This window comes from Myiozetetes cayanensis, unplaced genomic scaffold (genome assembly GCF_022539395.1).
Source record: "Myiozetetes cayanensis isolate MyiCay16 unplaced genomic scaffold, myiCay2020 scf31, whole genome shotgun sequence".
NCBI lineage: Eukaryota > Metazoa > Chordata > Aves > Passeriformes > Tyrannidae > Myiozetetes > Myiozetetes cayanensis.
The window spans coordinates 3,057,448-3,182,713 of NW_026087533.1; the positions used below are offsets into that span (position 1 = coordinate 3,057,448).

At 60.7% G+C, this 125,266-nt stretch overlaps 5 protein-coding genes across 10 annotated transcripts; 2 read left to right on the forward strand and 3 right to left on the reverse strand.

Moving 5' to 3' along the window:
- Positions 1-271: 271 nt before the first annotated feature.
- On the reverse strand, positions 272-14,672 carry FAM76A (family with sequence similarity 76 member A). Of its 2 annotated transcripts, XM_050326466.1 has the most exons (10): positions 14,553-14,672; positions 13,401-13,465; positions 12,596-12,650; positions 11,923-12,075; positions 10,913-11,070; positions 10,410-10,496; positions 9,611-9,742; positions 4,453-4,588; positions 3,912-4,013; positions 272-2,640 (listed from the first exon to the last, which is right to left on the reverse strand). In XM_050326466.1, exons 1-10 carry the CDS (start codon positions 14,631-14,633, stop codon positions 2,554-2,556), a joined length of 1,056 nt encoding a protein of 351 aa, XP_050182423.1. In that variant the 5' UTR covers positions 14,634-14,672; the 3' UTR covers positions 272-2,553. The 2 variants fall into 2 exon arrangements, with proteins under 2 accessions (XP_050182423.1, XP_050182422.1); XM_050326465.1 differs by lacking the exon at positions 9,611-9,742 and having other exon boundaries at positions 274-2,640.
- A 6,034-nt stretch (positions 14,673-20,706) lies between these two features.
- On the reverse strand, positions 20,707-24,548 carry LOC126645639 (digestive cysteine proteinase 1-like). The gene is made up of 11 exons (XM_050326311.1): positions 24,506-24,548; positions 23,956-24,015; positions 23,594-23,686; positions 23,297-23,469; positions 22,807-23,047; positions 22,270-22,471; positions 21,848-22,041; positions 21,656-21,747; positions 21,409-21,570; positions 21,025-21,214; positions 20,707-20,894 (listed from the first exon to the last, which is right to left on the reverse strand). Exons 1-11 carry the CDS (start codon positions 24,546-24,548, stop codon positions 20,707-20,709), a joined length of 1,638 nt encoding a protein of 545 aa, XP_050182268.1.
- A 1,785-nt stretch (positions 24,549-26,333) lies between these two features.
- On the reverse strand, positions 26,334-31,921 carry LOC126645638 (digestive cysteine proteinase 1-like). Its single transcript, XM_050326310.1, has 11 exons — positions 31,831-31,921; positions 30,666-30,725; positions 30,403-30,495; positions 30,141-30,313; positions 29,211-29,454; positions 28,923-29,115; positions 28,629-28,822; positions 27,886-27,977; positions 27,639-27,800; positions 26,903-27,092; positions 26,334-26,667 (listed from the first exon to the last, which is right to left on the reverse strand). The coding sequence occupies exons 1-11, from the start codon at positions 31,880-31,882 to the stop codon at positions 26,480-26,482; spliced, it is 1,641 nt and encodes a 546-aa protein (XP_050182267.1). The 5' UTR covers positions 31,883-31,921; the 3' UTR covers positions 26,334-26,479.
- A 2,220-nt stretch (positions 31,922-34,141) lies between these two features.
- Positions 34,142-43,286, forward strand: FGR (FGR proto-oncogene, Src family tyrosine kinase). Its single transcript, XM_050326455.1, is given in 14 exon segments — positions 34,142-34,320; positions 38,155-38,215; positions 38,408-38,487; positions 38,489-38,661; positions 38,761-38,863; positions 39,161-39,259; positions 39,366-39,469; positions 39,548-39,697; positions 40,096-40,260; positions 41,254-41,433; positions 41,579-41,655; positions 41,745-41,898; positions 42,207-42,338; positions 42,485-43,286. Coding segments are annotated over 12 exon segments (1,614 nt in total). The 5' UTR covers positions 34,142-34,320; positions 38,155-38,215; positions 38,408-38,419; the 3' UTR covers positions 42,694-43,286.
- A 6,774-nt stretch (positions 43,287-50,060) lies between these two features.
- On the forward strand, positions 50,061-100,123 carry AHDC1 (AT-hook DNA binding motif containing 1). 5 transcript variants are annotated; one of them, XM_050326287.1, is made up of 6 exons: positions 50,061-50,095; positions 50,609-50,729; positions 93,341-93,503; positions 94,314-94,354; positions 94,797-99,857; positions 99,981-100,123. In XM_050326287.1, exon 5 carries the CDS (start codon positions 94,874-94,876, stop codon positions 99,812-99,814), a length of 4,941 nt encoding a protein of 1,646 aa, XP_050182244.1. In that variant the 5' UTR covers positions 50,061-50,095; positions 50,609-50,729; positions 93,341-93,503; positions 94,314-94,354; positions 94,797-94,873; the 3' UTR covers positions 99,815-99,857; positions 99,981-100,123. The 5 variants fall into 5 exon arrangements, with proteins under 5 accessions (XP_050182244.1, XP_050182245.1, XP_050182242.1 ...); XM_050326288.1 differs by lacking the exon at positions 50,061-50,095 and adding an exon at positions 50,205-50,268; XM_050326285.1 differs by lacking the exon at positions 50,061-50,095 and having other exon boundaries at positions 50,554-50,729.
- The last annotated feature ends 25,143 nt before the right edge of the window (positions 100,124-125,266 follow it).

Consider the following 125,266-nt stretch of genomic DNA (forward strand, 5'->3'; position numbering starts at 1 on the left):
AGCTTTGTGGGTCCTTTCCAACTCAGGATATTCCATGAGTCCAGAAAAATGCTGAACTTCACTCCCACAAGGACTAAGGGGGCATTTTCCAATGGAAATCTCCGGGGAGGTTTTTACCCTCCTGGATTTCTGCTGGAAAATTAGAAACTTTAAAAAAAAAAACCCACCAAACCAACCACTACCAAAACCCCACATTTTTCTCCCAGATTTATGGCTGAGGGAAAGACTTTGGAGACACACACTGGGTTCACTCACCTCACATCTTTTAAAAAGAAACAACTCCCTTATCCTCACGTTTTGTTTTTCCTGCTGTTGTTTCCCCGCTCTGCCTTTGTGTGCTGGGGGAAGAAAATAGGGAATAAATCTTGGATACAGCTGGATGGGTCCTGGGAAGCTGGGATGTAACCAAGTAACAGGGCTCCTAGCAACAGGCTTGATGGGAGGATTTAAAGATAGAAAGAAAAGTAGGAGCAAAGCAAACAATGGGGAAAAATGCCGACTCCTTCCCGGATAAATCAGCTCCAGGCAGGGGGAAAAGATGCTTTGGTTGCTTTGTTTTTCAATTCTTTCATTTTTTTTTTAAAAAGCAAGCAGAAATTACGAGCCACAGATGAAAGGTTTTGGTTTGTTTGTTTGTTTTTTTAAACGACTTTTACAGGTGTCATTTGTACAAACCCCGAGCGTTCCCCTTGAAAACCCGGTTATTACAAACATACAAAGAAAAAACGACCTCGGTGCTACAAATCAGCTACGGGGACGGCAGGAGCGACTCCTCACGATTAAAAACCCCAGGGAAAGGTATTTACAGGGCCCTTCTCCCTCTTTTTTTTCCTTTTTTTTTTTTTTTTTTAACATTTCTGTGTCTCGAGGGAAGCGGCGGAAAAAAAAAAAGCGAAGCCCCGCCCCCCGTTAAAAAAACACACACACACAAAAACTCCCCCCAATGCACCTCTTTTTTTCTAAAAAGTATAAAATTGGGTGAGTTTTTCCTGCTGTCACACTCTTGGAGAAGCGTAACAAGTTCTGCTTTTGCATGTTTTCACGTCAGAGGTCTCTTAGAAAAACCAAAAGTAAAGAAGAAGAGAAAAAAACTACATGGCAGTGTCCAATGAAAACGTGCTCCTTCCGTGCCAGAAGCCAACATCATCCCAAAAAAAAAAGTGCCTTTTGAGTAAAATCGACTTTAGGAATAAAAAAAAAACAAAACACCAAAAAAAGAAAAACACAAAAAAACCCCAAACCCACAAAAGGATAAAAAAAATAATCCCAAGCTCTAGTTAAAAGCTTCATCCAGGCCCTGACGGAGCAGCTGCCCTGCAGCAGAAGGATGAGTTCTCTTACCTGCCTTCGCTCCCTGCTGGGGGGTCTCCAAGCCCTGAGATGTTTCTCCACCCCCTGACCGGATTTCGGGATGCCAAGGAGCTCCTGCCAGGCTGGAGCTTCCCCTCCAAGTGCCTTTTTTCCACCAGAAGAGGTGCCCGGGGGGCCCCAGCCCGGCTGGCCTGGCTGGAAGGGTCAGTGGTGGCCGTGCTGTTCCAGGGCAGCACATCCCTGGTACAGGGAACTGTCATAGCCCTTTGATCCTGCTGGTTTGGAATCAGCAGTGAGAAAAATCCCTGGAGAGCACCCCCCTCAAAAAAAAACCCCACTCCCTGGCTCAGGTCGCTGCCTGAGTAAGTGCTTTCCTGGAGCCAAGCTGGCCCCTGCATCTGGAAGGGGCAGGGAAAAGGGGGAGAAGAGGGATCACACCAAGCTGCAGAAGTCATCGAAGCCCCAAAGGTTACCACGTAACCAGGGCGCTGGTGAGGGGGGGATTTGGGATGGGTTTGGGGCTGTATCGTTCCACTCTGGCTCCCAACCCAAAAGCTCTCATCAGAAAAACAAGGGAACACAAAACCAGGCAGTTTGGTCTGCCAAGTTGACAGAGAAAAGAAGAAAAAAACAAAACAAAACAAAACACACACACACAAAAAAAATAAATCTTCCAAGATAAATACACAGCCCCCATTTTGGAAGCATCTTCAAAAAAAAAAAAAAAATGGATCAACCGTTGTCAGCAGTGGCACAACCTCCCAGGAACATCTGTTGGGCTGGTGAGTCCTCGGCTCCCTTTTGAAGAGGGAACAGTTCAAGGGGAAAAAAAAAGAATCCAGCTCCCACCACACGCAGCTCCCGCTTCATCTGCGGAACAACCACAGCAATTCCCTCCCAGCAGCAGGCTGGGAACCAGCGAGGAGCCCCTGATGCAGCAGGTTCCTGTTTGCTCATGGAAAGGGCTGGCAGTGGTAGCAACTGGCTAGGGGGGAAGATTTCTTCCCAGAAAACAGTACTTCGGGGGGAAGGGGGGATTTAGGAAGGCCTGGGACCTCTCCCTGCGGATGGAAACCGGCCACGCTCGAGCATGCTGTCGGAAGGCAACACACATCAGGGATTCCCATGGAGTCCACGGCAGTGGGGCAGTGACAACACGGAGGTTTTGGCTTCCAGGGATCCAGCGGGTCTCCCAGACTCCTTGGCTAATGCTGGGGAAAGCTCCCAGACTGGGGGTTGGCTTTAAGGGGAGGTTATTGCTCCCGACTTCTCCGGCTTTTTGCCTTTGGACAGGGCAGCCGCTTGCTTCAGGAGTTCTCTGTTCTTGGCCTGGGAACAGGGAAAAGGGCTGTTTAAGGATCAGCAGAAGCTCCTGGGGTCCCAGAATTGCCAGGGCAGGAGCTGCTGGCATCCTGCACAAGAGTGGAAAAGGAGGCAGATGTTGAGTTGAGCTCAGCTCTGACCACCCAGAAGGGGCTCTCCTATCCCAGCCCCCCCTCCCCTTCCCTCTGGAAAAGACAAAGATAAAATATTAAAACCTGAGAGCCTGGTTAAAAAAAAAAACGATCCACATGAACAGTTCAAGGCACCTGCAGTACACTCTAGGAGGATTTGAGCTTTTATTCTGGAATCAGTGAAACTTCCAGAGCTCCAGCCAATACCAGTGGAAAACATCTGGACACCAGAGATCAGGGCAGTCCCAGCCTGAGCTGAGCCCAACGTGGAAATCCCCAGGAGAGGCACGTGGCTGGGACAAACCTGCTCCTGGAGGAGCTGCTGCTTCTTTCTCCTCCCTCACAGGGAGCAGGAAGCACATCCAGCCCTCTCCACACCACACAGATGTTCCAGCCTTCAGCCAGGCACAAGGATGAGCATGGTCAAGGGGATATCACAGGCACCAGCACTCTGACAGCAGCTGGAAGCTCCAAAACCTGCCCTGCACTGGGATACTTCCCCGGGAATGTGTGGATGGAGGAGGGGCTCTTTCCTCAGGGGCAATAGAAGCCTTTTGTCTCATCCCCTCCCACCTCTCATGGCTGGGTCTTCACATCCTTATACACCCAGAGTAATTAAAGGGTGCAAAGTTCATTTGTGTGTCTGATTTCTCCCCCTTTGACCTCATCCCTTCGGTGGCTCAGGCTATTCATGCTGATAATCTGCTGTGTCTCCACGGCCCTGGCAAAAATCCTGCTCTCCCTGTTCCCTCCAGCTCAGGGACTTCTTTATTTGGACTAGAGAGATACAGGGCTGAAGGAACTGCCAATCGTTCCTTTGTTCTCCCTCGTTACTGGTCACACCAATCAAAAGGGAGGTGATTTGGAGGGAGCTGACAAAAGTTCTGCAGGCTGGAGAAACAGGCTGAAACCTGATTTTGGCAATAGGTAAAATGAGTTTGATGGTGGTTTCAGTCTAGTCCACAAGGGACACAACACGGATAGGTGTGAATGGGGGTTGGGATGCAGTGCAGAGGCTGCGGGACAGGGATGAGAAGGGTTAACTGAGCTGCCTGTGCAGGAGCTCTTGGGGTGTTGTGATCAGGAGTGTCCTCAGTCACTCCCAGATAAAGCACAGCCCAGCAAATTGACCCAAAAATGTGTCACCTGTAACTGCTCCATGACCTCCTTGTGTGTCTTCTCCATCTGGTTCATCTTTGCCCTCATCTGTGACTCCTGGTACTGCAGGTCGGCTTTCAGCTCCGTGATCTGGGGAGAAACCAGGAAGGAGCAAAGGAGAGGCAATGAATTCCCTGCCCCCAGACGCTCCCTGCCACGGAAAACACCTCTGCAGAAGGTGTGTGAGACTGGCTGAGGTCAGAGACGGGCTGGGGGAGTGCAAGCACACCACAGCTGTGTCCCCGAGCAGCACAGGGCAGGACTGCAAGGAGCAGCATTTTCATTCCCAGTCTTGCCCACACACAGAGGTCTCCCAGAGAGCAGTCAGGAAGTGACCCTTTATGAAACGAGATCTCCTGGGTGGGTCCAGAGAGCCTCTTTGGCTTTGGGCAGGAGGCAGCCTGGGAGCAGCCAGACGTGCTCTTGCTCACTCCAAGATAAAAAGCCAGGCTGTGTCTCCGAGTGTGATCTGTGAGAACATGTCAGCCTGCTGGGGGGGGTGGGGGGAAGCAAGCCAAGGGCTCTGTACCTTCTTCTCCTTCTCCAGAATCATCTGATCCTTCTGGTGCAGCATCTTTTTTAAAGTGGCCACTTCCTCCTTCAGCTGGGCAATGATGACGAAGTGGTCGGTGCCAGGGGAGTCCAGGGCGAGGTCTGGGGAGAAGCTGCAGCAAAGAACAGGGAGAGGCTCTCAGCACAACCCCCCTTTCCACCGAGGCAGGGGGAACTCCCACGGATGCATTCGGGTGGGAATCATTTCAGGATCTTTTTTTCGAAGCAAAGAGCTGAAGACAGCAATCAGAGAAACACTGAAACTTTTCATGATCCCTTTGGAACTCCTTTGCTCACAGGCGGTCCTTGGATGCACCGCAGAACTTCCCACTGAATGTAAACAAACATTCTGGCAAGGAGGGGACATGAAAGAGAAACAAATAACGCCCAAGTTCAACAAACAGAGCAAAGGGAACAGCTGAATTGAAGTCAGCACTGTCCTCGGCAGGGAAAAAGAGGTAAAAAACATGCTGGACTTTGGTTCCACCACTATAAAGCAATTTAGGGAGAAGCTTCATTACTTCAGAGCAGGAAAAACTCTCAGGGAAGGCAGAGAAATAGCTGAGCACATCACCTGTACACCACTAGGTCCCTAATCATAAGCAACCAGCTGGAAATTCATGTGGACTGGTAAATCACAAACCTCCCTAGGAGACACTCGGGCAGCCACACACAGTCCTGTGCTGCAGGAATATTCTGGATCCTGAGATACCACGAGCTGCAGCCACAGGCCCAGAGAGCTCACCTGATTTTTCCCTGCCCTCTGTCCCACCCCTAAGGCTGATTTTTATCTGCTGGTGCTAAGAGGGCAGTGCACTCCCAGCCACACACACCTCAAACTGCTGTGTAAAAGCTGAGCAGCAGTGAGACAACAAAGCCTCACCTAGAAGATGATTCCAGGTCTGGCTGTTATCAGATAAATAAAGATAAATCGCCAGGGTCACCTGGAGCCTGATTTTTTTTCCTTTAAAGCCTCCAGAGTAGGTCAACACTGAGCTGTAAAGCTGGGAGCTGCAGCAGAGTGTGGAAGGCACAGTCTGAACCCAAAATTCTGCCTCTCTCAAGGATGTTTCCACCTCTGAGCTTCCAGTCCCCCACTAAGGCAGAGAGTACCCACTGCTCACCTCACGTGGGGTCTCCTCTAGCGCCTGGAAATGATCCCTTTCCTAATTAAAAGCACAGCCTGCTCTGACTGGAGTCGTTAGCCAGGATGTGGCAGGAGAAAGGCTCCTTCCCCCACTGTGCTGGGGATCTACAGAGGGGAACTAAGCAGAGGCAGCTTCCCAGATCTGAGAGTCAGAGGATGGCCCTGAGGCGCCGGGAGAGAAAGCCTGGCAGAGGAAAACTCGGGACTGAGGGGCTGCAGGAGACAGCCCGTGGTGGAGGAGCCTGGCACGGCTCAAACATGCTGACAGCAGAGCCCACACCGAGCTGTGGCAGCGCTCTGGGCACGTTGGATCCATTTTAAAACTGTTCCCGAGGAGTTTTCCCAAGTGCAAGGCTGTGCAGGATGATGGTGGGAGCTCCAGCACCTTCCTGTGTGCAAGCACGTTACCAACAGCAGCTTTAATTTCCCACTCAGTGCAAATATGCTGGGGAGGAGAGAGAGAAATCAAAAAAAAAAACCCACTAAAAACCAGCCTTCACGGAGGAAAAAAGGCTTCCTCACCATTCCCTCTGGCTAAAAACAATCCCTTGACACACCATTCCTTTGCCCAGGCACGCTTCCCTCCTGCCATGCCCTGGAGGGATAAAAGAGGGAGCTGGGAGATGCTCCCATTTCCCTGAGCAGCTCCAGCAGGAGAAAATTCCCTGCTTGGCAGCTCCTGCTGCCCAGCACATCGTGGAGCAGGGAAGGTGAGAGCCAGCCCTGCCACCCAGTGGGGAGAAGGGACAGGAGGGACACCAACCTTCCACAGAGCACCCACCAGCTGGGAACGAGGGCTTGGAGTTATCAGGGATAACCTGATAACCCCTCCTTGCTGGAGGGCATAAAATATAAATGAATACCAGGCAAGTATTTTCCTGTCCAGTTGCTGCAAAATGCCCCCTCAAATATGTCAAGTGGTAATTAAAAAACCAGCTTTTTTTTAAAAAAAATCCCTCTTCTTTAATATTTTTTAAAGGCTGACAAGTTAGTAATGAAAGGTTCCTCTGTCTTTAAGGAAGCAGCCTGAGACTCCAAAACTGGAAGGAAAACTGCCAAATGCAAGTCACTTCATTCCTCTGACAAACAGATCAAGAATTAAAACAACCACCACCAGCAACAACAAAAAAAAAGCCATGTCCTCTACAAATAAACTCAGCATCCCAGCCCCTTGGGATAGGTCAGGGGGGCATGTGCTCCCCCTGTTTGAACAGCCTAAAATGCAGGTTGCTAATTAAAGGGAACTGATGAGCTCCTGTTGTTTTCAGTGGAGACAGAGGACAAAAATGGAGCAGTTCCAAAGGCACCTGCCTCTCTCTATTGACTGGAACAGAAACCAAATTGACTGCCTTAAACTCCACACCTGTTAAATGGCTGGAATTAGGCAAAGCAAATGCCAAGCTTGAAGATTTTGCTATTCAAGTCAGGCTGGCATGAAGAGGCACAGACCAGGCACAGAACAAGCATTTCCCCTCACGTTTCACCTCAGACAAAATCCACCGGGAATACAGGAGCCAGCCCTGGGCTCCAACCACCAGCAGGACCTGGAGCTCTGCTCTGGAGCCAGGTTGGGAGAGCAGGGGGGGTTCACCTGGAGAAGAGAAGGCTCCAGGGAGACCTGAGAGCCCCTTGCAGGGCCTAAAGGGGCTCCAGGAGAGCTGGAGAGGGACTGGGGACAAGGGATGGAGGGACAGGACACAGGGAATGGCTTCCCACTGCCAGAGGGCAGGGATAGATGGGATATTCAGAAGAAATTCTCCTCACCCCTGGAAGTGTCCAAGGCCAGGCTGGAGCAACCTGGGCTAGTGGAAGGGGTCCCTACATGGATGGAATGAGATGGACTTTAACGTTCCTCCCAACCCAAATCATTCTGGGATTCCAAGAAAAACATCCCTCACTTGCAAAACTCCATCCAGGCCAAAGGACCAGCGTCTGGACCCACACTCCCTCCACCACCCCAAAAGCAGGTGCAGTTCAGCCCAAGTCCCAGAGCTTTAAGCTTTTTAAAGCCAGGACTCTTCTAGGCAAAACGAGAACCCTTTTACAAAGGAACTTTGCTGCTGAGCACCCTCAACCACCGCTGCCCTCCCCCAGCCAGCAGCGCTGTCGCTGCCTGGTGTTAAAAGCCCAATTTAGCACCTTGTCTGCAGCGAGAGGAGAGGGGACCGCAGCCTGTTCCCTCTGCAGAGCCTGCAGTGTAAAAAACACTTCGGCAGCATTTCCACAAGAGGAAGGGGACACCAAAACTGCCCAAATCAGGACCAGAAGAGCTCCAGAGGCTGGAGGTGATGGCAGAGCAGGACTGAGGGGCAGGATTAGTAAGGCCAGGTCTGCTGCAAGATGTGCTGAGAGCATTGTGAGGGAAAACTACCCCCCCTGCAGCAGGGCCAGAGCTGTTTGCTCCTCCCAGAGCTCCCCCAGGACAAACCATTCAATACCATCCTTAAAATGACTGTTGGCAATCGCCCTGTCCTCATGTCACAGCCACTGGGAGCAACAGCCACCCAAAATAGGTAAGCAAACACACACAGAGAGAATTCAGTGAGAGGAATTCCTACAGAATCCTAAAAGGAGCAACGATTTCAGAGAAGCTGGACCTTGCTGGAGGTGTTGCCAAAGTCAGCTGAGCTCAAACATGCCCAAATTTTGCCCAGGTGAGGCTGCACCAGAGGTTTGGCTGGAGCCAGGAGACCCTGCACAGGAAGGTGGGGCTGCTCTCTGCAGTGAGGAGGTGCTGGTTGTGTCACCCCACTCCTGACTGTGCTGCTGCTGCAAACACCCTTTGTGCTGCAGCACATCCCAACCCCACACCCAGGTTCTGCCTCAAACTCCAGGCTGACTCTGGGGAGGACAATCTTACAGAAAATAGCGCAAAAGGGGAGGGGTTTAGGGGTTCATCCTCACAAAAAAACCCACCCTCAGCAACTCCAAAACCCCATTTAATGAACCCCCATTATTATTCCACTCAAGACACACGTGTCTATTTAAGGCAGCTGCAGCTCTTGCCTTTTCTGCAGCACGTTGCTGGAGCTCTTTAGTTGCTAAATTTACACTCAGTTTGTTACTGGGATTCATCAAAAAAAAAAAAAAAAAAAAGTCTGTAGCAAGGCCCACAGCCTTGGCAGGAGCCAGACTGACAACATCTGACACGAGAGCAGGAGGGAGGCACTTGATTGCTCCAATCCATGCTCCTGTTTTCTAAGGGAATGGCTGAGCAGCCCCAGAGCACAGGACATTTTGGGGTTTGGGTATTTTTAAGCCAGCAGGGCTCTTACAGGGAGTTATGAGATCTCAGCCCAGGATTTACCGGGCAGATAAAAACACCTGGTGCTGTCCTACGGCCTCTCCAGAAGGGAAGCTGCACCAGGACTGAAGGGCTGCCCCAGTTCTACCAGGGACCTGTGTGCAGCCTCTCCTCTGGCTCCACCAGCACTGAAGGCAGATGAATTCTGACCCCTCCGTGCTCAGCCACAACCCCCAAGCTACACTTAACCCTTACATTTTTTCAACTTTTTACTTGCAACACTGTTCAGGTGGTAAATGGTCTTGTAGACCACTCTGTGGGAGCCACTGCTCTATAAAATCACTGGAGTTCTATTTCATAGGATCGTGGAATGGTTTGGGTTGGAAGGGGCCTTAAAGAAGATCTTGTTCTTTAAGGGACACCTTCCCCTGATCCCAGGTTGCTCCAAGCCCTGTCCAACCTGGCCTTGGACACTTCCAGGGACGGGGAATTTCCCATGGGAGCATTTCAGACATCAACACTGACTTGGTGTCAACAGCATCTACAGGAGAGATTGGATCCGTGATCTCAGAGACATTCAAGGCAGGTGGTGATGAATTATTTACCAGGGGCTTTACCAGACCCTTTGGCACTAACTGTGCTCCCAAATCCCTGCTGTTTAGAAAGAGATCCACGGAGAGGGAGAGTTCCCGTGTGTGAGGCAGTTCCCAGGGAGGGAGGGGAGAAAACAACAGGTGATCTCACTTCAGGATGTCAGTGCCTTGAGCAACAGGACAATGGTGGGCCCCGAGAGCCTGCTGGGAAGCAGCCCACTGCGCCAACGTGGACGGGGCCCTCTGGATAAGGGGGCAAAGCATCTCGGGAGAGGAAGGAACGCTGAGAATCAGAGAGGAAAGGCAGGAATGAAAATATGCATGTACAAGACCACAAAAACACAAATCCACCTCAATCTCCTGTTTCTGCTAGTGACCCCCTCCCATCCTGCTGCACAGGCAGCTGGTGACAACAGGACCCAGCACTGAGTGTGACAGCAGGATGGGGTTGGATGCTCTCAGAGAATCATGGAATGGTTTGGGTTGGAAGGGACCTTTAAGCTCATCTCGTTCCACCCCGCCTGCCATGGGCAGGGACACCTTCCACTAGCCCAGGTTGCTCCAAGCCCTGTCCAGCCTGGCCTCGGACACTTCCAGGGATGGGGAGTCCACAACCTTTCAAGCAAAGCTGTTTGGTTGCTCGTCCCTCCCCCAAAGGCAGGAGGGGACACGGGAGGTGGGTCTGGATCCTCTCCTGTCCTCTGACACCAGCCTGACAGCCCCCAAAGCACAAACCCTGCAGGTGCTCAGCATTCTTTTCCTCTTCCAACCTGTGCCTAAAATTCCAGGCAACACCGGCCTGCCAGGTTCTTGTGCAGCCCCTCGAGGGCCCGAAGCCCGAGATCCCTGCTCTGGCATAAGAGCTTCCTGCTGTTCACACACAACTCTGTCTTAGATAAACTCAGCAAACAGACCCACCCACCCACAATTTCCCCATGTAACGGGCTCACCTGTCACCGTTGGCAGATATGGCATCAAACTTGGCTTTCTTCTTTGGGATTTCGTTCTGAATGGAAGAGGTGGATAAGGTTTTCTGGCTAGGAAAAAAAAAAAAGAAAGGAGGAAATTGTATGTCAGAACCTGAATGACTTTCAGTCTAAGACAGAGGGAGGCAGATAAATATTCCCACCCACTTTGATCCCATTAAAACAATATTTCCCAGTGCAAGAAACTGCGATAAAAAATTCATTCCTTGAAGAGTCGCCGAGGACTAAAAATAAACAGAAAACAATGAGTCAGGCAGAGCAGCACGTGGGTGAAGAGCTCCTGCTTAGAAATCTGCATTTTAATCATCAAATTCTACAAATGCAACTTTCACTGTGTACAAGTTCAGCAAGCTGGATCACTCAGAAGCACGAGTCTGCAGCACAGCGGGGCTTAAAAACAAGCAAAGCCTGGCTTAGCCAGGTCCTCCTGCACTTAAGACAGTGCCCAAAGCCTTCCCCAAGGTTACCTGTTGTAGTGGCTGCCACTGCTGAGCCTGCTGAACTGCTCCTTCTCCTGCAGGCTGGCCCTGGAAGAGCTGCTCAGGTGTTTGCACTGCTCTTTGGTCTTCTGCAGGACCCGTTTGTAGGACAACGTGCACAACCAGCACAGCAGCTTCCCATCCACCTGCGAAGGGAGGCAGAGAGAGGAGTTTGGGCTTTCTTTTTTTTCCTGCTCATAAAGCAAATGCAGAAGAGGCAAGAAGCACCTTCAGGCTTAAGATCACACATGGACAAGCAGGGACTCAAAGAGGATCCTCTGGATGGACACCACACCAGCAAAGGTCTGCGCTCCAGGAGGCTCAGCAGGACAGGGATCATCAGGGCAGCCTCCCAGATGAGGAGGTGTTTACAGTCTGCAGGGAGCAGGCCTTGGGAACACACACCTCAGGAATACACACCTCCTACAGAGCACTTGGGGTGTTCAAGCCAAGGCTGTGCAGAAGCCGTGGAATGGGTTTCCTGGTGGAGGGGTGACACTTCCAGCTCCTCATGCACAAATAGCATTCCCCACCCCTCTCCCTGAGCAGCACCTCACTTCTCACTCAGAGGCCTCTGCTCCTCTACCACCCCTTGGGACAAATCCAAGAGATCTTTCTCAGTAGGTCTGGCAGAGGAGCAGAAGGGGCTTAAATATCAAACAGCTCTAAAACACAGCAAAGCTCAGTCCCATCCCCTGCCATGGGCAGGGACACCTTCCACCAGCCCAGGTTGCTCCAAGTCCTGTCCAGCCTGGCCTCGGACACTCCCAGGGATCCAGGGGCAGCCACAGCTTCTCTGGGCAAACCTGTGCCAGGCCCTCCCCACCCTCACAGCCAAAAATTCCTCCCCATATCCCATCTAACCCCGCCCTCCGTCGAGGTGAAGCCATCTCCCCTCGCCTGATCCGAAACGCTGGCGCAGCCCTGAAGGAGATGGGCAGAGGATCACTGTGATCAGCCCTTCCACCTTTCCAGCCTCCTTTTCCACCAACACTCACCTTCTTCCTGTCGTCCTTCCTGTCGAAGGCACACTGCTGCTTGCACTGCTCACACGAGTGGGGGGGTCCATACTTCTTCTCCGAGTTGGTGCAACGCTGGCACTTGTTTCCAATAAATGCTGCTATGATGTTGCAGTACTGGCAGGGCTTTGGCTTCAGGAAACAAGAACAACTGATTAACACATTGCTCCTTCCCCTCCTCATCATCATTTCCCGCTCTTTATTTCCTCATAGGACGCTGATCTAGGAGATACAACTCCATTTGGACCCCCGGTCTCCAGCTGAGTGTATCTATCCATGGCACACCCAGGTGCCGTGAAATCTTTAGGAAAATGCCCAACACCCAAACAGAACCAATCCAAATCTCTGTTTCAGACTTCAGACAGGCAGGAAATAAAGATTTATCACCGCTTCCTGCAGCAATCTCAGTCTGTGTAAGCACACTCCTGTTTCTGCTGGGCATCGAGCAGATCATTTCCTGGCCTTAAACGATGCAAAGCTGCTCTTTTTTCGGTGCTAAAAGGAGAGAAAAAGTCAAAGCTTCACGCCTGAGTGACCTGTGGTATTGATCAGTCGTGCTCTTGCAGCACAGCCAGTCCATAAACTGCTCAGGGATTTCCAGCAGGATAAAGACAAGAGAGATGAAAGGAAGGGAGGCTCGTGAATCACTTACTGTGCCGTAGAGCTTCACGTTCTGAGCACACTTCTTGCATATCGTGTTGGTTTTGCTGTCAGAGAAACAAAGGGCAGGTCATTCCATTGACACCACCCCACAGAAAACGAAAACCCATGTGGTTAGGAATCCCAGGATCCCTGGGTGGGATCCCAGCCTCCCCTCTGCTCCACCCCTGGGACTCAGATATCAAAGTGCTCTTCCTGACCCCATCTGGCTGAGCCCAAATTGCCACAAAGTGGCATCGCTAAGAGGCGTCTTTTAATTAAGGGCACCCTCAGATGACACCAGGTTTTTTTTTTGTCCTCACAAACACAGGATTTGATCACTGACTAATTGGGGAGCAGGAGTGATTCAGCACCGTCCTGGGGGATGAGGTTAAGGTAGGTGAGGACAGAAGTGTGTTTGTCCTACAAACACAGCAAGGAACACCCCACTCAGCTCTGGGTTCACCAGCTCTCCTCCTGCCTCGTCAAAATGCAGGAAGGCAAAAGCCCAGCCGAAGGAAACACGACAGGGAAGAAGTTCTGGGTACCAGAACTCAGGTAAGAGGGAAACTCGTGGGAAGGAGCACCCAGAGCCTTCACTGGAAGGTGCACCTGAGCACTGACCAAAAAACAAAACCCAAGCAAAAGGTGAGGCCGGAGGGCACTGCAGGCACTGGGACTCGCCCAGCAGGCTTTTGAGGGCGGGCAAAGGTCCCCCAGGTTCTTGCTACAGCGGCATTTAGGGCTCAGTGTGGAAGCACTACAGTCACCCAGGCGTGTCTGCTCCCCAGGATGTGCCCAGCTCAGCAGGCATTTACCTTTCCTGCTGGAATTCTGTCCTGCAGTAAGTGCATTTGACGATGGGGTGAGCGATCCGGCACTCCTGCAGGGACACGGGTGGTCAGTGAGGCCTCAGTGCTCTGCTCCCACACTCCCATTCCCCGAATCCCACGGCTCCTGCTGCCCTCCACTCCCAAACACCTCCTGCCTTTAGTCACGGTGGACGAGGAAGGGTGGCAGGGATGTGTCACAGGTGTGATATGTGTTCACAGGAGTGAACTGAGATCCAGGACTGGGGCTTGTTTGTGCCAGAGGTCCCCCTGACAAACAGCTCCTCTCAGCAGCCCCCCAAATATCCCCCTGACAGCCCCCAGGCTCTATCCCTGTGCTCCGGCCCTTCCCAAACCTCCCAAATGCTCCCTGGGCCTCGCCTACACCCTCTCTTGCCCACTCCACAGACCCCAAACTCCCCAGTCTCCATAGATACCCCCAGTGCCTCCCCACAAGCAGCCCCCCAATTACACTCAGTCCCCCCAAGAGCCCCCAGCCCCCTGCCTGCCCTCCCTCACAAACAGTGATGCGGGGGGAAAAGACCCCTCAGCCCCCGCAAATTCCCTCACAGACCCTGCCCCAGCAGCTCCCTCCCAAACCACCTCCCCAGTTCCCTCAGTGACCGCCCGCTCCAGTCCCCTTGACAAGCTGCCCTCCCCATCAGCCCCCTCATGAACCACCCCATCAGCCCCCTCATGAACCACCCCATCAGCCCCCTCATGAACCACCCCATCAGCCCCCTCATGAACCACCCCATCAGCCCCCTCATGAACCACCCCATCAGCCCCTCATGAACCACCCCATCAGCCCCCTCATGAACCACCCCATCAGCCCCTCATGAACCACTCCATCAGCCCTCATGAACCACCCCATCAGCCCCCTCATGAACCACCCCACAAGCTCAGCCCGCCCCACCAAGCTCCCTCACAGCCCGAACCCCTCAGCTCCCTCACAGCCCCCCCACACCCTCTCCCAGACCGCTCCCCACCAGCCCCCTCATAAACAACCCGCCCAGGTTCCCTCACCGAGACCGCCCCCCAAACTCCCCTCACGGCCCCTCAGCTCCCATCACCGCTCCCTCAGCGCCCTCCCCCTCACCCCCTCGGCCCCTCCGCCCGCTCCCGCGCCCGGCCGCGGACCTTGCAGAGCTGCTGCCCCTGGCTGAGCGCCTCGAAGGGGAAGCGCTGGTGGCACTTGGTGCAGGCGTACAGCGCCGCCATCCCGCCGCCCCGCTGACAGGCGCGGCCCCGCCGCCCCGCCCCGCCCGCCCCGCCCTCGCGCCACGCCCATTGGCTGCAGGCCGCGTCACTCGCGCCACGTCAGCTTCTGATTGGTTTAATGTGCAGTCAATCAGGGTGGAGGGGGGCGGGGCGGAACGGGAACGTCACAGGGAATGGGGGGGGCTGCAGTGATGCAACCGCCCGGCCCCGCGTGACGCGAGGGGAGGTCTCGCGAGATTTCGAGCGAGGGGGGGGGCGAGAGGGGGGAACCCGGAAGTGGGGCTGGGGTTGAGCTGGACTTAACTGGGATGGGACTGGAATGGGGATAGGGCTGGGACTGGGCTTAACTGGGATGGGACTGGAATGGGGATAGGGCTGGGACTGGGCTTAACTGGGATGGGACTGGAATGGGAATAGGGCTGGGACTGGGCTTAACTGGGATGGGACTGGAATGGGAATAGGGCTGGGACTGGGCTTAACTGGGATGGGAATAGGGCTGGGACTGGGCTTAACTGGGATGGGACTGGAATGGGACTGAGAATGGGGCTGGGCTGGGAGAAAAACCTGAGCTAAGCCAGGAACCAGGAGAAGGTGTTGGGCTGGGACTGGGAATAGGGCTGGGTTTAACTGGGATGGGACTGGGAATAGGGCTGGGCTGGGAGAAAAACCTGAGCTAAACCAGGACCAGGAGAAGGAACTGGACTGGGACTGGGAATAGGAATAGGGCTGGGACTGGGACTGGGAATGGGGCTGGGCCAGGGCCAAGTCCTCACTCCTGGAGGTGCCCAGGGAATGGTTGGATGTGCCTCTCAGTGCTGGGGGACAGGGTGGGGACGGGGCACAGGCTGGACTCGATGGTCTCAGGGGTGTTTTCCAACCTCTGGGATTCTGTGAAGGGGCTGAGCTGGGCCCAGGGGAGGGTGGAGGAGGGGGGTGGATGGCAGGGCTAAACCAGGACAAGGTGAAAGGGAGATCAGGAACTGGAGTGTGGTGGGGGCGGAACGAGGGCTGGATTGGGGCTGGAAGAGGAGGGGAAGCTGAGTTAGGGCTGGGCTGGGGAGATGAGGAGCTGCTGCAGGGAGGGGAAGGGCTCTGTGGATGTGGGTGAAGGAGGGTCAGGGCTGGGGGAAGAAAGGAAGGGAAGCAGAAGGAGCAGGGGAGTGTGGGGAGGACGAAGAGGAGGTTTCTTCACCTTTAGGGGGAGCAGAGCCACGAGGAGGGAGACACGGGCAGGGCAGAGGGAAAACCGTGGCTGGAGGGGCTGAGAGAAGAGAATTGGAGGAAGAGGAAGGGAGAATGAGGCAGGAGGTGGTGTCTGCAGGCAGAGGAAAACCTCCACCTGAACTTGCTTCCCCCTTTGCTCCAGCAGCTGCAGCTGCTCATCCAGCAGCCCCAGGCGCAGCCAAGGCTGGGATTCCACGGGTGGATTTGCTGCCTGGTGTGGGGAAGGGCGGGAGCAAACTGCAGCTCGCTGTGTTTGCGGCTTGGGAGCAGCTCCAGGGGGGAGCACGGGGGGGGATTCGGCCCCGTTTCACTTCTGGAGTGGGGTTGGGCTCGGGTTGCTGCAGCCAGGGCAGGTCACACGCCGCACACACACACAATAAATGCTGATTTTTCTCATCCACTAATTGTCATTTTGCACAGCGTGACACAGGGGAGGTGCTGTGAGCTCACAGCCCGGAGGAGTGAGGGGATTACAGCATTTTGGAGTTAAAAATTCACTCCAAAGCCAAGACTGGGTGAGCAAAAGGCAGTAACTACTCACAGTTGTGTTAATAAACCCACGGGGTGTGATCTGCTCCCTGTTTGCCCCACATCCCTGGGCTCCTGCACCCTTCCCTCTCTCAGGCATTCAGGGATACCTTGAAATCTTTGGGAAACTTCTATCCTTACCTTTTTTTTTTTTTTTTTTTTCCCCTACACCAGATGACAGAATATTCCCAGTCCTGGCTGGTGCAATTGGAAGCTGAAATCTGAGCTGCTCAGGCTTTCCCAGGAAGGACCGGGGGAGTGTCTTGGGTTTTTAGCTTGGCTGCGTGGGTGTGCATAATAAACCCGGCTTCTGCTGCGCTTGGCTACCTCGGGGACTCGTTCTAATCACCGGGCAAATGTGCTGTGTGTAGGAGAAATGCTTAATTTCGTGAAATTAGTCGCATTGTGCTGGATGGCGGGCGCTGATTGGGAAACATCCCGTCGGTGGGAAGCGGGAGGCAGAGCTTGGCAGAGGCGGGGGGTGGCTGGGAACAAACCCCGCCTCGCTGCTCAGGGGCTGCCGCGCTCCCAGGGAGGGTTTTGGGGGGATGAGGAGGACGAGGAGGGTTGGGGCTGCCCGGGTTTTGGGGGTTTGACAGCGCACCTGGAGGAGGGAACCGCCCGCGATCTGTTACAGGAAATCCTGGAATGGTTTGGGTTGGAAGGGAACTTAAAGCTCATCTCATTCCACCCCCCTGCCACGGGCAGGGACACCTTCCACCAGCCCAGGGTGCTCCAAGCCCTGTCCAACCTGGCCTTGGACACTTCCAGGGATCCAGGGGCAGCCACAGCTTCTCTGGGCAACCTTTTCCACCACCGTCTGAGTAAAGAATTCCTCCCGAATACCCACCCCAACCCTGCCCTCTTTTAATTTGAACCCATTCCCTCTTGTCCTACCAAATAAAGCCTCAAAGTCAGGGCGTGGGGAGAGGGGAAGAGAAGGGGTGTGCGGAGTGGCAAAATACCTCGGGCTGAAAGGAGAGGGAATGGTTCGGTTTGAGCCCGTGAACAGCAGACCTGCCAGAGCAAGCGCCAAGGGAGAAACATTTGGCTGAGGGGAGAGCGTTTGTGAAGCTGCTACTGAGGGAAGTGTGAGAAGGAACCTTTAGGAAGCCGCTGCTGCCTCGGTGATTTTCCAGGAGAGCTGCGCTGGCAGCAAAGCAGTTCTGAGCTTTGCAGGGCTTGGAAGGCTGCTCAGATTAATTGGATGCACCATTTCATCACGGAACGGTTTGGGCTGGAAGGGATCTCGAAGATTATCTCATTCCACGCCCCTGCCGCCGGCAGGGCCACTTCTTTGTGCCCCAAACCCCTCTGGTTACTGCGTGAGGCAGCAAAAGCGACGTGGGCTCCCCTGGGTCGTGGTCTTTGCCTCCTAAAGTCTCAGGGTTTTAGGTAAAACACGCCCTTCCCCTCTGTGAACCACCTGCTCTGTCCTGGGGACACCCAGCCCTGCAGGAACCCCTTCCCGAGGGCGTAGGAGTGGTGTTGGGAGCTCTCCATCCACACCTCCACCCCCCCTCCCCTCGGGTCGTCTGGAGCGTTTGGGAGCCAAGAAGTTGCCAAGGCAAGTTTGATTCAGCCCCTTGTTCCCTGACACCGTCTGTGGTTCTCTGTAAATCACTAACAGATAATAATTTCATATTCTGGCTCTGCGTGTCCCCTGCCTGCTGAATAATTACCTTGTTTTGTGCGAGCCGTGAGAGGTTTTCACAGATAATTCATCCAGCGGGGGAGAGGCAGCCAGATTTTGGGCTGGAGCACATTTTCTGGCCACCTGGCATTGCTGCACAAAGGTCTGTGCTGGAGCACAGCTGCCTCCGGAGGGAAGTGCCGTATCCAGGACAGCCGAGGGCAGGGCGAGGAACCAAACCCGGCTGAAATCCCAGCCGCCCTCCCTCGGAGGATAATTTAGCTTGGCAAGCCCGGCCCACCCTGAATTGCTGGATGTGTGGACAGATTGATCCCGCAGATCTGGACGCTCCCTGCAGCCGCAGAGAGGCCGTTTCGCTGGGAACAGGATTCCTCCCGGGAGCGGTTTGTGGCGCTGAGCCCTGCCCGGGCTCGCTCCCCACGGCCTGGCCAGTGCTGGGTGGGGGGGTTGGAACCCAGCATGGAGCTGGGATTGCCTCAAGGTTCCCATCCCTGTCCCAGGGGTGAGTTGATGCTGGGCAGGAGGAGAAGGGATCATCCCTGTGCCTGTATTTTGGAGGCTCCCAGAAGCAGGGGACTTGCCGGTGTCACTGTGCCGAGGGGGCTCCAATCACAGAATCGCTGAGGTTGGAAAAGAGCTCTGAGATCATCGAGCCCACCCTGTGCCCCATCCCCACCTTGTCCCCCAGCCCAGAGCACTGAGAACCACGTCCAGTCTTTCCTTAAGCACCTCCAGGGATGGGGATTCCACCCCTTCCAGTGCCTGACCACCCTTTTCGTGAAGAATGAGACATCTCAGCCCTGTCCCACACCCCCCACCACCCCGACAGAGAGCACAGTGTCCTCTTTAACATGGACTCCATCCCATCACAGGCAGGGACATTGCTGAGTTGAAGCCACAGCTCACCACGACTGACAACCCTTTGCTGAGCATCTTCATGAATCAATTCCCAGGAGAGCATCAGGCAGGACGAGCGAGCTGTTTGGAGGCTCGGGAGAGCCTGTGAGGTGGCCAGACAGGCTCCCACCTCCAGCACGAGCCACCACCAGCTTGGGCTCTGTCCAGAGGGATTGGTGTGCAGGCAGACACCAGCTGTGCCCAGTTTAAGCACCAGAGCACCAAGCTTTTAGTTGGCAGGTGCCAAAAAGGGGCATCTGGACAAGGAGGAGACCTTGAAGGTGGCAGAGACCATGAGTAGAGGACAGGGAAGCTTCCAGTGCCACCACCAGCCCTGACCTCAGGAGACAGCTGGAATGACTTCACCCTGCAGACGAAGGAGAAGTTGGGGGTCTCAAGGGTGTGTGTGGGAGGTGGGTGCCAAATCCTCTCACCTTTCACTGTCTGGGCAGTGCTTGCTCCCCTAAAGCACCCACCTCAGCTGATGTTTCCCCATCAAAGCATCAAATCTGGGGAGTTTCCTGCTGCTCTTCAGGCAAGGTGCCTCTTCCAAAAGCAACCTTAAATGCAGACCTTCGGGCCAGCTTTGCTTCCAATCAGCAGCAGGGTTTGGAGTGGCTGTGCTTTGCTGTGCTCTGCAAAACCTGGAGCCACTCCGAGGTTTGGGTGCCCAGGGAAGTCTGGAGGTCACAGCTCAGCCGGGCTGGGAGCCAGAACCCACGGCTGGCTCTGCAAACCTCCCTCCAGGTATGTCCTTTCTTGTTTTCTCCTTTTTCAAATATCATAAATGGCTCTTTTTTTTTTTTTTTTTTTTTTTTTTTTTTTTTTAAAGTTCCCAGCCATCCTGAACTACCCACGCTTGGAACTGCAATATCCCTCCTGCCACAAACACAGAATTTCAGCAAGTGCTTCCTTGGGGGTGCAAAACCTCCAGCTCTCAAAGCCACTTGCGTGTTCAGCAGCGAATTCAGGACATCACCTCTCCAAAGGGAGCCTGAAAGTCACGGTCCCCTGAAAGTCAAAGCATGTTTTATTGACTGCAGTCAAGAGAATCAAAGATCCGGAGACCTGGACTCCCACGGAATAAACCACATTAGTCCTGTGCGGGGATCATTCCTCTCCCAGGCGTGAATTCCGGTCAGCCTCCCCTGCTGGGAATGATTAAAGACCCCTTTAGCAATCAGCAGAGTGTCATATAAGCAGGTGAACAAGTGAAAGAAAACAAGGGGATGTGTTTGGCCTGCCCCCACTCTGTGGGGAGCAGTCACATTGCCGGGATGGGAGTGCAGCTCCCTGGGTGCTGCCGGCTGTTTGCTGTGCAAAATTGGGATGTGGCCACGGGGGACGGCACTCCTTAACTACCAAACCCTCATTCTGGGGGAAGGCACAGCCTGTGCAGATGCAGATACAAGCCAGGGGTGATTTTCCCCCCTCTCCTAGGCTCCCTTTCCCAGCTGCTGACTGCGCTCAGACTGGGGAGGCAAACTGGGAAGGTCTCACTGGGAGCTCTGGGCTGCCTGCTGGAGGCTGCAGAGTCGGTCACAGAAAAGGGCTGTGGCTGATGGCAGGTGGGTTGAGGCCGGTTGAAAACACCCCAGCACGACACAGAATCACTTCTGCAGCTTTTTATTGCCAGAATCCTCAAATCCCTCTCCAGAGGGCTGGGAGCATCCTCTGACCTCCCAGCTGAGCTGCCCCACAGTCCCCTCCTGGTGCCCCACATCCCTCTGCCAGCTCTGCATCCTTCTGGAGCCGCCCGGGGAGGGGACGTCAGGCCAGGATGGGGAAGGAGGCGGCGGTGGCCACGGCGCAGTTGTTGTCCTTCATGGCCATGAGGATGTAGCCGTCGTTGCCCCAGTAGGTGGACCAGGAGTTCTTGACGAGCCAGTAGGCCTTGCCGTGCAGGACCCCGTAGCCCACGGCCAGCACCGCGTGGTCCAGCGCCCGCGTCTCGTTCCCTGGACGGAGGAGAGGAGAAAACAAAGCCAGCTCAGTCCCCTTCGTGGAGCTAAATCCCACCCCACGAGTATTGCTGCTTATCCCAGTGCCAGTGAGCAGGGTACGGAGCCTCCAGGGGCCGGGACTCACCACAGAGGGGCTCCTCGTAGACACCGTTGGCGTAGAAGGCGAAGGACTTGTGTGAGGCGTCGATGTTGACGGCCACGGGGCCGTGCTTGACCAGCGCAGCCTTCAGGGCCTCGGCACTGCCCGGTGCCACCCGGGCGTAGCCGGCCAGGGGGGCCACCAGCTCCGACTGGTTACAGTGACAGTAGCCATTCTGGAGAGGGAGGGGGAAAAGCTGAGGGTCCTGGGGCAGGATGGGATGGTGGGGAGGTGGGAGGGAGCGGGGAAACTCGGGTGAAGCATCCAAAGTGGAGCCGAAGGGCTGATGGCTGGTTTGGGAGAACCTGGAGGGAAGGATTGGGGAGGGGGTGGCACTGCACCCACTCTGAGTGGCGCTGCCACCCTCACCTGCCCTAGGTAGGGCCCGTAGGACTCGGTGCTGGCGATGCCACCGTGTTTCTTGATCCACTCATAGGCTCTCCACTCCTCTCCCCCATCACAGGCGTAGTTCCCGAAGCCCCAGGAGCAGTCGATGAGGACTTGTTGGGACAGGGGGGTCAGCACGCCGGTCTGTGGGGGGCACACGCTGCAGGGATGGGGACAGGCACCCTCCTGGCACCCCGTCCACCCCAGTGGGGCACAGCCCCACTCCCACCTTGAGGAACAGGGCACCCTCCATGGCACCCGTGGTGGCGAAGCTCCAGCAGGACCCGCAGACGGCCTGGTCCTTCACAGGAGTGACAGCACCTGGGGACAGCGGGGGTGGGGGACACAGGTGACAGGCTGCTGGGTGTCCCCACACAGACCCCAGCGTGCACAGCTCTGGTGTCACCAGCCCCCTCCTCACCGTAGAGCCGCCAGTCGAGGCTCTCGGGCAGGATGAGGCCGGTGTAGAGGTGGGCGGGGAAGGGCTGCCCGTTGTTGGGGTCCCCGCTGCGCCGGCGGCCCCGCAGGGCTGCCAGCTCGTGGGGCGTGCGGTCGGCCAGGTGGTTGAGGGCCAGCGTGTAGGAGAGCGCGGCGCGGTTCCGGGAGTGCACGAACCTGGGGCACGGCAGGGGGGGGCTGCGAGAGGGGAGTGGGGAACCCCATCCCTGATCCCCCCCCTCTCAGCACATCCTCTGGCATCCTGTACCTCGTGTCTGCCAAGAGGCGAGTGGAGATCCCGTTCCTGACCCCCCAGCCTGTCCCCTAACATCCTGTACCACATATCTATGAGAGGGGAGTGGTGTGCCCCACCCCTGGCCCCCCAGCCCCCCTGCCCTCCCGTACCTCATGTTGTGGATGAAGGTGTGCCTGCGGTGCTCGTGCTCCTCCTCGCTGCCGTAGCTCTTCCCAAACTGCTCCTTGTAGCGGTGGAAGAGGCGGTGGTGGACGTGGTCCGTGTCCGGCCCCCTCCCCACGAACTCCTGCATGGGGTTGGCCACGAGGAGGTGCTCGGGGCTGCCCGTGGGCCACTGCTCACACTGCACCCCTGCCACGAGACACGGGCGGTGCTGGTGCCTCCTGAGCTGGGATGGGCTCTCCTGGACCATGGTTTGGGTTGGAAGGGACCCTAAAGCCCATCTCGTTCCACCCCCTGCCATGGGCAGGGACACCTTCCACCAACCCAGGTGGCTCCAAGCCCCATCCAGCCTGGCCTTGGACACTTCCAGGGATGGGGCAGCCACAGCTTCTCTGGGCAACCTGTGCCAGGGCCTCCCCACCCTCACAGGGAACAATTTCTTCCTAATCTAAACCCCTTCCAAAAGCCCAAATTTAAAGGTGTTTCGGTGTCAGCACAGGCCCTGGGTGCCCAGGCACACTCACCCTCGGGGAGCTGGAAGACGCCGGGCGGGAAGTGGTGGCTGAAGGAGGAATAGTCGATCTCGTACTTGTCGTAGTGGGAGCCCAGCAGGCTGTTGAAGCCCCTCACCTCGTAGTGCAGGGGCACGGGGCCGCGGGCAGAGCTGCCCACCCGCAGCGTGTACACGTTCTTCTTGTGCCCCCAGTAGGACACGTTCTGCCACACGGCGCAGCGCTGCCCTCGGAACCGCTCCTGGCGCACGCGCTGGGGACACACGGCACGGACCGGGGTGCCACCCCAGCACGAGCTGGGGCACCCCACAGCGATGCCACCCCTACCCTGCATCCTGCCACATCAAATGCAGCCCCCCCAATCCATCACCCGTGGCTGCACCCAGCCGTGTATCCACCAATTCCCACCTCATGGGGAGGCACCCACCAGACACCCCTTACCCGTGCAGTGCGCCCTTTGCCTGCCCCATCCCACATCCTGGAGCGCCATTCCCGGCCTCACCCTGAAGTTCTCCAGGCTGGGGAAGACGCTCTGGGGGGCGATGAGGGCCCCCATGGTGCCGTCAATGCGGAAGCACTTGCGGACGTTGAGCTCCGTCTCCGTGGTCTCCGGGGTCACCTTGAAGCTGGCGCCGAAGGGCTCCATGGAGCCGAACTGGTAGGTGACCACTTGGCCTGGGGACAGGGAATGTCAGGCCTGGCACGGTGATGCCTCTCAGGGCTTTCCTGGTGTTTTCTCCAGAGGTGCTGGGGCAGTGGGAAAGGGATGCTGAGGGGTCAGACTCCCTTCTGCACCCACCACCGTAGTACTCGATGCGGCTCTTCCCCCCTGTGAGGTTGTACCAGGCTTCAAAAGGCTCCCTGATCTCTGCATAGGGCAGGCTGATGACTCCTGTGGGCACAGAGAGGCTGGACTGGGGGGCTGTGGGGGGAGTGAGCCCCAGAGGCATCCCCTGTTCCTCTTCCCTGACCCTCTGGAGCACCCTGGGGATCTGCAGCATCACCCCCTGGTCACCTCCAGCAGCTCCCCATGGCACTGAGCACCCCAGCTCCAGGATTCCTGGGGGAATTGGAGCCTCCTTGCTCAGGCATGTCAGGTGGGAGCCAGTGGCTGGAGGTGCAGGAACCCCCTGGGCTGGGCACCCTGTCCCTGAGCAGTACCTGTGACATGGTAGATGTCCCCAAATGTGGGTGTCTCCAGAGGACTTCTGCACTCTGCTCCTACAAGAAAAACAGGAACAACAGGAGATTTCCCATCTCCCCACCTCAAGAGCTGGCAGCAGTGCTGGTCCTTGGCTTGCTGCCCCCCAGGAGAGGGGGACAGACCCAGGGGAGCCTGTGCTGGTGACAAGGCAGGGCAGACACTGGGAGTCCCCAAGCCAGGGGTCCCAGCTCCTCCACCAGCCCTCTGGCTGACCCAGAGTCCCCACAACACATCCCCAACCTCCCTGGGGGTGTGACCAGCTCAGGGGCACCCCAAAGCCCCCCATGCACACCCCAAATACACCCCCCCCCTATGGAACACTGCCCACTGCCCTGCCACAGCTCCAGGAATGGGGACGTGGACAGAGCAGCCCCTTCCCAGGACAGAGACCCTCAGTGGCCCAGGACCACCTCAGTGCCTGGGGCAAGGGGCACGATGGCATCACCCCATGATGAGGGCACAGCACCGACCCCTCCCCACCCCGAGCCCAGCCGGGGGGGGGCTCACCCAGCAGCACAGTAGCCCCCAGCAGCACCAGCAGCCCCTCCATCCTGCCCACGCTGCTGGCCTGCACCCACGAGCGCTTAAATACCACCGGTGGGAGGGCAGGGAGCTGCGGGCAGCCAACGGGCACAGCCCCCCCTTCCCCGGGCCGCGAGGAGACCAAGGGGAAGGCGGGGCTTTGTCTTGCCCCCCTGTCCCACAGCAGGGTGGGTGCTGATGCCGTGTGCTTGGGGGGCTTGGGGAGGGGGGGATCAGGGTGGGACCCAGAGCCCTGTGGGTGCTCCATGGATTGGGGGCTTGGGGATGGGTGCGAGCAGGGGGAGCATCTGCAGCAACCGGGGGGCAACGGGGGGCAGTGACACCCACCCAGGCACCCCAGAGCCCCTCTGGGGTGGGACAGGAGCTGGGGTGTCCCCACCAAAGGGGAGACAGGAAGATGGGTTGGTGGGGGCTGTTTGTACCCTGTGCATCCTTACGGATGCATCACCGGGGATACACCAGGACTGCAATTAGAGGGGGATTCACTGGGAAAAGCGGGGGAAATGCAGATGAAACGTCGGAAGCAACATGGAAAAACAGCCCCTGGGAGGAACGCGGCGCTGTCACCGCGGCGGGGTGGCCTTCACCCCTCCCACTTGCCGCGTGTCCAGCTGGCCCCCGGCCCAAGGTGACAACCAGCCCCAAACAAGGCTGATAAGGGCTCGCTGTGGGATTGGCGGGGTCTTGCTGGGCTGGATTCAGCTGCACCCTGGGGTGCAGGGCTGGGCTGATGCCCCCCGGGGCTGCAGCACCTCCCCAGGGACCCGTGGAGGTTGTGAGTGCTGAAGGCAGAACAAGAGATGAAGCGCCTGAGGACTGACCCTCCACACGACTGGCTGGGATGATGCATCCCGATCATTCCTGGATAGTGATGAACAGCTTTTGGAGTTGTGATACCAGGCCTGACTCAAGCAGGTCTTCCAAAATGTTATCTAAGTGCAAGTTATTGTTTTGTTTTGTTTTGTTTGTTTTTTCACCATGTTTTTTGTTTTGTTTTTTTTAATTATCTAGTGTTTCTCTGGGAGGGATATTCGGGTTATACTGGAGAATATTCAGGATATTTAGGAATATTCAGGAGATACTCAGGTTATACTGGAGAAAAGCCTAGGAAATTTAATGATCTGGCCTGAAAAATCTGGGAAAAACCTGAAATCCATGAAAAGCCCGAAAAACCATCACAGCCTACCACTGCAGATGTGCATCCTGCCCCGAGGATGTGCCAGCAAAAGTGGGAGACCACCAGGGTGAAGGCAGGGAGAAACTTCCCACCCTGTTTTAGTATCTGAATTTAGCACTGATCCTGCTCTGCAGGATGGCTTGATCCCAGACTAGGAGCTCCCAGCAGAGCCATGGCCATGGGGTAATGGGGGAGCAGCCCCAGGGGGTGAAGGGTGACATTGGCAAACACCCCGGTGACGTCCCCACCCGCAGCCACAACAGGGACCAGGGCAGTGGGGCAGAGGGTGGATGCCTTTCCCCCCCTCCCCAACACCCCACGCCAGGAATTTCTCATCTCAGCAGAAATCCCTGGGGTTGTTTGTGCTCCACCTCAGAGACAGAGCTGCAAAAGCCGCTCCCCTCGCCCCGGGTGTCTGGGCCGGGCTGTGAGAGCCAGCTGGCTCTGCCAGGCAGGATGGTCCCCTCCCTGGGGGGCCCTGAGGTCCCACAGCACCAAGAAAAACCAGCCTGAGGACAGGATGTATCGCTGGGGTCTGCACACAGGGGGCACAGCTGGGTGGGCAGCAGCTGAATCCCTCCTGCAGAAGCCATCCAGTATTTTTCCAGTGTCTTTATTGGCAAACCCACTGCCAGGTCCCCGTCCTGCCCCGTGTCCACCATCCCCTGCTTCCTGCTGCGTGGGGGCTCCACCGAAGGGGCTGATCCAGGGCTGGGTGCCCAGAGTGTCACCGAGGGCTGTCCCTGCAGAGCCGGGGTGGCTCAGGCCAGGATGGGGTAGGTGGCCTCGGTGGCCACGCCGCAGTTGTTGTCCTTCATGGCCATGAGGATGTAGCCGTCGTTGCCCCAGTAGGTGGACCAGGAGTTCTTGATGAGCCAGTAGGTCTCTCCCTGCAGGACCCCGTAGCCCACGGCCAGCACCGCGTGGTCCAGCGATCCCGGTGTGTTGTCTGCAGGGAATGACGTGGGAGAGGGATCATTTGGAGAGCATTCCTGCTCAGAGAGCATCCCTGTCTGGGGAGCAACCTTGACCTGAGAGCACCCCTGACCTAAGAGCATCCCTATCCTATCCAGACACCATTCCTGCCTGGTGACCATCCCTGACCAGAGAGGATCCCTGCACAGCGAACATCCCAATCTGGAGAGCACCCAGCCCTCCCGTGCCCCGCGTGCCCCCCGACTCACCGCACTTGGGCTCGTAGTAGATGCCGTTGGAGTAGAAGGAGAAGCTCTTGTGGGAGGCGTCGATGCTCACGGCCACGGGGCCGTGCTTGTAGATGGCGGCTTTGACGGCCGTGATGTTGCCCGAGGTGACGTTGACGTAGCCCGTGATCTTGGCCAGCATCTCCGACTGGTTGTAGTGGCACAGGCCGTTCTACACGCCCAGGGGGACACACAGAGTGTCAGCAGGACGCCCTTGTACCCCCCCAAACCCCCTGCCCACCCTGCCTGCTCCCCGTGGAGCTCTTCCCAGTGATCTGGGGTTTGGGCTGTGGCAACATTCCTGCTGTCCTCCCAAGCCAGGGGTGGTGGGGATGTTTTCCCAGCTCTGCACCCCAAAAGGCCCAGGGGGGGCTGTTGCCTGTGTCTTGCAGCCACGTCCCTGTCCCCAGGCAGCTTTGCTCCATCCCTGCTCCCCAGGGTACAGAGTGACCCACGGCACCACCCATGGGTGGAGGAGCCTTGTCCCTGTTTTGCAAGAAGAGAAACTGAGGCACACAGTGATGAAACTGCCCAGCTGAGCCCTGGGGCTTGGCTTTGGACAGTGCTTTGAACCTCAGGAGCCTGCTGCCTTGGGGATGAGGTGACATCCACACCTCCAGAGCCTGCTAGTCCCTTTGGCCCATCGAGGTGGGTCCCACAGTGGCTTTAAAGCCCCAAGACTCTGGGGACTCTGTCAGGGACATGGGGCCACTCTTACCTGCCCCTTGTAGGTGCCGTAGGACTCGGTGCTGGCGATGCCACCGTGTTTCTTGATCCACTCATAGGCTCTCCACTCCTCTCCCCCGTCACAGGCGTAGTTCCCGAAGCCCCAGGAGCAGTCGATGAGGACTTGTTGGGACAGGGGGGTCAGCACGCCGGTCTGTGGGGGGCACACGCTGCAGGGATGGGGACAGGCACCCTCCTGGCACCCCGTCCACCCCGGTGGGGCACAGCCCCGCTCCCACCTTGAGGAACAGGGCACCCTCCATGGCACCCGTGGTGGCGAAGCTCCAGCAGGACCCGCAGACGGCCTGGTCCTTCACGGGGGTGACGGCACCTGGGGACAGCAGGGTGAGGGTGAGAAACTGGGTCAGCACAGAGGGATGGGGGCAGGTGGGAGGGAAACTGAGGCAGGAGGTGAGTTCCAGAGGCAGCACAGCCAGGGCTTGGTGTTAATCAGGAAATGTGGGGAATGCACCAGCAAGGCTGGGATCGCTGTCCTTGGGCCGGGGCAAGGGCTGGGGGTGTCACTCCCAGCTAATGGGGCATGGGGGAAGCCAGATGTGGCTTCAGATGTCATATCTGTCCCTGGAGCACCAGACTGAATGAGGGCCAAGTGCTGACCCAGCTGCCTTTAATCACAGAATCCCAGAATGGATTTGGCTGGAAGGGACCTTAAAGCTCATCCTGTTCTACCCCCTGCCACAGGCAGGGACACCGTCCACTAGACCAGGTTGTTCTGACCCCAATCCAACCTGGCCTTGGACACTTCCAGGAATGAGGCACCTCTGTGCAGCCCATCCCAGCGCCCCAGCACCCTCACAGAGCCCGGCTTAAACCCAGCTTTGATCCAGCTGCCGAGCAGAGCAGGGACCACAGGCAGATGTGGAGCCCCAGAGGCAGCAAAGCCCCACAGGCTCCTCAGTGCAGGGACAGCAGGGGCATCTCGGTTGGACCGGGCTGGGTCCCCCCGGCCTCACACACGTACCGTACATGCGCCAGTCGAGGCTCTCGGGCAGGATGAGGCCAGTGTAGAGGTGGGCGGGGAAGGGCTGCCCGTTGTTGGGGTCCCCGCTGCGCCGGCGGCCCCGCAGGGCTGCCAGCTCGTGGGGCGTGCGGTCGGCCAGGTGGTTGAGGGCCAGCGTGTAGGAGAGCGCGGCGCGGTTCCGGGAGTGCACGAACCTGGGGCACGGTGGGGACAGCACCAGCTGGCACTGCCACCTCCTCCTCGGGGCGAGGGCACCCCCAGAGAGCCATCACCTCCCTCCTGGCCTGCCTGTACCTCATGTTGTGCACGAAGACGCTCTGCCTGTGCTCCAGCTCCCGCACCGAGCTGTACCGCCGCCCCATCCGCCGCCGGTACTCGTGGAAAGCCTGGTGTGCCCAGGGCTGGTGCTGCCCCACCAGGTCCTCCATGGGGTTTGCCAGCACCCGGTGCTCCGCCGCGCTGCCGGGCAGCACCCCGCACTTGCTTGCTGGGGACGGGGAGGGGACATGGTCAGCCCATGCCCCGCGGGCAGGGCAGGGCAGGGCAGGGCAGGGCAGGGCAGGGGGTCCGTCCCTGTCTCACCGTTGACGGGCAGGTCGAACACGGAGGGGGGGTAGCTGTTGTCGAAGTCGGTGTAGTCGATCTCGTACTTGTCGTAGTGGGAGCCCAGCAGGCTGTTGTAGCCCCGCATCTCGTAGTGCACGGGGGCCACCCCGCAGCTGGAGTTGGTGACCCACAGGGTGTAGACGTTCTTCTTCTGCGCCCAGCGGGTGCTGTTCTGCCACACGGCGCAGTACCGGCCCTGGTAGTACTCCTCCCGCAGGAACTGGGGGGGGACACGGCGTCAGGGAGGGCTCCCCAACCCCACGAGGCACCCCCTCCCTCCCCACCCAGCCCCTTTGCACAGCCCAGTGCTCCCAGCACACACACGGGCTGGATCCAGAGGCTACATGGCCATAAGCACATCCTTGGGATGGAAACTGGGGCAAGGATTTGGAGTGCCACACAGGGCAGATCCCCCTGGCTGGCCCAGCGGCGCCCTGGGGACACCCCACCACTCACAACACTCTGTGTGCACCCACAGAGGAAGGTCTGGCTTCCAAAGGCTAAGGAGCTTCTAGGTTTTTCCTGCGTGTTTCCGAGCTCTCTCCCTGCGGGCAGGGCCCAGCTGGGTGACAGCCTGATGTCCCCACCACTCACGTGCTGTGCCCAGCCCTGCCAGGGTCTGGGGCCAGCGGGAGCTGAGCCGCCCTGCAGGGACTTGCCCAAACCGTGCCCAAACGCCGGCGTTTGTGTGGGATGTGGCACGTCCCGACACGGCTGCTGGAGTTGGGAAAGGAGCCGGCGGTCCGGCCCCAATCCAGGTGGGGAATTGACCCTCCCTGCGCCCTGGGGTGTGGGGGGGAGGGGGACATGTCCTGGCCTGTCCCAGCACCCTGCACCCCTCAGATGGAGAGGAACACCCCTTCCCACAGCCTGCACAGGTCGGATCCAGGCCCTGGCGTTTCCCACCTTAAAGCCTTTCATGTTGGGGAAGACGCTCTGAGCCTTCACCACGTCCTCCTCGGAGCCGGGCAGCTGGAAGCATTTCCTGGCGTTCACCTCCTTCTCGGTGGTCTCCGGCGTGATCTTGTACCTCATCCCGTAGGGCTTCACCGCCGCCAGCTGGTAGGTTATCACCTGCCCTGTGCCCGTGGGGACGGGAAACTGAGGCAGGGTGGTCCTGCCAGCGCAGAGTGGGCACAGCTGGAGCGGGTGGGTGCCCACCTCTTACCTCCATAATACTGGATCCGGCTCTTGTTCCCCGTCAGGTTGTACCAGGCCTCGAAGGGCTCCTCGATCTCGGCGTAGGGCAGCTTGATGAGCCCTGTGAGCCCCCCCAGGCAGGTCAGCCCCAAAGCCTCAGCACCCCGATATCCCTCCCTGGGCCCTCCAGACACCCACAGCCCACCAAGCCGCTGTGCCCATGGGTGACAGGACAGGGAGAGGCACTCAGCTGTGGAAAGCCCAGCAAAGGGGGTTGAGGGGTCCCTTTACCTCGGACGTGGTAGATGGAGCCGAACTGAGGGGGAGGGCGGGAGAACACATAGTCCTGTCCTGAAAGGCAGAGAGAGGCAGGGGTGAGGGGGGCTGTGTGTGTCCCAACAAGCTGAGTGGGGGACAGGAGGTGTCCTGAGCCAGTGTTCTCCTTCCCTGCAACCTAGGGACCCCTGTTTGGCCAAAAGAACTCTCCGAGCCCACCAGTGGCACATCCGAGGGACACCAAGGCACTGACACCTTCCCGGGGCCAGATCCAGGGTCACCACCATGCCACAACCTGCTGTGACACTGGAGCAAGCCCTGTGCTGTTGCACCCCCAGGGAACCCCCATTCCTGGGATGACTGTTGGGGCGATGCCCTGGTGTCACCCCAGCGCAGGTGGTCATGGTGTTGGGTGATGTTTCCGAGGGGGGGACACGGCCAAGCTGTCTCCAACACACAGGGCACGGTTGAGGGGTGCCAGGGAGCCAACTGGTCCCACCTGGCATCTCCCAGTGACCTCCCCAAGCTGCCTGAGGGCTCCCAGCTTGTGCAACCCCAAGCCACGCCAACACACCCGCCACTGGGAACAGGCCCTTCCCTCCGTCAGCATCTTCCTCCAGCCGGGAGCAACCAGCAGCACCTGCCCCAGCACCAACCCTGAACCCCAAACCTGGGGGAGGCAGGGCCAGACAGCCCCCCACTGCACCCCAGGCTGTCCCATGGGTGCCCAGCACACCCTGTGCCCGAGCACCCACAGAGAGTGCCCAGGGTGGGGGTAGCAGTGAGTCCAGCGACCCCACCACCCTATTTACACCCAGAAAGGGGGTCCCACAGGCCACAGTCCCCCTGACCCTCCTGTTCCCTCCTGTCCCCTCCCCTCTACCTGTTTGGATTAAACACCTTGGGTTAAAGCCAAACGTTTCCCCCTCACCCTCACCAAGCCCTCAAGGCACGTCCTCCCCTCTTTGCCACCCCACCCCAACTCTGCCTCGGAGGAACCGCAAACTTTAGGACCCAACGAGCAACGAAACCACTTCCCTAATCTCCAGCCTGCCCTGCAGTGCAGCAGGGGGGGCGAGACACGTTGGGATGCCCCCATCTCCCTCCCACCCCCGGGGTGTCCCCAGCTGGGACAGTGCCATGGGATGGGGTGGGGGGGTAGGGAGGGATCCAGGCTCACCCCAGATGAAGATGCAGAGCGCAGAGGCCACGAGCCAGCGGAGAAAACCCATCCTCACCTTCCCGGCTTGCCCGGCGCCGGCTTTTCGGCTTTAAGCCGGAGCCGGCGGCAGCGAAACCCGCCGGAGCCAATGCAGAAGTGCGGACCCTCCCCGGAGGAGGGAAGGAACCGGCATCATGTGGTGCCTGGCGGTGGGGGACGGGCACCCTCGGGGTGCTTGGCGGGGAGAACATGTCCCGGCAGGGCAGATGGAGCAACGCCGGGCGCTACAGGGGATGGGAGGTGCAGGAGGGGCCCCAAAAACACCTCCAGCAGCGCGTGGGGTGGAGGGATGCAGGCTGGATGGGGACCCTGCAACTTGGGGTCAACCAGGCTTCCTTCCAAGTTTGGTGTTAACTCGATGGTTAAAGCACTGGCTGCTTTATTTTATGTATTAATACATTCAGACAGGTTGAAATCAGCCTCGAGATCCCAAATACCCTGCACAGAGGGTAAAGAGTGGGTCAGTCACAGGCCCTTTGGTCCTGCAAACAACAAGGGCTCCTGGTAACTGTAATATCACCAAGATCTCCAAGCAGAAAAATCAGTTTAAGACAGAAACACCTTCCTCTTATACACTTTTTTTTTTTCCAAGTGCTGCCTTATCCCACCTAATGCAGAATATATGAATTACTAAAACGGGCTTTGCATCAAAACGGGCTTCCTTACCCCTAAGGGTGGATCGTCATGACTGGTCCCTTCTTCTGCCTCTGGGTGGGAGACACAGTCAGCAGAGTGGGGGGCTCAGGGCTGTGTCCCCTCCTTGGGGTCTTTGCCAAGCAACCCCAATGCCAGGGTGATGAGCAGTCCCTGTCCCTGCTGTCCCCTGTCCCCTCCCAGGGACATTGACAGGGCTGAATCCCCCCTCAGCAAGTCCCAGAGCCCCCAGGTCTGAGCTGTGCTCCCAGGATGAGTCAGGAGGTGACAAGGCGAGGGTGACATCAGTCTGGGGGGTAGGTCCCCATCCTGGTGGGGACACAGGACCTCCACCAGCCCCAGCCTCCCTGTGAGAACAGGAAACACTGGGACCTGATTTACTGTCACAGAGGAAAGAGGTCACCCTGTGAGGGTTAACCACAGGACAAGGAGGAGGAGGAGCAGGAGGAGGAGGAGGAGGAAAGCTCTGGAGAGATGGGGAAGGGACCCCTCTCCATCCCACCTGTGTAAGGGAACAGGGTGGCAGAGTCAGAATGCAGCAGTTCTGGGATGGAGCATGACCAGAGCCCCCACCCCACCTTCACCTCCGCTTGGGACCTCAGCCCAACACCGGAAACTGCATTGGGGGACACCCAAAAATATCCCTGTCCCCTGTGGTGGGGGGAGGGAGGGCTGGGGGATGTGCAGGCTGGGGCTTGGTGGAGCTGGGTGGGGGGTATTTCCATGCAGGAAGGTTCTGATTTGGAGGGGGGGGGCTTCCCTGCACCCCTGGTTTGCACAGAGTGTTCCCCCAGTGACGGACCCCATCGAGAACCCCTCGATCTGGGGGTCAGGGTGCCCCAGGGAGCCTGAAGTGCTCTCTTGCAGGTGGCTGCCTCAGTGATCTGGGCTGGGTTTCAGACAGGGTGCTGGGGGGCTCAGACACTGTGCTGGGGGTCACCTCCCTCTCCCAGAGCTCACTGAGGTTTGTGGCTTGGTGTGACAGCTGCCAAATCTTGGGGTCGTCCCACCAGCAACTTTATCTGGAGAGAGGGTAAGTCAGGGGGCTGTTCATGGCCACAGCACTGGCTTGAGCCAGCTGGGAGCTGGGGGGACATGTAGGACCCCCCTGGCACACAGTGCCGGGGCAGGGTGGGCACTGTGAGCCCTGGGAGATGCTGTGCCAGGTGGCTGTGTGGCTGCTGTGTGTGCTCTGCCACCAGACTGAGCACCTTGTGCCTGTTCCTCTCAGGGCCACAGCCCCCTGCGTGCAGTTTGTGTCCCTTGCCAGGCTCTCTGGGGAGGGGTGCAGGCAGCCCTCCACCCTGGCACAGGCTGGATCCCCACATAAATCCCATCGGGCAGAGCCTGGGCATCCATGCCAGCGTCCCCCCTTGTGCTGCTGGGGACCGGGGACACCCCCAATGCCAGCGCATGTCCTGCTGTCCCACCCTCCACGCAGCGAGTGTGCCGGAGGGTGATCCAGGGGGCGATCCAGGTGATCCGGAGGGCGATCCCGCCGGTGATCCAGCAGCAGCCCCGGCCGGGCTGGCTGGTACAATGAACCATCGCCGGGAGCGCGGGGAGGAAGGGGGGGCGAGGGGAGGGGAAGCTCTTGCTCGGCTGCCAGAGCCGCCGAAGAGACACGGGAAGCACACGGCCGGGCTTTCTCCCGCTCTCCCACGGCCCCCGCCTCGACAGCCCGGCCCCCGGCGCCGGGAGAAGCGGGTGCTGCCGTGGCACCCTGGCCGGGGGTCCCGTCGGGAGCGGCTCGGGAGCGGCGGGTCCATGCCAGGCGGAGCAGGAGCGCTGACGGTAGGAGGGATGCGCGGGGTGCGCGGTGCAGGGCGGTGGGGGGCTCACCCCTGGAAAGTGGCGGGGTTCTTAATCCCCTTGCTGTGTGTTTGGGAGGGGGCGGGTGTTTAGGGATGATCCCCGAGGTGTGGGGTGGCTCTGGGTCTGGGGTGGGATGGGCGCTGAGCTGTGGGGATGGAGGGCCCTGTGACCCCGGTGCGGGGCTTTTGGGGGCCCTGCCTGGGCTCTGCCCTCACTGCTACCCCGGGCAATGCCTGGGCGTGGGAGGAGACCCCCGTCCTGGCCGTGCTGGGGGACAGCGGGTCAGCGGGGGCTGTGGTGTGGGGAGGGCTGGGGGCACCCACCGGCTCCAGCTCGCTGTCCCGGCACTGATGGCTGTGACACCGCGTCCGGGGAGCCTGCGGGGACACGCGGTGCCTTCTCCTGCGCCGGACCCCCGCGCTGGGGAGGGGGCAGGTCCCGGCACTCCGGGACACCGGGATGGGGGGACACACCTGTGCCCTCAGCCCCGCGGGTGTCCGTGGGCTGCCAGCCCAGCCAGCCCTCCGGGGGGCTGAGCAATCCCTGGCTGTGGCTGGGGGGAACAGTGAGGGGCTCAGGCTCTGGCCGGAGCGAGTGCTCCCCCCGCTCCCTGCAGCTCTGCCTCGTCCCAGGTCCTTGGTGTGTCCCAAGGAGGGACAGGAACTCGCCGCTTCCTGCCCTGCACAATTCCCTCCCCACCCCGCTCCTCCCGGGACATTGTATTTGGAGCCCTGGCCGGCTCCCTCCCTCCGCCCCTGCAGCCCCTTGGATCCGGGAATTGCTCTTCTTCCAGCGGAAATCCTGCTTTCCCAGCCAGCGATGGGGCTGGGAGGCTGGGGAAGGGGGGTTGCCTCCCTCCTGGGCATCTCCTCCTTGGTGGGGGGCAAGGGGACCCCCTGCCCTTGGCCTGGTGGCTGAGTGGATGGGCTTGTGCTGCAGATCACTCATGGGGGCCAGCCAGTCCTGCCTCTTTAACCTCAGGGAATGGTCCAAGCACTGGTCAGGCCTGGCCAGCACAGCAGGTTTTGGGGGGCAGCTTTGAGCCCTGTCCTGCTCATAGGCATGCAGGGGATGGGGTGTCATCCCTCCTTGCACTCCTTGTTCTCGAGGAAGCTGCTCCCACTGGGAGCCACGGGGGACTCACCAGGCCCTGGGTGAATTGGGAGGGCTGGACCTGGGGCTGGGGGCAGTGGGAAAGGACCTGGGGGCAGTGGGGAAGGGGCAGGGACACGCCACCATCTGCCACTATGCCAGGACAAGGAGCAGGCAGTCGAGGCAGATGTATCCTCTCATCCCCTCCCCAGGCCTGTGGGGTCCTGGACAGAGGTTGGGGACATGTCTCAGACTCTTATGTCCTAAAAAGAGGCACCTTCCCCTTCTGTGCTGCACCTGCCTCGTGCCTCAGTTTCCCCCCTGGGACCAGGGAGCTCCAGAGCTGTGGGGTGACAGAGGAACCCCAGCTGGGCTCTGCAGCTCTCTTGGTTCCTCTTCCCTGGGAGCAGGTTGTGAGAGCCACTGGAGGAGCGCTGGGGGTGTGCAGGGTGAGGGGGCAGGTCAGGGCATGGCAGGGCACGGGGTACCCAAAGGGCTGCAGCCCTGCTGTGGTCCCTGCCTGGCCCCCCCAGCTGCCACCGTCCCCCAAGGCCTGTGGTCCTGCCAGCCCTGAGGTTCCCCTTGGCTGCCCCTCCTCCCCCATGCCGGGCTCCTGCTGCTTCCTCTTCCCGCTCTGTAGGTGCCGTGTGGGTTCCTCTGGCGGCTGCCCCCGTGCCCGGGGGAGGGGGGTCATGGCACCCTCAGCCTGCCAAATGCCACCATGGCTTGTCCCCAAGCACGGGGCGTGTGACATTCCCCGCTCCAGGCAGCTGCATCCCCTCGCAGCCTGACCCCTCCGTCACGAGGGGAGGGGAGGGGAGGCAGGGGATGGAGGTGACATCATGGGTCACAGGGGCGACAGTGGTGCCTGCAGGGGACATTGTGCCCTGTCCAGGAGCTGGGGAGGGGGCTGAGCTGCCCCGTGTCCCGTGGGGCCGGGGAGCAGATGGATGGGCAGCCAGGGATGCGGCTGCTCCGTGCCCAGCCGTGCCCCGCAGGACGGGGGGTGACGAGTTGGCCGGGTCTCAGCACGGGGCGGGAGTTGGGACCGGTGCCGGTGGAGCTGGGGTGGGAAGGGCTCAGTTGCCATCTGCTCCCGGGCTCTGAACAGCTCCTTTTTGGGAGAGCCGGAGCCAGGAGCCAGCGCGGAGCCACCGGACACGGCGCCAGCTGCATCCCATCCCCATGACCAGCCCAGGGGGATGGCTCTGACCCACCCTGGGGCAGGCTTGGGGGGCTGTGGGATCCCACAGAAGGAGAAGAGTGGGTACCATGCTGCTGCACAGCACCTGAACCCTCGGTGCTGAGATACTGGGGGTTTGTGCTCGCCTGGAAGATGCTCCTTGCCAGCCCCATCCCTGCTGGCAGCTCTGGCAGCTCCGCCACCCACTCAGCACTGAAATTCGGCGAAATGGGAAGTTTCTGAGCGTGGTAGGTGGGTGATTCCCACACAGAAGGGACAGGGTTTGTGAGAACCAGGGGTGTTCATCAGCTGAAACTGCCACTAATTGTGAGCAAGAGTGAAATCCCCAGCCAGCTGAGCGCTCTGGGATTTGGCAACGCTGCCCCGCCGGCAACGGCCGCGGCCTTGCCACACCAACCGTGTTGAAAGGGGAGGTGGAAGGGGAGAGCTGGGGCTCTTTCCACCCCCATTGAGAGAGAGAAAAGGAGTCAATGGCCATGGTGAGGGAAACCCGCCTGAAACGTCTCATCCACCCCAAAACCTCCATCTCCTCCTGCTCTCTGGAGCACAGGGGACAGGGCACCTTCCTGCTCCTCCCCTCCGCTCGCAGCTGAAGCTCTGCCGGATTGCAGAGTGGAAAGCTCTGCCCAGTGCAAACTGGGCAGACTGGTGTGGCTGCTCAGCACCCAGGGGAGTGACAGAGATGGGGACAGACTGTGTCCTTGCAGCCGTGGCAGAAGAGGTCCAATTTCCCCCTCCTCTGTGACACCTTCATGGCCGGAAGAGCACGACCTGACCGCAGGGACCTTCCTCCCCAAAGCCCCCCTCTGTGCTGAGCAGAGGGTGTGGGGTCAGGGACACTTCAGGGGCTCCTCCCCACCCACCCTGGCTCCCTCCAGCCTCGGGGCAGCCAGGGACACGGCTGCTCTTGAAGGGAGGTGAGCGGTGTGGCGAGGACACAGTGAGAGAGAAACCCACTCGAGGATGTGGTTTCAGCCCGTGCAGGGGTGTTGCAGCCCTCGGAGGAGGGTTTGCAGCCTTTGTGGAGGTGTTGCAGATCATTTTAGCTCATGCTAAAATGTCTGTGCAGAGGTGTTTTAGCCTGTGCAGGGGGTCATTACAGCCCGTGCAGGGGTGCTTTGGTCCGTGCAAGGGTGTTTCAGCTCAGGCAGGGGTGCTTCAGGCCGTGCAGGGGATGTTGTAACTCGTGCAAGGGTGTTATAACCCTTGTCAGGGGTGTTACAGCCCATAGCAGGGGTGTTGCATTCTGTTCAGGGGTGTTCCAGCCTATGCAGGGGTAATTCAACCCATGCAAGGGTGTTTCAGCCCACGCAGGGGTGTTACAGCTCGTGGCAGGGCTATTTCCACTCTTGTAGTGGTGTTGCAGCCCATGGTAGGGGTTTTACAGCCCTTGAAGGGGGTGCTGCAGCTCTTGGAGGGGTGTTTCAGCTTTGGTGGGGTGTTTCAGCCCTTGCAGAGGTGTTTCAGCCCACACAAAACTCCTGCCCTCTGCCTGACGCCCTCCCCGGTGCCCACAGGTGCCTCTTCCCCTCCCCGAGGTGACATGGAGCAGCTGAAGTGACCCGAGGAGCCCTCGCAGTGAGTGGAGCCCCCGTGGAGCCCCCCCCGGTGCCAGGGTGGGACATGGGGACCCCCAGACAGCACAGCCTGTGGCACCCCGGTGTCCCCATGTCATTGTGCAGGGGGGTGACAGGACCCTGCTCCTCCTGGGGCCGGCAGGGTGCACCCCGGTGCCCCTAATCCCGTGTCACGGCCCCCTCTGTCCCGCAGGCGGTGCCCAGGATGGGCTGCGTGCCCTGCAAGGAGAAAAGGGCCAGCAAAGGGCAGGCGGGGGGCGAGGGGGGCTTCCTCCCCGCCTGCCCCCTCCCAGTATGACCCTGACCCCACCCAGCCCGGCTCCAGCTTCACCTGCATCCCCGACTTCAACAACTTCCAGGGGCCGGCGGTGCCCTTGGCCCCGTCCTTGGCGGGGCAGGGCGCGTTCACCTCCAACACGCTGCAGATGCGGAGCGGGGGCATCACAGGTCAGCAGTGGGGCTGGGTGACGGGGAGGGGGTTCCAGCTGCTTCCTGGGGAGTGCAGAGGACCTGGGGGCTCACCGTGGTCCCCTCTGCGTGCTGCAGGCGGTGGGGTGACGCTCTTCATCGCCCTGTACGACTACGAGGCCCGGACGGAGGATGACCTGACCTTCCAGAAAGGGGAGAAATTCCACATCATCAACAACACGTGAGCCCTCCCGGCTCCCCTGCCACTCGCAGTGCCCCCCTGCCACCCCAGGGAGGGGCCTCCATGCCATGGGTACCCCCTGCAGGAGCCAGGCTGGGGACACGAGCTCTACCTGGGCTCTGTTGTTGGGTACCAGGGCCACGAGTGTCACGAGCTGGGAGGACTCAGCAGAGATGGGTGTGGGGTCTGGGGGTGCTGTGTGAAGGGTGAGGGGGTGCAGGATCTCCAGGTCTGTCTGTCTGTCCCTCCTCCCCCTCCTCCTCCTCCTCCTCCTCACTCTCTGCTCCTCTGCCCCAGGGAGGGGGACTGGTGGGAGGCCAGGTCGCTGAGCTCGGGCGCCACGGGCTACATCCCCAGCAACTACGTGGCCCCTGTGGACTCCATCCAGGCAGAGGAGTGAGTAGGGGGGACAGCGTCCTGGTGAGCCCCGGCAGCGCCGCAGGGCCGGTGGGGGTTCCCCCTGGGTGCCCCCCGGGTGGTCCTGAGCCCGTCCCCGCGGCAGGTGGTACTTCGGGAAGATCGGGCGCAAGGACGCGGAGCGGCAGCTCCTGTGCCACGGCAACTGCAGGGGCACCTTCCTCATCCGGGAGAGCGAGACCACCAAAGGTGCGGGCGCAGGGGCGGGATGGGGACGCCCAGGGGGGTGCGCCCTGTGTCCCTCCCTGACCTGTGCCCCCCTCACAGGGGCCTACTCGCTCTCCATCCGGGACTGGGACGAGGCCAAGGGAGAGCACGTGAAGCACTATAAGATTCGGAAGCTGGACAGCGGGGGGTACTACATCACCACCCGAGCCCAGTTCGACACCGTCCAGCAGCTGGTCCAGCACTATATAGGTAGGGTGGGATGGGGGGCATGGGGAGGGGGGATGATGGGAGGGGTAGGGAAATTCCAGGAGAGCCTTTGGTAAGACACTGGTTGGGCCAGCTGGGTGGAACTGGGGAAGGAGGGGACCTGTTGTGGTGGTGGCATTGGGGGATTCCCTGAGAGTCTCCCCCTTTTCCATGGGTGGGCATCACCCACATCCCTGGGCATGGCTGGGGGGGTTGATGTCCAGCCCAGCTGAGGGGCTGTCGCAGGGGGAGGCAAAAGGGGGTGCACCCCATTTTCGTCCGTGGATGCTGGGGCGTGACTGGATGATGTAGGATCCTGGGCGATGCCCAGGGTGGTGGAGGGTGGGCAGGGGGTCAGTGAGGGTCTGTGCCCACACTGACCCCCTGTCCTGCTGCTGCAGAGCGGGCGGCCGGGCTGTGCTGCCGCCTGGCCATGCCGTGCCAAAAGGGCACCCCAAAACTGGCCGACCTGTCGGTCAAAACCAAAGACGTGTGGGAGATCCCCCGGGAGTCCCTCCAGCTCCTCAAGAAGCTGGGGAACGGGCAGTTCGGGGAAGTCTGGATGGGTAGGGCCCGGCGGGCAAGCCAGGGCGAGCGGCGGAGGGGACACGGGGGTACCCCCAGGCCTGGCACCACCTTGGAAAAGCTCCTGCCTGCTGGGACAGGCTGAGCCAGAGCGATTCTCCAGCATGGGGAAATATCCCATGTCCTCTGGGATCATAATGGGTATCCCAAGATACCCATCCCTGCCCCATTTCAAATGGGACCACAAGACCAGGCTGGGGGGGTCCCACCTTTGTCCTCCTCTTGCTGCGGCGCCCTGTGCTCCCCCCGCTCGGCGTGCATGCTCCATTCATCCCACCCTCCATTCCATCCCCCTGTCCTCCCCATCCCCCTGCTCCATTCATCCCATTGCACCCCCTCCCTCCTCCTCCTCCTCCCCTGCCTGCCCCCCTCACCCCCCTGCAGAGTATAACGACGGGTTGTGCCATCTGCTCACCCGCCCGTGCCCCGCTATGAAGCCCCAGACCCTGGGATTAGCTAAGGACGCCTGGGAGATAGAGCGGGAATCCATCACCCTCGACAAGAAACTCGGCATGGGCTGTTTCGGAGACGTGTGGATGGGTAAGGCTGGCCCAGCCGGCCGGGGCAGGGGGGCACAGGGTGGGCAGGAGAAGCCCAGCCCTGCCCTGGCAGGGAGAGTCACGGGGTGCCAGGTGGTACCCACTGGTGTGGGGGAGATGGCAGCTTGTGGCACAGGATCCCCCGTGGCTGGATGGGGAATGGGGAGAGGCATCAGGAGATGAGCCTTGGGGTGAGTGGGACCCCCTGTCCTGGGTGGGGTGTGGTGGGATCACGGCCCTTCCTTGCCTTGCCCTGATTCCTTGCTCCTCCATCCATGCACCCATCCATCCATCCATCCATCCATCCCTCCATCCCTCCATCTCTCCACACAAGCATGCACCCACGCACCCCTCCATCCACACCCCCCTCCATCCCGGCCCTGCCAGGGCTGGCTGTCCCCTGGGCTCTTGCTGACGCCGAGTCCCCAAACCCAGGCACCTGGAACGGCACCACGAAGGTGGCAGTGAAGACGCTGAAGCCGGGCACCATGTCCCCAGAGGCCTTCCTGGAGGAGGCCCAGATCATGAAGCGGCTGCGGCACGACAAGCTGGTGCAGCTCTACGCCGTGGTGTCCGAGGAGCCCATCTACATCGTCACCGAGTTCATGAGCCAGGGTGAGCCTGGGACGATGCCCGGGGGACCTACCACCTCTCCTGCGAGCCTCACCCTCTTTGGGTACAGTCCCGGGGCGGGGGGCTCGCAGGGGAGGGCACTCTGGGTTTTTGGGGTGTTGTGACTGGGCCCCCCCTCTGCCTGCAGGCAGCCTGCTGGATTTCCTGAAGGACGGGGACGGCCGCTACCTGAAGCTGCCCCAGCTGGTGGACATGGCAGCCCAGGTACTTGGGGGGGTTGTCACAGTGAGGGGACACCCCCCTGAGGGCGTTTTTTTAGGGGGGGTGGTCCTCACTGGTTTCCCCCGGCTCAGATCGCGGCGGGCATGGCGTACATCGAGCGGATGAACTACATCCACCGGGACCTGCGCGCCGCCAACATCCTGGTGGGGGACAACCTGGTGTGCAAGATCGCTGACTTTGGCCTCGCCCGCCTCATCGAGGACGATGAGTACACGGCACGGCAGGGTGGGCACCCCTGACCCGCCCCCCACCCTGCTGGGTCCCACCCTCAGCCTGGGAACCATCACCCCTCCCACGGGGCTGGGTGGCCTGGGCAGTGGGTGCCCCAAATAATGGGTGTTCTGGGTGATGGACACCCCAAATAATGGGTATCTCAGGGGAACGGGTATCCTGGCTGATGGGTGTCCCAGGGGATGGGTACCCTGGTGATGGACACCCCAAATAATGGGTGTCCTGGGTGATGGACACCCCAGATAATGCTACCCCAGGTGTGGGTGCAGCCCCAGCCACGGCTCTCCCACCTCCCTCTGCAGGTGCCAAGTTCCCCATCAAGTGGACGGCCCCGGAGGCCGCGCTTTTTGGCAAGTTCACCATCAAGTCGGACGTCTGGTCCTTCGGCATCCTCCTGACCGAGCTGGTGACCAAAGGCAGGGTGCCCTACCCAGGTATGGCCCCCCTGGGGCAGTGGGCACCCCTGGGGTGCAGAGGGGGGCTGTTCTCCCTCAGCAAGGGGTGCTCTGTGCCTCAGTTTCCCCCCTGGGTGGTCCCGTGGGGGTGCTGGCCGCTGAGCAGGGGTGTTCCCGTCACGCAGGGATGAACAACAGGGAGGTGCTGGAGCAGGTGGAGCGGGGGTACCGCATGCAGTGCCCCGGGAACTGCCCCCCATCCCTGCACGAGGTGATGGTGCAGTGCTGGAAGCGTGAGCCTGAGGAACGCCCCACCTTCGAGTACCTCCAGTCCTTCCTCGAGGACTATTTCACTGCCACCGAGCCCCAGTACCAGCCCGGGGACAACCAGTGACCCCCCCCGAGGCTCTGGAGTGGCTTTGGGGTGAATCTCCCTCTTTTATTGGGGGGGGGTGTTGCTCCTTTTGGCTGTGCCCCCCAAAAAAACGCCTGTTGAGTGGTGCTCAGGGTGCCCCAGGGAGGACATGGGGCTTTGCACAAGGATGTTGGACTCAGAGAGGAGCCCCTCCCTTTCCCCCCTCCCACCTTGTTGCCTTCATACCCTGCTTTGAACTTGAGAAGGGCTTTGGCTGTGGGGAAGAGTGTGGGGGAGCCCCCTCTGTTCCCCCAGACCCACAGCAGCAGGGGGCCAACCCCAATCTCCTCTGGTAATGCACCTGGGGGGGGTTCAGCCCCCAAAATCCTGGCACTGACCTGGGAAAGGTCACCTCAGTTTCATCCCCACACCTCGCCCCCACTTATATCTTCTTTAATTTATGAGATTTTATATCCCTCACTCAAGCAACAATTGCTCCCCCACCCCAAGGGATCCTGATATCTGGGGGGATCCACTTGTCCCCCCCCTTTTTTATCCCCTCTGCTTTATAGTGGGGCCAACTCCTGAAAGCCATAAACCTCTGCTTGCACTGGGGGGGGCACTGGGAGTCCTGGGGGGTACAAGGAGTCCTGGGGGGGGACACAAGGGGTCCAGGCAGGGTGGGGGGCAGCTCTGCCCCAGGGGCTGTTCCTTGCTGCCCCGTGGGGGGCAAGAGGGGGGTACAGGATGGGGTCACCCCCCATGGCATTCCCAGGGGTCCCGGTGGCAGCTTGGCTCAACCCCCTGGGGCATTTTGGGGGGGAAGGGGGGGCTTTGGGGGTCAATGTGAATGTGATGGCACTGCCAGCTGGTTCCTGGGGTCCTACTTTCCCCCTGCCCTCCCCCCCATTCCTGAGTGGGGTCCCAGGCTTGGCCCCATGGGCAGGAGCCCCCTGTGCCCCCACGGGGCAGGGCTGTGGGTGGGCAGTGCCACGGGGTGGGGGGTGGAGGATGTGGAGGGGGAGGGAGGAAAGGGGAGGGATTTGTTGTCTATTTTTTTTTATGAAGTCTGTAAATAGAGAGAAATAAAAGCTTTCTAACGAGCTGGGGAGGGGTGGGGAACCTGGGTCCTTCTGCTTCTCCCTCCCATCAGAGATGGGGAGATCAGTCACCCTGCAGGGTTGGCTGGGGGAACTGCAAGATTTGGGGTGTGGGGCACCCATGCCCAGGCAGGGGGGGCTCCCAGATTCAGTCAAGCCAGGACTGAGTGATCAGCCCTCACCCCTCCCCAGCCCCAGGGCACTCAGGCTTGGGGGGGGCTCCATGGAGGTGAGCAAAGAAGACCCCACCCTGCTCTCCCAGGCTGTGTGGGGAAAGGACACACCAGCTTCCCTTGCAAATAAAAGCCTGGATTGGGAAGCTTTTGGGATTGTAAAGCTGCCCCCACCCTGGGTACAGCCCCCCAGCACCCCCTGAGAGGGGACCATCCCCTCCTTCCAGCTGTGACAGTGGGGGGGGTCCCATGCTTGGGAGGCTGGGCAGGAAGAGGTTAATTTTCCTTGCAGCTTGGCCTCCCCAGCAGGGCCCAGCTGTGGCCGGTTAATGAATTCCCCAGCACTGGTGGGAAGGGGGGACTGGCCCCAGGCTCAGCTTGGGGGGTTGGGGGGGGAGGGCCTGGGCAGGTGGGGAGAAGGGCAGGGGGCCAAGGTCAGTGGGTTTGGGGACATGCCAGGAGTTTGAGGGACATACCAAGGGTTTGGGGAACATGTCAGGGGGATTTGGGGACATAAAAGAGGTTATGGGGACATGCTGAGGTGTTTGGGGACGTACAAAGGGGCTTGTGGGATGTCACAAGAGGTTTGGGGACATTACCAGAGGCTTGGGGACACACGAGGGGGGATTTTGGACATGCCAGAGGGGTTGGGGACACACCACCATCCCTGGCTACCACCAGGGATCTCCCAGCTTCTGCTTTGCCCCCAGGCTGTGGATCCCCCTGGCACACGGTCCTGGAGCAGAGGAGGGTTGGACACTCCCCCTTCCTCCTTTCCCCATCCCAGGGAAGAATCCCTGGGGAAGGGCCAGGCCCCTGGCCAGGCCTGGCTGGGCAGGGTGGCAGCCTGCCCAGGGCTGGGGGGAGCAGAGCAGATTGCGTGGCAGGGCCAGGACTCGGCTGGCACGGGGTGGGCACGGCCCCACTGCCAGATTGTGGCCATCGGCTCCGGCCGCCCCACACCAGGGGCTGGACACGGGGGGACACTGCCAGGGGCACCCCACAGTCAGCAGCACCCCCTGGCATTTGGCACACACAGCTGAGACCCAGCTACGCCAGCCCGGACTCCGTCCCTGTTCCTGCCTGGTTCCAGCCCATTCCTGCCTTGTTACTGCCTATTCCTGCCCATTCCTGCCTGTTCCTGCCCATTCCTGCCTGTTCCTACGCATTCCCTCCTGGTTCCTGCCCATTCCTGCTTGTTCCTGCTCATTCCTGCCTGTTCCTACCCATTCCTGCCTGTTCCTGTCTGTTCCCTCCTGCTTCCTGCCCATTCCCGCCTTGTAACTGCCCATTCCTGCCTGTTTCCTGCCCGTTCCTGCCCGTTCCTGCCCATTCCTGCCCGTTCCTGCCCACTTGGGCATTCAGAGGGGCTAATCCCACCCTTCTCTGTCCAGCTCCCAGCTGGAAGCGGTGCCACCCCGCCAGGTCCCCAGCCAAGGTCCCTTGTCCCCAGCAGTGCCGGTGGCAGGAGCGGGGCAGGGCGGAGGCAGAGGGTTTTTGCTGACCCTGCCGTGCCCCGGGGATCCACGTGGATTCAGCCACGTGCTTTTCCCCTGCGGCTGTGCCACCACAAGCCCCGTGCATCCCCCGCGGTCGTGTCACCAGAGCCTGTCCCCAGTTTTGCCCTTCGGCGTCGTGAGTGTGAAAGCTCTCGGGGACAGCGAGTGTGGGGCCCAAGGTTGCAGGGACCTGCATGAAAGGGCTGAAAGGACAGGTCCCCCATCCTGTCCCTCCTCCCTCTCCCTCCGTGGGTGCCCCGGGAGGGGCGAAGGGGTTAAAGGGTTTTGCTGCGGGGTGACCGCGGGCTGGGCAGGGGAGGGGGCATCGATTTTATGTTAATGCTGGGCTGCATCGATCAGAGGGCTGGAGGGACAGCTGCTGGGGGGCACGGCCACCCCCCACTCCCGGGGTCACCCCTCACAGAGCCCCTGCAGCTCCCAGCAGGGTCCACCCTGGAGCCAGGAGCCTCGGGAAGGTGGGGAAGGAGGCTGGGACCCCCCCAGAGGTGCTGCAGGCTCATTTTTGCTGCAGAGCTTGGCCTGGGGGCTTGAAGGGAAGAGAGCTGCGGGTGCTGGGGGAGGGCAGAGCTGGGGGGCTCTTCCCCTCCTGGCTGCATCCCTGCGGCGTCACAGCTGCAGCATCTTCAGAGAGGAGCAGGAGCAGCTCAGGACCGCCTTCCCTGCCCCCGGGGGTTGATCCAGCACCACCAGCTCCCCGCCGCTGCTCCCCAGGACCCCCATCCCTGCCGTGCCCAGCTCCGGATGGCTGCTTTGCCAGCACCATGCCAGGCTGGGCCCTCGGCGGGGGCTCCCGGCGGGGGTGTCTGGAGCCAGCGCGCCCACCCTGTGCCAGGAGCGCGGTGGGCGCAGCTGCGAGCCCGCCGCAGATGGCCGGCGCCGCAGACCCTGGCACGGGGGAGCCGCGGCACTGCCACCCCTCCCCGGGGGTCCCCTCGCCACAGAGGTGCTGCTGGGGACCCCCGTGGCCGGGAAGGAGCCGTGCCCACCCGCAGCGGGGCGGGGGTTTGCCCCTGTGCCCCTCGGCCGCGGCTCCCCGGGGACTGGCAGAGCCCGCAGAGCTCCTGGGTCGTGGATCGCAGCCACGTCTCCGCGGCAGCGATGGCCAGACAACAGTGGAAAATGGCCAAAAATGTGGGTTTAGGCTTGACCAGGCTTGAGCCTGCTGGTCCAGGCCTGCAGGGGCTGTGTCCCCAGAGGGGGAAACTGAGGCACGGATTTATCTGCAGTCACCCAGCAGCTCAGCACCGGTCGCTGGGAGGGGACACCTCTTTCCGTGGAAAAAACAACAGATAATTGGGAAGAGCTGTGCTCCGGCAACAGCAGCATCTGTGACAGCAGTGGGGGAGCAGCAGGATTTGGGGACGGAGGTTTCTTGGGCGTGGGGACGGTCAGGTGACAGCGCAGACACAGGCGATGGGGAGGGGGCACAGCGGGAGCCCTGCTCTGCCGGGCGCGGGGCTGCTCGGAAATTGCTTTATTGGGAGAAATCTGGGATGGTTTTGCTGCTGCTCCGGGGCAGCCTGAGGCTGGAATTGAGGGATAAATGGGGCTCTTCTGCCGCAGTTACATTTATGGAGGTAAAATCTGTCTGGCTCAAACCCTTCACAGACGTCGGGGGACAGGACCCTCCCCCTCCCAAATCCCATTGGGGTCTCTGGACGGTGCAGCTCCTGTACCCCAGCAAAGCATCAAACACCTTCCGTTGTCGCCTCGGCCTCCTGTCTCCCCGCATCCCAGATCTCCCCCACACCACCTCACTGCCCCCAAACACCCCTGCTCCCACCGCGGGCAGCTGGTGGCTTTTGGGATGACAACTGCCACCACCCCCCAGCCAAGCCAACCCCAGCTTTGAGGGGACAAACCCAGGCGGGTCCCCCGATCCCGGCCACGGGGGTGGCTTCTCCTCCCTGCTTTGGGGAGGGGGGTGGGTTGCGGGGTGGGGGCACACGGGCTGAGCCGGGGACAGCGGTGGCCCCGGCTCGGCAAAGCAGCCACTAGATGGTAGCGTAAGTCCACGCCAACGCTGCTGACACAGCACTTGGCTGGGAGAGGGGACAGGGTGCCCGGGTGACCCGGGTGGCCCTGGGGACCCGCCTCCGCCCCCCACCTCCCCAGCTGCAAAATGCTGCTGGCAGGGCTGAGCACCCGCGGGGTTGTGACACGAGTGGCATGGGCACAGCTCACCCGCCCCAGTGTCCCCTGCCGTGGCCAGGAGCCACCTGTGCCCATGGGGACAAGTGGGGGACCCCACTCCCAACCCCATCACACCCATCTCTCAATCTCTACCCCAAACCCAGACCCCAAACCCAACCCCAAAGACACTGTAGGGCACAAGCCTGACTTGAGGGGGGACAAACCCAGGCCTGCGGACAAGTGGGGTGACCCACAAGGTACCCAGCTCAGCCTGGGGGTGCTGGGCACCCACAGGAGCCCGGCAGGGCTGGGGTGGGGGTGTCCATCGCACTGTGAAAAGCCTCATTTTCCTCCTCATCCTCCTCCAGCCCTGCCCAGGGCTCCATGCCAGACTGATATATATATTTTATGATAACTATAGAGATGCACTTCAAACCTGACAAAGGACTTTGACAGTTTTAAGCATCTCTTTGATTAATACATGACCTTTTAATGCTTCGGATTAAATTAATAAATCTTTTACATTCTAACCCATTCCGCTTGCAATGTCATGTTTTTTGCACGACCTCTCTCTCTTCCCTGCCCCGTCCCTCTGTCCCACTCCCCCCATCCCTGCACAGGTACAGCGATCCACAGCCTTGCAATATTCATGGGGCTCAGAGCCCTGCAAGGCGAGAAGGGAGGGATCCTCCTCGGTGTTTTTTTTTTTTTCTTTTTCTTTGAACTGTCCCTAAAAATAGCAAGAAAATTCAAAGCTGACATTCAGGGCGAGGGGACGAGGAAGCCTGCAAAGTTGCTCACTCAGCCACCAGCAATTGCAGCGATCCTGTCTGCGTGTGCAGATTCCTCTGCTGACCGGGCTGGAGCCCAGGCCTCCTCTCTCTGCTCCGCTCCCAGGAGTGATGCAGTGCGTGCCCCATCCTTATCTGGGGTGTGCAGAGTCCAGCCAGTCCCAAATCCAGTCCCAAATCCAGTCCCAAATCCAGCCCCGCCGATCCTGCTGGGGCGCACGGAGGGGACGGGGCTGACGCCTTTCCAGCTGCTTTAGGTCCCTGCTGGAAGGCGACTCCCAGCTTGACCCCAGCTCACCAGTTCCTCCCGTTTCAGCAGCGAAACTGGGGTGCCCAGGATGCATCCAGAGCACGGATCCAGCCTCCCTGGCTGCCTGTTGATCCAAAAAAAAACACACATCCAAGCCCAAGCTGCCCCACGCAGGCAGAGGGCTGCTGTGGAGCCAGGTGCTGTGTCTCTCCCTGCACCCATGTGTTATTCCATCGATGACTCACGTGTTATTAGCAGCCAAGCAATATTCCCAATTCCCTGGAGTTAACCCTTCACTCGTCACTCACAAAAACACGATGTCATAACAAACATCACCGGTATTATCTGCTTTAATTATATTGTATCTACCCGGCTCCGGGAGCATTAACAGCGACGGAGACTTTTGGTGCCAGGAGGATGCTCCAATGGAGCCGTGGGGAGGGAGGTTATGGGGTGATCGAGGAGCTGGGGGAGCAGCTCCCTGCTCTGCCACTGCTGTCCTAAGCCGTCTCAGTCACCACCTTCCCTCCTGGCATTCCCTCTGGGACATGGCCAAGGGGGGACGCAGTGCTGTATCCCAAAGAAATTGGAGGAGCAGGGGTGTTGGCAAACAGCAGGGATGCTCCCAGGCCTCAGAGAGAGCTTTATATTAAAAAAAAAAAAGTTAAAAGTTGGGGGGTTGGGGGGAGGGAAAAAAGTAGGTGCTTGGCTCCTTGGGGATACCTGGCTCCGTGGGGATACTTGGATACCTGGCTCCGTGGGGATACTTTGCTCCGTGGGGATACATGGCTCCACGGGTGCGTGTGAGGGTGCAGGGGTGCTGGGTCGGACAGGGTGATGAAGCGCACCCCAGATTGTGAGGGGGGGGCCGCAGAGGGGGGGTGTGTGTGTATCCCCAAATCCCGCATCCCCAAGGAGGGGGTGCGCAGTGCGGGTGCAACCCGGGAGAGGGCAGCAATGCCCCGCGCATCCCACTGGGACCTCCGGGAGGGTGGGGGTTGGCCAACCTCGGGGGTGGGGGTGTTACCCTCCCTCAGGTGCCCCCACCAAACTATCCCCTCTCTGTAAGTACCTCCCCCCCTTCTCCCAACGCGGCGAGCACCGGCAGCGCGCCCATTTGCGCCCCTCCCTGCGCGCTTCGCAGCGACTGGGAGGAGAGAGAGAGAGAGAGAGAGAGAGGAAAGAGAAAAAAAAAAAAAAAAAAGGGGTGGGTGGCGGGGGGAGAAAAGGAAGGAGGGGAAAAAAAAGAGAGAGAGGGGGAGAAAAAGGAAGGACTACAAGGCCCGGCATGCCCCGGCGGTGCTGCACGGCTCCCCGGGGTGCCGGATGCTGGCCGTGCCGCTGACAGCGGAGCGAAGCGGAGCCGCGGTCCCCGCCGCGCACGGAGAGAGGAGCGAGGGGCTGGGCGCGCCTGGCCGCCGGCTCTGCTCCCCCCCTTTTATCCCAGCCCCCACAAAGCCGGGAGCGGCAGAAGGCAAGAGAGAGGGAGGAGGTGGTGGAGGAGGAGGAGGAGGAGGAGGAGGAGGAGGAGGAGGAGGAGGAGGAGGAGGAGGAGGAAGGGGGGAGGCAGCGGCAAGCCAGGGCTCTGCTGCGCTGTGTCTTTCTTTGCTTTCCGCAGGCGGCGAGCGGCGGAGGCGCAGAGGGGAGGTCGGTTCCCCTCCGCCTCCCGCTCCGCTGCCTTTTGTGTGTGTGTGAGAGGCGAAGGGGGGAAGAGAGAGAGAGGAAAAAAAAAAAGAGGAGGAAAAAAAAAAGGGGGAAAAAAGGGGGGAAAATAGGGGAGAGAAAAAAAGGGGGAAAAAAAGGGAAAAAAATAAGCGAAGCGGTAGAGGGGAGAGAAAATCCCGGAAAAAATAAAATAGAGGGGTGGAGGGGGGGGAGAGGGAAGGAGGAAAGAGCAGGCAGGGGACGGAGGAGGGGGCGGGCTGGCAGGAGCGGAGTTGCCTGGGGAGAATGTGAGCAGGAGGCGCTGGAAATGCTCTCGTTGAAGGTGGCGAGCGGTGCCGAGGGCTCCGGGACCCCCGCGGCCGGTCAGGACGCAGCCCCGGCGGGCGGCAGGAGCCTCCCCAAGCGGGCGGGCTCCGAGGGGCGCGGAGCGCAGGAGCCGGCGGGTGAGTACCGGGGACCCCCGCCTTTGTGTGGGGTTGGGAGGGGGGAGGACACGCGGGACACCCCCTTTGGGCAGAGCGGGAGGAGAGGGGGGAGGAGGCGGCGTGTCGCGTGTGTGTGTCTGTGTGTGTGTCTGTGTCTCCCCCCCGCGCCGTCCCCTCCGCTGAAGTTGCGCGGCGAGTTGGTGCCAAATTGCCGGAGTTTAATGGCACTTGGGGCGGGGAGGGGCGTGCGGGGTGGGTGGGGGAGCCAGGGCGAGCCCCATTGCGAGGGGGCTGCCATGTCCACGAGTTCTGCCGCCTCCCTGGACACCCCCTGCTCTCTTCACCTCCCCGGGTGTGAGCGGTGAGTGACAGCTGTCAGAGCCGGCTCCGGCCACTAGAAGGCAGAGCCTGTCAACAGCGCTGGGGGTTAGGGGGCTCCCCGGGGACATGGGGACCCCCGGGCACGGCATCCCACCCCCTTCCCTGGCAGCCTGGCCTCAGGAGCGGCGGGCTGGCCCTCGAGGGCAGCCCCGGGAGGTGGGGGTGAGGGAGCGAGGGGGCGCGGGGGCTCCCCCTCAGCCCCGCCGGTGAAGTTGCGAGGTCCGTGGCGCGGGGCTCGGCGAGCGGTTGTCACTCCGGTGCCTGTCATCCCCCTCTGATTTGTTTTTATCGATCAGCTGATTTTACCCCCCCCTACCCCCCTCCCCGCGCGGCCCCTCGGTGCTTGTGACGGGGACCACGGGGGACCGCGGTGGCTTTGGCGGGGGCTGGAGTCGCCCCACGGGGGTCACGCTGACGCCAGACCCCGTGCCCACCTTTGGGGATGTGTTTGGTGTCCCCAAGGCCCTCGCAGGTGGAGACACCTGGGTCCCTGCTTGTTTACGTGCTGGGGTGGGGGGGGGACACGACGTGGCTGTGCCCACGACCAGGTGGCCTCGTGTATCCAGCCCCCTCGGCCCGTGGCTGCCAGGAGAGCCCCCCAAAAGCGGCGGGGTGAGCTCATTGTGTGCCACAGCGCGCGGTGGAGTCACTCCAGATTTATCCTGGCGTGACAGAGAGCAGAAGCGAACCCCCGGGGCGGCGGGCACGGATCCTGCCCCGCTCGCTTGCCCACCCTGGCGCCGGCGTGGTCCGAACCGGGGCGGGGTGGGGGGAACGCGTGGTCCGAACTGGGGCCCCGTGGTCTGGATCGGGGCCCCCTCCCAAACCTCCCCGCCTTTCCTCGCCCCCCCAGGTGTCCCCTTACACTGGCTTCTCCTGCTGGGCTGTGGAATTTGCAGGGGAGGGTGGTGGTGGTGGTGGGGAGCGCGGGGGAAGAGGAGGGCGGAGTGGGGGTGGGGTGGGGGGCTGGAGAAGGGATGGCGCGGCGCCAAATTCCGCTCTGCCATGTCTCTGTAACCTGAATAGGCCAACTCCATCCCCGGTGCGAGTCCCCCGGGGCTCCGCCGCGCTCCGATGCAGTCAGGCGGGAGGTGGCTTTCGCCAGGGTTGCTGCCGTGTGTCCCCCCCCCAACCCCGCTAACACCCCGGCAACCCCGGCCCCGGTTCCCTCCCGGACACCGGCCCGAGCCACAGCGCGCCCGCCGGGAGCCGGGCGGGCGGGAGGCGGAGATGGTTTGGGGGAGAAAGGTTGGCACCGTGGCAGGGACGGGGTAGCCAAGGACACGCCGGGAGCGGGGCCGGCCGGCGGAGGAGAAGCCATGGAAGCCCATGGAAGGTTACGGGAAGCCTGGGGGGGCCGGCGCTGCCCTGGCCTCCTTAGAGGAGGCAGCAGAGACCCGGGGCAGGCTATTTCTGCTGAGATCCCGAGGAAAGCTCTGGGAGAATTGTGGGCTTCTATAAATAGTGTGTGTCAGCCGAGTGGAAACAGGGCCTTGAAATGCTCCTGCTATTCTCCCGAGTGCTTGGAACCAGCTCTTGGTAAACAGGGCAGCGGTGGGGAGGGCTGTTTCCTTCTTCCGGGCTCGGTAACAGGAGCGGGAGGGATGTGGGGGGGATTTTTTTGCCTGGTGATATGGCAGCGTTCCCCCCCCGGGGCCGGCCGGCTGGATGCCGGGCTGTGGCCGGGCTGCCCGGATGCGGGATGGCCCCTGAATGCGTCGCAGATGTGTGTGTGTCCCCCCCCGCCGCGCCCCCGCTGCCGTCCCCTCCCCAGCCCTGCCGACCGCCAAACTTTCGGGGCTGGGATGCGCCGTGTGGTCCGGACGTGGTCCTCGGGGAGCCGGCGGTGCCGGGGGTGGTTCTGGGGGCGCCGGGGCTCAGCTGGCCGGGGGATGCTCGGCACACCCCCTCCTCTCACCGGCGCGGGGGTCTGTGGGGTCACAGCCCGGCTCCCCCACTCCCCACCGCGCATCCGTCCGGGCTGGAGTTGTTCCCGCTCCGCCTCGGGGCACATGCTGAGCTCTGCCTTTCGCGTGCTGGAGGGCAGGGATTTGATCCCGTGGGACCTTCCCAGGCATGTCTGGACACCCAGGGTGCTGCGGACCTCCTTCCTCGGGGTGGTGGGGGTGGTTCTGCCCGCGGAGGGGACGTGGTGACATGTTCCCAGGGTGTTTGCTTGGCTCCAGGGTGCATCCTGGGAGTCCCAGCGCCCTGGTGAGCGCTCAGCTTCCCACGAGGACCTGGCACTGTGCTGGGGGTGGCCTCCCCTCGCACCCGCACCCCAGTGCTCACCCCGTGCCGCAGACAGTGGCTCAAAAGCTGCCTTAATGTTGTTCGCCTTAAAAAATAACACAGAAGGGAAACAACTGGGCTGAGCTCAGCTCCCCACTGGGAGTTTTTAGGGTGATGTGCAGCAGGCTGTGCAGTGAGAGGGTTCCAGCATGCTCCTGGTGGGATTTGGTCCTGGATTTGGAGTTCACTGGGGTGTCACAGGCCTGGGGAGGCTCACCCTGTCCCCATGTGCTGCCTGCCCGGGCACTCGGTGCCAGCACAGCAGAGCGTGCCCTCGGCGTGGGTGGGAAGGGGCGAGCGCCAGTCCGGTGGTTTCTTTTTATTATTTTTTTTATTTTTCTTCCCTCTCCATCTTTCCTTTTTTTTTTTTTTTCCCTTTTTTCTTCCTTTTTTTTTTTTTTTCTTTTTTTTTTTTTTTTTTTTCCCTCCCTCTCTGTGGGTTGAGCGTTGGGGCGACAGACAGGGAAAGTCTGAGCAATGGTCTCCGTGCTGGTGCTGTCTTCAATCACCGCGTCCCAGAATCCCTCGCTCTGGGCCTTCTAGGCACAAGGGCTTACAGCGAAAATCGGCAGCTGCAGCTGCGAGTGAAAGCACAAGAGCCCGGCTGGGTCTTTGGCATCGGCAGGAGAGCAAAAAAAAAAAAAAAAAAAAGCTGGGGGAGGCGAGGAGGGAAGGGAAAAGGAAGGGGGGTGGGGGTGGGGGAAATGTGCCCTGTGGTTTTTTTCCAGGCTTGCCACCGAGGGTTGTGTTTCAGAGCATCGGTTCCCGGGCGCGGGAAGAGGCGGGAGGATGGGGGGGTGCGGAGCGATGCCTCCGGGGAGCTCATTAAAATCTGTTGGCTCCCCCCTTTCTCCGGCCGAGGGAGGCTGGATATGGAGGGAAGGAGGGGAGGGACGTGCTGAGAAGGAACATGCCGGCAAACAGGCTGCCCGGTGGGGACAGTTGCCGGCCCAGGCAGGAACGCTGCCCCCGGGGCTCACCTGTCGGAGCACGCCGGGCGCGCTGTGCCAGCGGGGCCGTGACAGGGGCTGGCGTGTGCCGCCACGCCGGGGACTCCCTCGGCACCGGGGAGAAACCCCCCGGACACCCAGCCGGGCTCGGAGGAGGGATGAGCTGCTGCAGTGCCAGGGTGGCGGTGGGTGGGTCATGGGGGTGTTTGGGGGGTCAGCGGGGTGAGGGCAGGGAGAGGAGGGTTGAGCGGGAGCTGTTGGCACTTGTGCGGGTAGCGTTTGGTGCACAGGGAGGGTTTGGGTGCACAGGCAGCATTTGGTGTGCAGGCAGGGCGTGTGGACAGGTTTGGTGTGCAGGCAGGGCTTGGTGTACAGGCAGGGTTTGGTGGACAGGCAGGGTTTGGTGTACAGGCAAGGTTTGATGTGCAGGGTTTGGTGTTCAGGCAGGGTTTGGTGTGCAGGGTTTGGTGTACAGGCAGGGCTTGGTGTACAGGCAAGGTTTGATGTTCAGGGCTTGGTGTACAGGCAAGGTTTGGTGTGCAGGGTTTGGTGTTCAGGCAGGGTTTGGTGTGCAGGGTTTGGTGTTCAGGCAGGGTTTGGTGCACAGGCAAGGTTTGGTGTGCGGGGTTGGGTGTGCAGGGTTTGGTGTACAGGCAAGGTTTGATGTGCAGGGTTTGGTGTGCACAGAAGGGGTTTGGTGTGCTGGCAGGGTTTGGTGTGCAGGAAGGGATTGGTGTGCAGGGTTGGGTGTGCAGGGTTTGGTATAACAAGGTTTGATGTGCAGGGTTTGGTGTGCACAGAAGGGGTTTGGTGTGCTGGCAGGGTTTGGTGTGCAGGAAGGGATTGGTGTGCAGGGGCTGGTGTGCAGGGTTTGGTATAACAAGGTTTGATGTGCAGGGTTTGGTGTGCAGGAAGGGTTTGGTGTGCTGGCAGGGTTTGGTGTGCAGGGTTTGTTGTGCACAGAAGGGGTTTGGTGTGCAGGATTTGGTGCGTGGACAAGGACTGGTGTGCAGGATTTGGTGCATGGACAGGGATTGGTGTCCTGGCGGGGTTTGGTGTAGAGGATTTGGTGCGTGGAGAGGGATTGGTGTGCAGGGGTTGGTGTACAGGGTTTGATGTAGAGAGGTGAGGCTGCCCATGCAGGTCCTGGGTGTTAAGGTAGGTCTGTGCAGGTGTTGGCAGGGGACACTCCACCCTGGTGAAAACACCTCCTTCCCCTCCCAGTGAAGGGGACAGACAGTGTTGGGCACCCCCTCCCTGTTCCAAATCCCACTGTGCCGGTGGGCGAGAGCTGCTGGCCTGGCACGAGGCAGGGAGACAGGGGAGTGGCAAAATGTGGTATTGATCCTCTGGGAGGGAGTGCAAAGCAGCTCTGGCATCCACCAGCTCCAACCTCTGCCCTTCCCACAGCTAAACCAGCTCCAGGCAGAGGGAGCAGTGTGCCATCCCATCCCATCCCATCCCATCCCATCCCATCCCATCCCATCCCATCCCATCCCATCCCATCCCATCCCATCTCATCCCTGTGTCGCCACTGCCGCCCCCGGGGCCCCGAGCCCCACGCACACTCTTCCCTCTTCCCTCCTCGCTCTTCGCCTCCTGCTGACTTCAGCGCATCGGCTTGGGCTCGGCGCCTGAACATTCCTCGCAAAACCTGGGCCTAAAATATCTGGAGGAGGATGGAGCGCCTTGGGCGAGGGAGATGAGCTCCTCAGCTGCGGGAAAGAGGGAGGCTGCCGGGCTGGAGGCAGCAGGGACTCTCTGCTCCCCGCCAGCTGCCAGCCCTGCTGGCCCCCCGGGAATTCGCCGGGAATAAATCTTGCCTGGCGAAGTCAGTGGTTTGGTTTTGGGGTGGATGTGCCCGGGCAGAAGCAGGGGTGGGAGGGGAGTGTGGCGCCTTGTGCAGCGCTGGATGAGGGGCACGGGGAGCAGGGATGGCGTTGGGAAGGGGTGACAGGAGGGCATGGTGGCAGAGAGTGGGGTCACAGGGGAACAGGGTGGCAGGGGAACAGGGTCACAGAGTAGGGTCACAGGGGAACAGGGTGGTAGGGAGTGGGGTGGCGGGGAACCAGGGTGAAAGTGGAGCAGGGTGGCAGGGAATGGGGTGATGAGGGAGTAGGAGAGCAGGGTAGCATGGGAGAGGGGTGGCAGAGAACCAGGGTGACAGTGGATCAGGGTGGCTGGGAGCAGGGTGACAGTGGAACAGGGTGGCAGGGAGAAGGGTAGCAGAGGAGCAGGGTGACAGTGGAGCAGGATGGCAGGAAGCAGGGTGGCAGGGTGACAGCAGAGCGGGGTGGCAGGGAGAGAGCTGGGTCCCGGTGGCTGAGGAGGGACAATAACTGCTGGGAGGGAGGTGCTAGGCGGGAGCTGTGTGAGAACCAGTTTGCGAGGTCCAGATTGGCAGCAGATCCTGAACCAGGAGGAGCTGAGCATCCATACGGCCCCTGCCGAGATCAGACGCGACGACAGCGACTCGGTTTGGGGGAAGAAATTGGAGGCGGGGGAAGCTTTTTTGCTGAAATGAAATTTGAACCCCAAAGTGGGAGGGAAGTGGAGGTGGGGGGCACGGCTCTCTCCACATGGTTATTACTGCTGTTTTCCACCCAGCTGAAAGGAGAATGTAGCTTAATATGGACCCGCGGGGAGGAGAAGCGCTCGGGAACGGGGATTTGGCAGGAGGGAGCTGGGAAACAGCGAGAGGAACGTAGAGGTGAGAGTGGCCAGGGCTTTGCCCAGGGAGGAGAGGACGGAGCCGGGCTGGAACAAGGCGCTATTGTTCTTGGCGAGCGGGGGGCCGGCCGCGGCCCCCCCAGACCCGCAGAGCTGGCGCGGATGTGGGGAAGGTTTTTGGGACCGGTTTTTCCCGGCGGATTGTTGGCTGGGGAGCGGGAAGAGCTCGTGGTGTTTGGGGGGCACCAAAGGGAGCGCGTGAAGTGCCCGCGGAGGCGCAGGGGGGAGCCTGGCGTGCGATGGGGAGGTGGTGGCAGGTGAGAGGACAGGGGCGAGCCGGGGCGGTTTGGGATCAGGGGGTGGGAGTGGGGGTGCTGGGGCAGGGGCTGTGTGGCCGGGGGACGGTATGGGGATGGGGTGAAACCCGGTGTCCTGCGTTGTGCCGGCACAGCGGCTCCTCCTCGGACTGTCTGTGGGGCTGGGGTGGGAAAGCCAGAGGGGCTTCTCCCCTGGCTGCTCTGGGGAGCCCTGTCACCCTGTGGTCTGCGTCCTGCTGCGATCCCCTCGTGGCTGTCGGCGTCTCTCTGGTGGTCCCCAGCCCTGCTGTCCCACATGTCCCCTCGGTCCCTCGCCTGCCATCGCCGCCCTCGGCACAGCACCGCTGCCATCGGCGTCACGCGCCACGTTACCACAGCCGCTGGCTGTCCCCTGGGCCACCACGGTGCTTGGGGACACCCCAGGGCGCTGACGAGTGGGAGTGTGGGGAACTGGCGAGGCGCAGAGGGGCTGCAGGAAGAGGAGGAGGAGGAGGAGGAGGAGGAGGATGGAAAGATGTGTCCCATGGGGTCTAAGGGCTGTGGCTGGGGAGGGGGCGGCGAGCCAGGGGCCAGGCTTAGAGCAAAGCTGAGCTTGTCCCAGCCCTTCCTGTGCTCTGTGTGCTTTGGCCCTCCCAGCCCAGCTGGAAAAGAGAGACACCCCCCCCTTACAGCAAATCCCTGGCATTTGCTCCCCATCCCCCCAGTTCCCACCTCTCCAGTGCTTCCAACGAAGCGATGCCCTAAAGGCAGCAGAAGCACCTTCGCAAGTGCACACTAAATATTTGAACACGCTTGGGTGGCTCTGGCGTGGCTGCTGCTTTTGCCCTTCCCCACCCCTTTCCCCGGCCTCTCTCGACCCCCCCCAAATTTAGGGGGTTACCCACGGGGGCTCCTCCTTTCCTCCCAGACAGGGGTGTGATATTTTCTCAGCAGCTCTTGCCTGGAATTATTTGCTCCAGCCGAGCTGGCCCGGGGCTCGGCATGGCCGTGTCACCCTGGGTGGGGGTGTGTGTGTGTGTGTCACCGCGTGTCCCCCCCTTCCCCAGCCCACCCGCTTGTCAGCCCCGGCCGCACGTGGTGGCACCACGGCATCCGCGCGACGCCCGCCTCCCCATCCTTCATCCCTCCTCTTCCTCCCAGCCCCAGCACCCTGCAGCCGGGCTGGGCGCCCAACGGGGCGGGAAGGGGGGGGGAACAGCATTCCCCTCCCCTCCCCGGCATTCCTTGGGAGTGAAACACAAGAGCTGGCAGGGCACTCCTGCTTTCTCTGGCCTCCGCTCCTCCGGTGCCTGAACAAAGCCCTCCTGCCTCTCCCGGGAACCCGGGGTTTGAAACAGGAGAGGCGGCTGGTGCTGCGTGGCAACGTCCTCCTCCAGCTGGTTTTGGAGGCTCTGGTGGGTGGGGGATAGGGGTGGGCACGGTCCCTGTGAGGGGCAGCTGTGGATGGGGTACCCCAGGGTACCCAGGAGGACTGTGCCCACCGCAAGGACTGTTGGCATCCTCCCCAACCTGGGCTTTGCGTCCCCACCGTGTCACTGCCATCATATTGCTATGGAAACTGAGCCCTGGAGGGTACCACTTCAACCCCAGTTTGCCCCCAGTTTGGTCCCGGGTTGGCCCTGGCCCCCATGCACAACCCATCCGTGGCAGCACAGCTTGGTGTATCCCTCATCCCACGATCTGGGATGAGGCATCCCAGAGGGAATGCGTGCTCCGGCCCCCTTCCCAAAGTCCAACACCCCCCTCCTCGCCGAACAAAGCCCCCCCCTACCCTCCCCACCGCCCCCGGTGAAACAGGCCCCTGTCGGAGCGCAGTCCCCGACAGCGAAGGTTATTTTAATGGATGCATTACTTTAAACGAACCCTCCGCCATCTGTTCCACCCCCTAATTACGCATGCAAAAAAAAGCCCATCTCACAGCCAGCACAGGAGAAAGTAAAGATATAAGTGATTTAAATGCATGTATCCGCAGCTCCGCCGGCAGCTGGGCTGGGCTGCGCTCCTCGGCTGCCTGGCGAGCCGGGCAACTTGGAGGCACGGAGGGGAAAAAAGGGATGGCTCTCCTGGATCCACCTTGGGAAGGTGGCTGGGTGGAGGGTGGGCGCAGCGTGGTGGCTGTATCCCTCCATCCCTCCATGCCTCCATCCCGCAGTCGCCTCTCCCCGTCACCCCCTGAAGGTTAGCTCTGCCCGCCGGCTGCCAGGCTCGGCGTGGCGGCGGCTGAGCCTTCAAAGCGCGGGGACACGGCACCGTCCCCGGGCTGCCGCGGTGCATGGCGGGCCTTTGGGGGGGAGCACCCCCCGGGCTTGGCCGGACTCCTCGTCCTGATGCTCTCCCAGGGGGTCCCGCAGGGGTGGGGATGGGCGTGCGGGCCCCCCCGGGTGATGCTGGGCCTGGGAGAGGGGTTGAGGAGGGAGGGGGTTTTCCCCCCCTACGCTGCTTTTCCCAAGCTGTGTTTCTATGAGCCGTCCCGAAATCCAGGGATTTTGTACTCTTGGGTGCTTGCTGGGGGCCTGTCCTTTAGGGGTGTGGAAGGTGAGGGTGGAGTCTGAACGAGACCCCCCCTCAGAGAGGCAGAGCTTATAGGTGATGGAAAACCCCTGCTTTTAAATCAACCTCCTGCTCTGGGGAGTCCCAGCGGGGATAGAGGGGTGACAACAGTGCAGGGGCTGCATCCGTCCCTGCTTTCCCCTGTGACTCAGTTTCCCCCATCCCCAGCACAAACCACCCACAGGGATGGGATGGGTGAGCGCTGTGGCTTTGGGTGACCCCACAGTGACAGCACAGCACCTCGACCACCATAGCAGGGCCACTGCCTGGCGCCGGAGCTGACGGCGGTCCTGGGTGCCCGTCGTCCCCCCCTCTCCCTCCGTCTCCTTCTCTCCGTGCCTGACTGCAGCAGATGCGCCAGCTCTGCAGGAAGAGGGAATTAAGTTGGGCTGGAGGAATTTTAAAGATTGCTGCAGGCCTGAGGGTCTTAGATCCCCCCGCGGAGATGGGCAGTCATGCAGAATTAATCCTATCGGCAGCCTGGCTCGGCTTCAGCCGGTGCAGAGCTCCGGGAGAGCGCGCGGGAGCGCGGGGGGCGATGCTGGGGGCGGCTGAGCGAGCCCCGGCGCCTCCCGGCGTCGATGGGAAATTAATAATGAAAAATTAAAAGCCCCAATTCAGCCTTCCTCCCCCCCTCCCTGCTCCCTGCTCCTTCCTTCTTCCCCATCAGCCTGGAGGTGGGACTCGTAGGGGGGGGAAGGAGGTGGGTGGATTCTGCAAAGCTTAAGGAAAACCTGTTTGCCGTAGCCAGCGGAGCCCATGGTGGGAGAAAACGCCAGGGATGCATCCTCTCCTGGTGACTGGAGCTATGGCACAGCCAGGGCTCAGCTGTGTGCCACAGGGGGCTGGCTGAGTCTGGGGTGGGGGCACCTCTTTGCTGCCATCACCCAGCCCCCTCTGCAATGGGGTCATGCAGTGGTAGGAGGCAGGTTGGGGTGACAGGAAGGAGGTCGAGGTGGCAAGAGGGAGGTTGGAGTGACAACAGGCAGGTCATGGTGGCAGTAGCTGGTTGAAGTGGCACGAGGCAGGCTGAGGTGGCAGGAGGCGGGTTGGGGTGGCAGGAGCGGGCTGGGGTGACAGGAAGGAGGCTGAGGTGGCAGGGGGCAGGTTGAGGTGGCACAAGGCAGCTGGGTTGCTGTGCCAGCGCAGGGGACACAGCGACACACTGGACATCCCCACATGCTGCACCAGCCACCCACCACATCCAAGGGTGGGCCAGGATGGCATCTGGGTGCCCCGTGGCTGTGCCAGCCCCACGGGCAGCCTCGTCCCCATTGTCCCCCCGGCTGCCGGGGCCACGGTGCCACCGTGCCAGCGGGCTCGGTGGCTGCGTGACGCCGGGCAGGGTGGCCCGCGAGGGCTCTGCAGCTGCTGCCGAGCCCTCTGCTCCTCTGGTTTATAAATAATGCAGCACCGAGGCGTGTTGGCAGCGCCCGCACACGCCTGCAGCCCTGGCGCGGCGGCGGGCGCTCCGGGGGCGAGCGGCGGGTGCTGTCACCCCGGCTGGGTGACACTGAGCCGTGTCACCCCGGTGGGGAGGTGGCCATCCCCTCTGTGTGTGTGTGTGTGTGTGTGTGTGTTTATGTGTATGTGTCCCTGTGTCCCTTGCTCCCCTGGCACTGTCCCCCAGCCCCACGCGCCCAGGGTGGGTGGCTGGCAGTGGTGGGTGCCTGCGGTGATGGGTGCCCGCGGTGACCCCACGCGTGGGGACGTCCCCGAGCCTCGCGACGGTGGCGCGGATGGCGACGGCGCAGCTTGCAGGGTTGCCATGGCGATGTGCTGGCGCTAACGAACCCGAGTAAACATTAACGAGGGAGAGCCCCACGCGGGTGGGTGCGAGGGTGGGGACCCAGGCGTCCTGCGGGGTTCGGTGCTGGGGTGGGTGCCGTGGTGTTGCCCCTGCGTGGGGGTGCACCCGGGAGATTCCCCCCAGAGGGTCCCCTCCAGTCGCTGTGTGAGGCTTGTGCCTTAATGGTGAGACTGGGAGTTCTGGGTGCGTCCTCTGGGGCAGGTTGTCAGTCCCCTTCCCAGTTTGGGGGCACCCACGGTGGGAAGGTCCCCACCTTGATGTTCCAGGTGTCCTGTTGTGCTCTGGCACCGGTGCTGTCACCCCGCACTGGTCACTGTCACCCTCTCCATGCAGCACCTGCGGCTGCTGGATTGACAAGGGGGGGGATGAGCCCCCACCGTGCCCCCGGGGGGGCTCAGAGTGTTCCTGGCAGCAGCTGCCACCACCTCTGCAGTTGTCACCATGACTCAACTCGCTGTGTCCCTCCCTTTCCCATGGCCACACCAGCACAGGACCCACCCCGGGGGTTTGGGTGGGGGTCAGGGTGGGGGTCAGGGTGGGGGTCAACCCCCGCGCCGGCACCCGCACTCTGTGCCCAAGGTCCCCTCCAGCATTTAATGGCGCTGCAGCTCATTAGACGGAGGTGCAGGTGCCCCCGGTACCTTCATCCTCCCGGAGGGCTCTTAATGAGCGGCTGCTAACGAGCGCTCCCGCTCCCCTTCCAGCCCCGCGAAGAGGCTGATTGGCGAGAGGCACCCGGGAGCAAAGTGCGGGCTCCTTTCGGGGGCTTCGAGGGGTCCAGTGACCCCTTCGCCAGGCTGCAGACGTGACCTTTGCACTGTGGAGGAGGGTCCCCTGTCGCTGTCACAGCACTGGTGTCACTTCTCTCCCCAGCTCCTGGGGGTGTTGTGTCACGGGCACCTGGTGCCCTGTGCCTCAGTTTCCCCTCCTGGGGGCACAGCGCCCTGGGAACGGGCACCAGGGCTCACAGGCACGCAGAGATGTGGGTTGAGGCTCCTGCTGGTGCCCCCAACCCCATTTTTGTCCCCAGAGTCACACTACACAAGGCCACCCAACCCCTGGAAAGCCCTCCTTGGCTCTGTCTGTGTGTGTGGGGAGGGCTCCAGCGGGTTCAACCAAGGGTCTGTGACTCCTGTGCCCCCCAAAACCAACCCAGAGGCTCTGATGCAGTGCAGGGTGGTGGGTACCCAGAGGAGGTGAGCTGGGGGGCTGCCTGGCTCGGGGTGGGGGGGGCTCTTAGGCTTGTCCCCCTCTTTTGGGGGCTGCAGAGGGGGACAGCCCACCCCGCACAGAGCCATCAACCCACTCTGAGGCCAGGTCCCCCAGGTCCCTGCCGAAGGGAGCCCTAATCCTCGGTGACACGGTGCCCGGCCCCGCGGTGGCTAATTGCAGTGTCCCCAGCTGAGGATTACGGTTTAAAGCGGGGAAGGAGCAGCGGGAGCAGATGAGCTCCTGAGCAACAAAGCTCCTGTTCCCCTGCAAAGCGACTTTTATTAGGGGGATAATTAAAAGCTGACGGGAGGGGAAAATCACGGGGACGGTCGGGGTGAGGGATGAAGCCACCTGAAGGTCCCTGTGCCCCCCGCCCAGGCGTCCCACCCGCCAGCCCCCTGCTCTGACCGCAGCGTTTCTGGCAGGGCAGGAGGCAGCGAGGTGCTGGGCTGGCGGAGGAAATCCAAACTCAGCCCCTATGAAAGGGGCTTTGTGTGCCCGGGAAGGAGCAGCCCTCCTACTTCTCCTCCTCCTTCTCCTCCTCCTCTGGCTGCGGGGCCACTTTGCCCCCTGGAGGTGGCCTCGATGTGGGTGCCAGAGGGAAACTGAGGCATAGGGCAGCGTTGCAGCCCTTTGGCCTCCTGCTCTGCTCAGGTTCCCGAGCTTTTCCCTGTCACTTTGTACCTGTGGCTGTGGGTCAGCCAGTCCCTGAGGATGTGCTGGGGTCCCCCATGGGTGCCCCAGCCGGTGTCACCCCTGCAGGGTCCCTGTGGTGGGGCCTCCCTGCTAGGGCTGGCCAAGGTGCTGGCAGTGGAGAAGGAGTTGCAGGAACAGAGGCACATCATGAGGACAGAGGGACATTTTCCCCTGTCCCCTTCATGCCACCCAGATTGGCCCTTTCCCAGTGCCACCCGCTTCGTTTTCCCTTTCCCACCTTGTGAGTGCTGTGGCTGCCCCTTGGCACGGCAGGACCCCGGATCACCCTTGGGGGATGTCAACCCCCCTTGGTGACCCTGCCTTTCCCCACGGACATGGCTGATGTCCCCTGGGAAGGGGACACTTTGCAGCACCCAGTGTTTGGCACCTCGCTGGGCTTCCACCCGCGGGAACGTCGCTCTGGTTCCAGCCCAGTCCCGTGGCAGGGAGGAGGGTGGGTGCAGTCAGGGACCCCCAGCAGGCAGCTGGGCGCTGGCCACCTTGCCCTGGCCCAGCCCCAGCCCTGGTGGGCGGCGGGGGGCTTGTTCTCAGCCTGGACAGGAAGATGAATGAATTCCATTACGGGATCGCGATTTTATTCCACGTGTCAGGGAGCCTGAGATTAACTTGCTCACCAGGCTGTGACAAACCCAGACACCCGCGTGCGCGCGCCCGGGTGCGGGGGCTTCGCACACTCACTGGGCAAGGAGCTGCTGAGACCCCAGCGTGGCCCTCAGGGCGCGCAGAGCCAGGCCCATCCACACTGATTCCAGCTGGGAGCCCTCCGGCACCTGGGGAGGGTGGCACAGGCCAAGGCAGGGGGTCTGGCACTGCCACCGTGTTGTCCCACGGCCTGGAGGCCCTTCAGCCACCCAAGGGCGGGTGTCTTGCTGCCGGGCGAGGGCAGAGCATCATCCCAGCACAGCTCTGGGAGGCCAAAACACCCGGCCGGGAGGGAGGCAGGAAGTGGGGCACGGAAGGCTGGAGGCCTGGCACGATGGCTGGTGGCCCTGGGGACATGGCAAGGCCAATGGGCCGCTCTCATCTCACCCCATCCGGGCGGCTGCCCACCTCGGGAGCGCGCTGGGGCCGAGCTGTGCCGTGCTGTGCCAGGCTTTGCCGTGCTGTTCTGTGCCGTGCTGTGCCGTGCCGCGGGGCCGGCTGCTCTCCCCTCGCCGCCCCCCCTGCGCGGGCGCAGGCAGCTGGCTCTGTTTGCTGGAGGCTTTGCGCATTCCAGTTCGTGGGTCACTCGCCTTCGAAACCTCTCCGGGGACGGAGGCAGTTGGGAGCCGTAACAAACAACCCAAGGGCTCCGATGACGCCCGCGCCCGGCGCTGCCTGCCAGGACCAGGGTGGGGGACGGGGCTTGGGAGACGGCCCCCCTGGGGTGCTGGAGCGGAGCTTTGGGATGGTGCTGCGAGGTCCCAGGACAAATAACCGGGGAGGAGGGACGTTCCGAGCGGGTTTCTTGGCGGGAGGTGGGAGGGATCGCTTTTTTGGGGGCCGGTGGGGACCACAGGAGGGATGCTGTGGTCGCCTCTGCGTCAGGGATAGGGTGCAGAGCGGGCTGCTGGCAGTGGGGTGTCATCCAGGATCCATATGGGAAGGGGTGGTGGAGTTGGCCGGGCATGGTACGAGCAAGAGGACAACACAGGCAGCAAGTTTAGGGTGGCTGAGGGCTGGTTACGGTGTCCTGGAATGTGTGTCGGAGCCGTCCCAAGGAGATCCTGGGTCCAGAGGGGCTGTGGGAGCGTGGTGGGAGCGCAGTGTGGCTCAGGGAGGCTGGGTAGTGTGGGGAAGGTCAGCCTTGGCCAGATGCAGCCACTCCACCCTCCTCCAGTGCTTTGCACATTAATGCAAATGCACTGGCCTGAGTGGTTCATTAGCAGCATGTGGAATGGAATAATGCATCCGCATCCCATTAGCCTAATGAAAAAAAGGGAGCCGGCACCTGGAACAAAGCTGCCGACTCTTGGCTAGTGCTCTGGCTCGGCCATGCTGGGCCGTGGGGCCCCCCCTCCCTTCCCGTCCCTTCCCCTCCCTTCCCCTCCCTTCCCTCCACTGCCCCGGCCATCCCTGCCCGGTCCTCTGAGCATCCTCTTGTTCAGTGCCATGGAAGGGAGCCCCATCCCCAGGGTGTCAGCACAGACCCTGTCCCCAGGGTGTCACCACAGCAGGGTGCAGCCCCCAGAGGACTCCAGGGTGGTCTCAGCATCACCCCTCTGCATCCCAGGCTGGGAGAGGAATCCAAGCCAGGAGTTCTGCAGAGGTGCTGGCTGGATGTTGAGATGTCCCCATGTCCCTGGGGCTGGGAGTGCGTAGCCTGAGGGATTCAGAGGGACCCCAGGGGAGGCAGAGCTGGTTGCAGCATCCCCCCTCTGCATCTCCAGGTGGGAGGGGGTCCAAGCTGGGAGTGCCGCAGTGGCGCTGGCCGGGTGTCGAGATGTCCCCATGTCCCTGGGGCTGGGAGCGCGGAGCCTGAAGGATTAGAGGAAACATTGCCAAACAAACCAGGCTGTGCCGGAACCAATTAGCCTCCAGCAGGCAGAGTTTCAGATGCTGTTATTTCTGCCTCTTCTCTTTTCTCTCCCTCCTTCTGTCTCCCCCTTTCCCCCTCCCCGGCCCTCCCCAGCCCCTCCTGCCCGCCCCCAGCATCCCTGCTCTCGCCATTCCTCTCCGTGTCGGAGCTTGTTTTGGGCACTGGCTCTGGAGTGAGTCATGCCGCGCGTAGGGGATTTTAAAAGCTTTCTGCTGTCGCTGGGAAGCCGGTTTGGGCTGCTCCGACACTGGGGGTGGAGCGCCAAAGCCTCGCAGACAACCCTCGTCTGGGGAACCCAAAAAAATCCCCCACCCCGGCGCCCCGAACCCCTGGGATCCCATGGGCCCCCTCTTTGCGGGGGTCGGCTCGGTCACCCCAGCCAGCGGTTGAGTCAGAGGCGAAACTTTCGAGCCGTTGGAGCTTCCTCCACCGGGGCCCCTCTCCGAGGAAGTGGTCTGCCGGGGCGTCGAGCCCGGCGGGGCGGTTGCCCCGTCCCGGTGGGTGCAGCACGCAGGCGCTGGCGGCCGGCGCTGGAGCTCGAAGCGTGGGAGATTTTTTTTTTTTTCCACCCCCCCCACTTTCCCTCCCTCCTTCCCTCCACCACCGCCTCCGCCGGCCCCGCTGCCAAACCCGGGGTGGGGGCCCTCTGGCACGACCCTCCCGCCGGTCCGCAGCTGGCCACAGTCCCCCCCCCCTTCATCCTCCTCCTCCTCCTCCTCCTCCTCCTTGCCTTGAGCTGTGCTGCTGAGGGACTGCAGCTCCCGTGGATCAGGAGGAGATTTAGGTCAAGCGCTCGACTGAGTCGAAACAGCCATCTGTGTGCGGAGGAAACCGGCCACCCAGAGCCCCCGGCGCGGCTGGCCTGGCATCGCCACCGGGCCCCGGCACCGCCGGCACCCCCCAGACCCCGCGCCTGGGCACAGGGCCTGCCTTTGTTTCCAGCAAGGGGGGAAAAACCCACCCAGTGAATAAACGGGGGGGGGAACCCCCTTCCTGCTGGTCAGTCACCCCTGGCTGTGCCATGGGCACCACTGGGAAGTTTGGCACGGAGCGGCCGCGGCAGCGCTCCAAGGTCGCCCTGACACGCGGTGGGAAGGTGTGCGCCGGCAGGAACCGGGCACGGATGCGGGTGCGAGGGCCGGAGCCGGCCGCGGGCGCCCGTGGAGCAGGCAGGGCGGGAGGTGCAGGCAGGAGGGAGGCTCTGGCTGCCTGCCCAGAGCCCGGACTCCTGGGTTCCTGCAGGAACAGGGTGGAGCGGGAGGAGGATGGGGAGCTGGTGTCATCCCGGCCGCAGCGGGGGGGGGAGCATTTCCCTCCCCAGGATGGCGGGGGGTTCCACATGGCCACCGTGCCTCGGTTTCCCTGGATGATGGGAGTGGAGCAGCCCAGTGCTGGCAGCACCCTGGCGAGGTGTGGACCCCCAAATGCCCCATTGCATGCCACACCAGGGCGGAGGTGACCACGGCCCCTCCTTGCTCTCCACCTGCCGGCTTTTTCTTTTGCTTTCTCCATTTCCTTCCGGAGCCTTTTCTCACCCAACGGTGTCGGTGCCGCTGCACCTGTGCACACGCTGGGCGCTGGGGAGAGGAAACGCTGCCAGTGCCGTGGCGGGGCTGGCGCGCACCAGACGGGCCTTCCCGCCCTGGTTGGCTTTGGCACACCCCAAACCGTGTGAGGAGTCGTGCCTGGCCTCAGGCCGGAGCCTGGCCGGGCAGGGGGATGCTCCCTGGCACCTCGCCCCGTCCGCTGCCCACCTGGCACCCCGCCCGTGCCCCGCCGGGCCCCTCGGGAGCCCCTCGATCCACCCGTCCTGCCTGGTAAGGAGCTTTGTCCGGCTGCACAGCCAGTTTGCACAGTAATCCCGCCTTGGCCCGGGGGGATTATGTGTGGGGAGAGCTGTGGGGGGCCTGGGGCGCACAGGCAGATGGGTTCCAGAGGGCCGGGTTTCCCTCAATGCGGCAGGTTTTGGCCAGGAGGGTGACAGGGACATTTTCATGCTGGAGCAGGTCACACTGATGGGTGACCAAGGGGCAAAGCAGGCAGGAGCTCGGTGTCCCTGCAGAGCCCTGTGCCAGGGCTGGGGCTGGTGCTTCCCACTGGGATGGTGGGGGAGCATCCCTGCATCCTCCTCCAGCATCCTTCCCTCCCAGTGTGGCAGCACGAGGCACGTGCAGGCAGCAGCGAGGAGAGGCGGCTGCCAGGAGGTTTGGGTCCCATCCTGAGTCCCATGCTGAGTCCCATCCCAAGGTCTCCTTCCAGGGTCCCATCCCAGCTTCCCCACAGCACTGGGTCCCCGGGAGGGCTCAGAGGGGACTGGTGGATGCCGGGAGCTCGGCGGCTCTTTATGGTCTCAGAGGGCTCCATTAATTCTTTAAATATCCAGCCTTTCCAGGTGGGTTTTGTTGAAAATTAATTTCCGGAGCTATTTTAATTTTGCTGTATTTAATTTGCTGTTTATTTTAATTAATTAACGTCGGGAAAATCTCTTCTCCCCAGCATCCTGCAGCCGTCTGGGGTGGCTGCACCCGGGAGGTGAGAGCAAGGGGGTGTCAAGGGTGTGAGGGGCACGGGCAGAGAGGGTGCCCAGCCCCCAGGGTGCCCACCTGGCTCCATCCCACCTGCCCCAGGTGACAGGCTTGGCATGGGGAGGCAGCGAGCTGAGTCTCCTCCCAGCTCCATCCCCACACCAGGGCTCATCCCAGGGTTTGCTGCTGGCTCCATGGGATGTTGGTTGCATCTCCTGGTGGGAGACGGCTCGGGTAGCGCTTGCAACCACCTTCCTCCTCCTCCCACTGGTGGCTGGGGACCTGGGGGTCTGGCATCCATGAGGATACTGTGCCATGCTGTGCCAAGCAGTAGAGCCCTGGTTTAACAGCCCAGCGTGGACCCACAGCCATACAGAGGGACACTGGACCGGTCCCAACCTCCCGCTCCCATCCCTGCATCCCTCCTGGTGCTCCGAGCTCAATTCTGGCCGGACCCCAGCGAGGGGGTCCCTGTGGGGAAGGCGGGCGAGGAGAGGGGGAAGGGATGGAGCCGCCTTCCTCCAGATCAAGGCCTCTGGTCTCTCGCATGTCTAGACGCTGCCACACACACCTAATGTGGTTCTTGGCAGGAGCCGCGGCTGCTCTCTCGAGGTTAATTGCTGCGCACGGAGCTCTGCAGAGAGATAACCCGGCTCCACGCTGCCCTTGGACCCCTGCCTTGCCCAGCCCTGCCTTGGCTGCGGTCCCCAAGGGATGCTTGGACCCCTCATGGGATGCTCAGCCCCTCCCCAGGGCTGCTCAGGCCCCCCCGGGGTGGAGGAGCAGGCAGGGAAGCAGAGGGGGTGGTGCTGTGCCCAGCCAGGTGGTTTGGGATGCAGCACTGAGCAGTGAGGGGGGGTCTCCTGATTTTGGGGAGCAGGCAGGGATGGAGGAGAGGTGCTGGCGGCGCTTGGCAAGGGGTGACAGCGGCCGTGGGGGCTCTGGGGCGGGAGGAGGAGAAGAGAAGGGCCTCGCCAGCCCGGCGCTGCCGCCATCCTCCTGCCTGCTCTTGGCAAGGCGGCCGGGCCAGATAAGGGAAGCGCGGTGGGGGGAGCCGGACAAAGGCTCAGCCTTATTCAGCCTGCGTGGCCGGATCCAGGCTCCGGAACGGGAGCCGGAGAGAGACGCGGCGGGGACTGGGGTGGGAAGAGCCGTTTCATCCTCCAGCCCCAACATCTGGTGGAAAGAGGGGATGGGAGGGGGGAATGGCGGGCGGGTTGCAGGGGTGAGCCCCGGGGCTTGGCTGCATCCGGACTCCCTGGGATGGGCTGGATGAGGCCATTCCCAGTGACTGCTCTTGCGAAGGAGCCCGGAGGTCTCTGGGTTCCACAGGGAGCTCAGGACAGCCAGGCACTGGCACCTTTCTGTAAGCACTGGGAGCAAACACTGCTGTAATGCCACACTTGGAACCACTGGCTCCTCGATCCCTGTCCCTGCCTGGCCCCATCCATAGGGACTGACTTCCCCATGGACAAACCTGTGCCTTGCCAGGCCTGGTGACGGTTCCCAGGTGCCATCGCTGAGGCAGGGTGGTGCAGAGCAGGGCTGGGAAGTGGTACATTCCAAGGTGGGAATCACGTGGGGTTGCTGGAGGGATCCCCAAAGCAGGACATCCCCTCACCTCACATATGACTGGTGCTGGCACTGGGGTGGGGGCTCAGCTCCGTGTCCTGGGACCATGTGAGGGTGATCCCCAGCCCTGGGCCCGGCCCCACACGGGATCCCCGGGGAATTGGGTGTAGGTTTCAGCCCAAGCTGTGTTTTGGTTTGGGGTTTCGTCATGATTTCATGGCAGGGAATTTCCGTTTGTAACCAAAGACAAGAACAAAAAAAAAAAAAAAAAAAAAAAAAAAAAAAAAAAGGCAAAACCAAAGAGAAAAAAAAACCCCAACCCTGCCTTGAATTTTTGCCAACAAAATGGGATGTTTCCATTCTTGTTTTGGCTTTTGGCAGCCCCAAACTGCAGCCAGTGGAAGAAAATATCCATGTGGAAATGCTGCTGGCCTCCTCCAGCAGTACAATGGCCGGGCTGGAGCTCCTGCCCCACGGCCGTGTGGCATTGGGGGATTTTGGGTGCAGAGGGAGGAGAAGGAGCTTGGCCCCCCCCTGGAGCGTGGCTCCCCTCCCCTTGCTCTTTGCAGAGGACATTGCCATGAGAACGGGCTCGTTGTTTTGTGGGGAGCATCGAGACGGAGCAGGCGAGAGGCTGCAAGGACACCGGTGGCACGCGGAGCTCGCGCTTCCCACTTGTCCTTGCAGCGGGTCGCTCTCTCCTCCCCAGCTGGCAGCAGAGCCACGTTCAGCTCTGGTGTGTTCTGCACCTCACCATCCTCCCTCTGGGCATTGCCTTCCCTCCTGGCATCACCCCCCCTGCCCCTCCGCTCCACCCCCCGGTTTTTGGGGGGACCCTTTGTGGGGGCCGCGGCGCTGCAGATGCTGGGGATGGGAGGAGCGGCCGCTGCGATGCTTAAATGAGGTTGGGCTTTTTCCCACAAATCCCCCCCTCCCCTCCATCCATGCTAGGAAGAATTACAGTCGCCCAGGCATCTGTTCTGGCAGAGTCGAGCTAAAGAGCTTGTCCTGGGCTTGGCAAACCAGCCGGCGCAGCCGACAGCTTTTCCAAGGGCAGCCTTGGATGCGGAGCAGCAGGTTGACATTGCAGGGAGAGGAGCCCTGTGCTGCAGGCACCGGCACTGTGCCCCCCTGCTCCTGCCTGGATGGGATTTGGTGGGGAGTCCTATGGGGAGGATGCAAACCCCCTCCCCAAAAAACAGCGTCCTCTGGCAGGTCTTTGTTTGGAGCTGGGGAGAGGGCGGATGGTGCCAGCGCATCCCAGGGCCCTCATCCCTGGGTGGGGAGGATGGTGAGTGGCACCCTGCAAGGGACCACCACCAAAAAAAACCCCTGTTAAATGTTCCTTAGACCCGTAGAGCCCCCTCCGTGTCCCCAGGCTGTGCAGTGTTCCCAGTCCCCATTGGCCACACCATGGGTGTCACCCACAGTCCCCCAGAGCACTGTGGGTGGGTATAGTGGTGACACCAGGAGGTGCCAGGAGCACAACTGCCCCTTATGCCACTGGTACCGTGCACAGGCCGTATCCGTGCCCTGAGCTGTCCGTGGTCGAGGCAGGAGTAGATGAGTTGGAGCGGCTGGACAGGGAGGTGTGGGAGCCCTGCTGGAATGCCAGGCTCGGAGCTGGAGCGTGTCAGGCACAGATGGGATCGTTAGTGGTGGTAAAAATTATCCAGCCCCTCTTAAAAACCCAGGCGCAGCAACCTGACCCCGCAGGCTCCGGTGGTGGCAATTCCCAATGGAGCAGTGTTGGTGTTTGCTTCCCCTGCCATTACCATCCATCCCTGAAACACAGGGCCACAGCCACACATCATGTGCCACCATGTCCCCAAAGCCTGGTCCCCTCTGCAGTGCCAGGGTGTGGGGTCTTTCCTTACCCCCTTCCCAGGGACGGGCACCCTGACCCCTCACCCATCCCGGTGCTGCCGGCTCTGGGTGAACCCCGTCCCCTGCAGGCACTCCCACCCCCTCTGTACCATTTCCTACTTCTTTTTTCAAATGCACCCAAACCTCCTCTTTGCTTTTTTAACTGCAGTAACCACAAGAGGGAAGTTTTGGAGCGGTACAAGCCCGTCTCCATCAGGAAGGGAGAGCCACCACTACTCTGTGCCCATCACCACAGCGCCGCGCCCGGGGGCTTCACCGCCACGGTCCAGCGCCTGGTGGCCGTTGTGCTCTCCATCCCCCTCTTCCTGCTGCTCATCCCCAGCCCCTTTTCTCTTGGATGTGGGGAATTTGAGGCTGGTTTGGAGTCGCCGAAGGGCCCCGGGCCCCCCCAGCGCCGATCGATCGTTCCGTGCGCTCCTGCTCCCTGTTTTTCTGTTTGTTTGCAGCCGCTTGAGGGCTCTTGTGATGAATCCAGCCTGGACAGAATTCAACAACAGCTGAAACGCAGCCCGGGGTGGGGGTGGGAGTGGGAGGGCAGCGGGGCCGGCCAGCACCGGAATGCGAAATGGGGCAGCGGGCAGTGCTGGGACGGCAGGACGGGATCGTGCCGGGTCCTGCACCAGGAGCACAGAGGGATGGGGAGCGCCGCCAGCACCGCCCCAAAACTGTGGGTGCTGTGGGCTGGCAGCGTGGGGACGCACTGGGCTGAGCAAGGCGAGGATTCAGGGTGTCTCCCTGCCTCTCCCAGCTGCCCAGGAGCTGGGCCGCGCTCCAGGCCAGCCCATCGTGGCACCGGTGGAGGGGCTGGTCCCGCTGGCCAGGCTGTGCCAGGGCTCAAGGGGTCACACCTGTGGGGGGCTGTGCCAGGTGCTGTCCGTCCCCCATCACCCACCCGCCCGCCTGGCCTTCCTCCCATCGCCCTAAAATGATGGATTTTGATAAAAAAAGAAACACTCCTCAAAACCCTCAGCACGAGGAGGGAGGTGAGCACCACCCCGTGCCCCCAGCCCGCAGGGGCACGGACAGCAAAGTGGGGTTCACGGCCCCAGGGGGGGCCCAGGAGGAGAACCGGGGCCCAGGAGGGGCCTGTCCCTGGCAGAGGCAGTGCCGGCTGGCGCGGTGGCCGCCGTGGCGGTGCTGGGTGCCGGGGCTGGCTGGGATTTTGCAGCTGTGGCTCCGGGAGGGAGCGGGGCCGCGGCTGCGCGGCGGCGTGCGAGGGGTGCGCGCAGGCGGGAGGAATAATTAGTTCCTACTATAGCACTTCTCAGTCAAAGTGCTTTTTAAAAGCCTCCATTCATTAGTCTTCACGGCTCCCCCGAGGTGTCGTGTCCTGGTTCTCTTCCCCCCCGCCCCACTCTCTCTCCGACTCCCCACCTTCCCTGGAACAGTTGGGGGTCCTGGGCTGGGGAAGGGGAGGGCGGTGGTGGTGGTGATGTTGGGTCCCTGGAAAATGCAGGGATGGGGTGTCAGGGGTGGGGGCAGTCTCGATGTCCCCTGTCCCAGTGGGGCTGCTGGGGTGCCACGGGCACATGAGCATCGTTGGGAAGTTCCTGTTGAGGCTGAGCTGTGCCACGTTTGGAGCACCAGGGAGGGGAGCGGGATAGCAGGGAAAGGCTGTGGGTGCAGTGGGTGCCACCACCAGCTCTCCACCCTCACCAGGGTGCCAGGGACTGGCACAGTGGTCTCAGTTCTCAAATTACCCAGTATGTACCAGGTTCCCAGGGGTCACCAGGTGGAAGGATGGAGGGTGCCAGAGGATTCTGGGGGGTGCTGGTGCCGCTCAGCCCCCAAACCTGAGCATCACTGCTGGGCACAGGAGCAGGGAGTGCCCTTGCCTGTGCCCCCGGCAGGGCTGGCAGGGCATGGAGGCGGGCAGGCGCTGGCAGTGGGCCTCTGCTGCAAACCCTAACCTTATTTTCCCAGGTCCGACGCCAGTTTCCATGGAAACAGCCGGGAGCAGAAACGGGAACCAGAATCCAGAAATGCGAAGCCTTGAGCTCCAGTTCGCCTTCCTGGATTCCTGCTCCCCGTGACCCCGGCTGGGTGCTGGCACCCACACTGCTCCCACTGCGTCAGGGGTGCAGGGCTGGCCTGCTTGGGCACCCTGTGGGCTCGGGGTGCTCCTGTGTCCGTGCACTCTGCAGCATCTGTGGGCACGGTGTGTGGGGATGGCAGGGGGTGCCAGCAGGGACGTGCAGTGGGCAGGGGGTGCTGCGGGAAGGGGACATTGCAGGCAGGGGACACTGCAGACAGGGGACATTTCAGGCAGCACCGTGCACGGACAAGTTCAGACAACACCTGCACACATCTGTGGCGGTGGCAAGGGTGGGTGTGATGGATGTGCACACGTGGTCCTGCGTGGACATATGTAGTTTTACAGGTGTAATGAGTGTAGACACAGTATGGATCAGTCTGTAGTCTGTATGTTAGTGGTTTGCACTGGGAAGACCCCAGTCCTGCAGTGTTTCCTGGCCCTGGTGTCCCCATCCCCAGGGTGCAGCAGGGACAGGGGTCCCCATAGCCTGGAGAGGGGCAGCACCAGACCTACCAATGGGGCCCTGGGTGCTGCCCCAATTCCAGATGTGGGGGGGCCCTGCTTGGCCTCCCAGGGCTGGGAGACCCCCAGACTGCTCCAGGCAGCTCCAGCCAAAGTGAAACCTTGTAGGACACATCTGTGTCTTGCAAAGCTGAGCCCTGGGCCACGCTGTGTCCATCCAACCTGTGCTGTGCCCATCCAGCCCGTGCTGTGCCAACCTGTGCCGTGCCGTGCCATCCAACCTGCACCGTCATGCTCCTCCAACCTGTGCCGTGCCATGCCCATCCATGCTGTGCCGTGCCTGTCCAGCCTGTGCCACGTCCATCCACGCTGTGCCTGACCCTCCAGCCCGTGCAGTGTCGTGTCCATCCATCCTGCGCCTTCCCTTGTCCCCACTGTCCCCCCGTGGTCCCTCCGGTGTGCGGTGACACATCCTGTTCTTGTGTGAGCTTGTAGGAGCCAGCTTTGGCGTCCCCAGGCTGGGACGTGGGTGTCCCCCAGCACCTCCCAGCCAGTGCCAGGGATCACTCAGTGCCACCCCAGTGCCAGCTGTCCCCATTTCCCCCTGCAGCACCCCGCTGCTCCCCGCACGCCCCTTCCACCGCGGTGGCACACCAGAGCATCTTCATGGCTCCCTGATCCCATCCCCATCCCTCTCTCCTGTCCCCCATCCCCACACCACACACCTTGGGGGTGACGCCAGCGCCGTCACAACGCCACCTCCCCCTTGGCAGCACACGGAGCTGTGGGTGCGGGCACCGTAATACATCATTTACAGACGGACAGGTATTAAGATACATTATGGATAACTCACGGAGAGAGACGCTATTAATAATACAGACACATACAGAGGGAAGAAAGTGCACACTTGATTTCCATGTTGCTACCAGGAGTTGTGAGGCTGGCTCTGGCTGCCTCTTCCCACACGTGACTGCAACACAGTGGGTAGCTGACAGCCCAGAGAGCCTGGCTTGGGGCCAGGAAAAAGCAGAAAACACAATGTCTGTGCATATCCTCTCTCTTAAAATAACACTCCAACACCGTCTGAGACGAATTAAAATAAGATCAGGAGCGGTCTCGCGAAGAGAGGAAGACGAAGAGGGAAAAGCCAGGCAGGGGAATGGCCGGAGCTGGGCAGCTTCAGCCCCCCTCCAATGGAGAAGGGGGTGTTTTGCAGGGTTAGAGTTGAAAATAATTAAGGCGGGGAAGAAAAAATAATAATAATAATAAAAAAACCCCAGAGCTGCTGGAGAGAGAGAGAGAGAAGGTGGAGAGGGAGAAGTAAATCCCGTTTTTGGGAGGGGAGCGATGGCGGCGGCGCTGGTTTGTCCGGCACATGGCTGTCCTTTGGAGGGGAGCCGGGCAGGGCGGGGGATGCGAGCGCAGGCTGCATGATGGAGAGCATCAGGAATTTCCTGCAGCTGAGGAACACACCAAATACCAGAATGCAAGAGCAGAGCGGAGGAGAGCAGGGTGCCGGGAGGGAATGGGAGGAGGAGGAGGAGGGGGTAGGGGGGGGATGCAGAGGGCTCGAAATAACCGGCGGGGAGAGCAGCGAGGGCAGGGGGCAGCGGGTGGGGGGGACGTGGTGCTTTGGGGCTTTTTCCAGCTCTTCTCCTGGCTTTTTCTTTCTTTTTTTTTTTTTTTTCTTGTTTTTCTGCACCCCGCGGTGCTGCCGGTGCCTGAGCAGGGGTTTGGGGTATTCGGAAGGGGTTGGGGTATTTTATGCCTTTCCTCCCTTCTTTCCCCACTTCTTGCCCTGGTTATCTGGGGTCAGTGGGTAGTGGGGTGTGGGGGTCCCACAGACCCCTGCTTGTGCCTCGGGGTTGGATCTGGACTAGGGGAGCCAGGAGCAGCCTGGAGAACAGGCACATCCCTGCAGGATGGTGTCCTGGGAGGGCAGGGGGCCCTTTGGGGAGACCTGCTGTGCAGGCAGTGAGGCCGAAGGCTGCCCCAGGAGCCACGGCAGCACCTCCCACACAGGCAACGAGTTTTCCAGGCTCCCTCTGACCGCGCTCCTGCTTCTCCCTGGGCCAGGCTGGGTTAAACACAACAACCCAAGCCCCCCGAGGCTGGTCTTGCATCCAGGTGCAGCCCAACCTCTCCTCCTCCTCCTCCTCCTCCTCCTCCTTGGCCACCCCCGGCTCCCCCCTGCATCCCGCTCCTGGCTGCATCCAACCCTGGCTCCCCCGGGGATGCTGGGGGGCCAGAGGGGAGGGGGGATCAGAGGGGGCATCTTGCAGTGCCGGATCCAGGTAGCCAGAAGGTCGCACTGAAAATCTGGAAGTGGAGTTTGGAGCTCAACAGAGCGGTGAAATCCGTCTGGCTTTAGGGCAGAGAGGAGGAGGAGGAGGGAGGAAGATGCAGCAGAGGGAGCAGGAGGGAGAGGGGCTGTGTCCCCACCATGTCGGGGTGCTGGGTGTCCCCAGGCCGATGCTGTGTCCCAGCTGGGGCTCTGCCAAGCATCGCCATGAACCACACCAGGGATATTTTGGGGGCACAGACGGGTGACAAAGAGGAGGCAGCAGAGCTTGGGCGAGTGCTGGAGCCCATCTAGGCAATGCCCAAGGCTTTGCAGCCCCCTCTCTGGGTGCTTCCCGTTTCCACCGATCCAGACCAGGGCGTCCCTGCCATCCCAGGGCAAGCAGTGACCCACACCTGCCAGGGCCACCCGGGACCGGGGTGCTGGGAAAGGGCCGAGCTCATTAGCAGGCTCCAGCCTCCCCGCACAGGGGGTCAGGGAGCAGCAGCCGGGGGGCACAGGGACAGGCTGGAGGGGCTTTGTGTGGGCTGGCAGCCCCCACTGTCCCTCTTAAAGGCCCCAGTGAGCCATCCCAGCTTCTGGAGGTCTAGGGGTGCAGCATTGCTGGATGGGGGTCTGACAGGCACAGTGTTGGGGGGCTCCCCGGGGGCTCCCCCTGCCCAGTGCTGCGTCCTGCTGTGGTTTTTCCTTCCCTTCCCCACCAAATCACCCCATTTCCTTCACTGCAGACCGTGAGCCTTGTTCTGGGTACAGGAGGGTGCCCATCCCTCCCCTGCATGCCACTGCCCTGTCCCTCCCTGCCCACACAGAGCAGGGTCTCTCAGCCGGGTGCATGCCAGGAATCCCTCCAGCATCCCTTTGATCTCCAGCCCAGAGGGGTGAGAGGGCGTGAGGGGCCCCACTGAGGTGCAGAGAGACGGGGCTGCAGCCTGGGTGGGGTATGGCACCCTGGGACCCCTCCCTGGGCAATGAACCTGGGGGCAAGGGGCTGCCGTGCCCGGTGTCACTCTGCCTGGGTGGGAGATGTGAAGCCCATGCTTCCCCCAAAAATTGGGGTGTTTGTTATTGGTGTCAGTTGATTGCCCCCCTGGGCAGTGGGGAAAGGTCCCTTCCCCAGGTGTGTCCCAAATCTTCCAGTTCTGCCTGCTTGGCACAGGACAGTGTCCCCCATCGTTTTGGGTGGGGATGTGGCACCTTCACCTGTGGGGTCCCAGGGGGTCCAAGCCCCCCCCGGCAGGGCACACGCTGGGTGCTGGCACATCGGGATGGGGACATGGTGGCATTTCACCCTCCCAGCAGATCCCAGGCTGCCCCACTGCCCCCATCTCCCCCTGCCCCCCCTCCCTGCCTGCACATGCCTTTGCGCAGGGGCCGGAGGCAGGCGGTGTGGGGGGGGTGGGAATACTGGCTGGAGCGAGTCTGAACCTGGCATCTGTCGAATGTCACCTTACCCAGACAGTCTGTGCTTCCCTGTCTCCATATCAACCGTTCTGCTCCAGCCACCTGCAGGGGGGGGGGTGGTGGCAGGGAGTGCCTTTGGGAGGAGGAGGAGAGCTCTCCCGCCGCTCCCCTCGCTCCCTGCAGCCTCCCTTTCCTTCCCTGCTCCCCCCCCACCCCCCAAAGGACGCCAGACCCTGGGCTATAAATCGTGGGTGATGCTCCTCCAGCCACCTGGGATGTGCCTGGGAGATGGGGGTGACCCTGGCACTGGCAGCCTCCCAACCCCACCTCGCTATTTGGCCCAGCCGTGCCTCAGTTTCCCCTCCCTGGCGCAGCTGCGGCACAGGAGGGGTGCTGGGGGCTCGTTCCGCCCCAGCCGCGGCTGCGAGGGCCTCTTCCAACAGCTCGGCATTTTTCCCTGGACTTGTCCCTCTTCCCTGCGACCAGATGTTCTCACCCTCCTCCCCCCAGCGGGGTCCGGGCCAGAGCCTGGACGGCAAACGCCTGCCGGGATCCCTCCTCCTGCCCTGCACCTGGACGGCAGCCGGGACGGGGGACGGGACACACTGAGTGGTGCCCTCTGGCTGTGTGTCCCTGGCTGCTCCCCCAGTGCCACCCCCTGCCCGCCCCAGTTGGGCTGTGACAGCCCCAAGGGCAGTGGGGAGCTGAGCCCAGTGCCAGGGCATAGTATTGGCGGTGTGATTGAGTGTTTAGGGGCATGCTGGAACATTTGAGGGGATGCTGGAGCATTTGGGGTGATGCTGGGGCATTTGGGGTGGGGATACCGGAGTGTTGGGGCGATGCTGGAGGACTTGGAGAAACGCTGGAGCGTTTAGGAGGATGCTGGAACATTTGGGGTGGCGCTTTAGCATTTGGGGTGGGGGGTACTGGAGCATTTCGGGGGTTGCTGGAGCGTTTGGGGAGGTGTTGGAGGACTTGGGGAGATGCTGGGATGAGGCATCCATGTGCATGCTGGACCCCCGTGGGTTCATGGGCGTATGCGACGTGAGCCACGTGGGATGGGATGCCGGGATGCACAGATGCTGTTCTTGGGATTCATGGAAGCAGCTCATGGGATTCATGGATGCCACTCGTGGGGTTCATGGATGCAGCTTCCGGGATTCATGGATGCTGCTTATGGGGTTCATGGATGCTGCTCATGGGGCTCATGGGTGCCACTTGTGGGGTTCATGGATGCAGCTCCTGGGCCATATGGATGCTGCTCAGGCTCAGGGCACCCCGGGGAGGCTCAGGGCACACAGCAGGTGGGGATGGACAGACACAAGCTGAGCACAGACACAAGCACTGCTCCCTCCTCTCCCAGCCTTGCGCAGCGGCTCCTGCGAGTGTGTAATTTCACCACAGTGCCTAAACGAGGGACAGAAGTAAATTGACCTTTTCACCCGTTTTCCTACCAGGGGGATTATAGCCTGTTTCCTGTTAAATCTCTCCAAGAACTGGCTCCATCCTGCTCATGGAGCAGGGCGGGGAGGGAGGGACACCCACCCCAGAGCGGGGGGCTTTAATTTCCCTCCTCATCCCCCCCCCCGCACCACGCCTTTCCCACCCCATCCCATCGCCCAGCTCCTCCACCTCTCCTCTCATTAAAGTCTTCGGGGTGATTTCACCAACCCCGGGCAAAACCAACGTGGAAAAAATTGCTGGGAGGAAGGAACCGAAGGCGGAGAGTGATAAATATTGAAAGGGTGGGATTTCGATGTAGGCTGCAACAGCTGTGCCGGTTACAGTGTCACACTATCTCTCCACAGGTTTACTGACCCATTTCCATTCACACGGCTGCCAGTATCTTAGCAACTGCAACAGTCCCCCAAGAACAGGCATATTGCCTGCTATTAGTGACTGCTGCAACTGTGTCAAGGTTAGCTCTCTCCCTCCAAGCCCTGCCGGGTTTGTTTTTCGCCCAAAGCCAGCACAGGCTGTTTGGTGACATGTCCCCCGGCAACCGTCTCGGGTTTTGGGTGCTCATCCCTGCCGTGGAAAATGCCAGCGGGGCTGGAGCGGTTGGTGGGATGGTGATGTGGGGTTGGGTGATGGATGGGATGCAGGTTTGGGTGGTGGGATGGAGCAGGATGCGGGGTTGGGCGCGCTGGGAGATGCTGTGGGGTGTTGGTGATGGTGTAGGTGCGTAATACGTCCCCAAAAATAGGAGTGTTGTCATCTGGTTGGGTGTCACCGTCGCCCCTGCGCCGCACTGAGCCCCAAAAAGTCACCCAGAGAGGGTTGGGGGCTGCGCTGCTCCCACTTGGGTGTTGGGTGTTCATCCTTCCATGAGAAATGTCAGCAGGCTGGAGTGGTTGGTGGGATGGTGATGGATGGGATGTGGGGCTGTGTGGTGGGATGGAGCAGGATGCAGCACTGGGTGGTAGGATGGATGGGGATGCAGGGTTGGATGGTGGGATGGAGGAGGATGTGGGGTTGGGTGTTCTGGGAGATGCTGTGGGGTGTTGGTGATGGTGTGGAGTGCATAATGCACCCCCAAAAATAGGAGTGTTGTCACCCAACTGGGTGTCACCATCACCCCTGTGCACCAAGCCTGAGAAGTCACCCAGGAGGAGCTGGGGGCTGCACCAATCCTGCTTGGGTGTCCCTCTGCCAGATTTGGTTTCTGCCCAAAGGCAGCACAGTCCTCTCAGTGACGTGTCCCCAGCAACCATCCTGGGTGTTGTGTGTTCGTCCCTGCCCTGGAAAATACCATTGGGGCTGAAGTGGCCGATGGGGTGGTGGTGAATGCGGGCTTGGGTGGTGTGGGATGGGTGGGATGTGGAGTTGAGCGTCCCGAGGGATGCCACAGGGTGTTGGTGATGGCGTGGGTTCTCCAAAAATAGGAGCGGCCCCAAAAATAGGAGTGTCATCACCCAGCTGGATGTCACTGTCATGCCAGCCCCGGGAAGTCACCTGGAAGGGGCTGGAGGCTGCACTGATCCCACATGGGTGTCACAAGCAGGGCTGGCCTCATCCTGCACCCTCAGGGGCTCAGCCCTTGGCTGGCCATGGGCAGGGGACGGTGTGTGTCCCTGGGGTCTGTGGTGTTCCTGGGGTCTGTGGTGTCCCTGGGGTCTGTGGTGTCCCTGGGGTCTGTGCTGTCCCTGGGGTCTGCGGTGGCACCAGGGGCTCAGAGGACGAGACACGTGTCTGTCTGGCACCACCACGTGCCAGGTAGGGACAGAAGTGCCACATGGGTGACGTCCACTGTCACCACCTCTGTTCCCACTGCTCTCAGCCCTGAGGGGAATGGAGTGAGAGAAGGGACTTGTGCTCCCTCCCCGCCCACGGAGCAGGGAGAGGCTGAGCAGACCCCAAAACACCCCCGGGCAGGGAGGGAAACTGAGGCACGGGCACCCCGCAGGGCAGGCAGGGCCCCTGTCACCCAGGCCGTGGGTGCTGGGGTGGGCAGGGTGCCACCCACCCCCGGCAGTGCCGCAGACAGCAGGCTCCACACCGGCACGGCCGCGGGGACGGCGGCGAGGGAAGCCACAAAAATGATTTAAGGGGCTGGCGGGATTGATTTATTAAGAACAATTAAAAGCGCTAAATACGCTTAGCTCAGCCAGACACCGAGCAGGGAGCCTGGGGGGGGAGAGACCTGTCTGCCGGATCCGGAGGGCGAGGCTGGAGGCGGGGAAGGGGGGGAATGGTGGCACTGGGCTGGGCTGGGGCTGCTGGGGGAGGAGAGGGCGGTGGAATGGGGGGCGGCACCCTGGAGATGGGTTTGCATCCGGGAGTGGGTTTGGCACCAGGGGTGGGTTTGCATCCGGGGATGAATTATCACCCAGGGGTGGATTTTCACCCAGGTGTAGGTTTGCGCCCTGTGGTGGGATGGATTTGCACCCAGGAGAGGGTTTGCATCCAGAGGAGGGTTTGTTGTCCAGGGATGGGTTTGTTGTCCAGGTTTGAATATTCACCCAGGGGTGGGTTTGCACCCCAGCTGGAAGGAGCATGGTGGGATGGATGGATTATGTTGAAGTGGGGAGCTGTTTAGAGCCAGTGCCAGCTGCAGGGTTCCCAGTATAACCAACAGGCCATACTGGGCAGGGTGTTGCTGTCCCAGTCTGGCAGTGCTGCCCTGGGAGCTTTGGAAAAGGGAGGCCACAGGCACATCCCACAGGATCCCCACTGGTGGGCACCCACAGAGCTGATGTGTGCAAGGGGCTGAGGAGCTCATGGGGCCGAAATCCCGGAGTGTTGTGACATCCACAAACCCGCACAGGAAATCCCGGCCGAAAGTCCTTGGAGGCTGGGAGAGTCCCCAGACATGCCCAGACGTGCCCAGCCCTGCTCCTCCCGGGCACCAGCAGTGGCTGTGGGGGGACAGGGAGAGCTGGAGTCACTCCTGGTGTCCCTGGTGTTGTCATCCTGCGGGATGGGCTTCACCCAGGGGTGGCAGATCAGTGTCCCTGTGTGCTGCTGGAGTGCTGGGATACCAGGAATGGGGGCAGAGGGCTGTGCCCTGTGTCCTCCCAGCCCCAGTGGCTGCTGGCAGTGGGAGCACTGGCTTTGTACCCATTTTCCAGTGCTGTGCAGGATCCATCCCCTTTGCTGGGCTCAGCAGGCTGTCTGTGCTTTGGGGCAGAAGTGGGGATCTGGGAATGATCAGGGACACAGGGATGCAGTGCTGTGCTGCCTTCCTCCCCTCACACCCTCCCAGTGCTACTGGGGGGTTGGGTTTTGGGGCTCATGTTCAGATCCCCCACCACCTCCCCCAGTCACCCCACCTGGGGGCTGAATGCTCCCACATTCCCATCACCACATGGGCCCCTGTGCCACGACCCAAGCTGGGCACCTCCTGCTCACCAAAACCCGCAGTGCTGGAGGGGCCCCCTGCCCTGGCCCCCCGGATGGAAGCCCTGGGAGCAGGGAGGTGCTGGGAAAGGTGCTGAATGGGAACAAAAGGTCTGTGGGGCGGCTGGCAGGGGCGAGCAGAGCCGGAGGCTTTCTGCTGACCCCGCTCCGGCTGCCCTGGCCCCGGCCTCCCCCCGCTACCCCCACCCGCTCCTGCCGACGTCAGCGCTTCCCAGCAGCGCTCCCAGGCCTACCTGGAGTTGGCTGGGAGGTGGGAAAGCCATTTCTGCCTCTGCCCTGGCGCTCACACCCCCCACCAGCTGCGGCCAAAGCCTCCTGGGGCAGGGTGGGTGCTCATGCCTTGTGCCCAAGCGTCACTGCAGGGCCACGCGCCCTTCTCCCGTGAGGATGGAGCCATGGTGAGGTGTGGAGTGTGGCATGGGTTGGGTGGTGGATGTGGTGGGGGTGCCGTGTCCCCCTCCATACCCCACTGGGTGTGCCTGTGGGGACAGTGGCCGGGGATGGAGATGGATGGGGGTGACCAGGGATGGATGTGGCCAGGGCTGGAGGTGGAGGGGGTGACCAGGGATGCAGGTGGCCAGGGATGCAGATGGATGGATGTGACTAGGGATGGAGGTGGCCAGGGATGGAGATGGATGGAGGTGGATGGAGATGACCATAGATGGAGGTGACCAGGGATGGAGGTCACCCTGCCCTGGTGGCCCTGGCACTAGCAGCATTTTCCTCCATGCTCCTGCTTGTCCAGGTGCTGTCACAACCACAGGCAGTGGGGACAACACCAGAAACCATGGGACAAGGAAAGGGGGCTGCCCAGGGTCACCATCCGGGTGTCCCAGCAGCCACCCCAGGGGGAGGTGTGTGGGGTGACCCGCCCAGGGCCGTGCAGGCAGGGCACTGGTAGACCTGGCAATGCCCCAGGGCGCTCAGCAGAGGGGTCCCAGGGTGTCCCCACATCCTCGGCAGCGCTCCCGCCGCCGGCTGCCCAAGGGTTAATGAGAGTTTGCTGCTCCTGCAGACAATTAGTGACATCTTTGCTGACAACGCCACACTGAGCCTCTGCCGCCTCCCCGGCAGCACCAGCCCGGCCGCCCCCGCGCCCCATGCGGCCCCCGCTCCACCCGCCTGCCTTCGCCACCGTGGCCCCGCCGCGGTCCAGCCCCGGCACCGCGCCCCGACACCTCGCCCCGGCGGCGTTTCGGCAGCGCCGGCAGGATTGCAATCCCAAGCGGAGCAGCCGGCTCCCCTCGCTGCCCTCTGACCCGCTGTTGCTGTGGAAACTGCATCCCACGTAGGATTATGGAGCCGGAATCCGCAGGCTCCAAACTCCCCTCGACATCCAGACGGTCACCGGGGTGTCCCCCCCTCACCCCGCCCGACGCGCCAGCCCCCTCCCCGCCCACGGTGCCCACGGGGTGCCCACAGGGTGTCTGATGTCCCCAACCGCGGTGGCAGCTGGGTGCTGGAGGAGGTGGCAGCAGCACTTCTGCGTGCCCTGCTCTGCAGCCACCGGCTGGTGACGCTGCCGAAGGTGCCGCGGTGTCACCACGAGGTCATCGGTGACCCCTGGCACGTCTGCTCCCCTGTGCCATCGCCTGAGCGTCGCCTCCCGGTGTGTGTGTGCCATCCCTGCGTCCCAGAGAGGATGTGGAGTGGGGTGCCAGCAGGACCCCCCACCCTTAAACAGCACCCCAGGAAGGTGGGTCCACCCCCAAGGACACATCCCCAGCACCTCTGTGGCAGAAGCAGGAGCCAGACACCCACCAGAGCCCCTCCACATCCACAGGGACCGGCAGCGTGGGTCCCCCACAGGGGGAAGGGTGGGCACGGGGGAGAGAGGAGCCTGTTTGGGGAGCTCTGTGGGCTGCGCTTGTGTCTCAGCATCTCTCCTGCCACCCGGGGAGGTAGGAGCTGAATTAATCGCGATCAATTAGTGCTGCTTGCAGTCCCCAGCTCCCTCCCTGCACCAGCTTTGTCGCACCCAGCAAGGGGGGCCCCGGTGTCCCCAGCACCACCCAGGTGCTGTGAGGGACCGCAGCCCCTCTGCACCCCCAGATAGGGATGGGGAGCAAGCAGGGCGTCCCCCAGCCCACGTGGACACGAGAAACATCCGTGCCATCAAATCTGGCAGAGAGGACGAGGCAGGGGGGGACTCATGAGCCCCTGGAGGTGCCTCTGCCAGCCCGGAGCAGGGTGATGGCAGGTCCGGAGAGAGTGCCCGGATCCTGCAGGATACTGCAGCAAATGCCCTGCAATCTGCAGCCGGATGAATCCCACCTTCCTTCCCCCGCAACGTGCTGCCCTGGGCTACAGCTAATCTATTGTGCGCTGGGCTGCAGCCAGCACAAGCTGCAATACAGTAAATCCTTCTGCAGTATCCTGCAAGGGGACCGAGCCCAGCCGCAGCCGCCCGCCGCCGCCAGACAAAGCCGGGGGGCCCCCGTGGGGACGGGGCGCAGGGGACGGGGGCACTGGAGGGTGCCGGGCACCCCTGGCATCCTGCCGGCAGGGCCGCGAGGATGCAGCCCCTGAGCAGGGTGGGAAGTTCTCCGGGGAGTTTTGGGTGGTGCCAGGAATCCCCTCTGGCCCCCCCCCCACCGAGATCTGCGGGATGGGAGACACTCCGTCATCTGGATCCACTGTGGGGTTGTCCCTAAATGTTGTCGCTGCAGTGTTGCCCTCCATGGTCCCGGTGTTTCCATCCCCGGCTTCTCCCCGTTCATGGTGTGACCTCCTCTCGTGCCTCAGTTTCCCCACCGGGGCAGCGCCCACCGAGCCCCTCATCCCCCTCCCTCAAGCGGGCTCCATCACACGTGAGCCCCGCTGCCCTTTGCCGAGGGGTTTGGCTTGGATACTGTCATTATGGTTATTATTACTGTTATTATTATTATTATTGGGATGTTGGTGGGGCTCTGCGGCTCTGCTGGACCCGTCTTTGGCGAGCGAGGCATCCTTCAAAGGGAAGGCGCTCCGTCACCGCCCCACAGCAGCTGCGTTCTCCTCAATTAGAAGAGGTAATGAAGCAATTTATGGGCATCTACAAAGTGATGTGTGAGTGACAGGCTGTGTACGATCCGCGCCGGGGCTCTGCCGGCAAGTTGTGTTCTTCCAATTTTAATGGAAGGCTCCCCGGCGAGGGGGGAGAGCGAAAATCGGTGTGTCTGTAGGTGTGTGTGCTCTGACGGGGTGGACTGGTGGTGCTGGTGGGCCACGGGTGGGTGCAGGGAGACCTGTGTGCTCCAAAGCCCCATCCCTGGGGAGCCTGTTCTGCAGTGGTAACCGGAGCTGGGGGGCAGCTGGGTGGGAGCAGGGCGGGGGACCGGGGTGTCACAGGACTCCTGGATCCACTGGGATAGTTGGCTGCATCTCCCTGTTTCCATCAGCACCCCAGGCACTCTGCTCCTGCCTCAGTTTCCCCATATCTATCCATGTCCCCACTGCATAGCACTACCAGACCCTTCTGTGCACCTCCAGATTTTGGGGGGCCACCATGACCTCTCAAAGGGGGGGAGAGAGCCATGTTTTGGGATCAAACCCCAACATCCTCCACAGGCACTGCTGCCAGCAGGGTGTGTGATGGGGCTCTGCAGCGCTGGGCTGGTGTTTTGGGGGTTCCCTGGAGCCCAGAGGCGTTGGGTTCACCCAAGTGGGCGTGACCCTGCATGTGCACAGAGGTGGGAGTGTGCACACACATGTGTGTGCACCTGTGACACCTGTGACATGTGTTCCTGTACCTGTGTGTCCACCTGCCCCCGCAAAGGTGTGTGTGGGCACACCTGTACCATGTTTGCTTTCATGTCTGCACTCGCGTGTGCACAGTCCCCACACACACACACGTGTACCTGTGCACACACCTGTGCAGGAGCCTGTTAATGGGTGCATCCTCTCCATGCACACCTATTTTAGGGGTGCCAGGCCGCTGGTGTGACTGGGCAGGGCCCCCCTCCCATCCCCACACCCCTGCCCCGTCACGCCACCGTTGGCATCGACCCCAGTGGCTCCCACACCCCAGCTCGGCCCCAACCGGCCGCATCTCCCAGGAAACAGGATCCACAGCCAGGAGTTTCCGCTCAACTCATGTGTGCCTCCCACAAAAAAAAAAAAAAAAAAAAAAGAAAAAGAGAAAGAAGAAAAAAAACCCACCCTGACACCAAGCCCGGCCGTTAATCCTGCCCGGCTCATTCTGCTTTTCTTGTCTAGCCGGTTTCTAAAATTGGCCAAGGGAGGCAACTGGCTGCTATCCCCCCACCCAGACCCCCCCTCTTCGGTCCCCACCTGGTCACCCCGGTGCGGTGTCAGCACCTGGACCCCATCACCCCCTTCCCTGCTCCGGGCTGCGAGCAGTGGGGGCGGTGCCCAGCATGGGGGGGGGGGTGGGCTCTGTCTGACTCCAGGACCCTGGTGGGCTCATGGTCAGCGTCCCCCCATCTCGGCGGGCGCCCCTTTGGAGCCCTGGGCAGCCCCCCAGCCCCAGCGCCGGGGGAGCATGGCTGTGCCGAGCGAGCCTTCGGCATGGGCACGCGTCCATCTGGCGCCTTCCAAATGTTACTGGCCTCGCAGGATCCCGGCTCCGCTTGGCGTTAACCCGCAGCGCACCGGTGGGGAGCGGGGGGAGCTGGGCAAGGCCGCTGTGACCCCCTCGGGGTGCCCCCCAGAGGGGTGCTGGGGGGGCTGTGAGGGTGCCCGAGGTGCCACGTGCTGTGGGTGGGGGTGGCGTGGGCAGCCAGCGGAGCCCCCTCTGCGCCGGCGTGGCCGCGGGTGTTACATGACCCGGCGTGGCCGGCGCTGGGCAGGGACACACCGGGGCTGTGACTCATGCTGTGGCTATAACAGGGAGTTCAGAAAGGGGGGCCGTGGCCATCTGCGCAGCCTCAGGCCCGCCAGCACATTTGAGGGGGCCCTGGGGGGCACCCGCCACACCGGGGCACGGAGCCCCGTGGCACCGCCGGGAAGGGCCGTCGCGTGGAGATGTGCGAACAAACAGAGCCGGCACCCCGAGGAGCGCCTGGCACCCCGGGCTGGCACCCCGAGGGAGCGGTGCTGGGGTGCCCCGTGTTCCCCCTGGCAGGGAGAGGGCAGAGGAGGGGGCCCGGCGGCTGCTCGCCTCCCGCGCCGGCTCGACGGGGCGGGGGAACAAAGCTGGCACCGAGGGAAGAGCTAAATTTAGCCCGTTTCCCTGCTAGCTCTGAACTGCGGCGCTGGGCTCCAGCCGGCCGAGGTGCCACCATCGCTGCAGTCCATCTGTCGAGCTGTTCCCCAGCCCCCCCAGGGCTTCCCAAGCCAGGGAGGGGGGTCAGACCCCTCCGGGGCCAAGGGGGCTGGGGGCTGTGTCCACACCAGGCGATGCCGCTGGGGGCAGTTGGGCACCCCCTCACAGCCCCGGGGGTGCTGCAGACACCCACATCTGTGGTGTGGGAGGGGAGGGTCCTCACACGGGGTAAGGGGTTCTTGAGGGGTGGATGATTGAGGGGGAAATGGTCATTGCAGGGGGGGTGGTTGCTGTGGGATTTTGGGGGAGATGGGCATTCTGGGGAGATGATCGTTGAGGGGGAGAGATGGTTGCAGGGGAGACAGTTTCGTGTTGGGGAGATGGTTATTGCAGGGAAGATGGTCCTTGAAGGGGAGGTGGATCTTTCAGGGGAGATGATCCTTGCAGGAAGAATGGCTCTTGCAGGGGGGGATGGTTTCTTGTGAGGGAGATGGCTTTTGCAGGGTAGATGGCTTCTCATGGCCATTACAAGGGACAGGGTTGTTGCAGGGATGGCTCTTCATAGGAGATGGTTTCTTGCAGGGAAGCTGGTCCTTGCATGGGAGGTGGTCGTTTCAGGACAGATAGTTTCTCCTGGGGTAGATGGTCCTTAAGGGGGAGCTGGTCCTTGCAGGGGAGGTGGTTCCTTGCAGCAGCAGGAATAGAGACCTGACCAGGCACCTCAACCCTGCCCACCTCGAGGGCACTGTGCCACGTTCTGGTGCCGAGGGCTGAACCCACCAAGGGTCCCACCAGCCCTGGGACCACCAGGCCTGGAGGATGCAGGAGACCCTGGCGGCAACAGCACACCTGGTACCAGACCCAGGAGAGAAGGGCTGTGTCCCCAGCTCAGCATTGCCCCAGCAGTGTGGGGATGTCCCCGGGGTCCCTGCTGCCCAGGCCAGTGGGATTGCAGGGCAATGAGCTCCCCACCCACCTTCCTGCAGCGCCAGGTGATGCCAAGACCTTTGGACACCCCCTGCTTATAGCCCAGCAGTCCGGGCCCCCCATTCCCAGTGCCAGGGCGGGTGCCTGAGCCTGCCCTGGGGATGTGACACCCTGAGGTGACGTGAGAGGGCGGATCCCAGGTGTGTTTGCCCCGTGTGCCAGCCAAGCCCTTCCCGTCTCCTCCCACGGCGGCACCACCTCCCCACACCATGTTGGATCTCCCTGCTTGGAGGGGGGACACCCCAGAAAAACTCTGATGGTTCCTCAAAGGGAACTGGCGGCCAAGCAGCTCATCTGGACCCGTTACCTAAGATGAAACCCAGGCGCCATCTGCTCTGTCTCCTAATTACGAGCGTGGCAGAGGACTCAGGGCGGCGGGGGGACGTGGTGACAGCGGGGTTCCAGCCACGGGGTGACAGTTAAAGGAGGGGTCAGGGCTGTCTGCAGGCACCCTGTGCCCCAGCACCCAGCTGTGCCCTCTCTTCTGGACCCCTGACTCCTGTCCTCCTCTCAGTCTCAGGGTGGTGAGTCCCCAGGGTGGGTGGGTGCCCACCATGGGAGCTGCCAGTGGCACCCAAGGGCGACCCCAAATCTTCCCTGGTGCTGATAGGGTGGCCCTACTGTGCAGGAGGGCAGGGTGCTGGCAGGGGATGAGGGGTGGGGAGGAAGGGGAGGGAACAGGACCCACATGCTTTGGGGTCTGTGATGCTGAACTGGGGGGTCGTGGAGGTTGGGGTGGAGGGGGCGGAGGTGCAGGGACCCCCCGCGTGGCTCCGGGAGGAGGTGGCCGGGGCGGGGGGGCTGGCTGGGGAACACGGAAACCCTCGGCAAGCGCCTGCCAGGAAGCTGTCACTGGAGGGGATTTTCCATTGGTGTCAGCAGGAGCAGGACGGGCTGTGGGGGGACTCATGGGGAGGGAGGGCCGGGGCCCTGGGAGGGGACCAGGGGATGCGGGGGGGGTGCGAGGGGTGGGGCACAGAGGGGACAACCTCCCCAATGCCCCAGGAGAGAGGGGTGGGGGCGAGGGAGCTGCACCCCCTTGGTGCCCTCAAATATGTGGAAGCAGGGGAGGAAAACCTCCACAGTGCTCTGTGTGTGTGTGTGTGAGTGTGTGCAAGGGACAGGCACCACCACAGCATCCCCAGGCTTGGGGGACACGAGTGGGGCACCCCCCGATGCCACTCATATGTGTGTGCACAAGGGAGGGGGACACCTCTGCAATGCCCCAGATGTGTCAGGGCACACACAAACCAGGACATGGGTGGTGGGGGTGCCTGGAGACCCTCTGCACACCCACGTGGGGGTGCTTAGGGCCACCCCAACCCCGTGGTGCCCAGGAACCCCCGAGGACCCCCCGTCCCTGCTGTTGTCGCGGGCGGCTGGGCACGGCGCCCCGGCGGGGTGGGAGGCGTCGGGCCAGCGTGTCCCCATCTGTGTGGCGGCTGTGTCCCTGCCGCCTGCCTGTCTCCTGGTGGCATCTCCGGCCCCACCCTGACGTCTGGGTGGCCTCGGAGCCAGGCACCAAACCATGTCCGTGCCCTGCAGGGCCATCCCTCCATCCCCCTGCCGCCACGCTGGTGCCAAGCCAGCCCCTCCGTGCCCCCCCCGTGCCAGCACTGGGGGTCAGGGCTGGGTGCCAGCAGGCTCTGGGGACTTGGGGGTGGGTTTGCAACCCCCTCCGCCCTCATGGTGCCACCACACAGCACCCCTGCCACCCAAGGGGGGCCCTGACTGGGTGGAGGGGGTGAGTGTGGGAGGATGTTTTGCCCCCTGAGAGGTTGGACGGGGCTTGGAGCAACCTGGGCTGGTGGAAGGTGTCCCTGCCCATGGCAGGGGGGTGGAACGAGACAGGCTTTAAGGTCTCTTCCAACCCAAACCATTCCATGATTCTGATTCCTCTTGCCGCCAACCTCCGTCAAGCCTGAAACCGTTAAACTAATTAAAGCTTTGCAGCAGCAGGATTAAGCCCGGGCAGGGGAGGTGGGAGCCCAGGTAGTCGATTAGTTCACCAGGCGAGGATATTGGATTTCTGCGAGGCGAGTCAGCAGTCTTCAGGGGCTGTTATCTTTGCAGGGCTGCGGGGTCAGGAGGTGGGAAGCGGAGGTGACTGCAATCTCGCCCGCTTCATCCCCCCCTCCTCCTCATCCTCACCCCTCCAGCCGCCCCCCCCCACCATACCCTCCCAGCACCCGGCCTTGCTGCCTCTCCCCCGCCTGAGGCGCCCATCTCTATCTCTGCTTCTCCCTCTGTCCCTCCTCGCCTGTGTGGTCTCGGCTGGTGTTTTGTAACTAGCGAGGAGGAAAAAAAAAAAAATTTAAAAAAAAAAAGGGAAAAAAAGGGAAAAAAAAAAAAAAGAAGGAAAAAGGCCCTACCCCTGGCGAGGAAGCCAGGAATGGCGAGGTCCGGAGAGCCTAATGGGAAACATGTGGCGGCTGCCTGGGGCTGAGCGGGGAGGTGAAAGTGAGCGCGGCAGCGCAGTGAACATCCTGGTGCGCCCCGCTGTCCCCCCGTGCACCCTACTGCCTCCTTGAGCACCCCACTGCCCCCCCGGGCACCCCACTGCCCCCCCAGAGCCCTCTCCCCATCGCAACCCCCTCCCCACCAGCGCTGCCGGGCTCCCACCTGCACCGTGGTGGGCAGTGGGGTGGGATGGTGGGCACTGCCTGGCCCCGTGGCTGGTGGGTGGGGGGTGCAGGTGGTCCCCACTGTGTGGGGTGGTGGTGGTTTGACCGGGCTGAGGGAGGAGTCCTGGCACAGGGAGGGTCCCCTGGTGTCACCAGGCTCGTGGCCCCAGTGGGGCCGAGGGCAGGAGCTGGACACTGGTGGTGTGGGGTGAGAGCCAGGGGATGTACCCAGGGGTGTGCAGTGAACGTGGGCGGTGGGGAACACGCAGAACATGGGCGGTGGGGTGTCCAGAGACCCCACACACCCCGGTGGGGACCCCATGGGCATCCCAAAAGCAAGCCAAAGCATCCACAGCTCCATGTGCCATGGATGCACGGCAGCGCTGTGGCGCAGAGCTGGGGGGCTGCACCCCCAGCACCCCCTGGACCCCCTGCTCCCCCCTCACCCAGCCGCGCGCAGCGTGTGCGGCGGGGACCAGCTCCCGGCGGCTGTTCTGGAAAACCTCCCGTTTGCTTCCTTCCTGCCTGCCTGCCTCCCCTCCGACAGCTCCCTGGGCACACCAGCAGCCTCAGCAGAGACGGAGACCGGTCTTTCTAGCACATATTTTCCTGCTGCACATCGCCCTTGGTGTAACTTTACACCGAGGTGCCCGCATCTCGGCGGTGCCAGCGCTGCTGCACCCAAAGCCTGGCGGGGAGACAGGGGAAAGGGGGGGATGCGGATGGACTGACAGGTTTGAATTCTCTTTCCCTGCCTTGTTGATAAGTTGTCACGCTAATCCAGACACCGGGAAGAGCCTGGATCACGCCGAGCGGTTGTGTGTGTGTGTGTGTGTGTGTGTGTCTGCGGGTGTGTGCTGGGGGAGGGAGCCAACCCGGCAGGGATTCACACGCGGAGCTGGGGAGGGAAAACAGGCGGACATGCTGGCACAGGGGGACTGGGAGGGGTTGGGGGGCTCCTCCTTGAGCCCCTGTACCACATGGGCAGTGGCTGTGGGTGACCTGACCTCGTGCAGGGGAGTGGGGGGGAGTTGGAGCTGGGCAAACACGCGTGTGCAACATCTGTGTGGAGGTGCACACCACGCGCACGTGTGCCCACAGCCTGGTGGGGAGGTGCCCCCCACCTCATATGGGCAGCCCCCGGCTCAAGGCACGGCCTGGGTGAGGAGGAAAGGGATGTCCTGCCCCAGAGCACCACCCTGGGCATCCCGTGGTGGGGCACAGGGCACGGCGTGGGTGTCCCCGGGGATGTGGCTTCGAGGGGGAGGCGCCAGCGGGTGTCCCCAGGCTCGGGGGGTGCTCCCTGGGGAGGGGGCGGCCGGGCTGACGCGCGGGGGTCTCTCTCGAGCAGATGGGAGCTCGGTCGCCTGCCAGCCCCTCGCACTGGAGAACGGTGCCAGCCCGCCAGCCGAGTGGTTCCCGCGTGCCCAGGGCTCCGGCCCCCGCCAGCCCGGCAGCGACGGCGACGGCAGGAGCTTCCGAGTGAACCTGCACTGCAAACACCCCCGGAACAGGTACCGGGGGGAGACCTCACACCAAAAGTGAGGTGCACCGAGGAGGGGTTTGGCAGCACATCTTGCTGCCAGTGCTCTGCCCGTGCCTGTCTGGGCGTCCCTGGAGACGGAGAGGGGATGCTCTGCGGCCTGGGAAAGCCTCTTGGCTTGGGATTTTGGGGCTGCAGCCCCCCATGGGGCACAGGTGGGCTGTGCAGTGGGCACACAGTGCCCGGCACCCACCCGTGGGTGTCTGGGCCATGCACCCTGCCCAGCCCTCGCCCTGCCCCATTGCCAGCGAGGGGAAACTGAGGCAGGCACCACACAGGGAGGGTCCTGGCAAGGGGAAATGGGGTCTGCTGGCACCGGGCAGTGTCACCGCAGGGGGGGGGCAGGTTGGAGCTGTGCGTGGGGTGCCCATGGGTGAATGGGAGCCGGGGTGGGATGTGGGGGGTGTGGGATGTGCTGAGCCACCTCCTCGGGCGAAGACCCCCCCCGCGTGTCCGGAGCGCGGCTCACCGGGGACACCTAGTGGCAGAGCCACCAAAGGACCTCCGCCACCCTCGAGCCCCCCCAGCCCCACGGAGGGGTTGGGGGTGGTGGTGGGGATGGGAAGGGGTTGTAAACCTGTCCCCTCTGTCCCCCAGATCAGAGGCAGCCTCCCCCCTCTTTCCCCACCCCCCACAGCCCCGACGCCACAGTGATGGGCGGCCATGGGAGCTCGGGAGGATCAGCCCCCGGTATGGCCCGTGGAGGGATTGGCACTGGGGTGGTGGAGCCAGGTGTCCCCTCCCCACTTGGGGTTAACCCTGCGCACCCCTTCCTTTGCAGAGAGCTCAAGTGCAATAGCAGGAGCAGCAGCAAAGCCGAAGGTAAGTCCCAGCCCTGGCACCCCGATCCCTCCCAGCCCCCCAAAATCTGCCCCATGGCAGAATGGGGCAGCCCAGACCTTAGAGGGGGATCTGTGCCAGGGGCTGGCATGGGTGGTCCTGGTGTGGGGAGGGTGTCCAGGCCCCCTGAGCTGGGGAAAGCACCCAGACCCCCTTGAGCTGGGAAGGATGTCCAGACCCCTATAAGCTGTGGTGGGCAGACCCCTGAGCTGGGGAGGGGGGCAGCCCCACTTTTTCCCATCTGGAGGCAGTGGGGGCACATTCCCACAGTGCCAGTCAGGTCCTCACTGATGACAGGGCAGGGGAGAGCTGGGGGGGGGACGGATGTGGGGCCCCGTCCCTGAGAACGGCAGGGATGGAGCAAGGCTGCTTTTGGCCAGCAGTGCCCACAGAGCCTCACTGTCCCCTTCTCTGCCACCTACAGGTCCCGGTGCCACCTTCCCTGACCCCCATGTCAGCAACTGCCTGGCCAAGCGGCACGCGGGGGAGGAGGAGGTCAGGATGCGCGTGAAGCCCCCGGGCCCAGTGGTAACGACCAGCGTTGTGCGTGGCTCGCCCGACTACGTCCGAGAGCCCAAATTCTACCCCCCGGGACACCCGGCACAGCGGCCCCCAGCCTGCCCGGCCGAGAAGGCGTTATCCTGCAGCGTGCTCAGCTTCCCTGAGGGGTCGTGCCCCGCGCTCGGCCGGGAGCACCAGGCGGGCTCGCTGCTGCACGGCGACCCGGCCGACCGCTGCCAGAGCGTCCACGGCGGCACCAAGGCGGCGGAGGAGCTGCTGGGCTGTGCCGGGGAGCCCCGGATCCTGGGGGGCAGCGCGGAGGAGGCACCCGCCCACGACCGGGCACCCAAAACCTTCCCCAACGCGACGCTGGCCTCGGGCCGCTGCAACGTCGACAGCATCCTCGCCTTGCTCCGGAGCAAGTGCGGCAACGGGCACATCAACCTCCACCCCGTGGTGCAGCTCATCGACATCATGAAGGACCTCAACCGCCTCTCCGAGGACCTCAAGAACAGCGGGGTGCACCTGGACTGCGGCAGCCTCCGCGGCGGCGGCGGGGGCCACGAGGACAGCCGCCTCCTGCCCGCTGACCGCGACCTCCAGTACAGCTTCTTCTCCTCGCCCTCCCTGGCCAACAGCATCCGCAGCCCCGAGGAGCGGGGGGTGCTCCTCAAGTCCGACCCGCCGCGGCACCCCCGGCCCCCGGCGCGCGATGGAGAAGCTGATGGAGGCGGGGGGAGCGCCCCACAGCCCCCCGGACACAGTGGGGGCGTGGGGGGGGTCTCCAAAGCGCCGGCGGAGGAAGCCGGTTGCTCCCAGCCCGATGCCGGCGATTACTCGGAGCTGGCCGAGGCGGACATCCTGAACGAGCTGGCCTCCCTGGCGTGCCCAGGGACGCAGCTGCTGGAGTCGCAGGCGATGGAGCCGCAGCCCCAGTTGCTGCCAGCGCAAGAGCTGGACTCCCAATCCCGGCTGTTGGATTCCCAGTCCCTGGAGTCACAGCCCCAGCTGCTCGATTCACAGAGCCTGGAGCCTCTGCCAGAATCGCTGGAGCTGCAAAACCTGGAGCCGCTGGGGCTGCAGTCGCTGGAGCCGCTCTCTGAGTCGCTGGAGCTGCAGTCGCTGGAGCCCCTGTCCGAGTCTCTGGAGCTGCAGTCGCTGGAGCCGCTGGCGGAGCCACTGGGGCTGCAGACCCTGGAGCCACTACCCGGAGCGCTGGAGCCACCACTGCTGCCCACCGAGCCCTCACTGCTGGAGCCACAGCCGCTGGGAACCGTCTCGGAGCTGCTGGAGGCACAGCCGGGCACCGGGGACCCGCTGCGGCCCCACGGGCTGCAGCCCCGGCTCGGGGGGTGCCCCCTGAGCACGATGGTGAAGCGGGGTCCCTGCGGGGGCCGGGGGGCCGGGCGGTGCGGCGAGGACCACCGCAAGTACGCCCTGCGCCGGACAGACAAGCCAAAGATGCTGTGCCGCCGGAGGAGGGCGGGGCGAGGGCGCCGGGTGGACGTCACCCCTGAAACCCGCGTCCTGTCCCCCCTCGCCCTGCCCGCCGAGGTGCCCCCCGAGCCCGAGGAGCCCGACACCCCGCTGCTGAGCCCCCCGCCGCCACCGCCACCCCCCGCCACACTGGACTCCGACGAGATGCCCAAGGCCCCCCCGGCGGGGAAGAAGAGCAAGTGCCGAGGGGTGAGGAAGATGGTGGTGAAGATGGCCAAGATCCCCGTGTCCCTGGGGAGGAGGAACAAGACCACCTACAAGGTGTCGTCACTCAGCAGCAACTTGAACCTGGAGGGGAAGGAGCTGGCGGCCAGCACCTCCATGGAGCCCACGCCGCTGCTCAAGATGAAGAACAACGGGCGCAATGTGGTGGTGGTCTTCCCCCCTGGAGAGATGCCCATCATCCTGAAGCGCAAGCGGGGCCGGCCTCCCAAAAACCTGCTGCTGGGCCAGACCAAACCTAAGGAACCCACTCCTGAGGTGAAGAAGAGGAGGAGGAGGAAGCAGAAGCTGGCGTCGCCCCAGCCCTCCTACATCGCAGACACCAACGACAGCAAAGCCGACTACTCGGACGTGTTGGCCAAGCTGGCCTTCCTCAACCGGCAGAGCCAGTGCTCGGGGCGCTGCTCGCCACCCCGCTGCTGGACCCCCAGCGAGCCCGAGTCCATCCACCAAGCCCCCGACACCCAGAGCATCTCCCACTTCCTGCACCGCGTCCAGGGCTTCCGCCGGCGCGGCGGCAAGGCGGGGGGCTTCGGCGGGCGCGGTGGGGGCCACGCGGCCCGTGCCGCACGCTGCTCCTTCAGCGACTTCTTTGAGGGCATCGGGAAGAAGAAGAAAGCCCCCACCGCCCTCCACGCCGACCCCGTGCACCCACGCAAGCGCGGTCGGCCAGAGCCTGATCCCGTGGGGAAACCCAAGCGGAAGCGGCGGGCGCGCAAGAACGGGGCGCTCTTCCCCGAACCCAACTCCGGGCAGAGCTTCGGTGACGGTCCTGCTGGAGAGTGGGGCGGTGGGGAGAAGGGCAGCCCATGGGCCCCCCACCATGGCCACCCCACCGGCCAGGCCGGACGCAACGGTGGTTACCAAGGGGCCGAGGCGAGACCCTTCCACGCCGCGGGGCTGGAGTCGGGCTCCTCTGGCCGCGCCGGATTCTATGCCGGGAGTGCACCGTCCTCGCAGACAGAGGCCGGCCCGGAGCGGCACAGCCTCTTCACCGGATACTTCCGCTCCTTGCTGGACTCAGACGACTCCTCTGACCTACTGGACTTCGCCCTCTCCGCGTCCCGCTCTGAGTCCCGTAAATCAGCGGCTGCCTACACGGCCCCCCCGGCCTCACTGCCTGGCCAGCGGGGCATGGCCGCCTACACTGCCAGGGGTGGCAAGGTGGCAACAGCCACCCCTGCAGCCGAAGCCGCCTTCCACGCAGCCATGCAGGGCCGGCCGGCATTCCCACCCGGCCGCACCGCCGCCAGCTATGGGGTGACCCAAGGGTCGTCAGAGTGCCGGGGCACTGAGTCCTTCCCCAAACTGGCACCGCCATCAGCCGTATCCCGGTCACCCACAGCTCACCCAGCAGCCAGCGGCACCCCTGGCTACTCCCCTTACGGCACCTACGGCAGCGCCGGGCAGAGCGTGGCACCCACCAGCGTGTTCCCACCAGGAAAGCAGTACCCACCGGCCCAGGACTGTCCCAACAGCAAGGACTGCAGCTTCGCCTACGGCAGCGGCAGCAGCCTCCCGTCCTCGCCCAGCAGCGCCCACAGCGCCGGGTACGCGCCGCCAACAGCCGGTCCCAGTTTGCCGCTGGGAAAAGCCGCCTTCTTCAACAGCGCCGAGCAGGGGGGGCAGTTCTCCAGCGCCGCGCACACCCCCCTGCGCTGCGACAGCCGCGCCAGCACCGTCTCGCCCGGTGGCTACATGGTGCCCAAGGGGTCGGCATCCTTCCAGCCCTCACCCGAAAACTGCCGGCAGTTCCCCAGCGCCGCGCCGTGGGCTTTCCGGCAGGGCTACGGCGGGTTGGATTGGAGTTCGGAAGCCTTCAGCCAGCTCTACAACCCGGGCTTCGAGTGCCACCTCAACGAGCCCAACGTCATCCTGGACATCTCCAACTACACCCCGCAGAAAGCCAAGCAGCAGACGGTCTCCGAGACCTTCTCCGAGTCCTCCTCCGACAGCACCCAGTTCAACCAGCCGGCCGGTTACCGGCGTGCCAACAGCGAGGCGTCCTCCAGTGAGGGCCAGTCCAGCCTCTCCAGCTTGGAGAAGCTGATGATGGACTGGAACGAGGCGTCCTCTGCCCCCGGCTACAACTGGAACCAGAGCGTCCTTTTCCAGAGCAACTCCAAGCCCGGTCGAGGCCGACGGAAGAAGGTGGATATGTTCGACACCTCCCACCTGAGCTTCTCCTCCTCTTCCTCCTCCTCCTCCGTGTACCCCTCCAAGAGGAACACGGGACCCCGGCAGCCCCGGGGTTCCCGGGGGGCTTGTGCCTCCAAGAAGGAGAGGGGGACGGGCAAGGCCAAGTTCCCCACTAAGTCGCAGGCAGTGAACCCCCTGTTCCAGGAGAGCACGGACCTGGGCTTGGACTACTACAGCGGGGACAGCAGCATGTCCCCCCTGCCCTCCCAGTCCCGGGGCTTCGGGGTGGGCGAGCGGGAGCCCTGCGACTACGCCGGCCCCTACTCCATGAACCCCTCCACCCCCTCGGACGGGACCTTCGTCCAGGGGTTCCAGAGCGACTCCCCCGGCTTGGGGCAGCCGGATTTGGAGAGCAAGCACTTCCCTGCCCTCCCGCACCAGCTGGCGGCCCCCGGCCAGCAGACTGTCTTCGAGGCCGGCTTGCAGAAAGCCTTCTCGCCCAACTGCTCCCCGACCTTGGCCTTCAAGGAGGACCTCCGGGCGGGCAGCATCCGGAAGCTGCCGGCCTGCGACTCGCTCAAACACAGCATGCAGGGGGGGGCCCTGCCGCACGCCCCCCACCTGGCCTGCCGCGACCTCCCCATGCCTCAACCGCACTACGACTCCCCCAGTTGCAAAAACCCCCCGTACTGGTATTCCCCCAACGCCAGCACCCGGAGCCCTTCGTACGACGGCAAAGCGGGGGCCGGGATGCTGGTGGACTTCATGGGCAGGACGGACCCCCCGTGTCTGAACCCCCACTTGAGCAGCCCGAGCGGCACCCACCCCTCCAAGGGCGAGAAGGAGCCCTTGGAGATGTCCCGGGCTCACCACCGAGGCCCCTACGCTTGTCCCTTGATCAATGACTTGAACATCTCCCCCGTACCGAGAGACTCAATGCTGCAGCTGCAGGACAACTACAGGTACCCCAATTTTGCACCCCAAGGGCACCCCGTCATGGCCCCCACCCAGAAGAGCGGGTTTTTGGGACCCATGGTAGAGCAACAACACCCTGAGGACACTTTTACGGTCACCTCATTGTAGTGTCTGCTGACGTGCCAACCGGACAACGAGGTTTTGTTACAGGGTAGGTGGGGGAGAACCTGGGGGTGAGGGTGGGGGGTGCCAGAGGGGGACACGGGGGATCCCCTCAGTGCCCTTCTCATCACATGTCCCCCCTCTTTCTCTCCGTGTTGTGTTTCTCTTTCAGAGGTAATTTAGCCAGCACTTTTTTCTGGAACACTTTTCAAGTTCTGTATTTAACTGGGATTGGAACCGTTTGTTTGTTTTCTAAAAAAAAAAGAAAAAAAAGAAAAAAAAAAAGAAGATAGAAAAAAAAGGAGAAAAAAAAGGGAAAAAAAAAAGAGCAGAAAAAAAAGATAAAAAATAAGTGAAACGAAAGGAAAAAAATTAATAATAAAGGACGAAGAGAGAACCCCACACCCTTCCCACCCCTGTTTTTTCCCTCTCCGCACTCAAACCCGCCCGGCCTGCCGAACCCGCCCGGCTCTGCTTTCCGGACTGCCGACCCCCTGCCCCGCAGCAGGACAATCGGATGGACGGACGGACGGACGGACAGCACAGGCTCCCGCCGAACCTGGGGCAGGGGCGCAGGCAGGGAGGGCAGGAGGGGGGTCAGCGGCTGGGTGCCCCCTGCCCTCAGCCCGGCCGGGGAAGGGGGGGGCTGCAGGGACCCCCATGGCCTCCCCCGGGGAGGCTGTTTGGGGATTCTTTTCTTTTTCTGGTCCCTCCCCGTCCGCTCACTCGCCCCGGGGGTTGTTCGTGCCGGATGGAGGCCGATGGGTGTTGGGAAGTGCTGACCCCCCCACCAGGCTCTGGCAGCATCACCAGCGGGGCTCGGAGACGCCACCACCACCAGGTAAGTGCCAGCCGAGCACCCCACCCGATGTTGGTGCCCCCAAGGATGGGGGTTGAGGGGCAGCATGGGCATGCTGGGTGCTCTGTGCTTGCCCAGGGGTTCTGTAACCCAATTGCACCCACCCCCTGGTGCCCCCAGCCCCTTTGGGCTGCAGGAACTTGCCCCAGGTGTTGCCCCACTAATGGTCAAATTGGGGACCCCATTGGCCCTAACGTCCGGGGGTGGGGGGTGCTGGACCCTGGGTGTGCCAGAGTTAGGGAGGTGTGGGATGGCTCAGAGCCCTTGGGTGTTTGGGTGCCAGATGGGGGTGAGCACGTGGGTGCAGGATAAGGGGTGGCCAGAGCCCCCAAAGCCCTGGGTAGGTAGGTGGCCAGATTTGGGGTCATCAGAACACCAAACCCTTGAAACATGGGTGTGAGATCAGGGGTGGGCAGGCCCCAGACCCCTGGGTATGTGGGTGCCACGTGGGAGGTCAGCAAGACCCCAAACCCCTGGGTACATGGGTGCCAGATGAGGATGAGGGGGACCCCAAATCCCTGGGTAGGTGGGTTTTGGATGGGGGTGGGCCACGCACCGGAGGGAGAATCCAAAAAAAATATGATGGAGAACAGACCTAAAGCATCCAAGAGGTGAATATGCAGCGGAAAAGAGCAAAAACCCCCCCAGTATGCACTGAGAAAAAAATTTATATGCGGATCGAGCGACAAAAAAAAAGAAAAAAAAAGAAAAAAAAGGAAAAAAAGAGAAAAAAGTAACAATAACCTATTTATTGTATATAATGTTTTATTATAAATCGTGTCTTGTATATTGCATTCTGTACATCTGCTGTGGTTTTGTGGTGTGCAACTTCCGCATGGGTTCCTTGGGTTTCCGTTGCCTTTTTTTTTAAGGATTCGATGATGATTTGAGTTTTATTTTTATTATTATTCCGAAGAACGAAGGCGGGTTTTTTTTTTTTTTTTTCGGTTGGGTTTTTTTCGGTTGGGTTTGGTTTTTTTTTTTTTTTTTTGGCAGTACACACCCAAAGATCCAAAATTTGTATAAAAACAAAAAAGGAGTTTAAAAAAAAACAAACAAAAAAAACAAAACAAAAAAAGAAGAAAAATTAAACAAAACAAACAAACAAAAAAAGGAATAAATCAATCACAGACCCTCTTGGTGGGAAGGGGGAGTGGGGGGGACTGGGGTAAAGGGGGGCCACTGGCGGGGATGAGCTCAGGGTGTGGGTGCGTGTGTGGGTGCCAGGGGGGGCTTTGGGGTCCTCCCCCCCCAATCCCCTGCGTGTGTCCCCCCCTCCTCAAGAATTCGGCAACTTCTGCACAGCTTCGTGCAAAAAACCGAGAAAACACACACACAGACAGAAAGAGAGCAAAACCACCCTGGAGTGGATAAAAAAGGCAAAATTCAAAAAAAAAAAGGGAAAAATACCCCAAATCGGTCAGAACAGCCCCTCCACCCCTGCCCCCCCTGCGCAGTGTTTGTGCTGCCCTGGCCGGAGGGGCCCCCATGAGCCCCCCCACCCTCCCGGCCCTCTCCCCCGCTTTGCCCCTCAAATGGTCTTTTTGTGTTATTTAGGAAGGAATTTTTAATAGGCACTTTTTTTATATTAAAAAGAAACCTATATATTGAGCGATGCCCGCTGCTTTCTTGCTTCTCTTTTTTGTTTTTTTTTTGGGGAGGGGGCGCAGGGGGCACGGCCTGGCCGTGCCGCGGCGGGGAGGGGGCTGTTGGAGGGACGCCGACCCTCCCTGAATTTAGGGAGGACGTGGCCAGGATCTGGCTTTACAAGGTGGGAATTGCAGCAAGAAAGCTGAGTTTTGGTACAAATCGGGGTGTGGTGTGACACTCTGGCTGCAGGGGGTCCCGGGGGACAATGGCAGGGGGCTGGTGGCACCTTGGGTGGCACCTCGGCTTTCCAGGCAGGATGATTGCCCACCCCTCCCTGGCACCAATGCGGCGGGGCGGGGGGGTGGGTGGCACGGGGATACAGGAGCGCTGATGGATGGGGGAAGCATCGACACCAGAAAGGAGCGGAGGAAAAAAAAGAAAGGAAAAAAAAGGGAGGAAAATAAAGACGAAACAAATAAAAATTCAAAATTCGCCAACTTCCAGCCTGGGAAAACGAAGGCGGCAGCATCCTCCGGGCGAGGAGAGGCGGGGGGGGAGGAGGATGTCGTGGGGTGAGGAGGGGAGGGGGACCAGCTACCTGTGGGTGGGAGAGGTGAGCGATGCCAGCGGGGTCAGGGCTGCGGCAGCCGAGGGTTTGGGGGCCGGGGAGCAGGGGGTTGCTATGGAGAGGAACACGCGGCGCATACTGATGGATGGGGGGAGCGCGGGGGGTTGGGGTGGGGGAAGCGGGACTGCCAGAGCAGCAGCAGCTTAATGGGGTGGGGGGGTGCAGGGGGACCCCCTCTGTGCTGGGCTGGGGGAGCAGCAAAGCCCACCCCAAGCTGGCAGGAGCACGGCCCAAAGCAGCCCCCCTTTAGGGGTGAAATGAGCACCCAGGAGGGCTCACAGGACCCCTCCCTCCCACCTCAAGGTGCTGAAAGGGAGGGGGGGCACCTGCCCGTCCCTGTGCCCAGGGTGAAGGTGGTTGGGCGTTTGGGGGGGGGGTTATTTCCACTCCCCCACCCCAAGGGTTGCAGGGTGGGGGTTTGGGGGGGTTGGTGGATCATGGGTACCCCCTCCCCACCCCTCAGATCTGGCTGAGGGTGTTGCAGCAGGGCCATGTGTGTGCATGGGGATGAGATGTACCCCTTGGTGCAAACACATCCCCTCAGAGGCCAAAATGGGGGGGGAGGGAGGGTGTTGCTCCTCTGTGCCCCCCACCAGGAACCCCACGAGACCCTCAGGGTGAGCTGAGGGGTGAGGGAGGAGGGCTGGGTGCCGGAACCCCTTTTCCCACCATCCTCAGGCAGAGTGGTAGGGCTGGGGGGAAAGGGGACCCCTCGAGGGGGGCCTCCACGGGGTGTGCCCCCACCCTGGTGGGCACCAAATGTCCCCTGACCGTGACATTGCTCAGTGGGGTAACTGAGGCCTGTGAGCAGTTGGTGGGGTCAGGCCATTCCTGCTCCTGTGCTCCCATCCCACAGGTGCTGACACCCCCCTCCTCCACCAGATCCCACACAGCCCCTCCTGGGGGGGTCGGGTCTCTTGGGGGGTCCCTGACTGTTCATTCCCACCTTGCCTCCCACACGGTGCTTCCCACAAGGATCAAATTTACTCTTTCCCGCCCCATTTTTTTTCTCCCTTTCATTTCAGGTCACAACAAGCAGTACCAAAAGAGGATGAAATCCCCTCCTCACCATGCCCAGGAGGTAAATCCCACTGGGAAGCATCACCTGGCATGGCCAGGCTGCTCAGACCACAGCTGGATTTTACTTATTTTATTATTTTTAATCTTTCTTTCAGCCCTCAGTTATGTCTCTCGAGCAGTAAGAGCAGCTCCATAGCCCAAAAAACCTCATGATGGGGCTGATTGCTGGGGGTTGATCAGCACAGCCCAGTGATTGGGGGCAAAAGGAGAAAAGACCTCCAAATCTGAGGGAGAAACGGTTGTTTTGCTGTTTATTTATTTGTCTGACTTGAAGGTTTCTGGGAGCTGCTTGTGAGGGCACCCAGGGCAAGCCCTGCACGGCCAGGCAGTGCCAGGGGATGTGGGATGAGCCAGGTCCTGGTGCCTGGCTGTACCTCGGGATGGAAATGATGATTTTAATTAAGCAGCTCTGCTGGGAGGAGGGTTCTGGCCTCTCAGGATGCTGCATCTCAAAGCCCAGGGATGCTGTAGGATCATGGGATGAGGGGATGTTTCACGTCAGGGGGGGGCCCAGGGCTGGACCACCACGGAGCCGGAGCGTTGCCTGCCCGATCCATGGGGAACGCGGATATGAGGATGCTCCGAGCGCTGTGCCAGGACCCGGCATGCACCTGGCAAAGACAGCTCTGCCGCCATTTCCACTCCTCTCCATCCCCTTGGAAACACGGCAGGAATTTGCCCTCCTGCCCTTTCCTCCTGCCCATCACCTGGGGATGGAACCAGGGGGAATTCCCGGCTCCCGGGACGATGTGCCGGGCCGGAGGGTGGTGTGAGCGGACGCACACGTGTTGCACATCCATGGGCACCGTCACCCCCGCCCGGGAGGAGCACGGGATGCCCGCGCCGGTGCCAAACTCACCCCGGTCCCCGCTCCCGGAGCGGGGAGAGGGCCGTGCCGCCCAGCCCAGCCAGGGCAGCAGCAGGACCTGCCCCTCGTCCCGCAGCGCCGGGGGCCAGCGGAGCCACCGGGAGCTGCCGGGAGGTTTGGACACCCCCTTCCCCTTCAAATTAATGGCTGTGCCGCGAAGAAAATTGAAGCCATTATTCTTCTCTCGCATCCTTTATACCCACCAACTTCAACCACTTGACATGCTAATCACAAGCTAACGAGGGAGGGAGGCGATTTCCCACGTCAGACCTGCAATCCAGCGCATCTGGCAGCCAGGGGTGGGGAGCACCTCTGGAGGGGGGGGGCACTGGCAACCCAACAGCAGCACCTCGGCCCCAGCACCAGTCCTTCCCACCAGCAGCACCCCAAAAAACAGCCCCTTCAGCCCACTTGAGGCCCCCCGTGGCTGGTGTCACCCCAGGCTGTCCTTGTCCCCCACTCTGCCATGCTGGGGAGCATTGTGGTGTCAGGACACCCCAATACCAGCACTGCTGCTGCCACACCAGCCCTTCCCACCAACAAACACCTCAATAAACAGCCCCTTTAACCACTGTTGAAGCCCCCCACGGCTGATGTCACCCCAGGCTGTTCTTGTCCTCCACTCTGGGACAGACAGGGTGGGTAGGAGCCACCAACACCCCATTACCATCACCCTCGATGCCACACTGGCCCTTTCCACCAGCAAAGAGCCCCTTTAGCTCTGTCGAAGCCCCCCATGGCTGGCGTGACCCCAGACTGTCCTTGTCCCCCGCCCCAGGACAGCCAGGGTGGGGGCACAGGGCAATGCCAATGCCCCCCAGGGCCACCCCTCCACGGGCAGCCCATGCTGTGCCACGTCCCCACCGCAGGATCAGCCTCAGCGCCGGCAGCGGGGGCGGTTGGAGCCCAGCTGGAGCACCAGACCACCCCTGCTTTTCCCAGAGGAGCAGCCAGGCCCTTGGAAGATATTTCCACACATCCCCCCCATTTATGTGTCGTCGTCTCCCCCCCATCCTCCTTCCGCTCCACCGTGTGCTCCGGGGTCCAGCTGAGCCCTGACGCACTCATTGCACCCCCTCCCTGCCCATCCAGGGCTGGATCCATCCCAGCCGCCAGCCGGGCAGAAAGCTCTGGAGTCCATTAACATTCCCCGGAGCGATCTAATCCCCCTCTCTGCCCTGGCTCTGGCTTTCACTTGGTTTTAATCAAGCCCAGCCTGGCGCCTCTCAAATAAGGGGGGCGGATGGCACCCAGCTCCCCGCGTGGCACATGGGTGCTGCTGGCCCTGGGGTGGGTGCCAGGGAGGAGGGGGCAGCCGAGGGCAGGGTGCTCACAGGGGTCTCCACTCTCCGGTAATTTTAAAAGGCGTTTTGGAGCCGGAGGAGCTGAGCTCAGCAGAGCCAGGGCCAGCAAAGCCAGGGAATAAAAGCACAGGCGGCTGCAGGGTTGTTATTAATATTTGCTGGATGGTGATGGAAAGGGGGGGCTCAGCACCGAGGGGAAAAGGCAGGCTGGGATCCCTGGGAAGGGAGGGGGGTTCTGCAGCTGGGTGCCTGGATTCCTTCCTGGCACCCCAGCGACGGGAGGGAGGGGCAGAGTCAGTGCCAGCACTCCTGGGGCCCTGGCGGGGTGGATGCTTCCCACACCGGCACCCCTAAAACAAAGCACTGGGGTTCAGCTGAGGGATCCTGGGGGGAGGCAGGACCCCCCTCCCTGGGGTGGGGGCACACAGGGCGTCTCCCCTGGAGACCAGGAAGGTGCAGGGAGGACGCCCAGGACAAGGAGTGCAGGGTGGGCACTCAGGACCAGGATGGTGTAGGGAGGACACCCAGACCAGAAGATGCATGAGGGACATCTGGGGGACTCAGCTTCCTGGGATTTCTCCACATCCCTGCTGCAAAAGGAGCAGGAGTTGAGAGGGCAGAGCCCCTGTGGGGGTCCTGGATGGGACCCCCCTGGGAAGGGGGATGTTGGATCCTCCTGGTCTGGAATGGGGGCTCTGTGGGGTCACGGTGGCCTTGCTGAGAGGGAAGGAGCCTGGAGCCATGCTGGATTCCCTCCAGGCTGGCAGTGAGGCTGGATGGGAGGGTCTGGGGATGCTGGAAGGGGGAGCCACGGGGCAGCACATGGAATTTTGGGGGGCAACATGTGATCCGAAGCGTTTGTTTTTTCCGGGGGGCCCCGGGTGCGAGTTATCAGCGGCGGCAGAAGCGCGGTGCTTCCCGGCCGGGAGTGCGCGCCGGCTCCTCGGGGAGGGATTAAGGGGATTATATTATTATTTGTTATCACTGGGGGGGGGGGAGAAAAAAAAAGAAGAAACCTCCATTGCTGGGAACTCTGCCTAATCGGAGCACAGATTAGCTTCCTGCCTCCGCCCGGCCTGGGTGGGGGCCGGGGGGGCTCTCCGGTGTCTGTCCCGCTGGGACTGGGAGCTCAGTGGGGTCACACGGGGCCGTGGGGTCCCCAGGGAGCTGCCTCGCCCTCGAGCCACATGTTGGACCAGGTTTTGGATGTGCCAGTTCCTGCCCAAAGCAGTTGGCAGAGGGAGTGGCAGCTCCTTTTCCAGTCTCCCCCCTGGGTTTGGGGGGATCATCACCCTCATCCAGGCATGGTTGTCACCCCGTGGTTCAGTGCAGGGCAAGTCACAAGGCAGGAGGGATGCTCTGCCCCGGGGATGGTGAGAGCCATCTCGAAGGCTCCTGGTGAGGGAGAGCTCCTGGCCACGGTTCTCCATCTCCTCCAGCCACAATGGGGAATCTTGGGAGGGGTTTTGTGCCTCCCTCAGCACTGGGGTGAGGGTGAGTGCCCCCAGTGACACCCCAGCATCCCCAGAGGACAGGGACAAGCTCAGCCCTGCCTGGCTCAGACTCAGGGGGAGTGATGGGGAAAGGGGTGATGTGCCATAAGGTGACATGCCATGGGAATGCAGGGGATGGGCTGGGGTGTCACAGGGCATGCTGGCACATGAGGACACAAGTGACACCCATCCAGTCAGACCCATTTCGGGCTGGCAGAGGGACAGGAAAATGAAGGGGGGTCCAGCTGACCCAGGACCCCATGAACAGCAAATTTTGGGGTTCCCCTCTGACAGTGGGGTCATGAGCCCCATCCTATCCCTGCGGGTCCTGTGCTGCTCCCTGCCCATCCTGAGCATCCCCTGCCTGGCAGTCTCTGGTGGGCTGGGGACGGAGATGCCCTGGAACACCTGGCACAGAGGTGCCACTCCTGCCCTGCTCCATGGATCCAGGCTGTGTGGGACCACCCTGAGTGCTCCAGGAGCCAGTGCAGCCATCTCATCTTTTTTCTCCCCTCTTTAAGCCCCCATCTCCATCTGCAAGGCCAGGAGCCCCCCAGGACCAGCCTTACACAGGCACATCCTGAATTTTCCTTGCCAAAACCTCCAGTTCCCAGCAAGCAGAGGCCGAGCCAGGTTCAAACGTGGGGTGCAGCCACTGAGGCAGCCCCTCTCCCATTTTCCTTTGCCTGGAGCGGGGCTGAAGCCACCACCCCACCTCAGAGAGCCCGTCATTAGAGCCCCTTCCACACCCCCCATCCGCTGATGGACCCACGATTTCCTTTAGTCTTTTATTTACACTTTATTGCTCTTGTTTTTGCACCGGCAAAGCGCTGCTGGAGAGCACAGAAATCCTTCAGATCTCGGCTGGCAGCAGAGCTCTGCCTAATCATAGTCATTATCTGGAAGCAGGTAATGGGCATCTTTCCCATGTTAATTTGAAAACAGAATCAGCGAGAGCAGGACACCGGGGACGGAGCGTGTTCCCGGCACCCACTGCTCCCTCCGGATGATTTTTGGGTGGCTCCTGCAGATGCTGGGCAGGGGGAAGGAGGGGGGCGGGGTGGGTTTGGGAAGGGGGAACACAACCACGTGCCAAGCCTCGTGGCTCAATAAATCAGCCAGGAAAAGGGCTGCTGGCCGGAATCCCGCATGGATGGAGCCTGTCCTTGCTGCCACAGCAATAAAATCCCCCGGCCTTGTTTTTTTGGCGCCGAGGAGGATGATGGTGGCTCTCCCTCCTCCCCGCGCCGCCGTCAGAACTTGCCCCCGTGGCTGGGTCCTTCGCTAACAAGGACTCGTCCCTTTTATCCCCAGCGGCAGGAGGGGATGGGGATGGAGGTGAGAGGCGAGGATTTCTCCCGGGGCCGGGAGGGGAAGGCTGGGTGGCGTTGGAGTTTCGTTTGCTGAGATACCATTAACGAGTGAGCAAAGGTTGCGGAGTCTCCATGGAGACAAGACAGCAAGAGAAGGGAGCGGGTGTGCGCTGGGTGAGAGCTGATTAGTAAATGTCAGCGGCGCAGCCACTGCCCGCGCCACGCTGGCGCAGGGACCCGGCGGGCAGCGGGTGCCCCCGGGCACCCCCCACGCCCCGGGCACCTCCTGTGCATCCCAGACACCCTGGGCGTCCCGGCCATCCCGTGCAGCCCCGGTATTCCATGTATCCTGCCTGTCCTGCGTGCCCTGTGTTCCCTGGGTGTCCCACGAAGCCCACCCACCCCATGTACCCCATTTATCGTCTGTGCCTGTTGTATCCCGTGTGTGCCGTGCTTCCCGTGTGTCCTGTGCATCCCACGTGTCCTGGGCACACCAGGTCCCTGCATCCCAGTCACCCTGGGCACCCCATCCATCCCGTGTGCACCCTTTCGTCCTGGGCATCCCGTGTGCCCAGGGCATCCCAGACACCCTGGGCACCCCATTCCTCCCCTGTGTCCCATTCCATCCCGGGTATCCCATGCATCCCATGTGCCTTGTGTGCATCCCAGGTACCCTGGGCACTCCATCCCTCCCTGTGGCCCTACTGCACCCCATGCACTCCTGGCCACCCCAAGTGTCCTGGGTGTGGCAGGTACCCCATGCATCCCATTTGTCCTCTGTATCCTGGGAACCCTGTTCATCCCACGTGTCCCACTGCGTCCTTGTGTGCCCTGCACCCCAGGCACCTCGGATACCCCATGTGCCCAGTGCATCCCACAGGCCCCACACATCCCCAGGGCACAGCCAGGTGCCCCACACACCCTGTGCATCCCACGCACCCAGGTCCCCGGGAATCAGGGATGGAAGAGAAGCCTGAGTTTGCTTCCAAAGCCTCCTCTCAGCTCTGGTGCTGACAGCCCTGGCTCCTTTCCCGCAGGGAGCAGGGATGCAGCTGTGCCTGCCGGGATAGGGGCAGTTGGCCAGGGAAGGGACATCCAAGGACTGCAACAAGCTGCCATCTCCTCCCTCCCGTGGAGAATGTCCCCTCTCCATCCCCGGATCACACAGAGAAAGGATGAGGCTGAACCTGCCGGATCCCGCCTCGGTTTTGGCAGAATCCGAGCCCAGGCTGAGGGAAGCGGGGTTGGGGTGAGGCACCAATTTGTGCCAGGGTCTGTCTGGGGTTATCAGGGGCTTGGACATGGCTGGAGCCCACCTGGGAGGGAGGCAGGAGCAGCCTGGCTGCCCTTCCCCACCCCCTGGGGAATCATTTACCTCCAGCAAAACGCAGGGAAGCACCTGGCAGGCGGGAGCATCAGGGAAAAAGGTGTTGGGGGGTGCCGTGGTGGGGAGGGGGGGGACTGGATCCTGCAGTTTAGCAGGTTTTATTCGGCAGCTATAAACAGAGCAGGAGAGATAAAGGTTGCAGTGCAGATACAGATTAGGTGGGTCCCTTGAGGCTGTGACACCTTGAGATAGAGGCAGATCTTCTTCAAGGGAACAGGCTTGCTGGCAGCTTGGAAAACACGGAGCTGAGCGGCCTCCAGCAGCACCTCGGCCCCTGGTTTGCACCCACAGGGGAGAACTGGGGGTGCTGGGGCAGTGTGTGTGTCCCCCTGCATCCTGAGTGCCCTGGGCACCCTCCTTGGATGCAGCAGGATGGGGGAGCAGGGGGCACCAGGAAGTGCTGAGCATCGCACCCAGCTGGCTGTGCATGGAGGGGGTGATGCAAAACGGGCAAGAAATGGCAGTTTCAGCACCTCTGTGTGTGTGTGTGTGTGTGTGTGTGTGTGTCCATCTCTCCCAGGAGGATCCAAAAGGAGGGTGGCAGTGGCAGAGAGACCCCCAGAGCGGGTACAGGCCATGCCACAGGGCAGACAGGCACAGACAGGATGGGCAGGGACCCCTGGGATGCTGGCTGTGCCATCACCGCTCTCATATGGATTTTTTTTGCTTCCCAGAGGGTGATTTACTCCCTGTGGCTTGGTTTAGAGCAGGAGCACACAGCACAGAACACAGGACAGACAGATGTCCATGCCCTTCATCCCGCTCCCTCTTTCCTCTGTGGGTACAAAGGAACCTGGTGCTCCGTGCGGATGATCAGGCAGGGAGGAAGGATTTGGTGTGCCAGGTGTGCCAGCAGAGGTGTGGAATGCTGTGTGGTGGGATTCCTGATCAAACCTCTGCTCCTGCACTTCCTGGAGCGGGGCATCGGGATCACCCCAGCCCTGCTGAGGGGCAGGATGAGCCGCAGGACGCTCCTACCCCATCCCTGGGAGTGCTCCAGGCCAGGTGGGGCAGGGCTTGGAGCAAACTGGGCTGGTGGAAGGTGTAGGGAGGGTGGAACAAGATGAACTTTAAGATCCCTTCCAAGCCAAGCCATTCCAGGATCCTGATGCTGTGCTGCCGAGGTCACCCCAGCTCAGGGCCGGGCAGGGAACGGGGCTTTTCTGAGCCCTGGTGTGACCCCCACCTGCTGCAACGGCCCTGGGGGATCGGGATGCAGGGTGGTAGGACCTGGCCCCATGTCCCCACCAGCCCTGGTCCTTAATCCAGGCTCCTTTAATCCCTGATTCCAGGCCACAGGGGGGAAATCCAGGCAGGGGCCAAAATCAGCGTCACCCAGATGCTTCCAGTGGCCACTGCCCCTCCATGGCCACACAGGAGGACGGGGGGCTGTCCCCAAGGCCCCCAGCTCTGGGGACCCCTGGGATGGGGACCTCCACATCCTGATTTGGGGGCTGGAAGTGGCTGGGAAAACCCCCCTCCCTCCTCCAGGGGCTGGAAATGAATGAGGGGCTGGGGACAATCCATCCTCATTTGGGGACTGGCAGGTGGATGGGGGTCTGGAGACCCCCGGGGCTGGGAACCCCTCCACCCTCATTAGGAGGCTGGAGGTCAATGAGGGGCTGGGGACCCCCCATCCTCATTTGGGGGCTGGAGGTGGATGGGGGGCTGGAGATCCCCAGGGCTGGGGACCCCCCCATTCTCATTAGGGGGTGGTAGGTGGACGAGGGGCTGCAGACCCCCGAGGTTTGCAGCTGCCAGGCTCCCCTCCCACTGCTCACCCCAGCACTGTCCCCGTCCCTTGCACCCCCTGCCACCCCCCTCCTCACCTCTCCCCAACCCCCCAGAGCCCCCCATCCCTCCACCCCTTCTCCTGCCCCCGCAACCGTGTCCCCAGGCCCCTCTGCACTCTCCTGACCCCACAGGTCCCGCCCCACATCCCAAACCCCCAATCCCAGACCCCCCACCTCCCCGTGGCCCCGCCCTGGTGTGACACCCCCGCTCCCCCAGGTGGAACTTTCCTCGCAGGGCGGGAGACCATAGAGGCGAGAGGCGACACCAACGGAGAGCCCTCCGAGGGGGGTGCTGAAGACACGCACATCCCTTTCCTCCAAAGAGACCTGTAAGGGTATCGAGCTCTGTCCAGACATGAACAAACACATTTAAAACGTCGCGGACGCGCGTGGTGCCGCGATTCCTTCCTTTCCTCTGGAAATTGTCCCCAAAGCCGCCCCGGGCTCCCCCCGCTTCTCCTCCCTCATGGTCCGCCCCTCCCTGTTTACTCTCTTTGCGCGGCCGCCCTGGGTGCGGTTCCCGCGCTGCGCCGGTTGCGTACGCAAATGGCGTAGGGCGGCTTTGATGGACAGGTTCTCTCGGCCAATAGCGCGGCAGCGCGGCCGAGCGCTCAGCCAATGGCGGGGCGGCCCGGCGGCCCGGGGGAGGCGGGGCGAGGCTCCGTCAGGGCAGGGAGGGGGAGCCGTGGAATGGCGGACGGGCGGGCCGGCCCGCCCTGGTGGTAGCGAGCCCGGGGGCCCCGAGGGGACAGCCGCGGACAGGGTGAGTGCGAGAGGGGCGAGCGGCGCCTCGCCGAGCCCCCCTGGGCTTCCCTTGCCCGGGGGAAAGAGGCAGTGGCGCTGGGGTGGGCCGCTAGGCCCTTGCCAAATAGTGAGCTCTGGGGGTGAGGCGGGCGGTGTTTCCTGCCACATAGTGAGCCCGGCCAGCTGTGGTCGCGGGCGGGGGGCTTTGGGGGGTCTGTCCCGCTCTGGGGCTCCATCCCCGCGCTGACACTTGGGCAGCCCCTCCCGGGGGCCGCGCCTCGGTGCGGGGTGTGTGCCCGGGCCGGGGTGGAGGGCGTGCTGGGGTGGAGGGGGGTCCTGCCCCGGCGGAGGGCAGAGCCCGGTGCTGGGTGAGGGAAGTGCCGCCCGCATGGCTCTCCGCAGGCCTGGCCGGTGTCTGCTGTCCTGGGGCCGGCACAGCGGTCTGGGATAGCCGGGAATGCCCGGGAACTCTCGGGGCAAGGGGGGAGCCGCAGGGCCCCCTCTGGGGGGGAGCAGTGTGGCTCTGCCGGGGGAGCAGAGGGGGTCCTTCCCTTCCCAGGCGTTTGCTGCCCGGGTTTGCCATCGGTGCTGGTGCAAACGTGTGTGTGTCACTGTGCAAAGTCTGCCGGGGTGGGACCCGCATGCCCTTGCTGGTGCCAGTTGTGGTGGTGGCACTCGGGGGTGTTGCTGGGAAGGAAACTTCTCCTTCCTCCTGCCTGTGCTCCTGCCCCACTCCTGGGTGCACCCCTGGGTCTGTCTGGGAATGCTTTAAGGACATGTCCGAGCCCCTTGGCCATTAACCATCCACACAGCACATAAACCCTAAAACTGCTTGGGGTGACACCCTGTGGGTGCTGGAGGATGCTTTGGGAAATGTTTGGGGTTTTTTTCTCCTGAAAAGAGGCTTGGGATACGGTTGGATAGTTTGATCAAGCGCACCAACCTCTTGGTGACCTCAGATCGTATTTCTGGAAAGAAATAAGTTATTAGGGAATGTCCTTGGGGTTGTAACTCGCCAGCGTTTGAGTTTGTGTTGGGGTTACTTTGGGATACAGATAATCTGGAGAAAGGTGTAGATTGCAGCTTCTCCCTCTTAGCTGTTATTTGACCTCTAGGACCTTCCTGCAGCAGCGTTTTTTATTTCCCTGTCAGAGTTTCACACTTGGCCCTTGCTGTTTTACTTTTCCTTTAGCAGCAGCAACAAGAACTGGGCACCTCTGCACGGGTCAGAGCACTGGTGGGGGCTGTGTGATGTCTTAGTGCCAGGAGTTCAGCACCAGGAAACGCTGAGAGTCTTAAATCTATCAGCACTGCAGGTGTTTGTTGGTGGGCACGAAATTATATTAATAATGATAAAAAAAATAAATTTCTGGGAAGTACATCAGCTGCAGGTGGGGTCATAATTGATGGAGCCCTCTGTAACCCTCACCCTGGTGTGTCCTTGTGGAATTGTGAGGTGAAGAAGTTGAAATTAAAAGATGTTGGAAGCCAGTTGGGGGGGGGGAATGGTGAGGGTGGGGGGTGCTCACCTGAGGTAAAACCGATGCAAAACGTTGCTTGTGTAGAATCATGGAATGGTTTGGGTTGGAAGGGACCTTAAAGCCCATCTCATTCCACCCCCTGCCGTGGGCAGGGACACCTTCCATGAGACCAGGGAAGTCCCACTCTGTGGGGAGCACTGAACTTGGTGCACTGGGTCACGTGAGGGAAGGGAATGGTTGTGCAGTTCTGTTTTCCACCCGTTTTCCCCATCTGCGGGATCAGTTGCTGCTGGAACACTGTGGGGAATCCCAGACCCTGCCTTGTGACACTTCCCGTTCCCCATTTGTCCCCTGCTGACCTTGAGCTGGGACTTTGCCATAGAAACCGACCCGGAGTTTAATCCCAAACTTAGTTAAAAACAAACCAGGGCCAACGTCTTCCCCATGGAAAATGCAGCCAGCGTGTCCAGGGAGAGGCTTTGAAACCCCTCCTCACATCCACAGCTGAGGAGGGGCTTTATCCAACCGGAGGAGGGGGGCCACAAAGTTCTGTGCCCTTTTTTGGGGTTTTTTGTTTTGTTTTTAAGGAGTATGCTTGAAAAAGTGGAGTTTGAGTGACAAGACCCGCCTAACGCTGATCTTGGCTTAAACTACAGTTGTCAGTGTTGTCCCTGCGTGGGTTGGTGATGGTGGGGATCAAACTTCCCAGGATTTACCTTCCAAAGCATCGATTTCTGCTTGGCTAAGAGCCTGGGGGAGCGGGTTTAGCAGCTCCCTGTGCAAACCCACCTGAGACAAGGTGAAGCCTCGCTGTGCTCCCTAGTTGTGATTTGTAAGAGGATAAACTTCCAGGGGTGAACTCAATGTCAGCTTTTCCCTGAACTCTGTATTTTCACTGGTTTTAAAAAGAGATGTGTGTTTTTTTTTTTTTTTTTCTGTCTGGTAACCAGCTCAAAGAGTAAATGCCCCAAATTCCATTTATTTTTTTTTTTTTTATTTAAAGCAATAAAACCTTCCTGGTAGCTCATGCCAGTGCAAAACTGCTTTCCTTATGAATAACGTGACACACCACACAGAAATGGTGTATTTTTTTTTTTTCTTTCCAAGTTACAGCTCAGACGGTATTTGCAGGCAGTGATTCATGACAGAGAATACAACCTTTCTGATCAGTCCCAACCCAGTTTCTCAGCGTGCTTTGAATATATCTCATTCTTCAGGGCTGGTCTAGGAAAAGTTGATTCCATTCACCAAGGTTAGATAATCGAGGCGTGTGGGTGGAGGGGTTAAAACTTCAGCGATTGCCTCATATGCGTAAAGTTACAGCAACAAATCCCTCTCCTGGGTTTTGTTTTTTTTTTTAAATATATTTTTGAGGTGCTAGAAGAACGAAGAAAGCTGGTGGGATTAGTGTTTTTCTCAAAATCGGGTTTTCCTTTGGGCAGATCGTAACAAGGAAGATTTCAGCAAGTGCAAGGCTGGGCTTTAATCCTTTTAAGGTGGTTTCTCTCTGTGGGTTTGCTGGACTCAAAATGTTCAATAGTTTTAAATGCAGGGTTTGGGGTTGGATGATAATACTGAGCCCTTGGCCATTCAATACGTGGCTCGTGAGTCAGTCACAAACCAGGAAAGGGGTTGAATGGGGATTGTGTTCGCATGTGCTGTGGATAAAGTTCCTGCTGTCCCAGGACAGAGTGGGACACTGGCAAAAAACCCTGCCAAGAACTCCCTCGGAGGGTTCCAACAGCCACAAGGGGCCCTGTCCGATGGCTCAGCGCTGCCCTTGCTCCTTTGTACGGTTTCTAAAGCACAGGGGACAAACCAAAAGTGTCACTTCCACTGCGTGGAAACCCAGGAGAGCAAAATGCAACTGTTTGTTTTGTGTTTTTTTTTTCCCCAACCCGTCTTCTGGTGCGTTGCCGTTTTCAGCGGCGCTCTCGCTGAAATGGGATCTGTAGTAGAGAAATTTGTGTATTTGAGTGTTTATTCTCACTGTGCAAGGATAAATATTTGTGAGATCAGGGCCTTAGTTACCGCAGATTAACATTTATTTAAATACTTTAGGTATTTATAAACACAGGATTTAAAAAAAGGCGTGTGGCAGTGGCTTCTGGGTAATAAACAAATGACTGCTCAGAACAGAACCACCCCGGTGACATTTACTTCCTTTTGTATTTTTGCAACTCTGTGTAATAAAAAGATGTGCTGGTTCTTTTTTTGGGGAGGGGAAGCAGATCAGGCTTCACTGCAAAGGATGTGCTTGCTAGAAGGTGATCAGCTCCAGGCCTGATTCTCATTTATGTAACATTTCTTCTTCCATCTGAAGGGCTGCAGGATATTTTTTTCCCCTGCCTGGGAGGCAGTGGGAGGGGAAGGCCCTTCCCAAAAGGACTGAAATGTGCACTTCCACGTGTTGAGGCCGTGCAAAGTGTTAATCACATTCTCCATCCCAAGCTCGCCTTCCCTGCAGTAATGAGCCTGGGAAATAGCTCCTCCAGATCCTACCCTAATTCCTGAAATCGCAGGAAAGCTTTCTGGTGTTAGGTTGCTGCTGCAGAAGTGGTGGAGCTCAAATATCTCAAGTATGCATCTGCCAGGGGCTTTGATGAAGGAATTTAAAGCACCGAGGAATCTCGCTGGGTCTCTCACAAACGGCTCAGCGGTGACCTGCTCTGTTCCTTCAGTGCCTCCTGTGTCCCCTCCTCTTCCACAGCAGAATCCCACACTCTTTTTGGGGAGAAGTGGTGGTTTAAGGGATGCTGTGAGTGAGGGAGGTGGGTGATGCCTGTGGGGCAACAGCAGTTGGTGTTTGTTCTTGAAGGCTGAGAGTTCTGCCCGGGGCGGGGGGTGCTGGTGCTGTGCCAGGTGAGCTGTTCCCAAATCACCGGCGATTTGGGAGGTTTGGATTCTCCTTCCTGTGCTGGAAGCTGTGCAGGGCCCAGGATGGGTTGGACACAAAGAACTGATCACTAAAAAAGTTTGTTCTTATTTCTGCTGTAAATCAAGTCTAAACCGTGAGTTTAGAGAATCTGAGAATGGTTTGGGTTGGGAGGAACCTTAAAACCCATCTTGTCCCAACCACTATCCCAGGACACCTTCCACTGTCCCAGGTTGCTCCAAGCCCTGTCCAGCCTGGCCTTCAACATGATAACCTGCTCAGAAGGGCTTGTTTCTTATAAATGGTGATAAATTTATTGAACAACCCCTTTATGCAGGAAAGCCACACATAGATTTGAGATTAAAATCCCCTAATTGTCAAGTGAAGGGCGTAAAATGAAGCATTTTTTTTTTCCCTAGCGTGGGATAAAAATGGGATTTGCTGCCCCAGGATCTCACAGATGTGCTGTTAGATGAGTTCAGGAACCGAGGAGACCAGTTTATGGAAGTGAAATCCATAAAGGACAATTAAATGACAGTGTTTGTTTCCGCATGGTCTTAAGGTGCGGTGGGGATGCTGCAGCAGGGAGAACTGTGCTTGCCTTGTTCCCATGCTCATTTCTTGGTGCATCTGATCCCTGGCCACAGTGGAGAGAGGACTCTGGATTATCTGGAGGCTGGATGACCCAGTGTGGATGTCCTTTAATTCTTCTGACTTGTCTTGCTCATTCATTTCCGATGACCTGCCTCTTCCGAGCCTCCATTTCTCCCCACTCATCAAACCGGGCTAATGACTCTGACCTTTTGTTTGGAAAGCAAAAGGAAAAGGATCAACAAAATACTGGAGCTTATTTACTATCATTACTGAAATGATGAGCAATGCCACTTTGCGGCACTTCAAAGAGGCTGCGCTCGTAAGATGCTGGAAATCCCTTGAGAGAGAGAAAATGTTTCAGACGGAAAAGGAGGAGGGCTGGGTGGGGGGGAATATTCCTCACGTTCCCCTCTCCTAAGTGTGCTCTCCTGCAAGGCATGGAGGTAATAACGTCCCTCCAGCCCTCTCCCCTCCCAGCTGGGCGGTTTAAAATAGCGCTGACAAAATTTGCTGGTTTCGGTGAAAGCCGGGCTCGATTGTGTCACTGCTCCGGGTCCTGCAGAAATTGTTCCCATGCTGCGGAGTTGTGCAAAGTACTTTTGTTGACCTATTGTATTACCCCTAATAAGATTGAATGTGGTTTTAATTTCTCATTTCCTCTTTCTCTGGATGCCCTTTTCCTACTACTCAGAGCCTTGCTTGGAGTCTCTCTATAGCGAAAGTCTCTCTCTCTCTCTGTCGCTCGAAGAATGGGCGATGCTTTGCTTTTCAGAGCTCTCCGCACTGGAGGGCTTTAAGTGGCATTCAGAGGAGACTATCAGCCACAATATCTGATGTATTGGTGTGGCTGCGGTTCATGCATGGAGTGCAAAAAATGGGATTTAATTGGGAGGGAGGGGGAATAGCGGCCTTGGCTGAATGGATGGGTGAAAGTTCCCCGACCACCCCTTAGCCCAGCAAATAGTTGGTTGAGTGCTTGCCAGAGCGGAAGCGAGTTCCCTTTCAGGCACCCTGCTTTTGTCACCGTAAGAAAAAGCACACACACACACTACACACTCTCATGGGTTTGGCCTTGCAGCTGCAAAAAAAAAAAAAAAAAAAAAAAAGGCAACAACCCAACCAGGCAAGAGAGAACCGAGCACACACCCAGATCCTGTTCTTTCAATACCAGCAGCTGCAGAGCCGGTGCTTTGCTGGAGGAAGGCGTAGAGCTATAAACACAGCTTGTGGAAAACCTTTACCTTCTGTCTAGGGCAGCATGAAATCACTGGCCGCTTCCCTTCTGGAAGCTAAATTAAAACTGGCTGTAATTAACTTAGACAAAGTAGCCTTTTGGTTGCTATTGAGGATTCAATATTGTATCAAGGAGGTTATGTCTAGGGGCTGGCTCCACATGAGAGGTTTCCATAAAGCAGCTTATTACACACCTTGTGGTAAGCTTGGATAGAAGGACCTGCATCCATAGCATCCCTAATACGGTCTAATCTCTCTTCTCCTGAAAAGATCAGTTCAGTAGAGAGATGATTCCCCCTCTACTCCAGTCCATGGAGTATTTCATCCAGCTCTGGGTTCCCAAACACGAGAGAGATGTGGAGCTGCAGGAGAGAGTCCAGAGGAGGCCATGGAGATGCTCCAAGGATTGGAGCACCTCTACTCTGGAGCCAGACTGGGAGAGCTGAGGGTGCTCACCTGGAGAAGAGAAGGCTCCAGGGAGACCTCAGAGCCCTTCCAGGGCCTAAAGGGGCTCCAGGAGAGCTGGAGAGGGACTTTGGACACGGGATGGAGGGACAAGACACAGGGAATGGCTTCTCCACTGCCAGAGGGCAGGGCTAGATGGGATACTGGGGAGGAATTCTTCCCTGTGAGGGAGGTGAGGCCCTGGCACAGGTTTCCTAGGGAAGCTGTGGCTGTCCCTCGATCCCTGGAAGTGTCCAAGGCCAGGTTGGAGGGGGCTTGGAGCAACCTGGGATAGCAGAAGGTATCCCTGCCCATAGCACGGGGTGGAACAAGATGGGCTTTAAGGTCCCTTCCAGGCAAAACCATTGCGAGATTTTATGGTTTGAAACACCCTGAAATAGTTTTGGACAGTTCAGAGCCTGGAGTTTGCACTGGAGATTACATAAGGTGAGATCACTGCTGGGCTCAGGACATGCAAAATGGAAACAACTACAGCTTAAACCGAGTATTTTTCTGCCTGTCCCAGGGAGATTTCACAGGCATCTGTCACCACAGCCAAGCTGAAACCTGACCCTGCTCTGTCAGACCAGGGGGCCGATCGAAACAGCGGGGCCTTGCTGGAGTCTGCTGGAAGGTTGTTCGGTCCCGCTGGCTGCAGGGATGGAGAAAGTGAGTCCAAGGATTGTCATGCTGTTGAGCAAAACCAGAGGGGAGCTACTCACAGCTTCCTGCAGCTCTGCCTGCAAATCCCAAATGGCAGCCCGGGATCACGTGCCGGGCCCGTGCCTTGCACAGATGGTGTGTGCACCGACACCGGATTGGGTGCTTTTGTGGGATCACCTCACTGGGCACCCCCATGAAGGAGCTGGGGAATCCCAGACATGCAGCAGGCCCCTTCTCCTCCAGGCCTGCATTGTCTTCCCACATTTGGACAGGACAGACTGAAGGCATGGGGAAGAACTGCCTGGAAAACCCCAGATACGTGGTGACTTTTAACTGGTGTGGAGGGATCCTGCCTGCTCTCCTGAGTTCACAGACCTATCTCACTTCACTCCTGAGATCCAGGACGGATCCCAAAAGCACATTCAGGCTCTTTATGTGGCATCATGTGTATCTATATATTTATTCCCTCCACAACAGAAAACCCCTGTGTTATTTTGACTTTTTACAAACCACTCACAACCATTTTAATTTAAGCGCCCAAGGCTATTCGCTTGTTTTTTGTGACCGAAATCCCAGCAGATATAACACTTCTGGAAAATATCAGGAAGTCAATGTCTTTTCTTTTTTTTTTCCTCCCCTCATGTCAAAGGTTAACTTAAAATATTAATGCTGCAAAGATTCATTTAAGATATTAAAACTGTTCAGGCAAGAATACATGTACATATTGTAATTACTTCCTTTTTCTTACAATTAAAGTAATTGGATTATATTTAATGAGCTATTTACATTTAATAATTAAGAAAAGACTTATCTTTCCAGTATTCCCCAAGTGCAGCAGAAGGGTGGGGGCACTCAGAGCTGTGATATAATTATCTAGGCGTGAGTGGAAACTGAAAGAGCAGTTGAGCTCTATAGAAAACACTTGGAACTGGTTTGTTCCTACTCTTTTCATTAATCAAAATAGTTTAGTGTGTGGCAAAGAAGGGAAGGCTGAGCTTAGCTGCAAATGAGACAGAGTTTATCTGCTGAAAAGGAAGGTTAAAGTATGCTCCAACTTAAGGAATAAGTCACTTGGGGGGGGGGGGAATCCCCCCACTCCCTCTCTTTCCGTATTAATTACCGAGCACTGCCCGGGAATGGGAATGTGCTGATGTGTATTGTGAGTTGTGCTTTGTTAGTGCGACAGGCACAAGCCTTCCCTCTCTTCTGAGGAGGCTGCTGGGAAGGAGAGGAGGCAAACTCGCTCTCCTCATTAACGGGAATGCAGCCCGGGATTGAGCCAGTCAGTGCTGTTTGCTCCAGGAGCTGGCATTCCCACAGCCAGAGGGCCGGATTCCTGCAGGACCCCCACAGGGAGCGGTGGGGGAAGGACACTGCTTGCCTTCCCCACCTAAATTGTGTCCTTTTCCTCAAGACGTTTTCGAAGTGATTTAGGTGCTGTTACAGATTTTAAGCCTTGGAAAATTCTGCTCCGCTCAGGTGAGACCCCACCTGCAGAGCTGCCTCCAGTCAGCTCAGGAAGGACCTGGAGCTGCTGGAACGAGTCCAGAGGAGGCCATGGAGATGCTGCCAGGGCTGGAGCCCCTCTGCTCTGGAGCCAGGCTGGGAGAGCTGGGGGGGTTCCCCTGGAGAAGAGAAGCTCCAGGGAGACCTGAGAGCCCCTTGCAGGGCCTAAAGGGGCTCCAGGAGAGCTGGAGAGGGACTGGGGACAAGGGATGGAGGGACAGGACAAGGGGAATGGCTTCAAACTGAAAGAGTAGGTTTGGGTTAAATTTTGGCAAGAAATTGTTCCCTTTGAGGGTGGTGAGGCCCTGGTTGGACAGGGCTTAGGGCAACCTGGGCTAGTGGAAGGTGTCCCTGCCCATGGGAGGAGGACGGAATAAGATGAGTTTAATGTCCTTTCAAACTGAAACCATTCCAGGATTCTAGGACTGAAACCTGCCCACTGCTCAGGTGTCTCCCCACCTCCTCCTAAAATGTTTTAGAACCTCTCATGGTTTTTCCGTGCCTGAGTACATCCAAGCTACCTGTTGATTGACGCTCACGATGCCACTCTGTGCTGTCGCTGACCTTGTATCCTTGCCCAAATTATTCACAGGTTTAGCAGAGAGCATTCTGCTCCCTTTGCTGCTCCTGTTTCCTAGGAAGCAACAAAGCCAGAGCTCTTGTGGCGCTGGAGGAGCCCTGCCTCTCTCTGCTGATGTACACCCTCACGGCAAAGACCTTGAAACCTTTCTGTTCCGGAGCTTTAATTCCTGTTTAATCAATAGTTCTGTATTCTGAGAATCAAATCCCTGTGACAGCTCTCTTTAATTGAGCTAAACTGCCTTTCTCTTGTCACATCTCTTCTAGAGTTTTATTTAAATGCATTTGTTCTGCCTGTATCCCAGTCAGGTATTGATAGGAACACCAGGTGACCCTCTTTGTTTAACTTGTTTTTCAACTAAATGAATGGAAACATTAATTAGTGCAACGGTGTGGGGTTTTTTAGGGATTAAAAAAAAAAAAAGTCCAGGTCAAACTGCTGGCTGTATTAGCACTCCAGCAGAAGAGCCAGGAGGGATCTGTATGTTCCCCATTAGTGACACCCCCATCCTTCCACCCCCAGCTTGATTTCTGCCAACAGCTCCCAGCGAGTCCCTCTCCAGGAGAGCAGCCTGGTATTTATTCCGGCAAGATCATCTTCAGCAAAGCCGATAACAAAAAGTTTAAAAGGAAGAGCCAAATTTTTCAGTCACACCTGTGCAATCCCCTTGAGGGCAGTAAATGATGATGATAATGCATGAGCCAGACAAAAAAAAAAAAAAAAAAAGGCAGAAAATGGCTTTCTGTGAGCCTCTTTTGCATTTTTCAGAGCCAGCAGACTGGAGAGGGGAAAAAAAAAAAAAAAAGGGTATTTTTACTCTGGGAACGGAGAGGGCTGGATGTTTGTTGTCTCAAGGACTCCACGGTGTGCTGTACAATGGCTCGTTATGCTGCGGGATCAGGGCTGAGGTTCCCCGGTGTCGGAACATCGAGGTGGAAATGGGCAGCGGCTGCTCTTGCCCCCACTGGTTGTTGCCCAAACGGCCTCTTTCGTAAGGCTGGCAGATCTTATCTGCAGAGCTCTGCTCCTGGCGGTTGCGGTGGGTTGTTAGCACACAGAGGGGTTGTGGAGGCCGGTTTTTGGGATCAGCCCGGTGTGTTCTCCTGAAAGCCCCCCTTTTCCCCCCCCGGGGATTTTGCCGGATCTTGCTTCAGGAGGGCTTTTGTGTGATGGTGGGTGAGGACACAGCATGCCCTTCCCATCCCACCGGCTGCTGAGGGATGGTGGGCAGTGTGTTCCCTGCTGCCCTAGGGGGGTTTTACCCGTCCATCTCCCCGTGGTTTTTTGGGAGAATAGCCCACTGTGAAAGGAAGCAGCCCTGCAGCTGCCCTTCACTGCTGACTCCTGCTCAGCTGCTGGCAGGCAGGGCTGGTAATGACAGATGAGCCTGTGACGCGTTTTTGGGAATGAATACTTGTTACAGCTGGCGGGATGGAGTAGTTTGTGGCATCACATGGCAGTTTGCTCTATAATTTCGCTCCCTATTGCTCGGATGCAGCACTGATTGCTGGGTCTCTCTCCCGAGCGTGGAACTGGAGCATTTCTGATTGCTGCATCCCACTTCTCTGTGGCTGCATTGTGAGCTTGGATATAGCCCTGAGCACTCAGCAGAGCCTTCTGCTGATTTCCACCCCCCTCCCTTCAGTTCTCCCTCTGTGTGTGTGTGTGGCTGCTGCTTCCCTTTCTGCAAGTCTTTTGGGGTTACATAAAAGCCAGTCTCTTTCTGGCCATTACAGCTACATGGGGGAGTAGTTACTGCTGAGAGAAGCTTGAAATTTGAAGCAGAGTTGTCACAGACATTAGAAAGAACAGTCGGTCTGCGTTGGCAAGCTACTGAGTTAAGTCTTATTTCATACTGATGGGAATTTCAGATCTGATTATCTCCTTTCTCCCTCATTCCCAAACCTGCTGGTGTGCCTAATCCCCTGATGGGCACTCCTAAAGGCAGCTCTCCAAGGGGCTTAGCTGAAGGCTTGGTCTCCTTGACTGTGCTGCTTGTTTGTGTCCAGGCAGAGGATTTTGTAAGGGCGGTTGGTCACCCTGACGTACTTGGAAATCAAGCCTAAATTCCCTCCCCTTCCCCAAAAAAAGCTCTCTGCCCTCCTTAGGTGCTTTGTGCTACACCAGACACTATGACAGATGATCTCGCTGCTGGGGTCCAGATTTATTTGCAGATGGTCCCTGATCTAAAAGGTTGTGTGTCACATTGAGCGGGGAATTACCCAGGTGACTCCCAGTAACGCTATGCTAACTGGTCAAATACCAGTGAGGAGAACCTGCCAGATCTTCCCCCTCCACCTCACCTGTTATTTACAGCTCTTTGTGTGCGTTGTTGGAGTCCTGCCTGCCTTCTCTGCACCACCATGGTGACTGTGCTATCCACAAAAAACAACCCCAAAAACCCGGGTCTGGTTCCTCCCTGGCTGTGCGGCGCTGTTTTCTCTGCTCGGCTCCAAACTGCTTGTTAAGGAGTATTTGCTCCGAGTTGCTGCTTTCAGTTGACAGAACTCGCCTTGGAAAGCAAATACTCAACCCTAAAACAGCTTCTCAATACTTGTAATCAAAGTCTGTCTCCTTCATTGTCCCTAACAATTGTCCAATTTTACTGTGCCAGCCCCATTTATTAAAAATAGTCAATAAGGCGCAGCTTTGTGCGAGGGGTTTATAGACTGGCAGTCCTTGTTTGAAGCAAACCAATTGTGCTTGATTCTAATCCAGAACTGGGATTCCTGAGTGATCTGCTGCAGCAGAGCTCATGGGGAGAGCGGTCGATGACTTGCTGATAGGAAATCTTGGAGCAGCACACTTATCTGGGATTTACCTCAGGCTTTGCTCAAAGCGCCGCCTTCGGAAAGGCAAAAATTGCAAGTTGCGTTTCCCACCCCACCCCCCTTTTTTTGGGTGTGTTTTGGGCCACGCTTGTTCCTCAGCACCCTGGGAGTATTTACAAAGCTAATTGCCAAAGTCAGAATCCTCTTAAAAACTAGTGAGCACGGCATTCAAAGTGAAAGTTTATTGTGGAG

What these genes read in the sequence shown, in the direction of transcription:
- AHDC1 (XM_050326285.1), top strand. Translation starts at nt 50,594, where the DNA reads ATGCTCTCGTTGAAGGTGGCGAGCGGTGCCGAGGGCTCCGGGACCCCC. An exon ending in CGGAGCGCAGGAGCCGGCGG is followed by an intron (nt 50,730 to 93,340) that starts GTGAGTACCGGG and finishes TCTCTCGAGCAG; the next exon opens with ATGGGAGCTCGGTCGCCTGC. An exon ending in GAGCAGCAGCAAAGCCGAAG is followed by an intron (nt 94,355 to 94,796) that starts GTAAGTCCCAGC and finishes TGCCACCTACAG; the next exon opens with GTCCCGGTGCCACCTTCCCT.
- LOC126645639 (XM_050326311.1), bottom strand. Translation starts at nt 24,548, where the DNA reads ATGGAGGGGCTGCTGGTGCTGCTGGGGGCTACTGTGCTGCTGG. An exon ending in GGACATCTACCATGTCACAG is followed by an intron (nt 23,687 to 23,955) that starts GTACTGCTCAGG and finishes CTGTGCCCACAG; the next exon opens with GAGTCATCAGCCTGCCCTAT. An exon ending in AGGGTGCCCTGTTCCTCAAG is followed by an intron (nt 21,571 to 21,655) that starts GTGGGAGTGGGG and finishes TGCCCCCCACAG; the next exon opens with ACCGGCGTGCTGACCCCCCT.
- LOC126645638 (XM_050326310.1), bottom strand. Translation starts at nt 31,882, where the DNA reads ATGGGTTTTCTCCGCTGGCTCGTGGCCTCTGCGCTCTGCATCTTCATC. An exon ending in GTTCGACCTGCCCGTCAACG is followed by an intron (nt 29,116 to 29,210) that starts GTGAGACAGGGA and finishes CCCCGTCCCCAG; the next exon opens with CAAGCAAGTGCGGGGTGCTG. An exon ending in AGGGTGCCCTGTTCCTCAAG is followed by an intron (nt 27,801 to 27,885) that starts GTGGGAGCGGGG and finishes TGCCCCCCACAG; the next exon opens with ACCGGCGTGCTGACCCCCCT.
- FAM76A (XM_050326466.1), bottom strand. Translation starts at nt 14,633, where the DNA reads ATGGCGGCGCTGTACGCCTGCACCAAGTGCCACCAGCGCTTCCCCTTC. An exon ending in ACAGAATTCCAGCAGGAAAG is followed by an intron (nt 12,651 to 13,400) that starts GTAAATGCCTGC and finishes TTTCTCTGACAG; the next exon opens with CAAAACCAACACGATATGCA. An exon ending in ACGTGAAGCTCTACGGCACA is followed by an intron (nt 12,076 to 12,595) that starts GTAAGTGATTCA and finishes TGTTTCCTGAAG; the next exon opens with CCAAAGCCCTGCCAGTACTG.